The sequence below is a fragment of the Anabrus simplex genome, chromosome 8 (assembly GCF_040414725.1).
Source record: "Anabrus simplex isolate iqAnaSimp1 chromosome 8, ASM4041472v1, whole genome shotgun sequence".
NCBI classification, from domain to species: Eukaryota; Metazoa; Arthropoda; class Insecta; order Orthoptera; family Tettigoniidae; genus Anabrus; species Anabrus simplex.
This window is the reverse complement of record NC_090272.1, coordinates 206,244,048-206,388,226: the sequence shown is the minus strand read 5'-3', so window position 1 is coordinate 206,388,226 and position 144,179 is coordinate 206,244,048. Positions and strand designations below refer to the sequence as shown.

At 41.1% G+C, this 144,179-nt stretch overlaps 1 protein-coding gene across 1 annotated transcript; it reads left to right on the top strand.

Moving 5' to 3' along the window:
* The first annotated feature begins 41,879 nt into the window (after window positions 1–41,879).
* On the top strand, window positions 41,880–143,963 carry LOC136878699 (uncharacterized). Its single transcript, XM_067152125.2, has 6 exons — window positions 41,880–42,037; window positions 104,711–104,822; window positions 125,667–125,765; window positions 139,498–139,612; window positions 140,671–140,842; window positions 143,712–143,963. The coding sequence occupies exons 1-5, from the start codon at window positions 41,884–41,886 to the stop codon at window positions 140,830–140,832; spliced, it is 642 nt and encodes a 213-aa protein (XP_067008226.2). The 5' UTR covers window positions 41,880–41,883; the 3' UTR covers window positions 140,833–140,842; window positions 143,712–143,963.
* Window positions 143,964–144,179: the final 216 nt, after the last annotated feature.

The following is a 144,179-nucleotide window of genomic DNA, read 5'->3' as shown; positions in this document are numbered from 1 at the left end:
CTCATTCTCACACAACATATCGCACTACCAAGCAGCAGAGAAACATCTAATTATGAATGCATCCTTCCTCATAGAGTTGACCTAAGGAAAGGCATCCGGTCATAAAACTGGGCTCAGTCCACGTACAGTGCCTACCCCCAAGTTATTGGGTTAGAACCAGAAAAAGAAGAATTCTATTAATAACAATAACAATCATACAAACGAACCTGTGACTCACACAGGTCATTAAGACCCTTAGCCTGTGGCCCAGCCAGATGGTCTCCACGAGGTCATGGTAACGACATCATTAGCTGTATCCAGCGGTGTAGACCCAAAATTCTCACTAAGTCAGGGCACGACAAATCGCGAATGCCACACCCTGGCGTTTAAAATTAGTTTGTTATAACAAACTTCCCTCAATTTGGCATAAATCAGGCATATAGAAGACATTTTATGATGACAAAGAAGAAATCCATATTTCAATGCACTAATTTGAAAATCTTAATTTTTTACAGAGTAGTTTTCTGCTGGATCTACTTGGTTGGATCATGGGAGACTACTGGAAAAAATGAGTGCAGTTGGACTGGACAAAGGAGGGACTGAATGAGTTGCTATATTTCTAGAAAATAGATCTCAGAGAATTTGAGTAGGCGAAGCTTTATCTGACGCTGTAATAATTAAGAGGGGTATTCCTCAAGGCAGTATTATTGGACCTTTATGTTTTCTTATATATATATAAATGATATGAGTAAAGGAGTGGAATCAGAGATAAGGCTTTTTGCGGATGATGTTATTCTGTATAGAGTAATAAATAAGTTACAAAATTGTGAGCAACTGCAAAATGACCTCGATAATGTGTGAGATGGATAGCAGGCAATGGTTTGTTGTTAAACGGGGTTGAAAATCAGGTTGTGAGCTTCACAAATAGGAAAAATACTCTCAGTTTTAATTACTGCGTTGATGGAGTGAAAGTTCTTTTTGGGGATCATTGTACGTACCTAGGTGTTAATATAAGGAAAGATCTTAATTGGGGTAATCAGATAAATGGGATTGTAAATAAAGGGTACAGATCTCTGAACATGGCTATGAATGTGTTTAGGGGTTGTAGTAAGGATGTAAAGGAGAGGGCATATAAGTCTCTGGTAAGACCCCAACTAGAATATGTTTCCAGTGTATGGGACCCTCAACAGGATTACCTGATTCCAGAACTGGAAGAAATCAAAAAAAAAGCAGCTCGATTTGTTCTGGGTGATTTCTGACAAAAGAGTAGCGTTACAAAAATGTTGCAAAGTTTGAGCTGGGAAGAACTGGGAGAAAGGAGACGAGCTGCTCGACTGAGTGGTATGTTCCGAGCTGTCAGCGGAGAGGTGGCGTGTAATGACATTAGTAGACGAATAAGTTTGGGTGGTGTCTTTAAAAGTAGGAAAGATCACAATATGAAGGTAAAGCTGGAATTCAAGAGGACAAATTGGGGAAAATATTAATTTATAGGACGAGGAGTAAGGGATTGGAATAAATGATAAAGGGAAATGTTCGATAAATTTCCAAGTTCGTTAATAACGTTTAAAGTCGGGTATCGACTGTGCGCGGCTGCCGCGCATATCTGTTCGAGCAAACTCTTTCGTTTGTGTTACGCGTAACACCATGTTTGCGATGCCCGAGTCGAGCGCGGCAGCTTCTCGCGGCAGGTGATCGACACTGGTTTCTCAGTTCTTGCGCGAACACTATGAGTACTGCAGGTGCAGACGTATTGTAATTAATACGTACATTACACAATGTATCCACAGTATCGTTGAGTGTATTTTTGTCGCCCATGAAGTGGAATTTCTTGAAAGCAAACGTCAGTACGTGCATCTGTAAATAATGAGAGACTTCTTAATCCGGGACTTTTCTCTTCTGTATGACGCCAATAAATTTCTTTTCTTCTTTAACTCTTGAACTGGCATTTTCATTTCCGTCCTCGCGTATACTTTTGTTCTGATAACTAGCACTTTTAGAATTCCACAAGATCTCTTTACATTTATACAACTGTATCAGAGCTATACACATCTCATTGTCCATTTCGCCGCGGTAGAACCTCCCCAACATCCGTCTCAACTGAACGAACACAGCGCACTGAAATCCCTTTGCCGCGGGACAAAAGACCGCTCCGATTTGGCTCGACCCGCGCCAAGTTCGAGCGCGGCAGTGTTCGTCTTGCCGCGCGAGGCAACATGGTATCGACATCGGGAGGCAAAGCAACGAACATTGCCGCGCGCAGTCGATACCCGGCTTAAGAAACAGCTATTTGCTTTACTTCGCACCGACACAGATGTGTCTTATGGCGACGATGGGATAGGGAAGGCCTAGGAATGGGAAGGAAGTGGCCGTGGCCTTAATTAAGGTACAGCCCCAGCATTTGCCTGGTGTGAAAATGGGAAACTACGGAAAACCATCTTCAGGGCTGCCGACAGTGGGGTTCGAACCCACTATCTCCCGATTACTGGATACTGACCGCACTTGAGGGACTGCAGCTATCGAGCTCGGTAAAGAAAGAGCTAGATAGGCAACTGATAGAGAATTTGCCACCTTGGCGACAACGCTAAATGCAGATCATTGATGGGGATGATGATGATGATGATGATGATGATGATGATGATGATGAGTAAGGTAAGGGTGTATTCTGCCCGAAGGCAGGTGCGAACCTCCGCAGAGGTGTGCCTGAGCCGGAGTCTACGTACGGTAGGGTGGCCACTTCCTTTAACTTCAAAGCTGTCACGGGATCCGGTGTTTTAACACGGCTCCGGCCTTTGGCATGATGATGAGTGATCTTTCCTTTCATTGACACTTACACTATTTTTCATAATTAGTTACTTTCTGTTACTTTGGTCAGTCAATCACACTTATACTCTACTAGCATTGAAGTTATTGTTATTTTTACTGTTGAAAACATGTCCTAGCAGACAAAGTAGGGGTCCCATATTACAAAAAACGTAAAATTAAGTATTTTCGTCAATTATGCCAAACGTCGAAGGACTAAAGAGCCCGTAAAAGTTTTAAATTGTGTTTGTTGGACAGCTCTATCAAACTAAAAAACAAATTTCATAAATCACTTCCGGCCTAAAGGAAGTTTCGGAAAAACAGCCTAAAGCGCTTGTTTCTTCGCTTGTTTTCTTTGTGATTCAAATACTAAGTTAATATATTAGCCAACGGCCGTAGCCGTGTTGAAACACCGGATCCCGTGAGATCTCCGAAGTTAAGCAATATTGGGCGTGGTCAGGAGTTGGATGGGTTGCCACGCGCTTTTGGTAGGGGGTAAGGGAATGGAGGAGCGGAAAGGAACTGGCCACCCTACCGCACGTAAACTCCGGCTCAGGAACACCTCTGCGGAGGTTCGGACCTGCCTTCGGGCAGAATAACCCTTACCTTACCTTAATATATTATTTACATAATTCTTTCTGTAATGTGTTCCTTGGTTCAATACCCTCAGACAATTTTTGCATTTTTGAAAAATGTCCACACCGAATTTATTTATAACGGCTTAAGTTAAACTCTGCGTTGACTTGCATCAGCACTCTTAGTGGTAGGAAAAGGCAAATTGCTAATCCAATCGACAGGAAAACAATGATTAAGAAAAGGATTTTAATATTTAGGAGTAAATAAATAATATAATTTCATACTTTATTATATTTACCTAAAATTGTAGCTCATATCCCTAGGATATTTTCAACATTGAGTTGCTTGCCTGAAGAGTTAGAACTGTGGATTTTATAATTTCAGAAGGTTGTCATGTAAGCATCATACGCTAAATAAATAAATAATAAATAAATTAATGAATTAATTGACACCTAAGTACATACGAGTACATTGATCCAAACGAGGTACTATCATCCATCAACGCAGTAATTAAAACTGCGGGAGGGATTTTTCTTTTGGTGGAGCTTACAATGTGAGTTTTCAGCCTGTTGTCCATCTCACAAAAAAATCAGTCGCGGTTGAAGCAGCTATAAAGTTCTTTAAGACATCGCGATAAGAGACTGGAATTATCTAAATGTTGGAAAAATACTGTACCGGTGATATTACACCACTGATGACGTTCAGCTGTATAAACCAACCTATAAATTGACCTTCATTCAAGAAGGCTCGAAGGCTGCAATTAATTTTCGCGGAGCGAGAACAGATGGTTTAAACATGTCTTATTGTATCACTCAGTAGGGCTATAATTCAATCCTGAATGACACGCTTGGCTCGCCCACCGTAGCTTCAATAGAGTAATAAATCATAACTCATAAATGTAGTTACGAACTTGTAGCCTTAAAGACCATAGAAGGGCTCAGATGTACTTTGTCATCTAATTGAGATACGTTGATGATGAGCTCAACCCCACTGTCGGCATTGGTGGTGGTGGTGGTGGTGGTGGTGGTGGTGGTGGTGGTGGTGGTGGTGGTGGTCATTGTTCTAAGAGGAAGTACAAGAGGGCAACTAACCCCTTTTAATGTTAAATAGTGGGCACGTGCTGCTCCGCAAAATTCCTTATGAATAGGTCAGGTATCTCGTCTTGATATACCTGTGGCAGTCATGTTGTATTGCCTGCCCTTTTGAATAGTTTTATGAATATTTAATACCGGTAATGTAGTTCTTCCATGCAATATTCTCTGTGCTTCAACCATTCAACCGTATATGAATCTTAACATTTTCAAATGATCTTGACCGAGATAGTGCAACATACAATTGGCCGTGGCTGAATGCTGGTTAGGGTAAGTAGACACCTACTGTACTTTTTCAAGAGTTTGTCCCTGCGCTTTATTAATGGTCATACGGAAGGTTAGTCGACTTGATACCTTCCAGTCTGTACGTACGTAAACTGTTTTTTCTCAGCAGCATGCTCTGCCATCTGTTGAGAATATTCTGGGAAAGTCAGATAATCAAAGAGTATCTAGCAGAGAATAGTATTCTTCCGTGATGAGAGGAAGTGCATACTCTCTGGCTTGACAGATAGTAATCAAACATGGCTGCATGCAATCAAATACAGTAGAGACAATACGCGACACTGAGCGAGATATCGAGGGACAGCTGTGGAGCTCTCTCTAGCGAGTAGACCTGAAAACTACTGATTCTGTCATAAGAGTACGTGTATTTTTGTGTGAAGTTTTTGGTGTTATTTATGCATTTTCAGTGAGTTGACATAATTAAATAGTAGCGTGTGTCATTCCTTGATATCTTCTCTCAACATGAGGGGAAAGGTATGTGCTGTGTTTGGCTGCAGTAACTATGAAGTAGAGAAGAATGCGCTGTCGTTCTTCAGGTTCCCTCGTGACAAGAAAATGTAAGTAATATTGTGTTTGCATATATATTCTTCCAGTGAAAGAGATCTTTATAGCACTTCATAATCTTCTGACCTGCTCGACCCATATTTTAACTGGCTTAAAATGTAATACGCATATTGTATTGTATAGTGCAGCAGTTAACCTTCAATACCGATGTGTTGTTGTAAGTGTGATCTTTGGGTTTTGAAATGTCACATAAGTGATTTGGATAAGGTGTACAAGAAAGAAGGGACGTTACGCTTATATAAGAATTATAACATCTGTTCAGATCATTTCCAGACCAGCGACTTTAAAATTCCTCGACTATACAGCCAAGGGTATGTTACATTTCTACTCTAATTGTACGTAAATATTCCTCAAAGCATCACTTCGACAACATTTTCATACTTTTCTTTCTTTTATAGATTTTCTCTTGGTTAGTAGTTTTTATGTTAAGAGGAAAATTGTCCAGCTATTAAATGTTAATTCATTGCATCATGTGTGTAAGGAATATGCCGATATTTTTATTGACAAGTGTCTTAATGTGATGATACAATGTTTTTAAATGAGAAAAAAGACAAATCCAACCGTAAGAATTCAGGCAGGAATGCTAAAGCTAAAAACGTAATGCATAAATGAAAGATCAAGCCATTTCACAGCAGTCTATTTCACATCTTGTTTATATGTCTAATTTCAGTCTTTGAATAATAAACTTTTAAATAATTCTTCATTCATTTATCCAGAACTGCTTTAGCAACTTCGAAGTTAATTTCTAGACGTAATTTACTTATCCATTTCCGTACATACATTTCTATTGATATTTGAATTTAGCGCGATTTTTTCAGGTCAAGTCACTAGGAGCGCCACCGTCGAATTGTCTCCCATTTTAGCAAGGCTAAATCCGTAAGTGTCGCGTATTGTCTCTACTGTATTTGATGCAATCACATTACTAAAAATGAAAATCACATAATATAGGTATCAAAATATTAATGAAAGTGTTAGTCGCTTAGCAACCTGCTAAGTACAGAATGTATTGCGGGTTTGGATAAGTCTTCGCCTTTAATTATTGTGATCATTAGATGATTTGACTTTATGATTACTCAAAATTGGCTGAACTTAGAGACATATCAATATCTCATGATTCACCAGCAGGTGATTCCGGAGAGAATAAAACAGAAATGAAGCAAATCGTTCCAGTAGAACGGACGGACAGACTGGACAAGGCTGTTTTTAGTAAACTCTAGACTATTATATTAGAAGGAATATGCAAGAGTAGTGGTGACTGCTGTTTCAAGAGGAAATGCAACTAAGCAACTATCAAGTTTTAATATTAATTAGGAGGAGGAGGTCCGACATTTCGAAAATGAAAATATCGGTGAAAGAAAGGGAAGGCCCACGGCCAGCCTAGTGGCCATGATCGTTAAGGCGTGTGAAGTCTATAAATGGTCTGACATCGTGGTTAGCCGGATCGAGTCCCGTTGGTCGAAAAAAGAACGGCAGGATTAGACCAAGGGATGAATATGACAAACAGATTAGAGTAGTTGTAGGATATAGTAGTACCGGGCGAGTCAGCCGTGCGTGAGGTTAGGGGCGCGCAGCTGTGAGCTTGCATCCTGGAGATAGTGGGTTCGAATACCACTGTTGGCAGACCTGAAGATGGTTTCTGTAGTTTCCCATTTTCACACCAGGCAAATGTTGGGGCTGTACCTTAAATAAGCCCACGGCCACTTCCTTTCAACTTCTAGCCCTTTCCTACCCCATCGTCCCCATAAGACCTATCTGTGTCGGTGCGACGTAAAGTCACTAGCAAAAAAAAGTGATATGGTAGTTAAGTAGAAATGAAAAGGTTAGGACACTATAGGATGGGATTTAGGCTGCATCAAACCAGTCTATGGACTGATGACCCAAACGGCAACAACCTCGCACTTAATTGGGCTCCTCGTGAGAAGTAAGGCCACGAAATTAAAATAGTATTTACAAAAAAAATGTTATACTGAAATGTTTCAGTGAAGTGTAGTTTCTTCCTTACATTCCAGTTAATATTTTCTGTAAAGTTTCTTCAAATAAAAGCCATCTCGATTTCAAGAGCCACGAAAATAATCCCTTTTATGTCATCGTCCAACAAATACCAACGGAAATCATTTTATTTCATTATTTCTCTCATAGCACAGAGAGAGGGATAACTACATAAATACCCTGAAACTTAACTGCAATACACAGTACAATGAAATCATAAGATTAAAAATTGGCGGTAGGCTGTCACTATTGTAATGGCCGTAGGATTTTGAGGGTTTTGTAGACCTACTTCCTTCCTTTTGCACGTTTTTGCCGAATCTTAATCATCCTAATAAATCTTTCTTTTCCATTATTAAAGCTGTTATTCTACACAACTGAACACGATATATTCACAACGACAGCTAACCTCTAACCGAGCGCGCGAGTCAACACAGCGCCATCTTATAACAGAGTATGCATGTGACGTCACATATTTATCACAAATGTTGCCTTACTTTGGAGCGCTATTTCATAAAAACTACGTTTCATATTTTTTTCGCAGCAGGTAGCCTCCTATTTTATATGTAAATTTATAATAATAATGTTATTTGTTTTACGTCCCACTAACTACTTTTTCGGTTTTCGAAGACGCCGAAATTTTGTCCCGCAGGAGTTCTTTTACGTGCCAGTAAATGTACCGACACGAAGCTGACGTATTTGAGCAGGATTAAGCCAGGATCGATCCTGCCAAGTTGGGGGCAGAAGGCCAGCGCCTCAACCATCTGAGTTACACAGCCTGGCTCTGTCAATTCAGACATTAAAAATCATCGTAAGTGATATACTCTCGGCGATATACGCGTTTTATCCAAATACTAAAAGCGTCTTAACACGTTTCTTTCCATGTACCCGTTATTGAGGAACGTACTGTAAGTTACGTTACAAACTGCAAAGCTACGTCGAGCCTTTCCACGTCTCGTCAGATAAACTACGAAGTCTCAGTAGATCCTGTGAATATTCTCTTGCCATGCTCTCTAGTAATTTGCTGAATAGCTTGAGTCAACTCCCGCATGGTCACATACCTCACTTACGGAGTACCTAGTGAACCACAAACTCCCGTCGCTTGTTCTAACTCACCAAAAGTCTAGTCCCTTGTGCGAGATCAAAGCTTTAACACGGATGAATTTTCTTTCTAAATAAAGGCTGCCTGCGAAAAGCAGCATTGAATCATGCTGAGTGCTACTAATCCATTCCATTGTAGCCTATGGATATAAGTTGTTGGACTGTTTCCACCAACCAAAACCGTGATTCTGGCGTTAGATTATCGCTGCTAAATCCCTGTAGATTGAGAGAGACAGTTTCTGGGAAACATTGCCAAATACCTGAACCTGATTATTTGGTCTCCTTATTCTTGGTGGTTCAATATGACTTAGAACTGGAAGCCAGAACATCGCAGATGATGTGCATATTAGGATACATTAATCTATCATGAAAACAGCAGTTAATTTTAGTATTTATTATGCTGTTACAAAACTAATAATAATAATAATAATAATAATAATAATAATAATAATCCAAGGGAATCATGGTATACTGTCTAGTTTTTACCGATGATATCACCATTCTGTCAAACAGCGTATAAGCCTCTAGGATTCAAATCGAACTGCTACAGGAAATCTCCGACAAAAGTGGCCTGCAAATATTGTTTCAGAAAACGGAAGTAATGACTAACATCAAAGACGGGCCACCAAAACTCCGGACGAAATACGAGGACATAAGTGAGTGAAAAAATATAAGTACCTGGGTTAGATCATCATGAAAAAAGGACTGAACAAGAAAGCACTCAGGGAACGAATACGCAAACTTGAAATAGCCTACCGAACGTCACGTACGATCTACAACAACAAAATGCCTTGTCCAAAACACTAAAATACGTCACTATGCAACGGTTCTGAAGCCAGCTGTTATGTATGCGGCCGAAACACTATCCCTAAATGCGAATAAAGGACTCGTCAAAGAACTGGAGGAAAAGGAGCGCAGAATAATTAGGGAATCATGGCATCCAACCACAAGAATGGCATCCACCAAAAAACATCCAACAAGGAAGTCTATAACAAAATAGAGATTATTATAGACACGATCTACAAAATACGGTCACGATATTTCGTTCACCTCAAACGAATAGACGGAAACAGGTTGACCAAAAAGATCTTTTACCTATTTGATTCAAAACCTAAATCCAAGATGCCTTGTTTTAGAAACACCAAAGAAGTTCAACGGCTACAGATCAAACCGGAAGACGCCTTTGATAAAGTTCCTTTACGAAAAAAGATAGTGACGAACGGCCTAAACCGAGACGAACAACCAAAAAGAAGACACGGTGTCCCTTGGACAGAGGAACGCAAGCAGGCCCACTTAGAAAGAATGAGGGAATTCTGGGCTCAAAATAAAGCAAAGTTCACTGCCAAATGTAACCAGGATTAACGTGGTCCTCGATGTCCCCAGCGAATAAATAAACAAATTAATTAATAAATTATTAATAATAATACCATACCCCCGCTTTTGAAGAGGAGGAGGAGGAGACTGGCGATGGCGCTATACAGCTCGAGATACTTAAAGAAAATGCAGAAAAGGTGGGACTACAGATATCGTGCGAGAAAACTAAATTCTTATGTTCAAAGTCAGACATCAGGAGCCTGAGAACAAAATATGGTACTTTAAATACCTCGAAGAATTTATCGAACCGTCAGGTCTTGAAAAGATCTCGCAACAAACTCGTCTGCAAAATATTTTTAAAAAAGCATTAGGGTTAGTCCAAAACATCTACAACAAAAAATCCATGTGAAGACATACAAACATTCGGCATTACAACACAGTTATAAAACCACCACTCCTTTTACGCAAGTGAAACACTGGCATTTTACAGAAAACAAGAACTTGAAGAAATCAGGAAGGAAGAGAGGAAGATTATTGGAAAAATCTGCGGCGTAAGATACACCCAAGACGGTTACAGGTCACAATCAATCAAAACAACAGGAAAGTTCTCAAACATCGAAATTGACATTAGAAAAATACACATACATACATACATTATCATTATAGACTGTTATGCCTTTCAGCGTTCAGTCTGCAAGCCTCTGTGAATTTACTAAACGTCGCCACAATCCTCGATTTGCAACTAGTGTTGTGGCCTCATTTAGTTCTATACCTCTTATCTTTAAATCGTTAGAAACCGAGTCTAACCATCGCCGTCTTGGTCTACCTCTACTTCTCTTACCCTCCATAGCAGAGTCCATTATTCTCCTAGGTAACCTATCCTCCTCCATTCGCCTCACATGACCCCACCACCGAAGCCGGTTTATGCGTACAGCTTCATCCATCGAGTTCATTCCTAAATTAGCCTTTATATCTTCATTCCGAGTGCCCTCCTGCCATTGTTCCCACCTGTTTGTACCAGCAATCATTCTTGCTACTTTCATGTCTGTTACTTCTAACTTATGAATAAGATATCCTGAGTCCACCCAGCTTTCGCTCCCGTAAAGCAAAGTTGGTCTGAAAACAGACCGATGTAAAGATAGTTTCGTCTGGGAGCTGACTTCCTTCTTACAGAATACAGTCGATCGCAGCTGCGAGCTCACTGCTGACATTAGGAAAAGACTAATTAAATTCTTCGGTCATCTCAATAGATTACCAGAAAATCGATTGAAAAAAAGGATAATAGATTATATTTTGCTTAAGAACTCAACACCCTGGCTTAACGACTTCGAAAGGACCTCAAAAACGCAAACATAAGTTCAACAGACATTCTAGAAAGAGAACTTTAGTCTCAAGGTAAACAATTGGTAAGCTATATCAGAGCAACCACAACAAAAACAAAACAGAGCAAAGTGGTCGGAAGAACGTAAATCAGCCTTCTCGGAAAGACTGAAAGCCTATTGGAGCAACAAGAATAACCCAGAGAAAAATTGATTGAGTTATTTGCTTAACGTCTTCCAATATTGGGAGAAACAACAACAACAACAACAACAACAACAACAACAACAACAACTACTACTACTACTACTACTACTACTACTACTACTACTACTACTACTACTACTACTACTACTACTACTACTACTACTACTACTACTACTACTACTACTACTACTACTACTACTACTACTACTACTACTACTACTACTACTACTACTACTACTACTACTACTACTACTACTACTACTACTACTACTACTACTACTACTACTACTACTACTACTACTACTACTACTACTACTACTACTACTACTACTACTACTACTACTACTACTACTACTACTACTACTACTACTACTACTACTACTACTACTACTACTACTACTACTACTACTACTACTACTACTACTACTACTACTACTACTACTACTACTACTACTACTACTACTACTACTACTACTACTACTACTACTACTACTACTACTACTACTACTACTACTACTACTACTACTACTACTACTACTACTACTACTACTACTACTACTACTACTAATAATAATAATAATAATAATAATAATAATAATAATAATAATGATAATAATAATAATTGAAATTAGACCTGAAGCATAATATGCAGCAGAATGTTTAAAACTTCGAACGAATAGCGTGCTTGAAAAACTGACAATTAAGGAAAGGAGGATTATCCGATAAAGTCTGTCCCAATATCAAAGATGGTGTTTACAGACGTCGGAGCAACATAGAAATATACACCCCTACTGAAAATATCTCAAGCGTAATCCGAAAAAGAAAAGGATAACTTTGTACGCTCACCTCTTCAGATTGCCAGCTGAAAGAATCTTTAAACGTTTGTTATCCTACTTCAGAAGTCTCAAAATGATTCCTCCTTGGTTGGTGGAGATCGATAAAAATCATTTAAAGTACGGAACCACAGAAACAGACAAACATCTCGGAGCATCACTCAAACACAAACTTAGACAGGTTCACCATGAAGAAGTCCCAACTCGACTGAAGCATGTCCATTCTGTTTCATGGAAGAAAGAACACTCCGAAAGGATGAAAACGTGGTGGGCACGCAATAAGACAAACAGTTGAGATCACGCGGTCCTTGGTGGCCCTAAAGATGAATAATAATGATGATGATGATAATAATAATATACGAGGAGAAGAATTATTGGAAAGAAAGATTTTTCGGAAGAAAGTCTTACAAATGGAAGGATTCCAAGGGAGGAAAGATAAGAAAACAGGCACAAAGTGGACTGAAGACAGGAAAAAGAAGCACAGTGAAACAATGAAAGAATACTGGAAGAAAAGGAAAGAACAACTAAGGAGGAAGAATTGAAATTGTAACGTGGTCCTTCGAAGGCCGGAATGCAATAATAATAATAATAATAATAATAATAATAATAATAATAATAATAATAATAATAATAATAATAATAATAATTTGTTCGTCACAATTTCCTCATATCGACGAGGCACCGAGGTTCATTTCAGGTCTTAGTTTATGGATGAATAACCCATGGATGCCCTTGCAGCTATCATGTGTTGGTCCAAGTGAAAATCCCACCCGAAGTCACCAGATTTTGTAATGATTTTAGTCCATTGTCTCACCCAGTAGTCCCCCTGTGGGTGGGGGTGATAGAATAACACCTACGGTATCTCCTGCCTGTCGTAAGAGGCGACTAAAAGGACCCCAGGGGCTCTGAACTTGGAAGCGTGGGTTGGCGACAACGGGGTCCTTAGCTGAGTCTTGGCATTGCTTCTACTTACTTGTGCCAGGCTCCTCATTTTCATCTATCCTATCCGACCTCCCTTGGTCAACTCTTGTTCTTTTCCGACCCCGACGGTATTAGGTTTCCGAGGCCTAGGGAGTCTCATTTTCACGCCCTTCGTGGCCCTTGTCTTTCTTTAGCCCATACCTCGATTTTTCGAAGTGTCGGATCCCTTCCATTTTATCTCTCAGTGATATATAGAGGATGGTTGCACAGTTGCACTTCCTCTTACAACAATAATCACAACCACTACCTCTCACCCATCAACATCAACGTCGGAATACGTTTCCGTAGTTTGTTGCAACACCTCATCGAATATTGAAACAACAATACTATGATTGTTGGCAGGTATCACAGTTACGTAGAGCTCAAAACACAAATCATGTTGGGGACTCATAATAATATGCTTATACTAGTTATAATTCTCATCGTGAATGTGAAGGAATCTAACCTCGATCTAGATCAAAGTAATGCTTTCGTGGCAGCAAAATCGTTTCTACCGGATCTTGGTGAAGGGCCAATTGATATCGACGTACTTGTTGCTTTATTGCCCACGAATTGCCCCGGTAAGTAAAAAAGAACTCTTTCAGAGGATATTTTGCTAGTTGCTTTACGTCACACCGACACAGATAAGTCTTATGGCGACGATGGGACAGGGAAGGGCTAGGAGTGGAAAGAAAGCGGCCGTGGCCTTAATTAAGGTACAGCCCCAGCATTTGCCTAGTGTGAAAATGGGAAACCACGGAAAACCATCTTCAGGGCTGCCGACAGTGGGGTTCGAACCTACTATCTCCCGAATACTGGATACTAGCCGCACTTAAGCGACTACAGCTATCGAGCTCGGTGAGGATATTTTGAACATATTAGATATAAGAAGGGGTTGCGAAATGAAACTCAGGCCAATAGCATTGAGTGGCATACATCTGTCTCCCTGCCCACTGCCCAGACGTCACGATTATTGTTGTGTTAAGAGGAAATTCAACTGGGCAACCATTATCACTAATCAGAAAATGGTAGGTGTCCAACACTACGCAGAATGAAGATATCGGTAAAAGAAAGACAAGGGCCACGAAGGGGGTGAAAACGAAAGGCTCCCTAGCCCTTGAATGCTCTAATAGCGTCGGGCCCAGAAAAGAACAAGAGTTGGCCAAGGGAGGTCGGATAGGTTAGATGAAATTAAGAAGCCTGGCACACGTAAGTGGAAGGAATACCACGACTCAGCTAAGGGCCCCGTGGTGGCCAACCCACTCTTCCCACTCTGAGAGCCGCTGGGGCTCCTTTTAGTCACATCTTACGACAGGCAGGGAATACCATGGGTATTCTTCTACCGCCCCCACCCAGCTGATCTCGTCATTGGTTTTATGTGTGAGTGTGGATTAACCCTACAATGCATAGTGATTTATGTTTGAATCGTACGATTTTCTAACTTGCTGCTAAAACTGTTACTCTAATTTTACGGTACTACTTCAACTGTACAGCCGATCAAACACATATACCAGTGATGCCTTTCTTTTTCTTTTTTCTTTTTTTTTTTTTTGACACGACAGACGACAAAACAACCCTACAACCGAATACTGAATATATTAGCACGTCATCACACGCTCCCGCGGCAGTTTGCCGCGTTTGAACAATAATCCTAATATCTTCCTTTGTTGTCTCCAAGAATGAGCGGGCAGTCAGGTATTCCTCCTCCCACATCTATGTATAACGACCGTAGCCTAATCCAGTTCGTCGCTGTCTCCTCTCTACGTCAGTTCACATTTGTGTTGGTGGTGTCACGTTGTGTGAGCAGATTGCTAACGTGCGTGCTATCGTGCACAAACGTAAGTGAGCATATTGCTAACGGGCGAGCTCTCGCGTATATTTAATATGATACAGTTGCAATATTTCTGTTTTATTCTTTGCGCCATTACCTGGAAATGGATCCGTACGACGTACAACAAGCTACAGTGAGAGTTTTAGTGGACAGTGTTCCAGAATGTCATTCAAGTAAATTAGGTGAAGATACTTCTGATACCGGGCGAGTTGGCCGTGCGCGTAGAGGCGCGCGGCTGTGAGCTTGCATCCGGGAGATAGTAGGTTCGAATCCCACTATCGGCAGCCCTGAAGATGGTTTTCCGTGTTTTCCCATTTTCACACCAGGCAAATGCTGGGACTGTACCTTAATTAAGGCCACGGCCGCTTCCTTCCAACTCCTAGGCCTTTCCTATCCCATCGTCGCCATAAGACCTATCTGTGTTGGTGCGACGTAAAGCCCCTAGCAAAAAAAAAAAAGATACTTCTGATTATAGTGACGTTGATGAAACAGATATTTTAGAGCATGTTAATAGTGACTCAGAAGAGAGTGTTTCAGAAGAAATAATACAACCGTGCGAGGTTGGTAATGAACAAGACACCCCACCGCCCAACGAAGAGACACTGAACCTTTCAGTAGACGCTCAGCAAGAACCTGAACGTCGTGAGCCTGTTCTTAAAGTGAGACAGCAACAACCACATGAGAGGCCCCTGCAACCAGGTCAATATGCTATCTGTGGTATCTGTCCCAGAAGAAAATGCTATTTGCTTTACGTCCCACTAACTACTTTTAAGGTCTTTGAAGACGCCGAGGTGCCGGAATTTAGTCCCGCAGGAGTTCTTTTACGTGTCAGTAAATCTACCGACACGAGGCTGTCGTATTTGAGCACCTTCAAATACCATCGGACTGAGCCAGGATCGAACCTGCCAAGTTGGGGTTAGATGGCCAGCGCCTCAACCGTCTGAGCCACTCAGCCCGGCCCCAGAAGAAAAAATAGCAGAACAATGGTTATTTGTTGCGCATGTGCCATTCCCATCTGCCGAGAACATACAGTGCCAACGTGTTCAAGAAGCTCAACCCAACAGGAGGATCCAGCTGAAAATGACTAGACTGGCTTATTGTTGGACAGAAGTAATATGCTTACGATGTTTCTTAAATCAATCATAATTGTTTATATTTCATATTTTACTAATTCAACTGGACTTGTGTTAATGCAACTTATGTGAAAATGCCTAAAATATAGTATGCGGCAATTTGCTAACGGTGCGTGCTTTGATGTCAGGTCACAGCCTTGGAATTGCGGCAGTTTGCTAACATAGCGTGTTCTCGTGTTGTACAATATTTTAAATTACTAATAATGATTTACAATCCTAAACATGATGTTTTCGTAAGTAAATTCTCTTTCTTGTTAACGTTTTAGGATTGGTTTCTTCATTTTAAAATCAGAGCAACAATATATAACATGCGTGAGCAAATTGCCGTGGCGCGTGCTGTCATGTAAAAATAAGGGGGCGTGTGATGACGTGTTAGACATGTTTGTGAAATTAATAACTCGTTCGATAGAAGGCAGTTCGGTTTTAGGAAAGGTTATTCCACTGAAGCTCACTTATAGGATTCCAGCAAGATATAGCAGATATCTTGGATTCAGGAGGTCAAATGGACTGTATCGCCATTGACCTGTCTACATCATTTGATAGGGTGGAACATGGAAGACTTCTAGAAAATAGATCTTTTTTTTTTTTTTGCTAGGGGCTTTACGTCGCGCCGACACAGATAGGTCTTATGGCGACGATGGGATAGGAAAGGCCTAGGAGTTGGAAGGAAGCGGCCGTGGCCTTAATTAAGGTACAGCCCCAGCATTTGCCTGGTGTGAAAATGGGAAACCACGGAAAACCATTTTCAGGGCTGCCGATAGTGGGATTCGAACCTACGATCTTCCGGATGCAAGCTCACAGCCGCGCGCCTCTACGCGCACGGCCAACTCGCCCGGTGAAAATAGATCTCAGAGAATTAGAGTAGGTGAAGCTTTATCTGACCATGTAATAATTAAGAGGGGAATTTCTCAAGGCAGTATTATTGGACCTTTATGTTTTCTTATATATATAAATGAGATGAGTAAAGGAGTGGAATCAAAGGTAAGGTTTTTTGCGGATTATATTATTCTGTATAGAGTAATAAATAACTTACAAGATTGTCAGCAAGTGCAACGTGACCTCGAAAACGTTGTGAGATGGACAGCAGGCAATGGTATGTTGATAAATGGGGTTAAAAGTCAGGTTGTGAGTTTCAAAAATAGGAAAAGACCTCTCAGTTTTAATTACTACGTTGATGGGGTGAAAGTTCCTTTTGGGGATCATTGTAGGTATCTAGGTGTTAATATAAGGAAAGATCTTCATTGGGGTAATCAGATAAATGGGATTGTAAATAAAGAGTACAGATCTCTGCACATGGTTATGAGGGTGTTTAGAGGTTGTAGTAAGGATGTAAAGGAGAGGGCATATAAGTCTCTGGTAAGACCTGAACTAGAGTATGGTTCCAGTGTATGGGACCCTCACCAGGATTACCTGATTCAAGAACTGGAAAAAATCCAAAGAAAAGCAGCTCGATTTGTTCTGGGTGATTTCCGACAAAAGAGTAGCGTCACAAAAATGTTGCAAAGTTTGGGCTGGGAACAACTGAGAGAAAGAAGGAGAGCTGCTCGACTAAGTGGTATGTTCCGAGCTGTCAGCGGAGAGATGGCGTGGAATAACATTAGTAGACGAATAAGTTTGAGTGGCGTTTATAAAAGTAGGAAAGATCACAATATGAAGATAAAGTTGGAATTCAAGAGGACAAACTGGGGCAAATATTCATTTATAGGAAGGGGAGTTAGGGATTGGAATAACTTACCAAGGGAGATGTTCAATAAAATTCCAATTTCTTTGAAATCATTTAGGAAAAGGCTAGGAAAACAACAGATAGAGAATCTGCCACCTGGGCGACTGCCCTAAATGCAGATCAGTATTGATTGATACTCCTTCCACCCCGTCAACATCCACGCGTACTAATCACCGTTTATTTTCCGTGGGCCCTCCCCATCACATTACCACAGGCTTCAGGAGTACCTCTGGCTCAACCTCAAAGACATTAACTGACGTACGATAACACTTCGAAAAATGAAGATATATCGCCCAAAGAAAGGCAAGGGCCACGAAGAGCTTGCAACCGAAAGGCTTCTTAGCCCTCGAATTCTCTAATAGCGTCGGAGCCGGAAAAGAACAAGAGTTGACCAAGGGAGGTCGGATAGGATAGATCAAAGTGAGGAGCCTGGCACAAATAAGTGGAAGCAATGCTAGGATTTAGCTAAGGGTCCCGTGATCGCCAATCCGCGCTCCCAAGATGAAATCCCCTCGGTATTCTTTTAGTCTCCCTTTACGGCAAGCAGGCGATACCGTGGATGTATTCCACCACCCGCACCCCCCAGGGAGTCCATTGATCAGAGCTCGACAAATAATTTAAATATCGGCAAAATGTATTGCTTTCACTTGCCTCTGGAAGACTCTTGTCCTGCCTGTAGTAAAAAGTAAGTAAGAGAAATTAATCCTGCGGATCTAAAATTTGTAAACCCCAGGGACTCTTAACTTTGGAGCGTGGGTTGCGATCACGGGGCATTTAGCTGAGTCCTGGCATTGCTTCCTCTCTCTTGTTCTAGGCTCCTCACTTTCATATATTGTATCCGACCTCCCTTGGTCAACTCTTGTTCTTTTACGGCCCCGACGGTATTAGGTGTGAGGCCAGGGGAGTATTTCATGTTCATGCTTTTCGTGGCCCTCGGCTTTCTTTGGCCGTTATCTTCATTTTTCGAAGTATCGTGCCCCTTCCATGTTCTCCCTCTGGTTAGTGTTAATAGAGGCTGATTGCCCAGTGGTACTTCCTCTTAAATCAACAATACTCACCACCACTAGTTCTTAAATTTGTGAATCTTTTTCTTCATCATTTTTTAAAATCCTAGTCAGTGGATAAATTTGAAATTTCAATTACAAATGAATTTCGTTTCATCTCGTACTCCGAGGGGTGGGGGGGCGATGACGTGGTTGGTAGGCCCCTTTAAATAACAATCATCATCATCATCATAATCATCATCATCATTACATTTGTGACAGTCATCGGCCTCTTGTTAAGCCTGGTGTTGCTTGTAGTTACATGATATATTTTATCCCACTTCCTTTGAACATCATACATGTTCTTCTGACCTTGACGGTATTATATTTGCGAGGCATAGAGACTCCTTTATTTTCACGCTTCCCAAGCCCTTTCTTCTGATGCCGCTACATTCATTCTTTGAGGTGTCCGAATACTTCTAATACACTTTAAGAAGGCATTATTATCTCCTAATATTGCTTCCTAAAATAATAATCATCACCATTTTTCCCAACACGATGATGTCGGGTTAGCCAGGCTCTTGCATGTACATATTTTGGCCGATGCTCAGATTCTTTCAAATGGGACAATTGTTCATTTCCACCTTCGATTAATACGAGGGCAGATCAGAAAATATGTTGCACTTCCCAGTTATGGCTATTTATTACACCACCTATACAACAGCAACACGACTATAACGACATACACTGTAACGTCACTTTTCCACATAGTTTCCAAGAGACTCCAAACATTGCTGCGAACGCACAACCAACTTGTCGATGCCGGATGCATAGAAATTTTCTCCAGCGTTCTGCAACCACTCAGAGACAGCGCCCTTCAACTCCTCTTCGGTCTGGAAACGTCGACCACCGAGCTCCGTTTTGAGCTTACCGAACAGATGAAAGTCACATGGCGTTAGGTCGGGACTGTAGGATGGATGTTGCCAGACCTCCCACTTTAAACGGTGCAGCAGTTCTCTCGTTTGGCTGATACCACTTTACGATACCTTGCCAGGAAATGGCCCGCTCCTCATACACAGCACTAATTTCACGATGAATGTCCGTGCAATTCTTCCTTTTGGCCCATAGGAATCGGATTGTCGCACGCACCTCATATTTGGAGTGAACGTCCAGTTGACGCGCCATTGCATTTGGCCGCTATTCACACAATACTAGATGAGACACCACAGTGACCGGCCTAATAGACGTGTGGGCAGTGTCTGTCCCTTTCTCCGCTGTGCCCACGTTTGCGACACACAGCGCGCTGCTGCGGCGCGTTAGTGCAACTAACGTTTTGATCCACCTACGTAATAAAATTAAAATTATAATTACCGTTGGGAAAACTTAGGCTAATATTCAACATTTAATCCTAAACTTTTGTAAGCCGAATCTGTTCTAGAAATTAATAAATATCCTAGTTATTGTGCCACGTGTCCCTACCATTAAACCCAAATATTCCATCTCCTCTAAATGCTACTTCCTCTTGTAGAATTCGATTATACCTAGGCATTGCACCCTTGTGTGTCTATTTGGTTATGGGTGCAGTATGTAGATTTTTTTCATTGCTAACCTCCTTAGGCTGGCCGTTCTAATGCTCCATTCTGCCTGTGGGCTATTGTGCTTAAAGGCTATCATGTAGATTCTTCTGGTGCTACCGTTCGTGACGCGTTGTGAACCTCTTCGTAAACGGATAAATCTTTCCACGAAGCTCATCGGAAAGGAATGATCTTATGATGGCGGGCGTTTCCCACTGAAACACCCAGGACGTGAACCAGTGTTTCATTTCCTCTACCTTATCTGCGGCAGAGGCTCCTGTCTTGAGATCTAACAGGGATACTTCATCAAATCTTGTTCTTTTCCACCCCGACGGTATTAGATGTCGAGGCCCAGGGAGTCTATCATTTTCACGCCTTTCGTGGCCCTTGTGCTTCTTTGGCCGATATTTTTCGAAGTGTCGGGCCCCTTCTACTTTTTCCCTCTGATCAGCGTTAATAGATGATGACTGTCCAGTTGTACTTCCTCTTAAAACAGAATTAACTGTCATCACCTCTCAAACGTCCGGCTTCATGGCTAAATTGTTAACATGCTGGCCCTTGGTCGCATGGGTCCCGGGTTCGATTCCCGGCAGGGTCGGAAATTTTAACCATAATTGGTTAATTCCGCTGGCACAGGGACTGGGTGTATGTGTCGACTTCATCATCATTTCATTCTCAACACGACGCGCAAGTCTTCTTCGGCCGTCAATTCAAAAGACCTGCACCTGGCGAGCCGAACATGTCTTCGAACACTCCCGGCACTAAAAGCCATACGCCATTTCATTTGATACCTCTCAAATTTGTTGTTTTCATTTCCTTGCGCCATTCGCTACATGTAAGACCTTCACGGTACTCTACCATTTGCTGGAGGGCGTATATTCCTTATACAGCTCTACTCCCAGTGAGGTAATTTACACCACTTAACAAATTCTCCTTCTCGAAGTTCAAGTTCACTGCGTATTTTACTTGTATCAAGAAGATTGGTTTTCTGATTTAATATGGGATCATGATTCAGGATGCTGAGTGTATTCAAGCTATCTGTAGTCTCCGCTGCGGGTTCCCAAGTTGTAAGTACGTAATCGTTAGCAGTCCTAATGAGTGCGTTGCAGGCACTTATGTGCTGTAGGCTGACTTCCCATTTGGCTTTAAATAGTTCAAGGCCGTTTATACTTATTTTCTGTGTACAACGAACAGTCTGGAAAATCTGTCGATAAATGAAGAATTTCTTTCACAGAACTTTTAATAATTTTGTCAGAATCTCTCGCAATAATCGCAGATAATGAATGAAGTTTTCTCGGCAATTTGAAATGGATACATTATTTGAAGAGAGGATAAACTGTTGTGTTGAGGATTGTAAATTATTTTATGATCAGATACATGCAACATACTGAACAGCCGTCAGGTCGTATTTTGTAATGCTGGCTGAAGTAGGAAATTCACAATTCATAAAAGTATATTTTCTTCTTTTATACATTACTGACAAAGAAAAATTAGTAAATCAGAAGAAGAACGACAACGAAGATCAGATATAACGAAGAAATACTGGAAGAACAGAAAAGAAAGAAACATAAAACGTCATAGAAGGCCGGACAGAAATTGACTACAGTGGTCCATTGCGGCCGTAAAAGCACAAAAAAAATTGTTTGAGATAATAAAGTAATTCATTTTGGGAATATTTTATGTTTTAAAATGATATATACTGTATGCTAACAAAAATGTGGATGGTACGAGTTTTATTTCTTATTGGTCCCCACATACATTCTGCATAATTTATGGAGTACACCTGAGAAGATTGATTCCAAGTTTAAAAAATATGTTATATTTTGCGTTTGTTTAAGGACACATGGTAGAGTTGGAAATACAATTGAGCACAACAGTACATGTTTCTATTATTATTATTATTATTATTATTATTATTATTATTATTATTATTATTAATATTATAAAGCGTATGGAATTTACAAAATGGGCAAGTATATACAATATTATACAAAAGAAAAAACCTCCAAAGAATACATGGGGGGCCGATGACCTTCGATGTTAGGCCCCTTAAAACAACAAGCATCATCATCATCATCATCATCATCATCATCATCATCATCAAGAATACATGGTACTAAGTAGGGAACAATTACACATGAATATCTAAATTGTTTATCCACTGCACTAGGGATACTGAGACGTCAGCAAAGTATTTTCGGTCTCCACCATAAGCACGCAGAGGGCATTCATCCATTATATGATGCATGATCTTGACGAAAGTACCACAATCACACGCTGGAGAGTCCCTGAAGCCCCACTGGTGAAGGGAGAATGCAGATCTTCCACAATTAGTGCGAAACCTGTTTAGTTTCTATGATGACACCTTACTCCCATACTATTACGCTATACCACTCATAGTTTATACATGCACTGTATAGGTCTTCAACTCAAAACAAAAATCATGCATACTTTGATTTATGCATTCATTTCCACGAATTGTGTAAAATATTAATTTTAAATGTATTTCTCTCTCCAAGTACACTTTTCTCAAAATATAGCAATCAGAGAGCTACAAAACTTCATACATATGATTTACAGACTTAGTTTTACACACTGGGTGAGAGATTGTATTCATTATTAACATCTTGGTCATTAAAACTAATTAAACCTGAAACAGCATATTTTGAGAATTCTTAAGATTATTTAATATTTCTTGTAATCTGTTTTACTTATTTTCAAGATACCGTTCACCTACTGCATAGCTACTTTCCCTGTGGATATTCTCAACAAATATTACTTAAATAGGTTCAACCATCCCTAAGGAAAGTGTACCTGAATGTGAAAATTCTGAAGTTATGGTAAATGACAAAAATCTGAAAACTTGTGTATGTGACACATACCAGATCATTAGAACCTTCTAGGTCCATACTGATCATCATTCTGGGATTATTATTCTTCCTTCTTCCTCTTCCCTGCTATCCTTTTATCCTGGCCTCCTTCGCCATCTCTTGGACACATCTCTCAACCTCCTTCAGTCACTGAATATCAATGTTGCAAAGAGCACTTGTCATAGCATTGCCTGGTATGACACCAAGTTGTTCAAAAACTAGTGTTCTGTTCATACAACAATCATTGAAGCAAATAACAGCATCCAAAACACCTACTTTCAAAGTGCCCATCCCAACAAAAAGATTCTTGGGTACCCGTTCCCATACACAATGGTTAAAACTTTCATTGGGATTTTGTGTGTGGCCATGCAAACATTTCTTCAGGAGCTCTGGTTGCACAAATCTCTTTAAATAGATTTTAATTCCTCCATATAAGCCACTGGTAAAAAATTATCATGTGTGTGTCTTTTGTTGCTGCAGCCTTTCGATACAGACACCAGGATTCAGCACCTTTGGGGCAAAGTTTATGCTCAGGATTTTCATCAGTAGAACATTTGTAAAAAAAATGTTGCCCAAGCTGCCTTCCTAATTTCAGTGATATCTTTCTTCCCAGAATGTCTTCTTATAGCCAGGCCATAGTATAAATGAAGCTGATTAATTACACTATCTGTCAGTTGTCTTCTTCCACTCAGTGGTTTACCATCCGATAGTTTTACTCCTTTTCTTTTTCTTTCCGCAGTTTCCTGAGTCTGGCCCAAACTCGATTTTGTACATGACCACAACATCCCAGTTTCTTCAACTATACCATTACCACACACATTTGCTGCTTTCGCCTTTTTACCCAGGTAATTTACATAGCGAGCACCGCCTCGACTCACTACAGAACGTTCATATACGCCGGGCTGAGTGGCTCAGACGGTTAAGGCGCTGGCCTTCTAACCCCAACTTGGCAGGTTCGATCCTGGCTCAGTCCGGTGGTAGAAGGTGCTCAAATACGACAGCCCCGTGTCGGTAGATTTACTGGCACGTAAAAGAACTTCTGCGGGACTAAATTCTGGCACCTCGGCGTCTCCGAAGACCTTAACAAGTAGTTAGTGGGACGTAAAACAAATAACATTATTATTATTATATACGTTCATATACGGCGAGTACCCCCATCACTTTTCATCCCACCACTGTAACCCTCATAATTCTTGGTACACTTGTGTTGGATTCCTTTGGTACATCCTTGGCAGTAATTTGACAAATATTCTACATCAATTACTTCGCCATTTTCTAGTGAAGTAGCTGTCAGAACAGCATGCAAACTTGCGTGGCTCCACTTTTGCCAAGATCCATCAAACGCTGCAATAATATCACAGTTTCCTTCATTCAAAACTATTGCTCTTTTCTGCCACTTCCTCCAGGGCCTGGCGAATGACACTGGTATAAACATTCCATTTAGTTGGCGATAGAGGCAAGTTCATCATCGCGCATAATGTGACAGCAGGCTTCTTACCTTTACCAATATATCTCATCCCATATCGTTGGCTTACTTCTAAAACCTCGTATGTCCCAATGCACTTTTTTTTTTTTTTTTTTTTTTTTTTGCTAGGGGCTTTACGTCGCACCGACACAGATAGGTCTTATGGCGACGATGGGATAGGAAAGGCCTGGGAGTGGGAAGGAAGCGGCCGTGGACTTAATTAAGGTACAGCCCCAGCATTTGCCTGGTGTGAAAATGGGAAACCACGGAAAACCATTTTCAGGGCTGCCGATAGTGGGATTCGAACCTACTATCTCCCGGATGCAAGCTCACAGCCGTGCGCCTCTACACGCAAGGCCAACTCGCCCGGTCCAATGCACTTTATACCCATTATATTCCTTAAGACTGGTCACGCCTCCACATATTTATATGCAGCCCATCAGAATAATTTTCGTTGTGTTCATTTTCCTGTGCTAATGTGTAAAGGAAAATAGACCTTACCATACGGTATTGTAGGGATGTTGTTTGTTAGCGAATTTACGCACTCCTACAGTTCACTTTCCTTTACACACAACTATTGGAAAATGAACACAAGGAAAAATGTTCTGATGGGCTGCATGTCTATGTGTGGCTGGGAGGGGTGACCAGTCTTAAGGTATATAACGGACAGGAAGAGCATTGGAACATACGAGGTTTTAGAAGTAAGCCACCGATATGCAAGTCTAACATTAATTTCATACTTCTTCTGAAGTAGTTCTGAAGACATTGTTGACTTCTTACAGCTACAGGAACTGCCATCTATAGCTAGTCATGTGACTTATCCCCTCCTACTGTTTTGTTCCTCCTTTAGGCTTTCACAGTTAACACCATCACAGTATTTACATTTAACAAATGTGTTCATTAATTTAGGGGCTGCCTGGCCGAGGCGGTAAAGGCGTGCTCGGTTCGCCCGGAAGGACGTGGGTTGGAATCCTCGTCAGGAAGTCGTAAAATTTAAGAAACGAGATTTCCACTTCCGGAGGTGCATATGGCCCTGAGGTTCATTCAGCCTACACCAAAAAATGAGTACCAGGTTAATTCCTGGGGGCAAAGGCGGCCGGGCGTAGAGCTAACCACTCTACCACATCACGTGCCGAGGTTAACAATGATGGAAGCCTTTACCTTCCACTCTCCAAGGGCCTTCATGGCCTGTACGGAGGTGACTTTGCTTTGCTTTTTTGTTCATTAATTTAGAAAGTAGACTTTTATTTACAATTGCGTAACCATCGGAATCGTCCACATTACTCACAGTAAACCTCTCATCGTCCTCAGGCTCCAAGTACGTGAGTTTCCTTTCCGAAGCACTCAAAGTAACCCTACATAGTGCAATAACCTCTTCGTTGGCATTAGTAGAAATTATCACTGAATCAAAATTTACGCTTTCAACTACACGGGGATAGTATTTACCTTTATTGGACTTCCTAATTCTGCCCATATTGCAACAGGAAAACAAGTAAATGCAATAAAATTTGCGAGACTTCTTAGAAAATACACACAATAGCCTAGTACGAGGTAATCACAAACACTTATGTCTAGCGCCTGACAATGTGCAGCCACTCGGAGTAACTCGGCTAAGTTCGGTCCGTCACCTATGAAATGCAATATGGCCGGCAGGTAAGCAGCTGATGGTAGTCGGCAACACGGCCGACTGGATCCCTCCCTGCGCCCTAGAGCGACGCATCAAGTCGGCCGTGTCGGCAAGCTAATTGTTCGACAATCACCCACCACGTTTGCAGTTAAGCTCCCTACATTGCCCTACTTCCAGTGGCGGCCGGTCAGTACGTGCTACCGGGCTCTAGCACGTAGCTTGGAACTGTAAGGAATATTATTTATGTACAGTACAATTATCCTGCTGCCTTTTCGTTGTTTTGAGTACGATATGAATTTGTGTTTTGTGAAAATCAGGACGAGATCTGTCGAACACCTAGAGCCGTTCTCCCGGGGAACAAGGCTCGTGCTCATGTGAAGTGAGCCCTTGCCTGTAGCCTGAAGGAAGCAATACGCAGGCGCAGCCAAGCTTGCAACACTCCCCCTAGCCGGCGGAGTATACCGTAAACCGGGATCAACTTTCACTGATCCCGTTTATAGTTACTTCCTCTCCCGCAAGGGGGTAGAATTACTCGATGTCTCCTGCTACCCGGAGCGCAGCGAGGGATCCAGTCGGCCGTGCTTATGTTGAACGTGGTAAGCGAATCTGCCACTAGAGAGTAGCATCGTCTGGGTTCGAAAGTAAAGCGTAAGTGGAGGCAATCTATCTCACACATGCTTATTAAAATATCCATCTTCCTTTTGTGTCAAAAATAAGGAATTCGTAGGTGAGTCAAAGAATCTTTGATTGACCCTAAATGTTATCCCGCATTACAATGTAATTTACTCTGGTGAAATGAAATAGCGTATGGCTTTTAGTGCCGGAAGTATCCGAGGACATGTTCGACTCACCAGATGCAGATCTTTTGATATGACACCCGTAGGCGACCTGCGAGTCGTGATGAGGATGAAATGATTATGACGACAACACGTACACCCAATGACGGTTAAAATTCCAGACCCTGCCGGGAATCGAACCCGGGATCCCTGTGACCAAAAAGGCCAGCGCGCTAACCATTTAGCCATGGAGCCGGACATTTACTATGGTAACCTAATAGGGGAGGTCTCAATGAATCAGTTGGCAGCTCTTTCAGTTGCTTTGTGCAGTTTTTAATCTCGCGGTTATATTACTGGTGCGTGTTTTTCCTGGCATTGTGTTAGTGCTAAAGTTTATACGAAGATTTATAAAATTATTTATCCACTGCAGTGTATATAAAGTGAAATTAAATTAGTGTTCTTAGTGGGGATCTATATTCCCACGATTCTATTTGCACTGATGTAAGTTGCGCCATTAGGTTAGTAAAAACAATATTTCTTCAATGAATTATTTATCTCGTAGACAGTTGTCGAAGAATTCATCTTCTTCCAAATTAATGTTGTTTTTGTTTGTTCTGAGTAATAAATTGCGAGAAAAGTTGTATTATTATTATTATTATTATTATTATTATTATTACTATTTCTATTATGATTATTAGTAGTAGTAGTATTATTACCAAGTTTGAAGTATGCGTTGTTCATCATGGCAATATGCAGATTTAAAACAGCGTATTTAGCTTGTTTTTGTAGCACGTAGGACGATTTTTTCACGAGCCGCCACTGCCTACTTCCTCAACTTTCAAATGCGCACAGCTCGTAGAAATTAAGTATTTGAATCTTAAATCCCATTATACCTCACACCGATATTTACAAATCTTAATTCCTACGCTACTTCTTAAACCAACCATGCAACTCCAGTATGCTAAGGTTTTTGAAAGTACAGTAGGTAAATTAATAAAAAGTTACCATATTAACGCTGCGTATGTTTCATAGATCTCACTGAAGTTTTAAAATCTTCCTGTTGAGAGGTTTCTATTGAATTGTATAAATCGTTCGCACTTCTGTAAATAATTTGTGGCAATGTTAATTAAAGGTGGCTTTAAAAATATTTCTAAATAGAACTATGAATGCCCATCATTACAAGTGCCACATTATATTTCTCTCGTGAATTTGTCTTTCATGAGAGTGGAGCAGTTTAGCAATTCATTTCGAGGAAGCTGCAATAAGAAAATCAGAGATTGTCAGAAGCGATACAAAAAGTGACTAGAGTCATAACAAAGAAATAGTGACCTTCCATTACCGGATGGATGTATTATTTCATGCTTCAAAAGTGCCACGTCCCCCACATAATGTTTCAAACATTGAAATATTAACCTGGTAATTATCGGTTACTATTCGAAGAACTTGAAAACCACCGAGAGAGTTGGCCGTGCGGTTAAAGGCGCGCAGCAGTGAGCTTGTATTCGGGAGATAGTGGTTAGAACCCCACTGTTGGCAGCCTTGAAGGTGGTTTTCCATGCTTTCCCATTTTCATACCAAGCAAATGTTGGGGCTGTACCTTAATTAAGTGCACGACCGCTTCCTTCCCACTTCTAGCCCTTTTCTATCCCATCGTCACCATTAGACCTATCTATGTCGGTGCGAAGTAAAGTAACTCGTAAAAGCTTGAAAACCTTTGTCCTTTGACTGCTTCAGTGGCATCTAATGTAAATTATGCCACCTGCTTTCCAGTTAGTGAATAAGTGAAATATAACAAACTGGGAGACTATTCTATAAAATGTTCGAAATCCCTTGAATAGAATACACAGTAGTTTGTTAGCCAGCTTCAACGCCCAGTGCATCTCTGTCGACATCTCTCATGCCGAAACATGTCTCAAGCTTCTATCATATTGTAGTAATATTTGAATACTGGTGTCCCATTGCTATCGGAAAGTTCAATATTACAAAGTCCATAACAAATATACTAGTTAGTAATTGTAATGAAGGTATTGCCTAATATATGGACACTGATATTCCATTACTATCTTAATGTGCGCCAGTAGAACATAGCCGACAGATGTCACCCGAGCACGGCCGTGTATAATCGACAGATCTCATCCGAGCACGGCCGAGTATAGCCGACAGATCTCACCCGAGCGTAGCCGAGTGGCTTCACATTGTCAGGCGCTAGACACAAGTATCACAAACACATAAACAAACCTAGACGGATTCAGATCGTCAGATGTTTCCATAACCTTCAGATACATTCCATTGCCATTATAAACAACAAAATTTCCTTGAAAGCATCACTAATTTACTTTGAGGTCCTAAATTAAACGTGTACGGTATATAAAAATGTATTTTTATAAAATGACTTAGAATGTAAGATATGTATGTACCCCGAAAAAATAATAAAAATAAAGAAGCAGAAACAGGTGGTTTCTAATGCACATTTCCTGTATTATATAGAGAAAACCGTACGGGTGTTCAAAAAAGTCCAGCGAAGCGGGTTGTCTTCTGCTAATACGAAAGCAAAAGCCAAGTCACCTCCGTACAGGCCATGAAGGCCCTTGGAGGAGTGGAAGGTAAAGGCTTCCACCATTGTTAACCTCGGCACTTGATGGGGTAGAGTGGTAGAGTGGTTAGCTCTATGCCCGTCCGCCTTTGCCCCCAGGAATTAACCTGGTACTCATTTTTTGGTGTAGGCTGAATGAACCTCAGGGTCATATGCACCTCCGGAAGTGGAAATCTCGTTTCTTAAATTTTACGACTTCCTGACGGGGATTCGAACCCACGTCCTTCTGGGCGAACCGAGCACGCCTTTACCGCCTCGGCCAGGCAGCCCCTCTTCTGGTCGTACAGTATATATATAAAAATAGACGCTTGTGCCAGTATATTTCATATTGGAGCCACAAATACCCACCGCAGACCACTCATGTTTGTGTGTGGTAGTAGCCTCGAGTCTCCCATTGTGCACTATAGTGGTCGTGCGTACATAGCTGTGGCGGTGTGGTAGATGTGGGGGTTGAAAGTGGCCGACTATATATAAACATAGACGTGTGTGTTCGTGTATTTTTCTTTGCAGCCATCTCAGATCACTGTTGATTTCGTGTGGTAGTAACTTGGAGTATCCCATCGTGCACTATGGTAATTGCGTGTCGGTAGCTGTGGTGGCGTGGTAGATATGGGGGTCGGAAATGGCTAACTACATGTAAAAATAGGCGTGTTTGTTCGTATATCTCACCATGCACCCACAATTATCCACCGCAGACCACTGGTGTTTGAGTGCGGTAGTAGCCTCGAGTCTCCCGTTGTGAACTGTTGCGTGTCGGTAGCTGTAGTGGAATGGTAGATTTGGGGTTGAAAGTGGCCATTATATATATAAATATACGCGTGTGTCCGTATATTTCACCTTGCAGCCATAAATATCCACCGCAGACCACTGGTGTTTGAGTGCGGTAGTAGCCTCGAGTCTCCCATCGTGAACTGTTGCGTGTCGGTAGCTGTGGTGGTGTGGGAGATGTGGGGGTCAAATCTGACCGACTATACACATGAATAGACGTGTGTGTTCGTATATTTGACCTTGCAGCCAGAACTATGTACCGCAGACCACTGGTGTTTGTGTGTGGTTATAGCCTCGAGTCTCCCATCATGCACTATAGTGGTTGCGTATCGGTAGCTGTGGTGGTGTGGGAGATGTAGGGGTCAAAAGTGACCGACTATACATATGAATAGACGTGTGTGTTCTTATATTTGACCTTGCAGCCAGAACTATGTACCGCAGACCATTGGTGTTTGTGTGTGGTTATAGCCTCGAGTCTTCCATCATGCACTATAGTGGTTGCGTATCAGTAGCTGCGGTGGTGTGAAAGATGTGGGGGCTAAAATGGCCGAGTATATTTACAAATAGACGTGTGTGTGTTCGTACATTTCACACTGCATCCATAACTATCTATCACATACCACTGGTGTTGTATGTGGTAGTAGTCTAGAGTCTCCCATCGTGCGCTATAGGGGTTGCGTGTCCGTAGCTGCGGTGATGTGGGAATTTTTTGGGATTGAAATTGGCTGACTATGCATATAAATAGACGTGTGTTTGTGTCCGTATATTTCGTCTCTCAGCCACAACTACCCACTACAGACCTCTGGTGTTTGTGTGTGGTATTAGCCTCGAGTCTCCCATTGTACACTATGGTTGCGTGTCTTGCGTGTGATCTCACAGCTATAACAATTTACTGCTTGAGTACATCTGTATTTTCTGTAATTCTTGAATATAAAACAGATTTAACGTCAAAAACTTCATAATTGGTCCGTATTGAAAAAAGATTTACATTCAAAGATAAAGGGTAGGATTCTCCACCTCTTCAATACAACTTAAAATGTGATATAATCAAAGTGTTACATTTTTATTGTCAATTTTTAGGTAACGGTTTCGTTGTTGTTTATGCCATCATCAGCCTAGGCTGAAACAGCTCGTTAACAATATCATTGAGCCAGTAATCCTAACCGGCAATCAAAAAGGAAAATCGGTTTTCATACCAAGAATTCCTTTGATCTCAAATGATTTGTCATTTTGTATCAAACGATTACAATTTCCAGTGAGATTATCTTATAGTATGACTATCAATAACGCTCAGGGTAAAACGTTGCATCAATGCGGAGTTAATCTGAAGTATTCCTGTTTCACACATGGTTAGCCCTACGTTGCTTTCTCCGGTGTCGGACAAGCAGATAATGATTTGATTTTATGATTATTCAAAGTTGGCTGAACACAGAGACCTATCGATGTCTTATGTTTCGCCGACAGTTAATTCTGGAGAGAATAAAACACAAATGAAGCATATCGGTCCAGTAGGGTGGCCGGACGGATTTGCCAAATCTGTTTTAGTAAACATCAAACGTAGTGTATAAGAATGTATTTTTATAAAATTACTTAGAATGTAAGAAATGTATGTACCCCGTAAAAATAATACAAATTGAAGAAACAGAAAAAGGGTGGGTTTTTTTAATTCACGTCTTCTGTATTATATAGAGAAAACCGCCGGATGTACAAAAAACCCAGCAAAGCGGGTTATTTTCAGCTGGTATCAAAATATTTGTCCACCTCTGTGGTGTAGTGGTTAGTGTGATTAGCTGCCACCCCCGGAGGCCCGGGTTCGATTCCCGGCTCTGCCACGAAATTTGAAAAGTGGCATGAGGGCTGGAACGGGGTCCACTCAGCCTCGGGAGGTCAACTGAGTAGAGGTGGGTTCGATTCCCACCTCAGCCATCCTGGAAGTGGTTTTCCGTGGTTTCCCACTTCTCCTCCAGGCGAATGCCGGGATGGTACCTAACATAAGGCCACGGCCGCTTCCTTCCCTCTTCCTTGCCTATCCCTTCCAATCTTCCCATCCCTCCACAAGGCCCCTGTTCAGCATAGCAGGTGAGGCCGCCTGGGCGAGGTACTGGTCATTCTCCCCAGTTGTATCCCCGACCAAGAGTCTGAAGCTCCAGGACACTGCCCTTGAGGCGGTAGAGGTGGGATCCCTCGCTGTGTCCGAGGGAAAAGCCGAGCCTGGAGGGTAAACAGATACAAATGATGATGATGATGATGATGATGATCAAAATATTTTATGACATTGTTAGGCGCTTAGCAACTCGCTAAGTACAGAATGCATTGCGGGTTAGGGTAAGCTTTCGCCTGCAATGATTGGAGTGATCATTTAGTGATTTGATTTTATGATTATTCAATCCGACTCGTTGGCTGAATGGTCAGCGTACTTGCCTTCTTTTCAGAGGGTCCCGGGTTCGATTCCCGGCCGGGTTGGGGATTTTAACCTTAGTTGGTTAATTCCAATGGCTCGAGAGCTGGGTGTGTGTGGCGTATTCAACATTAGAAATCATCTTAGGTAGGGCACTTATCTTCACAGACATGCAGGTCGCCTAATAGGCCGTCTACTAGAAAAAGATCTGCACCAGGCCTCTCCGGAGGCCATACGCCATTATTTATTATGATTAGTCCGGCTCCATGGCTACATGGTTTGCATGCTGGCCTTTGGCCACAGGGGTCCTGGGTTCGATTCCCGGCAGGGGCGGGAATTTTAACCTTAATTGGTTAATTTCGTTGGCACGGGGGCTGGGTGTATGTGTTGCCTTCATTATCATTTCATCCTCATCACGACGCGCAGGTCGCCTACGGGTGTCAAATCAAAAGACCTGCATCTAGCGAGCCGAACTTGTCCTCGGACACTCCCGGCACTAAAAGCCATATGACATTTCATTTTTATTATGATTATTCAAAATTTGGCTGAACTAATAATGTCTGTTTTTAGTAAACTTTTTTTAATATATAGATAATAATATACTGGATTATTTCAAAAATTTACTGTTTGCCCTCAGGTGATTCGAGCTATTATGAAAGGAAGGAAGTCAACCGTCCTGCAAGACATAGTGAGAACATATTAACATATGAAGACAGTGGTCAACAGAGGAAAGCTAAAAATACGGAAAAGAAAAGGTCATTATTTAGTAGCGATAAAAGTACTACCGGCTTCAATAAACCTGCCAACCCAAATGACAGGAGAATATATTACGCTAGCCACTCAGGCTCCAACTTGGATACTGCGCTGAATGACGAACAGAGCGAATCAAATGCGGAACCTGAAATGGGGAAAGAAGTTTATGACGAACCTGACGAAGGTGAAGAATACATCGCTCCTCAACCGCAACCGGTGTCTAGTTATCCATTTTGGTGGCTGTTCATATCAATTCCTATCACACTGCTCGTTCTCTTCTTCTTTGGGCTCTTCTACCTCCTGTACTGGAAAAGAAGAGTGGAGCACGCAACAGGTAGCAAAGCCAGCTCTACCACATCAAGCAAAAACCGGATTTACGTCTCTACTGGAACAAACACTGAATGAAATGTGTAAGGAGATATTAAAATACACATGACACGAGTCATTTCATCATATAAAAGACTATGTGCGAGGAGGAAGGAATCATGAACTGTGTGTCCTTCCATGAATATCAACGAGTAACCTCTGACAGCGCTGCTATGAGGCTATCGACTGGACGTGTGAATACGTAGATTTGTGCGAAGGAGATTTAGTTTTTTCCTAAAAGAAAGATTAGGACGCAGTGTTACGAGTGGGATGGAAGTAAGCAACAGTGAGAACGTTTTACATCATTGGATTAGAAAGACATTTACTTGCGTCCATCTGGGAAGAAGAAGTAGAAAGTATTCACCAATTTTAACTGCATCCGGAAATCTATGCCTGATGTAGTCAAGATCGGAAATATGTAATCTCCAAGAATGGAGGTTGTCGACTGGAATGAGGATCAAATAATACAAATAATAGAGCAATCAGCAAATGTTTCTAACGAACGAATATTGTGATAGAAATCAGATATAAGCAGTTTTGATCTTCCTGCGAATATCCTCTTTTTGCGTTCTTGATAAATTTCTTCCATATTGAATTCTGGCTTATTTCAATGGTTTATAGAGAGTTGTTCGAACAATTTCTTACTGTCTGCAGTCTTCGAAGATGATATGTACATATGTCTCCTGAAGAATCCAATGAGTAATGCTGTTTTATGTATCAAAACGAAATATAGTAGCAGAAGTTCCTAATGCCACTCTGCTAATTTATTTAATGCACTACTCCAATTTAAATGAGGTAATTATTTCGCTAAAATGAATGAAAATATCCTGGAAGCTGAAATCTGTGTCCAAGTAATTTTCAAGATACAGCCAGAAGAGCATTGTAACCATAGATGATGTAATGAAGAAGCCTAGATAGTTAGCCATCAGCTTCTTTACAAATGAGGATATAGTGGTGTTACGACTGAAAGTTGTGTACTCTTGATCGATGCAGGTTTCAACTATTCAGTGCCACATTTCAACATAATATCCGAAGATGAAGCTGGTGTGATCAGCATCGCCGATTGTGAGACACTCAAACCTATAAGTTCTCTATCCATAAAGAGCATCGAAAGCATGTCAAGGACATCATAACAAAGAAACGAGTGTCATAAGAAGAGAAGTCTTCTTAAGCGGATGTCTCGAATATTGACCTAGTAACAAACAGTGGAATAATAAAGCAACAGATTATCTTAATTTCTTGTCTAAACTTGGAGAAAATGCATGCTTCAGAAAAATACATTTTTAAAGCAAACCTATGAGAGTCAATTACTTATGCGGAAGCCGCCTTCAACCGAGATTAGAATATGGAAATTTAACCCCAGATACGTCATCTCAGAGATGTACAACTTCATACCACTGGAGTGATGTCGACCGTCGCAGCTTGTTCCACATACGTTTTACTCACACCAGAACGTATCCGATGATTGCATGACAAACTTATTCTTTGGATCAGTTAAATTACATTGTAAATAAACCTAAAGGAAAGTATTGTGTATGTTTAGTTCATTTGAAGAATTAAAAAATTGAAAGATATCATGACACACGCGTATCCTTGCTTGATTTGAAATATGCTTAGATAATGGAAAACATTCTTAATCAGTGGATTAGGATAGTAAACCATTGTGATAATATACCATCTATATCATAGGCTTGGTCGGGACTTTTCATTAAGGTGCGCTCAAGTTCAATCAACCAGGATTAGGGTTCGAATACATAGAGAGCACTTATACATAAGTGGAACCCCTAAGTATTGTTACGAATAAAACTCCGCCTGTTTTAATATTCTAATGTCAGGATGACTCAATAAATGCACTCACACATACACACACACGCGCACACACAAACACACACAATTCTAATCAGCTATGAATGGCTACACTTACTTATTGCTGTATATTTACAAGTTTCTCTTCCTTACGGCACAGTAGGCGGTCCGGCTCGTTGCTATACCTGAGGACGGTTATAATCCTTACTTTCACTTCCCCAAGTCCAGTCACCTCACACAGCAGCTGTGTATAGACCGCAGGATCTGAACATAGGACTAAAGGCCACTGTTCATTGGTTTGACTCCAGAGACAGTCCAGTAATTTGCACACTCACATGCAGCGAACAACTAAATGGCAACGGCTCGACAGTATTCAACAGCAGGACGATACTCACAACAGCGAATATTAACACAGGTCCAGTTACCCTCACACTCACGATAGCGACTTCCCTCGCTGACTCACGGCGATCCTCTGTCCACAGAAATACTCAAACACACAGTACTCTCAAATAGCACAGTCTTCCGTTCCGTACGTCGTTTGCAGTCCAGCTACTCGCTTGACATTCCGACGCACCAACAACAGTGCTTCGTTCAGACCTCGGTAGGACACTAGCGACAGTCAACACCCCTGTCGCCCTCAGCCCAGCCACCGAACCCCAACACACTGAACCTCACAATGACTCCATCACGGAGCCCAACACTTACTCTAGCTCCGCCACAGAGCCCAACCCTGACTATAGCTCCTCCACGGAGCCCGACACTGAATATAGCTCCACCCTCGAAGCCCAACACTGAATGACTGTCCGTGGCTAGCCTCTCCCATTTTAGCCCGGATGATGGGACGCAGAAGATTCGTGAGGTGACTAGAGGCAGAACATTCTCGTTGAATCTCCAAGACACTCACAGGCTGACGAGAACAATACTACACGGGAAGGCCGGCCCCACCCTATAAGTCGACTGGGAGTTTCCCGGTCGTCTGAGTCCCTAGCCCCTTCGTGGAAGTACCGAAAGGATCTACCACTGGGCTGGCACGTAATGGTTTTTATTTATTTATTTATTTATTTATTTATTTATTTATTTATTTATTGGTTACAAAAGGTCCTATCAGCCTACAGTAAGTGATAGGAACTGTACAGTAGCCTACTTACGTTTGTTAAGGCAACACAATAATTACATTACAGATTGTAGAGCTTTGTCAGTAAAGTGACAGGTACATTTTTTGATAACTAAGAGATAGATTTTTAACGTGTTAGCATTATAGTTTATCAGAATTATATTCAGATACTGCATGGCTGTAAGATTTTAAATATTAAAGTAAGTTATAAAGAGGTTATGTTGAGATATCTGTATAGGAGTAATATTCCTTCAGTTCTTCTTTTTTTACATTCAACCCATTTACAGTTTTTTATAACAGGGGGTAATCCCTTATAATCCCTAAACATTGACTATTCGATGCCTTTCAATGCTCTACTGAATTGGAGTGAGAGGGATATATCTTTAATGATTCTCTAGTTTCATAACTATGAATTTAATTAAAATGGGAGAAGCTAACAGCAGAGTGGGTTAATTTACTGTCTAGCTTATACATAAATACTGATAATGGAAATGCAACTTGCTTATGGAATGGCAGAATATTTGACTCTGAAAATTCTTCATGTAACGGTTTGAGAAAGGGGAATCCATAATAATAATAATAATAATAATAATAATAATAATAATAATAATAATAATAATAATAATAATAATAATAATTTTACCGGGAGGTACACCTCTACGCCGCACGCTTAAATCTTGCGCCAATTAAAACTCCCCTACAGGAGAAACTCTGAACTTAAAACTAGACCTCTTTAAACTTTTGCTCACAAGATGTCACTACCTTAATTTTGTGATTATGAAGTTGCCAGTACTGTGTGAATTTCAACTAGTTTTATTTTCTGTTCCTGAAGAAGTGTGGACACTCTCATAGATGTCGCTACTAAAAAAACTATGATCATGTACCCTGGTGCGAAGTGAAGGAACTTTATTTGAAGAAATTTTGTATTCATAAGGTTGTTCTTTACTAAATTTCTTCATCAGTTGTGGGTTGGCAATATTTATCTTTCTTTCCGCCAGTTTTGAAGTTATCCAATCCAGAATTTCTGTAATTAATTTCTAACCAATCACGGGCTTCTTCTTCGATTTTGTGTGTAACCTTTCATCTACCAATAAAAGAGAGAGGGTGTGGCTTAATTATTCATGAAGGTCTCGAGCTTTCCCCGAGGGTTTATAAACTGTTGATTTTCTCGTCTCTCGGCCACTTGTTCAACATCTAACTAAGCGTGTGGACGTGTAGCAGGAGGAGGGTGGTGCCTCTTTCATCACCAGCAGCTTTTCAGTAAGGTAATGGCCATTTAACATCTTATTTCTTGCTAGCTCAGCAGTTTAACCCGCGGGAAAGGTCCGAAACTTTAATATGTAACCTACCTTTCTAAACATGTAATTTTCTGCCGGCTTATGTAAAGACTTCATAAAATCTGCGACTGTAATTCGGGGATAGAGAGTGATTTACCCTCTCAAGCTCCCCTTCATATTGGTTTGAGGTGACTGAGTTTTGGTAACTGGTTTTCTTGCTTTCTGTAATGTCTTAAATTATTCTTATACGAGTCACCTCCATAGTTTGGGAATAGCCCCTGTTTCATCGGCCTAGTGCCTTGTAGGTTTTAAAATGAGTATTTAGGAGTGCTAGTACACGCCTCCATTCATTTTTTGTATTTGGGGCCATTTACTTAACCTGTTCTTTTTCTGCTAAGGCCCAGTAGCTTGGGTACAAGATACCCCCGTGTCATTGTTGTAAGTTGTGGCTTGATGGCAATTAATTGTAAAGTCTGGTATTGCCTTTAAGAGGCTTGGAATTCTGAGAGCGGGGCAGCTCTTTTCTAGTATTGTAAGAATGCCTCTGGGAGGCTTAACATTGTAGTGACGAGCAAGGGCTCCGCGTATTAGTGTATTTCTGCTCTTTGAACGAATTTGTGATTAGGAGCTCCAAATTGCAAAGTAAGGGCTTGAAGCCCAAGATCAGTTTATGCCACCTATCTTATCTTGACTCGACCTATTTGTTGATACTGGCACCTATTACATTGATATTTGTTTGTTTTTTTTTAATATAACCTTTTCTTAAAATTTTAAATTAACTTTGACTTTGTAGTTAGACCCATTCATCCCGGCACCTTCTTTCACCTCTGCTGTTCTACAGACACCCCGGAACAATAATAATAACAACAATAATAATAATAATAATAATAATAATAATAATAATAATAATAATAAGGGATGACATATATTTATATGAGTTTACATTTCATATACAATACTGAAAGAGCACACACATTTATACAATAATTCAATGGAGATGTAGCAATGCTGTGTTTTATGCTCATGATTTCTGGTTCTGGCTACTGAATAGTGGAATGATCTATTACGGTTTTTTTTTATCGAAATACATCGCAAGCCATTTGTTGTCGTTTTTGAGGTTAGAAAATCGTATATTCTGTACTTGGTTATCAGAATGCCTAAAGGAAACAATGCAATTTGATCTGTATGAAATTTGATGTATCTTTTGATGTGAGATGCCATGATATCCGACACTTCCGATATAATCCGACAGACGGATGGTTGACTAACCTCATATAAATCAGTACAAGTCAACTGAAAAAAGTTGGTAATACTGTAAAATGATATCTACAACTTCATTCTTCAGGTAAGTCAATATCGTTGTTTACATGTTTCCAAGCGAACAAGTGGCCACGCGGTTTGTGTCAGTAGCTATCTGCTTGCATTCGGAAGATAGTAGGTTCGAACCTTACTGCAGGCAGCCCTGAAGATGGTTTTCTATAGTTTCCCCATCTTCACATCAGGAAAATGCTAGGATTGTATCTTAATTGAAGTCACGGTTTCCTTCCTACTCCTAGTTTTCTCATATCACATCGTCGCCGTAAGACATACCTGTGTCGGTGCGACGCACAGCAAATTGTAAAAAAAAAAAAAAAATTGTGTTTCCAATTAATTCAGCCAAATAATAACCATACTAATAAATTAAAATTAATAATATTCGCCTGAAATGAGGAGAAAAAAATTGTGTTTCCAATTAATTCAGCCAAATAATAACCATACTCATCATCATCATCTGTTTACCCTCCAGGTTCGGCTTCTCCCTCGCACTCAGCGAGGGATCCCACCTCTACCGCCTCAAGGGCAGTGTCCTGGAGTTTCAGACACTTGGTCGGGGATACAACTGGGGAGACTGACCAGTACCTCGCCCAGGCGGCCTCACCTGCTATGCTGAACAGGGGCCTTGTGGAGGGATAGGATGACTGGAAGGGATAGGTAAGGAAGAGCGAAGGAAGCGGCCGTGGCCTTAAGTTAGGTACCATCCCGGCATTTGCCTGGAGGAGAAGTGGGAAACCACGGAAAACCACTTCCAGGATGTCTGAGGTGGGAATCGAACCCACCTCTACTCAGTTGACCTCCCGAGGCTGAGTGGACCCCGTTCCAGCCCTCATACCACTTTTCAAATTTCGTGGCAGAGCCGGGAATCGAACCCGGGCCTCCGGGGGTGGCAGCTAATCACGCTAAGCACTACACCACAGAGGCGGACAATAACCATACTATTAATTAAAATTAATAATATTCGCCTGAAATGAAGAAATGGTATAAAATCTCAAAGCAGTTAATATACGTACTAGCAGTTTCCCGCTGGATCCGCTCGCAATGTACAAAGTATGGTATTGTTCGTTACTATCCTCACGGATGTATTTGCAAAATTTCGAGTTAATGAAATAAAGCACATGATCTGCTGTCGTAATAGAATGTAATATTATGTCAGCAAAACACTTGAAAATACATAACACAAAGAAATTGAATTAAACGTTCCTTGGAACAACACTGCGCGCCGAACTTTTAAAAAGTCCTTCAAAGATCTTCGTCATGGAGACATATGTATTCATAACTTTTCTCAGAATCTACCTATTTAAGAAGTTATTACCTCAAAGGAAAGCTCTTGATCCACTGAGTGTTTTTAGACCAAAACGAACTGCGTACCTCAATTAGAACGGAAGCAATGATTGCTTCAATGAGAAAAAATGTTGAAGAAATGAGACGTCAAATTGAATTTGCACTCATAACTTTCCTCAGAATCAACCAATTTGAATAGTTGTGAGCTGAAATGAAAGAGCTTGATCCACCGAGTGTTCATAGGCCAAACGAAGTCCATACCTCAATTAAAACCAAAGATATGATTGCTTCAAAGAGACAAAAATGTGAAAAATATCAAATAATTTGAGGAAGGCGGCTGATGTCTGTGTATGAATACCTTTCAGTTTAAAAAATGAAGGAAATGGACCGGATAGAATGGCCGGACTGACTGACAGTAGTTTTCATAATTATTTGAATATATAGATTTATTACTGGTGAAACAGGGAGACCTCTAGAGCAATGGTATTCAAACTTTTTGGTTGGCGGACCCCTAAAATCCAATTGTTTTACGTTCGTACTCCATGAATTACTAGTATATTGCGATTATACCAGAAATAACAAATTATTGTTGCTGGATGCCAAATAATATTAACTATAATCAATCTTCCGCAGTTTATGCCGCTTGCTCAGGGTCTCTGTACGCAGTGAGGAATGAAAGAGTTGTGGGCGGGGAAGGTCAAGTGCCCCTCGTGACACCACGGGATTTTCAACTGAAAATATCACCCCAACAACACCAGGAATCAAACCACCAGCCATAAGACATAGCCTGCACGGTTAATAGGTAACATTGTCTGGCCATCCGTCCACACCTTACATCAGAGCCTGCACAGTTGCTAGGTAACACATTTTGTGACGGCATTTTTTCAGAATATCGCAGCCATTATGACATATGTCAACATTACCGGTTGCTACTCTTCAAGAAGTCGAGTTCAAGCCACTTGTTAAGTATCGATTACACGAGTATTAATCGAGAGTGAACGCAGATCGTATCTCCCTCAACTAGTACATAGAAGGGTCAGAGCACTAAATCACCATTGACTAATTTATTGGAGTCGTGAATTACATGAAGTGTTTTGAGCGGTTCAGTTATGACGTCACCGGCACGTTGAGGCCGGACGCAAGTGGTTGGTCGTGACGTCACCTTGGGATGGACGGGAGGGTCAGCGGACGAGCCGGCAGTTGGTTTGCCGGCACTGCCATGACTAGCAGTGCGCGGGCTTTCTGGGAGGAACGGGTGGCGAAAGAACAGGTGAAACCTCGCAATGGGACCATCAGGATAGAAGATCAACTTGCTGAGATGACAAGGAGGTTACCAGGAGATTCTCCGGTGTGGAACAATATCTACTGCACTAGTGAGTAGAAGTTCATTGTTAACCTCATGTAGCCTACATGCTAACCGCCAGTTCATCAGAACATATTGCCTGCTTCGGTTGGTACACTTAATTCATGACTACAGTATTTATTAGTAATAAATAAGTTACAAGATTGTGAGCAACTGCAAAAAGACCTCGGCAATGTTGTGAGATAGACAGCAGACAATGGTATGATGTTAAACAAGGTTAAAAGTCAGGTAGTGAATGTCACTAATAGGAAAAGTCCTCTCACTTTTAATTACTGCGTTGATGGTGTCTAAGTTCCTCATGCTGATAACTGTAAGTACCTAAGTATCTCTTCACATAGTTATGAGGGTATCTACCGGTTGTAGTAAGAATGTAAAAGAGAAGACATATAATTCTCTGGTAAGACCCCAAGCGAGTCTCCGTGGCTCATACGGCAGTGCGCCGGTCTCTCACCGCTGGATTCTGTGGTTCAAAACACGGTAACTCCATGTGAGATTTGTGGTGGACAAAGCGGAGGCTGGTCAGTTTTTCTCTGGGTACCGTATTCCCGTTTACCCTGCCATCTTTCATTCCAGCAACACTTTCCAATATCATATCATTTCATCTGTCATTCATTAATCATTGCCCCAGAGGAGTGCGACAGACTTCAGCAGCTGGCATAATTCCCATCCTCGCCGCTAGATGGGGCTTCATTCATTCCATTCCTAATGGCTGGAAACAGACTGTGGATTTTCATTTAAGACCCCAACTAGAGTATGATTTCAATGTATGGGACCCTCACCAAGATTACTTGATTCGAGAACTGGAAATAATCCAAAGAAAATCAGCTTGAGTTGTTCTTTGTGATTTCCGACAAAAGATTAGCGTTACAAAACTGATGCAAAGTTTGGGCTGGGAAGACTTGGAAGAAAGGAGGCGAGCAGCAAAACTAGTGGTATGTTTCGAGCTGTCAGTGGAGAGATAGTGTGGAATGACAATAGTAGAAGAATAAGTTTGAGTGGTGTTTTTAAAAGTAGGAAAGATCACAATGTGAAGATAAAGTTGGAATTTAAGAGGACAAATTTAGGCAAATATTTGTTTATAGGAAGAGGAGAGGGATAGGAATAATTTACCAACGGAGATGTTCAATAAATTTCCAAATTCTTTGCAATTATTTAGGCTAGGTAAACAACAGATAGGAAATAGGCCACTTGGGCGACTGCCATAAATGAAGATGATTGATTGATTGATTGATTGATTGATTGATTGATTGATTGATTGATTGATTGATTGATTGATTGATTGATTGATTGATTGATTGATTGATTGATTGATTGATTGATTGATTGATTGATTGATTGATTGATTGATTGATTGATTGATTGACGCGTATCCAGAATTTTCATTCCACAATGAAATAATTATAACTTTCTGTGGAATGAAAACAATTCTTATTCTTAATCTTATAGGCCTACTTCCGCCGCTGTTCCTACAATCTGATGTAGTCACAGGTGCGAATTATGTCGAACATATGGACTTGTCAACCCTATGTAAAGGGGGTCAACTATTGTATGTTTCTTACAATTTGTTTTATGTCGCACCGACACAGCTAGGTCTTATGGCGATGATGGGATAGGAAAGGGCTAGGAGGAGAAGGGGCGGCCGTGGCCTTAATTAAGGTACAGCCGCAGCATCTGCCTGGTTTGAAAATGTGAAAGCAATAAAAACCACCTTCAGGACTGCCGACAGTGGGTTAGAACTCCCGAATGCAAGCTCACAGCTGCGCGACCCTAACCGCACGGCCAACTTGCTCGTGTGTGCGTATGAAGACATGTGTATTGAGTTAAACAAGGACACCCAGTCTCCGAGCGCAGAGGAGGTGATAAGTATCAAATCCAGCCGGTAATCGTACTCCGGGCCCTTTGAACCGGAGGCCATAACTCAGACCATTCAGCTAAGAAGCCGGTCTAACCTGATGAAAGTAATATTTCCATTGTAAAGAATGTATAATGTTTAGTTACTTTGCGTATGGTTTTTAGTGCCAGAACTGTTCGAGGACACGTTCGGCTGGTGCAGGTCTGACCTATGCGCCTGGATGTGAGATGAGTAGTGATAGTAGGAAACCCGAGTTGGCACATAACCTACTCCTATCGAATAACATTAATATGTTTGTTCAAGGCTCAACGTCGCTATCCAACGGATGAATCACCATCAACAGACTCATACGAACACTGCGGAGAGGTTTGCTTTACGTCGCACCGACACAGATAGGTCTTATGGCGACGATAGGATAGGAAAGGCCTTGGGATGGAAAGGAAGCGGCCGTGGCCTCAATTAAGGTACAGCCCCAGCATTTGCCTGGTGTGAAAATGGGAAACCACGGAAAACCATCTTCAGGGCTGCCGACATTAGGGCTCGAACTCATTATCTCCCGGATGCAAGCTCATAGCTGCGCGCCCCCAACCGCACGGCCAACTCGCAGGTAATCCAGAATTTTAGCCCGTAATCTAATGATTAGAAATTATCTTTGTAATAGTTTGTCCAACCCTTGTCCCGTTTCTATGAGGTGAGATGAATCTGTCGTGGAGGGTTTTTATGACCGGATGCCCTTCCTCACATCAACCTCGTCAAAGGAGTGGTGGTGGTGGTGGTGGTGGTGGTGGTAGTGATTATTGTTTTAAGAGGAAGTACAACTTGGCAACCATCCTCTATATAACACTAATCAGAGGCAAAAAATGGAAGCGATCTGACACTTCGAAAAATGAAGGTATCGGCCAAAGAAAGGCAAGGGCCACAAAGGGCGTGAAAATGAAAGACTCCCCAGGCCTCGAATGCTCTAATACCGCCGGGGTCGGAAAAGAACAAGAGTTGATCAAAGGAGGTCAGATAGGGGCCCCTAATCAGAGGGGTTAATCAGATGAAATGAATGACGTGACATATGATAGTAGGAAGTTAGAGGGTGAAACCCGGTGCCGGCACATAGCCTACTCCTGTCGAATAGCACCTAAGGGGTCTGCTCAAGGCTTAATGTCTCCATCCGACGAAGGAATCACCTCAAAAGCATCGTATGCCCTCACTCCATATGTGCACTGTGGAGAGGCTTGGAATTGAATCTGCTACCCTGCCGGCCAACATTCTGATGGTGTATTTTTTTTTTTCACCGGCAGAACTCAAACCATTAACCACTGTGTTAGACCATATAGACTTAAAGCCGTAACTATCAATACCACCAGGTGGTTTTGTGATGTCTAATTACACCTGAGAACTAAATTCTGTAAGTGTAAATGAAGTATTTCACCTTTGTTACTTGTGTTGTTCATATTTTACATGCACCTTCTACTGAAAGGTGTAAAAGAGGCAGGGAGCGATTCAGTTAGGCGGATATGTAGGAAGCAGTTTGGCCAATGCCGACGACTTGATCTTAATCAGTGTTGCCAATCCATAAATCTTTTCTCCGCTAAATTTTAGTTGAAAATCCGCTAAATTCCGCTAAATTTCAAACTGAAACAAAAGAGCATATACCAGCTGTTTTAATAAAATAGATTAACTCAACACTCCCCAGTTTCAGAACAGGAGTTCATCATCTTCTCTTCCCCGCACTACATGCTCTGAAGCAGATCTGCTGGGTTGACGTCCTGTGTCCTGTGGATTTTCAAAATATATGCTGGCAATTCACAGCAGCAAAATAGATAGGGAAATTTTCAAACCTATTTCGAAAGTTATTTTCACTTTCGTTACGGTTTTCATTCCTTTTGATAAGTGCGGAAATAAATAATTTCGCATTCATATTGCACAGCTAATAGATGCAACGTCCGTGTTTGGGATTTTTGGAAAGCTCAACCAACTAGTCTTTTAAAGTTTAATTATGTAACCACTCTTTACGAAATATCTGACTCCTTTTTAACCTTTTCTTTGGACAGATTGACGTACCAAAATTAACCTAATCTCAAAAGAAATACGATATCAAACACAACACTACCCGGCTCATCAAGAATACAGTAACGATTGCAACAAATTCTGACTGAGGTTGTGGACCAGAGCTGGTCTAGGAAACGATTGGTAGTATGCAGCATAAGTCCAATACAACGGGATTAAGTAGACTATTATACCGTAGTAAGTTCTATATTATTTTTTCTTCTGGTGATGAAAGGTGATATTGTTACCGCTGAAAATCGCTAAGAGAACTTCTAAAATCCGTCAAAAAAGCCGCTGTCCGCTAAATGGAAAATTTATCTGCTGTTCCATTAAAAAATCCGCCAAATTTGGCGGAAAATCCGCTGAGTTGGCAACACTGATCTTAATGGCAGACTGTGCAGAAAGACTGCATTGTATGTCTAACGTCGAGGTGCAACGAGTATGATATGAAAATTTAGCTTCCCCAAGACTAAAGAGATGTCAGTACAGAAGAAACTGAAGAGACTTGAAAGTCAGGTCGGGAATAAAAAACTGGAACAAGTAGATCATTTCAAAAGATTTACGGTATGTATTCTCTCAGGATGGTAGTACAGTAAGCGAGATTGAATCAAGGTGCAACAGTCCGGCTCCATCGCTAAATGTAAGCGTGCTGGCCTCTGGACACAGGGGCCCCGGGTTCGATTCCCGGCAGGGTCGGGAATTTTAACCATCATTGGTTAATTCCGCTGGCACAGGAGCTGGGTGCGTGTGTTGTCTTAATCATCATTTCATCCTCATCACGTCGTGCAGGTCGCCTACGGGAGTCAAATCAAAAGACTTGCACCTGGCGAGCCGAACATGTCCTCGGACACTCCCGGCACCAAAAGCCATACGCCATTTCATTTTTCAAGGTGCAGCAAAGCTCATACAGTGATCTCGCAGCTGCGACAGAGTAAGGACATATGACGCTGTTGATGGCGATTCGTCCATCAGATGGCAACGTTAAGCCTTGTGCTGACCCCTTGCTGCTATTAAACAGGAATAGGCTATGTGCAAGCACTGGGCTACAACTCCCTTCCTATTAACATGCATCACGTCATTCCTTTCATCTGGTGAGGTCGACGTCAGGAAGGGCATCCGGTCGTAAAATAATTGAACGTACCCGACCCCGTAGAGAAACGGGACATACTTCTTTCTTTCTTTCTTTCTTTCTTTCTTTCTTTCTTTCTCTTTCTTTCTTTCTTTCTTTCTTTCTTTCTTTCGTTGTTTCTTTCTTAATATGTTTACTTTCCAGGGTTGGTATTTCCCTCGGACTCAGCAAGGGATCTCATCTCTACCGCTTCAAGAGCAGTATCTCCTGGAGACGTTGGGTCAGGGGATACAACTGGTAAGGATGACCAGTACCTCGCCCAGGCGGTCTCACCTGCTATGCTGAACAGGGGCCTTGTTGGCGGATGGAAATATCGGAAGGAATAGACAAAGATGGAAGGAAGTGGCCGGGGAGAAGTGGGAAACCACGGAAAACCACTTCGAGGATGGCTGAGGAGGGACTCGATCCCCCCCCCCCCCATCTACTCAATTGACCTCGTGAGGCTATGTGGATCCCATTCCAGCCCTCGTACCACTTTTCAAATGTCGTGGCAGAGCCGGGAATCGAACCCAGGCCTCCGAGGGTGGCAGCTAATCACACTCACCACTACACCATAGAGGCGGACACATACTTATTTTGTGATTTAATTTGGAAAACCTATAGTTTATAGACCAATAAAATTATTTTTCCCTTTCTCTGTGGGTTTTTCAGCAATAGTACATTATTCTAGGTTACTTATAAAACCTGTAGTTGTTTTAGCTGTTTCCTTTGGGCAATAAAATGGTAACTCCATAAGAAACACCTCTTAGCGTCTCTTATGTTTGTTGAGTTGTATACATTTTTTTTGCAAAATCTTTCTTAAAATATTTCGTGCCTGGTCCTCAAATTACAACGAACCTTTGAAGGGTATTTCCTATTACATATTCTTCAAATTACAGTACGTGCATCGAATCATAAGGCTGCTAGAAACGCTGACGACTCCACTTCAGTTTGCGCTGACTCATAAATAACTGTGTATCCTTACAGACTACTCAGTGACAATTCGTACACAACAGCCGATATGGCGCGCCCTCCGAGGCTGACGAAATCAATCGCTTAACTTCTCTTCCGTGGAATCGTGGAGGAGTGGTAACAGTCGCCAGGCTGGTAAACACCGCTGCGTTGGAGAAAGGGGTTGTTATGAGTCTTGGAAGCAGGAACTTTCCACAGTATTTCGAGGTCTTTCAACTTAAGATTGACAGGTCATTAACGAGAAAGCCGGCTTAGAGAAGGTGACAACAGTTACCTGCGTTACAGAACAAATGGTCAATCCAACTTCAAACAAGAGGTTTGGAGTCGAATATTTTACATAAATATGCGACAGCAAAATACGTTAATAATAATGTTTTTAGTTTTACACCCCACTAATTACTTTTTACAGTTTTCGGAGACGACAAGGTGCCAGAATTTTGTCCCGCAGTTCTTTTACGAGACAGTAAATACTCCGACACTAGGTTCGTGTATTTAAACACTTTCAAAAACCATTAGACTCAGTCAGGATCGAACCCATCACCTTGAACCCAGAGGCCAACATTCAATCATCTGAGCTACTTAGCCTGGCAAAAGATAATGCTCCCCCTTTTGGTATGTGGCTAAAAGTGGTACAACCAGCGCATCTAAGGTATCCCCTGTCGGTCGTAAGAGTCCACTAAGAGGGGCCTCACTGTACCATCAATGCTCAAGCTGGATCGGAATTCGATTGACAACAGGTAAATAATGACAATGAAATGACATACTGAGGTAGCAGTGGCATTCAAACAAGCCAAGCGAAGAAGAGCTGTTATTCAGAAATCATTCTACTGCACACTGACGCGTGTCGTCTGCAGACATTTGTTGACTTTTTCTCAAAATGCGTGAGTTTTCAGGTTCTTTGCGTGAGAGCGTAAGTTGATGTTTGGATGCGTAAGAGTTGACATGCCTGCCTTTGCCTGTGCTTTCGTTGTAAGAGAGGAGAGGGTTTCCCATTTGTACTTCCTCTTAAAACAATAAACACTTACTGACTTACGTTATAACGCAGGACCTAATGCCTGTTCAGCTCTAAATGCAGATGACAACAGTTTTTAATGAGGCTAAGCCGGGCTGAGTGGCTCAGACGGCTGAGGCGCTGGCCTTCTAACCCCAACTTGACAGGTTCGATATTGGCTCAGTATGGTGGTTTTTGAAGGTGCTGAAACAGGTCAGCCCCGTGTCGGTAGATTTCCTCGCACGTAAAAGAACCCCTGCGGGACAAAATTCCGGCACCTTGGCGTCTCCGAAAACTATAGAAAAGTAGTTAGTTGGGAGGCGTAAAAAAACAATAACATTACCATTATTAATGAGGCTAAAATAGTCGAAGAACTCGATGTGCTATGTGAGCAAACGTTCGCCATGGCAACCATCACAGATAAAGTTCCTAGTAAATATCTTATAAATAACTACTTAGCATTCTTTCACAATATTCTACTGTGAGGAAACTGCCGCCCAATTTCTGAAATTTTACTTCTCCTTAAAAAGCTCAACATCGCCTATAATGGTCCACTGTAGGCCTCTTTTTATTAAGCTTTCAGTCATGACTTTTGTGAACAGATACACTGTATTTGTAATAAGAGACCGGATGGCGGGTGCAGAGTGAGTCTCGGCCAACAAATGATCACGGCTGGCCCGTGGTTCGACAGCTCTGCACTCCGACCGACCAACCGAGCAGAGAACAGGTGGCCACGGCTCTACCGTGACTCTACGCCTCTCTATTCGGGAGGCGGAGAGGGATTGGTCCTCACCGTTGGCTGCTCTGAGAATAGTTTTTTCATTCTCCTGCACTGAGTCGAATGCCGGGACAGTTCCTGGTACACTCAACTCTCGATATTGTAGGGTTAAGGCTTCCCGGGTAAGTAAAATCGCGGTTAACCTTCAAAAAGTTAAAAATAGAACAGGCGTACTGAAAGTACAGTTAAAATTATAAAAAAATATACTACCGTATTGTTTTTATTAACTTATCTAATACGTTGCAGTAAAAGTAGCACTTAGCGCAATTAATAACTGGAAAAATAAACAGCACACCAGCTACAAATAACTTCAATGTCGCGCCACGCCCGCTACTGTTACGACTCGGCAATATTATCCCGATCCTTTGTAATTCTGTATTACGGTAACTCCTAACATTCGTGCATTTTTTTGTGTTTTTGATATCGCGGTAAATCGAGAGTTGAGTGTATAGGCCGCGGCCGCTAACCGTCCCACCTTGTCCGCACATATCCTTCTCAAATACAAAGCTCCCGGCTTGAGAGATGGCGTCTCCGTCTCAACAATGAGTAGTGGTAGTTTTAGGCAGTAACAGGATTGAGTGCAAACTTACTGATGAGAGTAACAAGTACTGTATAATTTAGCCTGCACAACGGTTATGTTATGAGCTTTGCATAAACATGAGGGGTACGTCCGATCAAACCCCTAGAATGTATCGTTACGCGCCAGCTCCGTGACAGCCCCTTTCGGTACTTCCAGGAAGGGCCGAGTGACACAGACTACCTGGGATCTCCCAGCCGGCTTGCAGGGTGGGGCCAGCCTTCCCGTGTATTGTTCTCGGCGGCCGGTTAACCTGTGAGTTTCTTGGAGATTCAGATTCAACGGGAATGATCTGCCTCTAGTGACATCGTGAAATTTCTGGATTCAATCACGTGAGCTATAAAAAGAGAGGCTAACCGAGGACAGTCAGTCAGTGTTGGACTCGGAGTCAGTACTACACTTGGAGTGACAATTGGAATCCGAGGTGGAGTTAGTGTGTTGGGGTTCGGTGGCTGGGCTGAGGACGACAGAGGTGTTGGCTGTCGATAGTGTCCCACCGAGGTCTGAACGAGCGAGCTGTTGTGGTGTCGGAGAGACCAGTGTGTGTGTGTGGACTGGAGACGATAGAACGGAAGGCTGTACTGTATGTTCGTGTATTTCTGTGGACTGAGCAGAGCGAGTGTGAAGGTAAATGGACCTGTGTTAATGTTCGCTGTTGTGAGTATCGTCCTGCTGTTGAATACTGCTGATCTGTTTAGTTGTTCACCGCATGTGACTCTGTGAATTACTGGACTGTCTGTGGAATCGAACTAACGAACAGTCATCGTGTGTCGTGTAGCCAGCGGCACTGTGTTCAAATCTAGCGGTCTACGCACAGCGGCTGTAGGAGTGACTGGTTTGGCGAAAGTGAAAGTAAGGATTATAGCCATCCGCAGGTATAGCAGTGGGCCGGACCCATGCTGTGCCGTAAGGAAGAGAGACTTATAAACAGACAGTATTTAGTAAGTGTGGCCATTCACAGCTGGTTAGAATTGTGTGTGTGTGTGTGTGTGTGTGTGCATTTATTAGGTCATACTCAAATAAATTAGAGCAATGAAACAGATGAAGTTTTATTCGTAACAATATATCATGGAAGAGCGAGCTGGAGGGCTCTTCCTACTGAACAAATTAGTTTGCATTCTAACCTATAACTGTTTAAAAATCCTGGGTCTGTTTTGTAATGCACTTCTTAATTAAAGTATATTTAGAAACAGACAAAATCATGCTCAGAAATGATGTTCATAACATAATACCAGGTCAACCAACTAAGTCGATGTAGGCCTACCTCGTTATAGGTTACTAAAGACGAGTTCAAGCCATTTCATTGCCCAATTAAATAAACTGCCATCCAAAATATTCAGTAATACGGTTAAGAAGTGGTTACCCATGCATTCCTTTTACTCAGTGCAGGAAAAGTTCTGAATTATTTTCGTCGCCATAAGACCTATGGCGAAGATGGGATAGGAAAGGACTAGGAGCGGGAAGGGAGTAACCGAGGCGTTAATTAAGGTACAGCTCCAGCGTTTGCCTGATGTGAAAATGGGAAAGCACGGAAAACAGGGCTGCCGAGAGTGGGGTTCGAACCCATTATTTCCCGAATGCAAGCTGATAGCTACGTGACCCAAACCGCACAGCCAGTTGTTCAGTTATGTTTTGTTTCTGTCTATTCCTTGTTGCCTTTTTACGATGTCTAATGTATATTTAAAAAAAACTTAATGAGTGAATGAAAATGTTATTATATTCTATCAGCACCGACACCATTCTATAGGTGTGACACCCATCTCACAGGCTAACCCACCAGAACAAACGAAAATCGGCAAACAGTACTACTACTACCAGTATGATTGAATTTGACACTGAAAACTGTGAACATTCAAAATGTGTATTTATTTTTTCTAGCCTTTAGTGTCGCACTAATACAGGTACATTTTCGGTGACGCTGAGATAGAAAGGTGTTAAAACTGGGAAGGTAGAGTGCGTGGCATTAACTGAGGAAAAGAGAATAAGAAAGCACTGAAAACCACCTTCATGGCTACCGATGGTTCGAAGTACCGTCTTACAAATTCGCGAACGTACCACAGAACCAGCTTACTGAGTTTTTAAATAAATAATTCATTTCTTAAAACTGCACATTTATTTTTCTCCGTTATAAAGCAGGGCAAATTGTGCTTAATCCTTTTTCGTACACCTTACCTCGACACTGAGCATATACTCTGCACATTAATATGTTTATAAACGTGTGCCTCGAAAAACTTGCTCTCTTGAACTATTTCAGAAACATTCTGTAAATGAAATTGCGTATGGTTTTTCTAGTGGCTGGAGTGTCCGAGGACATGTTCGGCTCGCCAGGTGCAGGTATTTTGATTTGACACCCGTAGGCGATCTGCGCGTCGTGATGAGGATGGAATTATGATGAAGACTACACATACATCCAACCCCCGTGCCAGCGAAATTAACCAATGATGGTTAAAATTCCCGACCCTGCCGGGAATCAAACCCGGGACCCCTGTGAGCAAAGGCCAGCACGTTAACCATTTAGCCATGGAGCCGGACAGAAACATTCTGTATATGAATCTTTGAGGTCTCAAACTCCCAGCACTTCAACTCACTCAAGTTTTAAAAAAATCAGTTCACTTGACATCATGACCGTGGATGAGTAACCAGTCGAGTTGTGATAAATGTACCGCAAAGGATCAATCAGTTGCAATCACACAAGGTTAAGACTGGAGAACATCTGTGAATGCAATATAGACATCTGCTGATTTCTTTTGTTAAGACACATACACAGATGCAGTTTGCACACACACACACACACACACACACACACACACACACACACACACACACACACACACACACACACACACACACACACACACACACACACACAGTTGGAGATTATCACCCTCTGGGTGAGGGGCGTAGAATACACCCATGATACCCCCTACATGTCGTAAAAGGCGGCCCAGGGGATTTCATCTTGGGAGGGTGGGTTGGCGACCACGGTCCCCTAGCTGAGCCTGGCATTGCTTCCACATACTTGTGCTAGGATCATCGCCTTCATCTTTCCTCCCTTGGTCATCTCGTTTGACCCTGACGGTACTAGGTCACGAGCCCTTTGTCGCCCTTCCCTTCCTTACCGATACCTTCATTTTTCGAAGTGTCAGACTCTTCCCATTTTCCTTCAGATTAATGTTAATAGAGATGGTTGTCTAGTTGTACTTTCTCTTAAAACCATAAACACCACCACCACATGGAAATTATATGGTACGAAAAGATTTATCTCTACCTGGGCAATCCTAAAATGTAGGCTATTTCTATAACACACCAAACCCCGTGGCGCAACAGCCCCGAAGGGTCATGGCCTACCAAGCAACCGCTGCTCAGCCCGAAGGCCTGCAGATTACGAGGTGTCGTGTGGTCAGCACGACGGATCATCTCGGCCGTTATTCTTGGTTTTCTAGACCGGGGCCACCATCTCACCGTCAGATAGCTCCTCAATTCTAATCACGTAGGTTAAGTGGACCTCGAACCAGACCTCAGATGCGGGTAAAAATCCCTGACCTGGCCGGGAATCGAACCCGGAGCCTCCGAGTAAGAGTCAGGCACGCTACCCCTACACCGCGAGGCGGCTCTATTTCTATAATGTATACTAGAAAATATATTCTTCTTCTTCTTCCTGGCCTTTTCACAACTACTTGGGATCGGCACTACATGTGGGTTTATCTCTACCTGGGCATTCCTAAAATGTATACTAGAAAATATATTCTTCTTCCTGGCCTTTTCGCAACCACTTGTGATCGGCACTACATGTGGGTTAAGCCCAGTTTTACGGCAAGATACCTTTCCTGATGCCAACCCAGTGTGGAGGGAAGTACACTCATAAGCAATTCAATTAGAGATGCGTGGCTAGTAACGTGTAACACCACCTTGCGCCATGTTGACGCTTCGCCCTGTGGGCGGGGCCGTAGAATAACACCCACGGTATCCCTTGCTGTCGTAAGAGGTGACTGAAAGCGCCCCCTAGTAGCTCTCAACTTAGGATCGTTCATCGTTCGTCCTGGTATTGCTTCCATTTACTTGTGCCAGGCTCCTTACATTCATCTGTACTGTCCGACTTCCTTTGGTCAATTCTCGTTCTTTTCCTGCAACAATTCCCTAAAAAGAAGAATAACATTAAAGCGCAAAAAAATACAGTGAAAAGGAAGCTGAAGATAGAAACGAAGTATGATTACCTCGACGCAATATTTCCTCATTTCCAGCATTTGGAAAACAGTCGGTTCGAATACCACCGTCGGTAGCCCTGCAAATGGTTTTCCGAGGTTCCCCATTTTGATACCAAGCAAATGCTGGACCTGTACCTTAATTAAGGCCATAGCCGATTCCTTCCTAATTCTAGCCCTTTCCTATACATACGTCACCGAGAACCTTCAATGTGTTAGTGCGACGTTAAACCATTAGCAATAATAATGAAACTCCACAGCCTGTTAACAGTCATTCGACTAGGTCAGGAATGGAATGATTGAAGCCCCATCTAGCGGCGAGGATAGGAATTGTGCCGGCTGCCGAAGCCTGTCGCACTCCTCTAGGGCAATGATCAATGACTGACAAATGAAATGAAATGAAATGAAATGATAGTGAAGAGTGTTGCTGGAATGAATTATGACAGGGAAAACCGGAGTACCATGAGAAAAACTTGTCTCGCCTCCGCTTTGTCCAGCACAAATCTCACATGGAGTGACCGGGATTTGAACCACGGAACTCAGCGATGAGAGGCCTGCGCGCTGCCGCCTGAGCAACGGAGGCTCTATTAGCAATAATAATAATAATAATAATAATAATAATAATAATAATAATAATAATAATAATAATAATAATAATAATAATAATAATAATAATAATAATAATAAATTTAAGTCCACTAAGGAGCGCTGATGACTAGTTCTTCCTCGATGCTCCTCTACGTTCCCAATATCTCTTGAGCCCTGCTGATAATTTCTTTCTCTCCTGTGAAAGGGGCTTCCGACTTCTAGGAACTCTAGGTGGTGGGGTCCAAGACTGTACCATAGCACAAAATATGGAACAATCTTCTATATCAATGTCTGAAATCCCAGCCGAATCCAAGTCCTTTTGTACTTCATTAAGCCACAAGCTTCCAGTCTTGTAGCTTTTAACCAAAGAGAAGATTTTCTTGGTAAGCCTGTTGCTGTCCGTTCGTTGTAGGTGTCCGTAGAACTTAAGCCTCCTACGTCGCATGCTGGTATTGGCTGATTCTAACTGTCGATACAGCTCAGAGTTCGATTTAAGTCTGTATGTTCCATCTGGGAGCAATCTCGGTCCATGAATTTTCCTGAGGATACGTCTTTCGGCTTTCTCTAGATCATCCATGGTGCCTTTTTTGTTCATCAGAAGGGTCTCTGAGGCGTACAAAAACTGTGGTCTGACAACAGTTTTGTAATGACAGATCTTAGCATTTTTCGAAATGCACCTCTTATTATAATGGTTGTGAGATAGTTGGAACGCTGCATTGAGTTTGGTACACCTTTCTAGGATGGATGTACCGCCTCTACCATTGGGGTGGACCCATTCACCAAGATAGCGGAAGCGATTGACTTTCCCAATCGTTCCATGTATGGTCGTCAAAGGGGGGTTTTTCGGGATGCCGAGTGTCAAAGTACTTAGTTTTCTCGTACGATATGTGTAATCCTGCCTTCACCGCTATCTCGTGCAGGGCTTCGATAGCAATGACAGCATCCTTAGAGTTGTTGGTTAGGATTGCAATGTCATCTGCGAATGCTAGGCACCTGATCTCAATCTTTCGGGTCCCGGCTCCAATGGCAACTGGTTTGATTTTTAGATTCCTCAGTGTACATTCCCAGTTCTTGATGACTTTATCAAGCACTAGATTAAACAGAATAGGTGAGAGGCCATCACCCTGTCGTACTCCAGTTTTTATCTTGAAACTCCCAGATAGTTCTCCCCTGAACTTCACCTTAGATGTTGTATCCGTAAGTGTCTGCTGTATGAGGGTGCGTGTGTTGTAATCAACACCTCGTTCTTGCAGTACGGAGAAGAGTGTCTGGCGGTCGATGGAATCAAACTTTTTTAAAGTCGACGAAAACCACAGCGATGTTCATACTTCTTACTTGTTTTAGTTGGAGAATGGTTTTTAGGTTGAAGATCTGCTCGGTACAGGACCGTCCCCGCCGAAATCCTCCTTGATGTTCACCAATCGTTCGATCACATTGGCTTTCTACATCGTCCAGTAAAATCCTTGACAGCGCTTTGTATGCTACTGACAGCAGAGATATCCCTCGGTAGTTGATGACATCACTGCGGTCACCTTTTTCATGTAAAGGGTGTATGATAGCTGATTTCCAGTCATCAGGGATCCTGCCAGTCTCCCAGCAGTCGATCAAGATCTGGTGTATGGCCTCTGTGATCGTATTTCCACCTGCTTTTAGAGCTTCCGCAATGATGCCATAATAAAGTTGGACTTTGGTAAAAAGTACGAATCAAATATTTAGTTAAGTGCTGTCATCCCTTTATTATTATTAACAATGTTCTAGGTTAAGACTGGTTAAGTGTAAGGAAGGGAGTAGTACATCCCTAACTTTGCCAGAATAAATAAAACATATTATTTTTACAACGTGTGCGAAGAATACGTTGGGCTTTTACTAATGGAAGAGTATAAATATTGTTGAATACTTTTAACCAACATTTTTTAACGTTTTAAATCATAAGTTAAGTTTTCTAAATAAAACAAACCGTTACATAAATAAAATCAACTTTGTGTGCTGAGTGAGGCTACACACAACTTGGGGAAAGCTGGGCACAACGGCGAGTAGCCGACTTTTTTTAGGACAGTTTAATTTAAAGCTTGAAACCCGTTCTTTCTCACATGTCTGAGATACTGAAGCCTTGCAACATCGTGCTATTGCTGCAAACTCTTTTATTGAAAGAAACCGACAATGTAAGGATTCTGAATCAATAGGCGTTGATTCCATTAAGTACCGTGCACATCTGAGTAGAAGCCGCATTTCTTTCACTGGCTGTATCAACGTCTGTTGGTCTCTCAGATTGGTGCGCTTACCAAACAGAAGACCAAAGCACCTGTATTCAGTTTCTGTCAAAACCAATATTTACCTCATGCAGCTCTTAGGTGTGTTTACATTCGGATGTGTGGGCAGTGGGAGCAACGGCTCTTCCTGTAACATAACTCTCTTCGTAGCTAGAAGACTGAGATATTCCGAGTTCTAAAAGTGAAACAAAACAATAGCTATCTTTTCGTAACTGGACTTCACATGCCTTTATTTATTTATTTATTTATTTATTTATTTATTTATTTATTTATTTATTTATTTATTTATTTATTTATTTATTTATTTATTTTCATTATTATTACTATTATCATTATTCTTTCTTTGTTATGTCCATTCAAAGAGTTCCTTTTAACTTGTTCGTTGTCATGATGGTTTTCGCCTTCTTATCCTCCCAAAATCTCTTCATGAATGCACTGTGTTGCATCTTGCGTTCTATGGACCACTTCCTACCAGTTTTCTTTTTAGGTTTCTCCACGAATTTGTGCTTGTCTGTTATTGTACTAAAGGCTCCACGATCTTCTATGATGTCATCCGTGATATTTATTTCTTGGAGGACCGATGATCTAGATGTTAGGGTCCTTTATACAACAAGCAACAACAAACAAGCAAGCATTTCTTGGAGGTCGGCCTTAGTTTCTTCTATCCAGTACATTTTTTACCTTCTTTGAGTTGATTATTTTAAATAATCTTTAGACGAGTCTGTCGCTGTCCATTATATAGATATGGCCATAGAATTTCAGGCGTTTCTTGCGTACGGCATCAGTGAACCCGTCAGTTAATGAGTAGAGGTCCTCTGTTCTCTTAATAATCCACATTACATTTTCTCTCGTGGGACCATGTAGTAGTAGTATACATAGACGAACAGTGGTTGCCATGGTTACAGTGACGTCAGGAATCTGATGACGCTAGGGACCACATATCAATTTCAATTAATCTTTCTTTCTTGATTCCTCTTCCTGTGTTTCCACTATTCCTTATCATTGCACTGTGCTTTATTCTTCTCTCCTCTATGGACCGGGTTTCCTTTTCATTCTTTCTTAGAATCCTTCCATTCTTAAAAGTGGTCGTGGTGGTGATTATTGCTTTAAAAGGAAGTACAACTGGGCTACCATCCTCTATATAACACTAATCAGAGAGAAAAAAATGGAAGGGGCCCGACACTTCGAGAAATGAAGGTATCGGCCAAAAGAAGACGAGGGTCACGGACACTTCGAAAAATGAAGATATCGGCCAAAAGAAGACGAGGGCCACGAAGGGTATGAAAATGAAAGACTCCCTAGGCCTCCGTACGTAATGCCGTCGGGGTCTGAAAAGAGCAAGAGTAGACCAAGGGAGGTGGGATAGGATAGATGAAAGTGAGGAGCCTGGCAAAAGTAAGTGGAAGCAATGCCAGGATTCATCTGAGGGCCCCGTGGTCACCAACCCACGCTCCAAAGTTCAGAGCCCCCGAGGCCCCTTTTAGTCGCCTCTTACGACAGGCAGGGGATACCGTGGGTTTTATTCTACCGCCCCCACCCACAGGGGAATCTATTCTTAAAACCCCGTGGTGTATAGGTAGCGTGCCTGTCTCATATTCCAAGGCCCTGGGTTCGTTTTCCGGCCAGTTCAAGGATTTTAATTCTGGACTGAGGACTAGAATGGGTTTCACTTGATACGAGATTTTCTCAAGCTCTTAGTTAGCCTACAGGAAGAAAGCGCACAGTGAGAAGATGACGCTACTGACCTAGTGTACATTGACGAACAGTGGTTGCCATGGTTACAATGGCGTCAGGAAACTGATAAATGCAATGGCGTATGGCTTTTAGTGCCGGGAGTGTCCGAGGACATGTTCGGCTCGCCAGGTGTAGGTCTTTCTATTTGACTCCCGTAGGCGACCTGCGCGTCGTGATGAGGATGAAATGATGATGAAGACGACACATACATCCATCTCGCGTGCTTGAGAAATTAACCAATGATGGATAAAATTCCCGACCCTGCCGGGAATCGAATCTGCGACCTCTGTGACCAAAGGCCAGCACGCTAACCATTTAGCCGTGGAGCCGGACTCAGGAAACTGTTGACGCTCGCCTGTTGGCCATGTTCGTTAAGGCGTTGAAGTCTAAACGGTCTGACACCGAGGTTAGCCGATTCGAGTCCCGTTAGTCGAAAAAATGGTCACCATCAGAATGTTGGCTAGCAGGGTAGGGGAGGTGGTGGTATCAGTTTCTAATCAATAGATTGCGTGCCAAAAACCTGGATTAAACTCCAAACCTCTCCGCAGTTATCACATGGAGTGAGAGCATCTGACGCTGCTGACAGTGATTCGTCCGTCGGATGGAGACGTTAAGCTTCAAGCAGACCCCTTGGTGCTATTTGATAGGAGCAGGCTATGTGCCGGCACCTAGTTTCACCATCTCGCTTACTACTATCATATATCACGTCATTCGTTTCATCTCATTAACTCCTCTGATGAGGTTGACGTCAGGAAGGACATCCGGTCATAAAAACCCGCCTCGAACGATTCATCTTACCTCATACCCGACCCCGTAGAGAAATGGGACAAGGACTGGACAAACAAACACACATTTCCAGATAGACCTTCAGCCCCAAAACATATCTATGTTAATCCGGGCTGAGTGGCTCAGACGGTTGAGGAGCTGACCTTCTGACGCCAGCTTGGCAGGTTCGATCCTGGCTCAATTCGGTGGTATGTGAAGGTACGTCAGCCTCGTTTCGATAGATTTACTGACACGTAAAAGAACTCCTGCGGTACTAATTACCGGCACCTCGGCGTCTTCGAAAACCGTAAAAGTGGTTAGCGGGACGTAAAACAAATAGCATTATTATGATTCATGTTTTTTAATTTAAAATGCTATTTGTTCGGGGATCCATGTGGATCCATGTGGATCTTTTGCCCCTACTGGCACCATATTGTATGAATCTGCGTGTAATTGGAATGGCGGTAGTGTGGAATGTTGTGTATGAGGAAAGGAAGATTAAGGACGCCACAAATACCAAGTCCCCAGGCCAGGGATGTTGCATTTAGTTTCGTCTGTGAAGACGACCCCTTTCCAGAATTCTAAGTCCTTATTTTTGATGGTCTATTTTCTTTCTATTCACTTTGTTAATGTATGGCTTACTACGGACTGTTCGTCCATGAAAGCCAGCTGCATAGAGAACATCCATTGCAGTATTCTCTGAAACAGTCTTTCCTAATTCATTTGCGGCCTGAACATTTAGTTTCAGGGCTCTCAATTTTGTACCCCTTTTAACTTTGCGCACCACTTGCCGCTTTTCCTTCTCTGTCAAGACAGGTGGACGGCCTTTTTGGGGAGCATTCTGGTATTTTTGTGTTTTAGTCAATCTGTATATTATGCTTCTTACTATTGTAGTTGGTCTGCGGAGAAGTTCACTAATGTCTTTATATAAGATTTACTTGTTTTAAATTAACATACGGCAATCCGGCATTCCCTCTCTGTAGTTTCCTTGTTTCTGCGTCCCATTCTTCCCTACGGCTTGCACACACTGCCTGCACCATATGACGTCGGTGTCTGCCTTGGATGGACTGCGGGCTACCCTGCGATAATTGAATTAGTGCGTGTGGACGAATACATATTGGAGGATGGATCTCGCTGATTGTTTTTAATGGGAATGACTTACGATTTTTGCTGTCCATTGGCTTGTTCTTAACGAATATGATAGCCATACATTCTCAACCGTTATATTTACGTCAGTAAGGCATTTTATGACTGGACGTCATAATTAAACGCATAACATCACGTAGGTTAATAGACGAATACTTCTTGGTGCCACTGTATCTTTGTGACACTGGAGAGAAGATGCCACTAAGCCAAACACAGGCAAGAGAAGTATGTAGTTTTTGCAGTTTCTGGTTCAAGGTGGCGCCCAGGTAATGTAAGTCTGTAACCTTAGCAAAGATTCAACCATCCCAAATTGGCCGTCTCGTCTTCTCGGTGCTTTTATCCAATCCAACTTTCTTTGCAACCTTCGTCAATCATCAAGGTGATCCGTCCGCATCATGTCTTGTTTTGTGTAATTTTAAATATTAATTGCACGACGTACCATGTTCTGTAGAGTGTAGTACACAAATAAATAAAAAAGCTTTGCATCAGCCCTGTGTGTCATTTAACTGCATTCCTATTTTGGACTGTCCTATGCAGACCGGAAAGACGACCCTTAAGATATTTGTAAATATGCCCACAACTGCATTTACCCGACCCACAGGCTCAAATGGGAGACAGTTTCAGTTGAAGTTGTAGCAGTAGTGTGGAAGCATTATCCAGTGTACAGTAGTGAGTGTCTAGCATGGCATGGCGTGCAATGTTAAGTGAAACTGTATTATCAATAAGGGTTGTTGCTCGACGTTTGGGGAAAAATTAGTTTTCGTTAGTGGCAGATTTTCTGGCAAAGACTATAAAGTAATACATCGCTTTTAATAAGCTCAAGGTATACTGAAGCCCACGAGAGTTTTGAAGTCTGACGTTTAGCGCCACCGGCGAGAAAATTTGACTAACGCTGCTCGAAAATGGTCTGTTGCTATGGCAACGCTAACAGCGCTAACAGGAAGCTATCGCCACGTGGGTTGGATTGTTCTCAGTCGCTTTTGTAATATTATTCGGAATCGTACTGTGTTAGCTGTGTTAGTTCTTGCTGCTTTATGTATTTACATGTTTGTTTTCGGAATATAATTTTCGTAGTTAATGCTTTTTTTTTTAATCAGTGGCTAGTTGTACAGTTCTACTCTGTACTGAGCATGTGCATTTGTTGAGGTTATTGTCAGAAACTGATGATTGTGTTAGTAATTATGTAATCTCATATTTATCGGCAATGACGTGTTCTGTCTTAAATGCTGGGAATTATTAGCACGAGCTTAGGAACGGGTCAAAGTTTATTCATTTGCATTAGACCTACGTATTTTAAGCACTCAGCCTGTATGAAAGGGTGATATGCCGCAGATGACGGTAACTATGACAACGCAGCGTACTTCGTAGTTACTGCTTTCTCCGTTCAAATGTCAGACTCCAACTCTCGTGGGCCCAACTATAGTGGTGGTGGTGATTATTGTTTTGAGAGGAAGTACAAGTAGGCAACCATACTCTATTAACACTAATCAGAGGGGAAAATTGGATGGGATCCGACACTTAGAAAAATGAAAGCACTGGCCTAAAAGAGCCAACGAAGGGCGTGAAAATGAAACACTCCCCAGGCCTCGCAATCCCCATACCATCGGGATCGGAAAAGAACAAGAACAGGCCAAGGGAGGCCGTATAGGTTAGATAAAAGCGTGAAGCCCGGCATAAGTAAGTGTAAGTAATGTCAGGGGCCCCGTGGTCGCCAACCCACGCTCTCGAGTTAAGAGCCCCTGTAATGTTGAACACCCCCCTCCCCCTCAGAAACAGTCCTAAAACTAACATGATGAATTCAATCCTTTCTGCGTGCGCCGGTGTAAGACCAGAAAAAACCGTGTGAAAAAATGCTGGCATGATCACGCTAGAAAATGATCTCAAGCAAATTAACACGATGACAGTGTACCACGGAGTATCGTACGCGAACCTTTTCTTGATACCAAGTTCCGATTCAGCACTAGAGAGCTCAGGTATCAAGAAGTTCGCGTACTATAGATCAACCAGTACATCAACTACAGAACTAGAGGCAGATGGATGAATTAGTATTTCAGATAGATTGATAAGGCCTTTATGACGATGATGATGTTGTTGATGATGATGATGATTGTTGTTGGTGTTGTTGTTGTTTAAAGGGCCTAACACCTAGGTCATCGGCCCCCGATGGTACGAGATGAAACAAAATAAGAAATTTAAATGTAAAATTTCCCCACTGAAGATAATGATGTGGAAAATGATTATGTTTGTTTGTCCAACCCTTGTCCCGTTTCTCTACGGAGTCCGATATGAGTTGAGGTGAATCTGTCGTGACGAATTTTTATGACCGGATACCCTTCCTGCCGTCAACCTCATCAGAGGAGTTAATGACATTACATAGTAGGAAGGGAGGGGTTGAAGCCCGGTGCTGGCACATAGCCTACTCCTGCCAAATAGCACCAAGGCGTCTGCTCAAGGTTTAACGTCTCCATCCGACGGACGAATCACCATCAACAGCGTCATATGTCCTTACTCCATATGAGCACTGCGGAAAGGTTTGGAATTTAATCCAGGCTTTTGGCACGCAGTCTATTGATTAGAAATTGAATACCACCACCTGATGAGGGTAATGATTATGAATTTAAAATAATTAGTGTGTCTAATTCGCAATGCCTTATTTTTCTGCAAAAAATATAAGACCTTTACTGTCGATGGTGAAGTGATGCTCCTGCCCTCTCTTACACTTACCTTCATACATATTAATACTATAAAACTAATTAAAACTTAACCGAGCTCGATAGCTGCAGTCGCTTAAGTGCGGCCAGTATCCAGTATTCGGGAGATAGTAGGTTCGAACCCCACTGTCGGCAGCCCTGAATATGGTTTTCCGTAGCTTCCCATTTTCACACCAGGCAAATGCTGGGGCTGTACCTTGATTAAGGCCACGGCCGCTTCCTTCCCACACCTAGCCCTTCCCTGTCCCATCGTCGCCATAAGACCTATCTGTGTCGGTGCGACGTAAAACAACTAGCAAAAAAAAATTAAAACTTAAAATACTAAAAACTACAGAACAACGGTAATGTTTAAGAAAGGAATAAAAATTCACTCTGAAAGAACTACCTACTGTACTGGCTTGAAATCGATGTCGGTAAGTAAAAATGTTTGCATTTCCTTTCTGTTGTTGTATAAAAGTACCGACTAGGTGTAGGTTTATTTAGTTTTAAACTTTGACGGACTTTCGGGTGGTTTCATGACGGGGAAACAAATTATTAGTTGGCAACACTGTGTCCATCCAAAGAAAAATACCTCACAGACTAGGTTATGGTCGCCACCTTGCCACACCTAGCCCTTTCCCATTCTTACTTCGCCGGAAACCTTAGATGTGTTAGTGGGACGTTAAACCACCAGCAAAAACTAAAGAGAGAGAAGAAGAAGAAGAAGAAGAAGAAGAAGTAGAAGACCGAGGAAGCTACAAATTTGGATGCAGATAGCCCCTAACCAGGAGGAATATTTGCTTTTTTTAAAAATTGGCTTTACGTCGCACCGACACAGATATGTCTTATGGCGACGATGGGACAGGAAAGGGCTAGGGCTGGGAAGGAAGCGGCCGTAGCCTTAATTAAGGTTCAGCACCAGCATTTGCCTGGTGTGAAAATGGGAAACCACGGAAAACCATCTTCAGGGCTGCCGACAGTGGGGTTCGAACCCACTATCTCCCGAATACTGGATACTGGCCACACTTAAGCGACTGCAGCTATCGAGCTCGGTGATAAATATTTTATGGTAGAAGGATTCCACTAAGGAGATTTTACTGAAAATATTCTGAAATTGTAAAATAAGTCCTTTAAATCGTCGCACCGCCTTGCCTTTCAAAGGACGGCAGTATCTTATCAACCCGATTTTTTAACAACCATCAATAAAATGCAAGGTCAATCCCTTAATAACGTGAGTGGTGGTATTTTCCCCCGGATAGCTGTTCGTAGCCCTTACCAGAATTAAGTTCAAAGAAAAATCTTTAAATTCTCGCTTAAGATAGGAAAGATAAAGACCATATACTTTAAAAAATGGAAGAGTATTTACAAAAATATTTGTATGTACCGAAATATTTCATTGAAGTGCAGTGTCCTCCCAGCAATCGAATTAATATTTCCTCTAAAGGTTCTTCACATGAAAACGGTCTTAACATCAAGAGGTCCGAAAATCATCGTCCAACAAATATCTATGGGGCTCATGAAACAACTATAAATTAAGTAATAATAATAATAATTTCATAATCCCTCTCATTTATGTATTATTATTTAATCCGTTTGTCCTCCGGGGTTGATTTTTCCTCAGACTCAGTGAGGGATCCCACCGCTACCGCCTCAAAGGTGGTGTCCTGGAGCGTGAGAAATTCTGTCGGGGATAAACCTGGGAAGGAGGACCAGTATCTCGCCCAGGTGGCTTCTCCTGCTATGCTGAACAGGAGCCTTGTGGGGAATGGGAAGATGATGAGGTGGATGATCCCTTTAATTGCTATAAATTGTAAGGGTATCGGTATTTTGTCCTGTAGAAGTTCTTTAACGAGGCCTCTCCCACGTTACTTAACCTTCGGTAAGGTGCCTTTCAGAAAACAAAACAGGTGTGTTAACCGTCGTAGATTGCTTTCAAGTATATCACAAATGATGTTATTACATCCTTATCAGTATTGAACAACTATCACACTCACTATCTGAAATGAGTTCTTGAGAAAATCATCACTGATATGTAACATGACATCTCTTTGTCTGTGAAAATGAGGTGATGTGATCATAATTATGTGTAAGCAAACTGATTATTAACATTAACGGTAGTTGTGATAACGAGTAGAAATCTGTACGATAAGAGTTGACAACCAAATATGACTAACAGGATTTATCCTTGTTTGAACTCTGATGCCTAATTTGTATACGTCTTATCTCTACAATGTTGCGAAGTCTTCAAACTTGAAGTTCTTGTACGAAAGGATACTGGCGCTGTTATATTTGCTCTTATGGGGAGATATAGGTTGGGACATATCCAGGTTCTCTTGTTTTCCTTCTAAATATTTCCTCTTGCGTTCCGGCCTTCTAAGGACCACGTTACAATTTCAGTTCTTCCTGCTTAGTTGTTCTTTCCTTTTCTTCCAGTATTCTTTCATTGTTTCACTGTGCTTCTTTTTCCTGTCTTCAGTCCACTTTGTGCCCGTTTTCTTTTCCTTTTCTTTTCCTTCCTCCCTTGGAGTTCTTCCATTTGTAAGACTTTCTTCCTAAAAATATTTCTTTCCAATAATTCTTCTTCGCGTATGTTGTTCCTTTCCAGGTCTTCCTTGACTTCTTGAATCCAGGTGGTGATTGATTTCTTTTCTTTGATTTCATTAATTTCCAGTAATACTCCTTAATCGCACAATTATCATCGTCCCGGAGAAGTTGGCACGCTTCGTCAGCTGGCAGGATTATATTGGTGCTAGTTGGGGCTTTCCTTGCCTCGTGATGATGATGATGATGATGATGATAATTTATGTTTTATTTGAAGATACATCGCACAAATTGTACACAGAGTAGAGACCAAACTATAATTACCATGTATACTGACATCACTCACTTCTACAAAAGATCACAGTAGAAGATCTCCGATTTGTACAAGTGAGTACAAGGTATGGCTGCATTGTACATCGCATAATTTATATGCGCAGGATTCGTCTTGGTCATGGAAGTACTCGGTATTACACAGCTTATGATACCGCCATCGAGTTAACAAAGTGTCACAGGTCTTGGTTAGTGTTTATCCATGTCCTATTCTTCATGGTTAAATGTAACAAAAACTTTTCACTCTATAAAACACACTGCAATTACTCCATGGCTAAATGGTCAGCGTGCTGGCCTTTGGCCACAGGGGTCCCCGGTTCGATTCCCGGTAGGGTCGGGAATTTTAACCACCATTGGTTAATTTCGCTGGCACAAGGGCTGGGTGTATGTGTCGTCTTCATCATCATTTCGCCGAGCTCGATAGCTGCAGTCGTTTAAGTGCGGCCAGTATCCAGTATTCGGGAGATAGTAGGTTCGAACCCCACTGTCGGCAGCCCTGAAAATGGTTTTCCGTGGTTTCCCATTTTCACACCAGGCAAATCCTGGGGCTGTATCTTAATTAAGGTCACGGCCGCTTCCTTCCCACTCCTAGCCCTTTCCTGTCCCATCGTCGCCGTAAGACCTATCTGTGTCGGTGCGACGTAAAACAACTAGCATCATCATTTCATCTTCATCACTATGAACAGGCCGCCTACGGGTGTCAAATCAAAAGACCTGCACCTGGCGAGCCGAACATGTCCTCGGGCACTCCCAGCACTACAAGCCATACGCCATTTCATTTACTGCAATTACAATGTAAATTATAACACTATAAACATACCTGTAAAAATACACACTATATTACAAAGAATGACATGTTTCGTTCTACAAGGACATCCTCAGATACTATCAAATCACTTAAAACATGCTTATATATGTATAGTATTGTTTACGTTGCGTAAACTTGTGAATGATAGAGATTTTAGTGATAACATGAACCAGTAATGACAACCAATAAATTTACAAGTATTAATATAATGACTGCCGATGCTAAGTCCGTTGTCACCAAACACTATTTCAGGCTTCATTCTTAACAAACTATTCACCATGGCCTCCGTTGTCCGGCTCCATGGCTAAGTGGTTAGCGTGCTGGCCTTTGGTCACAGGAGTCCCGGGTTCGATTCCCGGCTGGGTCGGGAATTTTAACCTTCATTGGTTAATTTCGCTGGCACGGGGGCTGGGTGTATGTGTCGTCATCATCATCATTTCATCCTCATCACGACGCGCAAGTCACCTACGGGTGTCAAATCAAGAGACCTGCATCTGGCGAGCCGAACATGTCCTCGGACACTCCCGGCACTAAAAGCCATAAGCCATTTCATTTCATTGCCTCCGTTGTATAAAAGTCGATCCCGATTTCGTCTATTTTCTTCACTCTGTCGTGCATTAGTTTCTCCCCGGGAGATAATAATAATAATAATAATAATAATAATAATAATAATAATAATAATAATAATAATGAGCAGAAGCAAAATAAGAAGAATCTTCTTCTTCTTATTCTTATTCTTCTTATTATTCTTCTTCTTCTACCACTTTTCCCACAACAGTGGGGTCGCGGGTGCGAACTGCGTCGCACATTTGGGTTTGGCCCTGTTTTACGGCCGGATACCCTTCCTGTTGCCGACCCTACATGGAGGGATGTAATCTGTATTGCGTGTTTCTGAGGTCGTTGGTAGTGTGGTGTGATCTGTGAATATGGAGAGGAGAGTGTTGGGACAGAAGCAGAAGCAGTATCAGAAGCTATTAAAATCCCCGATTCGGCTGGGAATTGACCCTCGACTCTCTGAAGCGAAGGGCAGTACGCTGACCATTCAGCCAACGAGTCGAATAATAATAATAATAATAATAATAATAATAATAATAATAATAACATATAAATGGTGTGCCTTTGACTATGCTACAAATGTTCTTCACAAGGTCCGTTAGGAGAATCCATTCCAGGTAGTCCTTGGTAGTAGATCACGTTCCTCGTCTTCTTGCGATAATATTTGGAGACAATTCCAAATCTGAAACTAATTACAGTTGTAAATGTTCCATACAATATCGTCTCGAGTCGGCAATAGATTAGTGTACCACAGCGCAAAACAACAGAGTAAACAGCTTTCCTTAAGCTCACTGCTTTTATTCAATCACGCCACTCCGCGAAAAACGAATTAACACTCCACACGTGTTACGAGTTTTGCTCGTATGAATAAGTGCAACAAAGTAACATGACTACAAGTTATCATCTCTTCTTTCTTCCACAACGATGAATTTTAATGTTCATATTTTCATTGTTTCGACGCACTTTAGGAAATTAGGCATGAAAGATTATTAATTGAACTATCAGTACATTACACACGCCTATGAATACTTCCAAAGTACTCGGCACGCTGAGTAAAACTCTTCCGACTCCTTCACTTGTAGAGACTTTGACCTCTGCATGTTGGGTATTGAACCCGAAGGTTAGTTTGATCCTCAACAGCTGCACCATCAGCTGTCATGGATGGTCCAGGCGTCACTGAAGAGGCATGCTAGGAAAATGAGGTCTGAGGTAGTTTCCCGTTGCTTTTCTCACCGAGCGAAAAGTTATTACATATCAATCTACCAAGCCCTCTAAAATGCACTCTCCATTTGACCCTATGAGCGACGTTTTCACACTGTTCATATGAGGGGCTGGCTGCATAAGGAGAGGAATTACTAGAATCGCTCATATCTCGGTCACTTTCATATTGTGAAAGCCAAGAATGAGAGACAAGTCAATGAAAGTAAAACGAAAAATGATATCGCCCAGCGTTTCCCAAACTTTTTGTCTCAGAGGCCTCCTGAGCATATCCAAGGATCCCTTAGTCACAGAACATAATACTGCATTCAGTAAACAAAAAGAGAATATTGTAATGATACCATGTTTCATTTTATTCGCATCATTTAGGACTAATATTTACTTTATTTGATAGTTCAATTTAACTTCATTTACATAAAGATATTTTATACATGCACTGATATTATAAAACAGAGTGATGGCACTTGACTAATAATTACAACGGTCTGGATCTCGAAACTTACTTGAAAAAATTCACTTGTTGCTGATGTATCAATGGGACGGATGTTGCTGTTTTCCAAAGACCAAGCGTTTTACTAGCGTAGTCACTCGAACCGAAGATCAGCCTCTACATTAGCTATGTTTCTGTACTTCGTTTTCATTTGTGTGAGAGCAGAAAAGATTCACTCACACAGAGTTGTCATAAAAGGCACTAAACGCAGTATTTTCTTTCTAGAAATTGTAGGGTATAGAGGATGTCATGGTACAAAAGTCGATCAGAGACGTTCAACTGTGATACATTCGTAGAACTTCCTGAAGCTAAACATTCCATCTGATTCTCCATCCATATCATACTTCAATTTATTTTTCCACTTTCCCTTTACCAAGATACTTCAGCTAATTGATCTATCTCAAGGAAAGGATTTCTGTTACACGCGATTTTCTCAACCAAAGGTAAAACATATGGTCTAAGTATGAATACTAGTAATTCTAAGTGTCTCACTATTACATCACTTACACTGTCTTGTAGTATTTCTCCTTTTTCCGCTGTTAACTTGTACTCTCTATCGGTCAAATTAAGAATTACATAGACTGTATGTAACTCATACAACAGTGAAGACACAGTTCCTAAATTTAGTATAATGGTCTACGAATTGTGTATGTGTGCAATAACATTTCACTCTTTAAGTTCTTACAAGTTGCATTATTACTGAGGACCCATTGGTTTATCATCGCGGCTCCCCAGTGGTCCGCGGACCGTAGTTTGGGAATGGCCAATCTAACCCATATCGCAAGACATAGCGTACTGTAAACACTAGGAATGAAAAGTTAGGTTGTAAGTTTTACCAAGAGAAAAAATCCCCTCAGTTCTACCAACTATGTTGAAGGAGTGATGTGTCTAATGGTTAGTCCACACCAAAAGTTAATAAACCATGTTAATGAAAATATTTCTCAACATGTTAATAAACTTTTGTTAACAAACTTCTTCAACATTGTGTCCACACCAAAATAGCTGTTTGTGAGGTTAATTTCTAATCCCATTCAAAGCCCCAACCAGGAAGTTGATGTAGTGGCAATGAGTGTACCTAAAATTAAAGTTGTAGTAAATAAAGTTTTAGCAGGAGTAGTGAAGATTAAAAAGGAGGACAATCCTATTTACGGGGTATGAACCCATTGATAGGGTCAGGAAGAAAATAAACACAGTTGCACCTTTCATTATTTTACTGAGTACAATTTGAGAAAAGCACAAATCCGAAGTGTGACAAAAGAGAAATACTGGAAAGGCGGGTAGAATTAAGTTTGGAAAGAACACTTATGTCAGAACCTTTAATTCATGATGCAGCAGGCTTTCAAAATTCTCTTGAGAATGTCCCCAAGCGACTTTCAGTTTTTGTTGACAGTAATTGGATCTGAAATTGCAAGTAATTATACAGATTATCGGAAAGCCGGCTCCACTAATGATAGGCTATTTTTTTATAGATAGGCTATAATTTTTATGATTCCTAGCAACTCGTGACATTTCACTTATATACCTATTTGTCTAGAGTATCAAAATAAGCAATTTCACTTATTGTGTGTGAGGTGTTTGAAGCTTTATACAACAATATCAAGGGATTGGTAAAAGTACGAAATAAAGAAAATCTTCATTTAACTTACCTAGTTAGGATAGTATTATTTTGATGATATACAAGCAATTATGAGAGGTTAGGTTATTCAGCGAGGAATGAAGCTGGAAATGAAACTACGTAGAACACAACTGAAAGAATATCATACAAAATTAAAGGTACTGTATGTTACCGAGTTTTGGTGGATCAGCAGAGGTGAAAGAAGGTGCGGGCTGGAATGGATCTAACTACAAGTCCGAAAGATGAATTTAAATTTTAAATTAAGGTTATATTTTCAATAGACAACAAGATTCAACAATTTTCACTAGGTGAAATAACAAAGAAAAATCAGGTACAATGTAACTTTACAAACGAAAGCACAAGTTAAGGGGTCTTTACCAAATTCTGGGCTACGAGCCCCAAAGTTTAACAATTTCTGAGCTCTCAGCTCACAACCACAAATTACCAAAGAGCAGAAAACCCCTCATAACATGGAGCACTTGCTCCCACCTTCACATCTCAAGCATCTCTGAGGCACTTTTACCACAACACCATAAAGAGCTGACCGCTCTTCATCTTTCATGCCTATTAAAGGTAATACAGAGCTTTACAATCACTTGCCATCGAGGCGCAACTTACACGAATTAAACAGGGGTATCTCGTACCCAGCCTACCGGGCCTTAAAAGAAAAATAATAGGTTAATGAAATGGCCTAAAATACCAATATGAATGGAGGCGTTGCTTGCACTCCTACATGCAACTTGTTAAAACCTAAGGGGCACTAGGCCGATTATACAGGGGCTATTCCCACACTAGGGAGGTGACTCGTATAAGAAAAATAATTTAACACATTAATGAAGAGAAGAAAATCGGTTATGAAAACGTAGTCACCTCAAAATCCAAATTGAAGGGGAGCTCGAGAGGGTAAAGCACTCTCTATCCCCGATTTACAGTTAAAGTAATAAGAAAATGTTTACATAAGCCGGCACTAAGTTACATTTTTAAACAGGTAGGATACTTTGAAAAGGTTTCGAACCTTCCCCGGGGGTTAAACTGCTGAGCAAGAAAGAAATAAAGTGTTAAAGGGCCATTACCTTTGCTGAAGAGCTGCTGCTCGAAGGAAGAGGCGCAATCCACCCCCTGCTATACTTCCACACACTAAGCTAGATGTTGTTGAAGTGGCCGAGAGACCAGAAAAACAGCAGCTTTTATACCCTCGTGGAAGATTCGAGACCTTTCATGAATAATTAAGACACGCCCACATGCGTTTATTGGTCGGCTAAAAGTTACAAGTCAAAAATGAAGAAGAAACCTGTGATTGGAGGGAAATTAATTACAGAAATTACTGATTGGGTAAATTAAAAACAGGCAGAAAGAAAGGATTAATATTGCCAACCCACCAACGAAAGAACGAAATTTAGTAAAGACAACAACTTATGAATACAAAATGTCTTCAAGAAAAGTTCCTTCACTTCGCACCAGGGTGCATGGTCATAGTTTTTGGTAGAGACATCTGTGAGAGAATGTCCACACTTCTTGATAATTAGTAAACAAAAACAATTCGAAATTAACACAGTGACATCTTCAGATAAACGGTTGAATTAATTCAGTTTTAAAGTTCAGAGTTTCAGCTGTAGAGGAGTAATTTAAGGCGGAAAATTCAAATGTGCGGCATATAGGTGTACCAAACGGTACACTGTATATTAGAACTTTCGCTTGAGATTTGATAGTCAATTTTTAGAAGAAATAAGAAGTCATCGTATTCCGCGCCACGAATCTGCGTGCTCTAATTGCGTCCTTGCGCATGTGCGAACCGAAATGTTAACGAAAACACGAAATGTTAATGAACACGCTATTTTGTATATTAACATCGAAAAATGCTCATGAACATTGTTCATTAACAAGGTTTTTTTAACAAAGTTAACGAAAACGTCATGGTGTGGACGCACCTTCATGAGAACTGCAGTAAGTGCCTAGGTGTTAATGTAAGGGAATATCGTCGCTAGGGTAATCATATTAAAGAGGTTGTAAATAAAGTGATAAGGGTATTCAGAGATTGTCGTAAGCATATAAAGGAGGGGGGGGAGGGTAAGTGACTGTTAAGACATCAATTAGAGTATGGTTCCAGTGTACGGGACCTTCACTAGGATCACTTGGTTCGGAAACTGGAAAAGATTCATAGGAAAGCAGCACGATTTGTTCTGGGCTATTTCCGACAAAAGAATAGCGTTACAAAAATAGTACAACTTTGGGCTGGGAAGACTTGGGAGTAAGGAGACGAGCTGCTCAACTATGTGGTATGTTCCGAGCTGTCAGTGGAGAGATAGTGTGGGATGGCATTAGTAGACGAATAAGCTTAAGTGAGACTGTTGAAAGTAGAAAAAATTGGGTATATGAAGAATATAAAGTTGAAATACAAGAGGAAAAATAAGGGCAATTTTTTTTTTTAAATATTTAAGGACTGAAAAAATTTACCAAGGGAGATGTTCAATCAAGTTCCAACTTCGTTGAAATCATTTAAAACACGACTAGGTAAACAACTGATTGAGAATCTGCCACCTGGGTGATAGCCCCAAATGCTGATCATTGGTAAATGAATGAAAAATTGAAGACTTTGACCGTGTATTACATACTTTTTCACTGTCTTGCCTTGGTAATCTCTCCGCGTTAACTGGCCTCACAGCACAGCTGATCTGTGCCAAGGTCAGATAAAAAAATACACACAAAGAGGCTGGTTTCGTGGTATTCTCGGTGAGGATAAGGAAAAACAGTAAAAGGAAAAATATATACCGGTGATGCTCCTGAATTCGCTATCTCGTTAGCTCGGTCTGAATATCGTCAGTAATTTGGGTTCAATACACACACGCATACCGCAAGCAGTTATACTTGACAATAAATGTCAGCACTTCACTAGTTACTTTTTACAAAAGGCACTTGTCCTCACAGCTGGGAGTCTTTACCTGGAACAGACGGTCCTTCGTAATAACCGATATTGATTAATAGGTTTCATCTTTCATCCGCTTCCTTCCCTCTTCCTTGTCTATCCCTTCTAATCTTCCCATACCCCCGCAAGGCCCCTGTTCAGCATAGCAGCTGAGGCCGTCTGGGCGAGATACTGGTCATCCTCCCCAGTTTTATCCCCGACCCAGATCTGAAGCTCCAGGACACTGCCCTTGAGGCAGTAGAGGTGGGATCCATCGCTGAGTCCGAGGAAAAAATAGACCCTGGAAGGTAAACAGATAAAGAAGAAAAAGAAGAAATGTTAACTGGCGATGGCTTTTGTCATGATTGTCATGATGCGTGGTTATCGGTCCATATCGGCAAGGAAAACTGTGAAGATGATTGAAGATGATTACAAAAATGAGACAAATTGTTAATGAACGATCGCTTGAACTATAAGATAAGAGAGTGTCATGAAAGATAGGAGAACTCCCTTTGCATAAGATGCCCCAATATCACTGAGTCGGAAGAAAAGTAAATGTGAAGGCGAACAGTATTGAAAGCTCAACAAAATTGACCAAGACCATAGTTTTTGTGATATTGTTTCTTTTGCCACTCATCTCCGATAGATGGGATTACTGCTGCGTATCGAGTATAACAGCCTGTCTGAATATTAGATTGCTTCCTTAGGATGCTATTCCTCTGGTTCATACATTTTCTAGTACTACTGGTACGCAACACACTGGTTCATAGTATTCCAGCTATTCTATCCCTACTCTAAGGCGCTGATTGGAATGAACAATGTGCACACTTAAAGGTATAATGACAGAGGAGTGTCTGCGGCCTGGTCATTCCAGATCTGAAACTTCTGTCTGTTAGATCGGCAGCACGTTAAAAGTGAGATAATGCGCGGGTTTTTTTTTAAATTTGAACAAGTATTTCATATGATAGCATTGCTTTTAATCGCGGCATTCCTACCGACTTCATTGTAATGACTTCTGGTGATTTCAGTTGGGAGGATGTAAAAAGGCAGGTGGAGAGAGAGTGTCTGCTAGACTGTCTTACTCGATTGTGACTGGCAGTAGGAAAGTGATTCTGTTATTACAATGAAAATTCCCTAACCCAGTCTTCACATGGGAAAAGACGCATGATGACTTACAACGTGTACAATACTTCACCTAGAATTCTGTATACAATGTAGAATTCCGTAGCGAAGCACGGGCACATCAGGTAGTATACGTACAAACTTGCCTAAGTAAAAATATTATTATTATTATTATTATTATTATTATTATTATTATTATTATTATTATTATTATTATTATTATTAACAAAAGGAGTTCGCTTAACAAAGATATGGTAACTGACGCTCTCTTGATTCAATCTGTACTAAAACAGACAACATACTAATAATAATAATAATAATAATAATAATAATAATAATAATAATAATAATAATAATAATAATAATAATAATAATAATAATAATAACGTTATTTGCTTTACGTCCCACTATATATTTACGGTTTTCGGAGATGCCTGATGAATATTTGTGACGATGTCAAAGACAATACAAGTGAATGTTCCATGTCTACTAACGTGACAAATTGATCTCATAGTGCTTTTAGTAAGTTTTTAATTACATGACTTCAATGGTTATTTCGTTAAATCATTTTGCATGGTGTCCAACATTGTATAGGCAATCACTCTCCTTCCTCACTCTTTTTAAATTTGTTCGTCGTAACGTCGTTGACACTGTCCGCAAGCACACCAGCCACCTTACGTCAGACTGCATGCTGCCAGCCAACCCGTTCAAAGTCGACCGAGATACGGTGGACCGTATAAGCGTGAGCGAACAAACTGCGTCGTTTGCAGACCTCTAGTTGGTAGTGTGATGTGTTGTATGTACATGGAAATGTGTATTAAGACGAACACGAACACCCAGCCCCCTAGCCAAAGAAATTAACTAATCGCGGCTGAATACCCTGACCCGAACGGGAGTCGAAACCAGCGTTCTATGATCCGAAGGAACTGACCATTCAGCTGAAAATAAACCACGTTTCTCTTTGCAAAAATCAGGTGATCTTAAATATGTGTCTCGGTCATGGCCATCTATCAACGTCTGCTAATTTCAGATAACCACCAGCCATTAAGATATAGCCTGCGCGGTTGCTAGTTAACATTGTTTGGCCATCCATCCATACCTTACATCACAGCCTGCACGGTTGCTAGTTAACATTGTTTGGCCATCCATTCATACGTTACATCACAGCCTCCACGGTTGCTAGTTAACATTATTTGGCCATCCATCCATACCTTACATCATAGCCTGCACGGTTGCTAGTTAACATTGTCTGGTCATCCATCCATACCTTACATCATAGCCTGCACGGTTGCTACGTAACACTGTCTGGTCATCCATCCATACCTTACATCATAGCCTGCACGGTTACTAGTTAACATTGTCTGGCCATCCATTCATACCTGCACGGTTGCTACGTAACACTGTCTGGTCATCTATCCATACCTCACATAACAGCCTGCACGGTTGCTAGTTAACATTGTCTGGCCACCCATCCATACCTCACATCACAGCCTGCACGGTTGCTAGTTAACATTGTCAGACCATCCATACATACCTATCATCACAGCCTGTACGATTGTTATGTAACATTGTCTGGCCATCAGTTCATACCTTACATCACAGCCTGCACGATTGTTACCGTACCGGTTGGTACACCTCTATGCCGCACTTTTGAATTTTCCGCCTTAAAGTACTCCCCTACAGCAGAAACTCTGAACTTTAAAAACTGAATTATCTCAACAGTTTCTCAGAAGATGTCACTGTGTTAATTTCGAACTGCTTTTGTTTGCTAATTATCAAGAAGTGTGGACATTCTCTGATAGATGTCTCTACAAAAACTATGACCATGCACCCTGGTGCGAAGAGGTAGAACTTTATTTGAAGAAATTTTGTATTCACAAGTTTGTTCCTTACTAAATTTCGTTCTTTCATTTGTGGGTTGGCAATATAAATCTTTTCTTTTCAGCCAATTGGGTCTTTCTTCTCCAATTTTGATGTGTAACTGTAAGCTACCCAATAAACGACTGTGGGTGTGTCTTAATTATTCATGAAAGGTCTCCAATCTTCCCCGAGCGTATAAAAACTGCTGATTTTCCTGGCTCTCGGCCACTTCAACAACATCTAGCTTAGTGTATGGAAGTATAGCAGGGGGCGGGTAGCGCCTCTTCCTTCGGGCAGCAGCTCTTCAACAAAGGTAATGGCCTTTTAACATCTTTATTTCTTGCTAGCTCAGCAGTTTAACCCTCGGGGAAGGTCTGAAACCTTTTCAATGTAACCTACCTGTCTAAAAATGTAACTTAGTGCCGGCTTATGTAACATTTTCTTATTACTTTAACTGTAAATCGGGGATAGAGAGTGCTTTACCCTCTCGAGCTCACCTGCATTTTTGATTTGAGGTGACTACGTTTTCATACCGATTTTCTACTCTTAATGTATTAAAATTCTCTTATACGAGTCACCTCCCTAGCTTGGGAATAGCCCCTGTGTCATCGGGCTAGTGACTCTTAGGTTTTAAAAAGTGTATTTAGGAGTGCTAATCCATGCTTCCTTTCCTTTTTTGCATTTAGGGCTATTTAAATTAAACTATTATTTTTCTTTTAAGGCCCAGTAGGCTGGGTACTAGATACCCCTGTTTCATTATAAGTTGTGCCTTGATGGCAATCATGTGTAAAAGTCTCGTATTGCCTTTAATAGGCTTGGAAAATTGAGAGCGGGTCAGCTTTTTCTTGTGTTTGACAAGTGCCTCTGGGAGGCTTGAGGTTAAAAGTTGGGAGCAAGTGCTCCTTGAATGAAGGGGTTTTCCGCCCTTTGAATAAATGAGTGTACCTTGGTAATGTTGGGCTAGTAGCTCAAGGATTGTGTAACTGAGGCTCGAAGCCAGAACTTGTAAAGACCCCGAAACTTGTGCTTTCGTTTGTAAAGTTATCATTGTACCTGTGTTTTTTTATTGTTATTTCACCTAGTGAAAATTTATTTTATCTTCTTGTCTATTGAAAATATAACCTTTATTGAAATTTTAATTCATCTTTCGGCCTTGTAGTTAGACCCATTCCAGCCCGCACCTTCTTTCACCTCTGCCTTCCACGGATAACTCCGTAACAGTTACATAACATTGTCTGGCCATCCATCCATACCTTACATCACAGCCTGCACGGTTGCTAGGTAACACTGTCTGGCAATCCATCCATACCTTACAACACAGCCTGCACGATTGCTAGGGTTATATTTGGGAAATAGTGGGTTCGAACCCCATTGTCGGCAGCCCTGAAGATGTTTTTCTGTGGTTTTCTATTTTCACATCAGGCAAATGCTTAGGCTGTACCTTAATTAAGGCCACGGTGCTATCTTCTCCTTCCCCTTCCCCATCCCTGCGTTGCTGAACAATTTTGATAAGTAAGTGCGACGTTAGGCGACTAGCAAAATATAAATTTAAAAAGAGCCTCTGCAACATCAGACGCAATTTGTGTGCGACTTCTTTGAGGCCTGAAGATACCGGCAAAAATCTAACAAAATGGCTTGGGAGAAAGTCACATGTCCATCGACATGCAGCCAGAGTAAGTCATATTCCTCAGAGAGTTCAGGATCGGTGCATTTACCGGAAGCGTAGTCTATTTATAATATAGGCGCGCTAGGCAAGTGGTTAGGGGAGGCGGCGCTGGAGGGGGTGGTGGTGGTGGTGGTGGTGGTGGTGGTGGTGGTGGTGGTGGTGGTGGTGGTGGTGGTGGTGATTACTGTTTTAAGAGAAAGTACAACTAGACAACCATCCTCTATATAACATTAATCAGAGAGAAAAAACTGAAGGGATCCGACACTTCGAAAAATGAAGGTAGCGGCCAAAGAAAGAGAAGGTCTACGAAAGGCGTGAAAATGAAAGACTCCCTAGGCCTCGAGTGCTCTAATATCGTCAGGTCGGAAAAGAACAGGAGTTGACCAAGCGAGATCGGATAGATGAAAGTAAGAAGCCTGACACAAGTAAGTGGAAGCAATACCATGACTCAGTTGAGGACTCTGTGGTCGCAAACCACACTCCCAAGTTCATAGCCCCTGGAGCTCCTTTTAGACGCCTCTTATGACAGGCAGGGGATACAGTGGGTGTTATTCCACCCCCACCCCCCACAGGGGGATGGAGGGGGAGGGGCGGCTAATGCTGGCTAATACGATTTTTTGTTAATACCTACAATAACACTTTCATGTGCTTTAAATAGTTATAGTAGGAAGTTTTTTTCTGTAAATTTTCGCATTTGTTTTTCTTTTAGAATAACACAGCACCTGTCTGGTCTCACTTTCCTAATAGCTAAGAAATATTTAATACCTCTCATTCACAATCCCAATCAAGATCACTCGGTGCGACGTAAAGCCCCTAGCAAAAAAAAAAAAAATCAAGATCACAGTTTTGTTTCTCGAAATGTCGTTACTGTCCTTTCCATTGTGGATTGCACCGTAGTCTCTAAAGAGGCGCGGATTGTCTGACATCTAGTAAAAAAAATGGAAAACGAGAACTATGAAAATTTGACTGACGAGTTCAATGCCGCCAAAGTGAGACTCAAACATCTATGATTAATGAATTTATATTTAAAAGTTAACATGCGCTGCAGCTCTGGTTTTGCGCAATTTTAAATATTAAGGTAGGAGGCCCATATTTCGTTCCTTTAGTAGATTTGGACTTGTAGAAATTCAGGAATATTATGGACAAGTCTAGAAATCGGTATATATATTACTGAATATGTTCTCCACTTACGGGCAAGTTACAATGACAGTGTTATGACGTAAGGTAGTCAATATTTGGCATAAACACTACAAAACTAAACTACCAAAAATGTGTTCGTAATTTCGTCCCCTACCAAATTTATGGAAAATACAATTAATTTTAATATATTTTTCCTTTCTAACCTTACCAAATACTTTCCCTCTAATGAATTACTTGAAGGCCATTTGTGAAAACTGTTTTCTTTATACTCTTTTTAACATAGTCTTTAGCGTTGCTCGTAGGATGTTAAACTCTTTTTTTTGCGCGTTTTTAACCCTTTATCTTGTCCCTCACTGGATTAAGAGCCTTTCTCATGGTCTCCTTATCCCACTGCTTGCGTTTTCCCATCTGAAACTGAATAAACAACAAATATAATGAAGGGGGCGAAATTACGAACATTCCCTGATTTACTATAATGGACGCTACCGTTAACTCACGCCAACCACCTCACTGTAGCGATTACACGCCGGGAACTGCACCACACGACTGAAATGCAGTCCAGTATTTCATACACATATCAGTGCTCACTCTAGGAATAATAGACTCTTAATCTGAATGCTGCACTAAATCAACTCAGCATGAAAAATTAATCCTCCTTATATATGGAAACTAAAAGAGGTGCACACAACCAACTCTCACAACAAGACAAAGGGATCAGGCTACGCCTGTGCGCGCGGCTAAACATTGGGTACCAACTGTGCAAACTGGAAATCCCTAGGGGGACGAAATTAGGTGAGGGGACCGTACTTTATTTGTACGGTGAACCTTATTCTGTAATTATGTTGGGCACTTCACTATTGTTGAAGGGTGCATGCTATAAATTGTGCGTAGGAACGCAGAAATGATTAATCTAGCACTAGTATTTATAAGTTCCTTGTTATTTAACAAATTTTGACAAAAAATTTAATACATCAACTTTAATCACAGATGCATCTACAACAAAACAGACAAATAAAACAGTTCTTTCTCTCTCCAGTCGAAATAGTAGCAGTAATTATGCTATTGAGCCTAGCTGGAGGTAAACCGAAGCTCATGACGGTGACGACAAGAAGCTTTCATTCCTCCCCTGAAGTGGGAGGCGGGCCCATCTAGTAGGTGACACCTACTCTCTGGCCAAGAGATGAAGGAGATTTGAAGGATATGGAAAATGGTTAAAAAGAGATATGTGAGTTAGAGGTTGGTCAGCGGATGCAGAGTGGGTCTCGGCTCACAAGTGGCCATGGCTGGTCCGTAGTCCGGCAGTTCTGCATCGCAGACATATATATTTAGACTGGCATTGAGCAGCAGGATTCTGAAGTCGGAAGCGGGCGGCCGCCTCCATCTTATGTCACTACACTATCCCGATGAATGAAAATCCACAGCCTGTATCCAGTCATTCGACCGGGTCAGGAATGGAATGAATGAATGAAGCCCCCATCTAGCGGCGAGGATAGAAATTGACCCGGCTGCCGAAGCCTGTCGCACTCTTCTGGGGCAATGATTAATGAATGACAGATTAAATGAAATGATACCGGAGAGTGTTGCTGGAATGAAGTATGACAGGGAAAACCGGAGTACCCGGAGAAAAGTCTGTCCCGCCTCCGTTTTGTCCAGCACAAATCTCACATGGAGTGACCAGGGTTTAAACCACGGAACCCAGCGGTGAGAGGCCGGCGCGCTGCCGCCTGAGCCACGGAGGCAGCATACTACACTATCCCGATGCATTAATGTAAGATAGTAGCCGAGACGGGAATACTGGGCAGGAGATAATTAAAATAATTTAACCACGTCGAAATAATAATACTGATTAATTACACCTATTAGGACATTTATTTTACTGTTTAAAAACAGAAACATTGGTATATCAATTTACAAATGCTTAAAAATAGCCAACCTCTTAAGATCGAACTATGGTTAGATCTGGTTCCATTCAACTCCCTTACAGCAGGATGCATGCGTATTTTCAAGAAAATGATGAAATGCCGTATGAATTTTAGTGCCGGGAGTGTCCGAGGACATGTTCGAATGCTAATAAGACGATAAGCATGCGTGTCCCTTGGGTTTAGATCTAAGCCATGTGAGCTTAACCTTGAAAACAAATTACCATAATACAAATGAGCTGTAGCTTCATTAGGTATGTTCCCTTTCATAACTGAGCTTAAACCGTTTCATGTATTCTCTCTAAAATACATCTCAGTAAGTTTTCACACATGAACATCTTTCGTAGGAACTTATAGATTACCCCTATTCTTCAAATAAATTAATGGATAAGGATTTTCTTTTTGTACAGCTGCTTCCTTACAAGTATCACATTGTAGAGAATTCACTAACATCTTTACCACAAATCCTGAGATATATTCATTAATATTCTGTGATAATAAACCTAACACCTATCGATTTATGAAAGCTTACTAATCCTTCCACTCTAATTTTAACGGTAATTTTGACATCCATACAACATGTCCGTAAACAATAGAAGAGACCAAGACCACTATTATTTAATTCCTAATATAACCAAAACAAAAACTCAACCTATAACCAAGTGTTGTAGAAACATATTATTATAATTATTATTATTTCTTTATTTCTTGAGTTTTCCAGTGCCGTTTTCTTTGAAGATTTGACAGTCAGCCATAAGGTGAATGTCACTATCAGAAGTGGCCACGGCTGGTCCGCGGTCCGGCATTATTTCGTATTTAGAAAATCGGAAATAGCTGGAGCACTCCGCCACAAGGCGGCTAACTCCAACAAATATACATCGTAAGGAATTTATCTCTGTCTCTGACTCCTTCATAATTAGGCATCTTTAATAGTACATTTAATAGCATTAATAACTAGACATGTGAGCCACTTACCGAGGTATTGAAACTCCCGTTCTTTCGTTCTTCTTTCTTCTTGAATAGGTAAAATCGCACCCAAACACTACGCAGGTCACCATTCTACCACACAGTAGTTTGTCGAAAATAAAAGTGAAATGTGCATAAAAACAATATAAATCAAAACTGTACGTAACACCGTAACATACATGTTTACAGTGGATATGTAGTGACGTAAGATGGCGACGGCCGCAAGCTTCCGGCTTCACTAGTACCAATGCTACCGGATACAGAGCTGCCTGCCTGCTTACTATATGTCTGTGTTCTGCACTCCGACCGGCCAACCGAGCATAGGAGGGCTCTACGCCTCTGTATTCTGGAGACGGAAAGGGGCTGGTCCCCACCGTTGACAGTCCTGAGAATGGTTTTCCATGGTTTATCATTCTCCTCCACTAAGGCGAATGCCGGAACAGTTCCTAGTATAGGCCACGGCCGCCAACTCTCTCACCTTCTCCGCACATCTCCTTCACCGTATCAAATCTCCCTGGTTTGAGAGACGGCGTCACCATCTTGGAGGCCCGCCTCCCCCTTCAGGGGAAGAATGAGAACATTTAGTAGTAGTAGTAGTAGTAGTTGAAGGTTACGTTGGAAGCTCTTGCGCGCTGTGCGGAGTACTCGCACAACTGCTAGAACCGAGTTACTCTACAGTTCTACTCGCTCCGTCCTCACCACTACCGTACACCGTGCCGCAGAGAGCCGACGATAGCATGGCCAGTTCACCTGTACTCTCCGTCGTTCCCCGGCCGATCTGTAAGGTAAGGACATAAGAATGCTTCCAAGACGTCGATGAGTAATGTATGTATACATCAATCTAATTTAAATGCAGGAGGCTAAATATCGTAGTTAAAAGCCAGTGTTGTGAGCCAAAGGCATACTGTGTGAAAATAATGACCATTTCTATCAGGCCCATTCGAAAGACAGACAGAAATAATTGTTTGTTTTAATGTAGGATAGCCCTAATAAATGGGTAACAATTGTATTTTTATCTCTTTTATTTTGAGGTTTTGTCTTACACAATTCATGTAATAGATTTACGTACATTTTTTTCATGCATATTTTTTTCGTATAAAACTGAACGTTCAAATTCTAACACAGCCTTACGCAACTTTAATGCTTATACCTCTTGTTTATATTGTTTTTTTAAGATAATTTTTCTTCAAGCATTTACTGACCCTGTGATCTACAAGGTCCCGCTATTATCCTAGTGTAACTAATAATTCTGACAAGCAACGATCGGCTGTTCTGGATCAAGAAAAGTTCAGCTTTGAATTTTATTTGGTTTAATCTCGGCAGAGCTGTTCTTAACTATTCCAGACAGCACCGTACTTAAGCTTAATTTCGTTTATCCTAAATATCGAGGGATTTAACAAATGCTTATTGCTATTGGCAGATAATTTCCTACGAGTTTGTCAAGCACAAAACGAAATATAAGGGGTGGCCCATCGGAAAATGTTTACAAGAATTACGACACTTTCGAATGAATGATTCCCATATAATTACTGTATGTACATCTCGTGTACATTTACTTCTAAAATTTGCACATTTTTTATGTGGCTCATTTCGACATCTCTACTTTAAAATTCTTCACTAGGATTTGGGACGGTCAAATATTAAAAAATTATTGAGCTTTCAGGGTTACGAAAACAAACTGTCAAGGTTTCTGAGGTGACAACTACCTACTTATACTTTCCTCTTAAACCAATAATTAACATTAAAGGAGTTATTTTGCATTGTTGAAAAATGTTTCTCAAATTCCTTTTTGTTCTAAAAAGATTTGTACAAAGTGTGCCCGAAAAGTAAAGATACACAGGCCACTGTGCATCCACCTATAAAGTTTAGTTGACAAATCAAATGTGACTTACCGGAATATAATTAACTTTCCAACTTTGTCACCATTATCTAAATATTTATACAGAGTGTTTCGTCTAAAAGTTGCCAGGCGCCTTTTCTATGGTGTTTCGGGCCAGACTGAGTGGCTCAGACGGCTGAAGCGCCGGCCTTCTGACCCCAACTTTGCAGGTTCGATTCTGACTCGGTCCTGTGGTATTTGAACGTGCTCAAATACGTCAGCATCGTGTCGGTAGATTTACTGGCACGTAAAAGATTTCTTGCTGGACTAAATTTCGGCAGCTCGGCGTCTCCGAAAACCGTAAAAGTAGTTAGTGGGACGTTAAGCCAATAATATTATTTCTAGTGTTTTGGAAGATATTTTATGTTTAGGTAGTGTAAAGTGTGGATAGATCCCGTGTGGTTCAGGTGGCAGCACGCCGACCTCTCACCGCTGAGTTCCGTGGTTCAAATCCTGGTCACTCCATGTGAGAGGACAAAGCGGAGGCGGAAGATGTTTTTCTCCGGATACTTCGGTTTTGTCTGTCATCTTTCACTCCAACAACAATCTTCAATATCATTTCATTTCTTCTGTCGGTCATTAATCATTGCCCAGAGGAGTGCGACAGTCTTCGGCAGCCGACACAATTCCCATCCTCGCTGCTAGATGGGAGCTTCATTCATTCGATTCCTGACCCGGTCGAATGACTGGAAACAGGTTGTGGATTTTTCAATGTGTGGATATTCAGCCCAAACAAGGTATGCTCAGAAACGTCAAGCGACGTCCAGTCTCAACGAAAACCATTTGTTTCTCACTGAAAATAAAATGATGTTTATAGTGTAAAGTAAAGTCAAGTTTAAAGTTTTTTATGGCCTAATCGATAGAGCGGCCTTACCTTAGTCTAGTGCGAAATTCCTTTTAAGGATATTTATTGACGGAGGCAGCACAAGAGGAATAGTTAGTATTTCCAGTGGTTACGTGCCAGAAACGACCGTCCCGGATGCAACCACGTGCCGCTAGCGACCAGTCAATCACCACTGATATGTACTTTAGAGCCGTCGTCGAAGTGGCAGATTACCTATCAGCTATTTACGTAGTCTTTTCTTAGCCAATTTAAGAGAATTTGGAAATGTGTCGAACAATTCCCTTAGTAAATTATTCCAATCCCTAACTCCTGACAATTTGTCCTCTTGAATTCGAACTTCATGTTCATATTGTGATTTTCCTACTTGTAAAAGCACCACTCAAACTTCTTCGCCTACTAATGTCATTCCACGCCATCTCTCCACTAACAGTTCGGGACATACCGCTTAGTCGAGCAGCTCGTCTCCTTTCGCCCAAGTCTTAGTGAAACGGTGCAAGCTACAGACCTGCAAATTACGGCATTGTGATCCTCTCTCCAAGATCTTTTGTGTTAATGTGCTGCATCAGTTACTTTGTGTCTATACTGGAATGTGCTTTGATTATGTAATATGATCTTACGAAACTTCAAAGCATCTGAATAAATGCTACCGAGCTCGATAGCTGCAGTCGCTTAAGTGCGGTCAGTGTCCAGTAATCAGGAGATAGTGGGTTCGAGCCCCACTGTCGGCAGCCCTGGGTTTCCCATTTTCATACGAGGCAAATGCCGGGGCTGTACCTTAAGGCCACGGCCGCTTCCTTCCAATTCCTAGGCCTTTCCCATCCCATCGTCGCTGTAAGACATATCTGTCGGTGTGACGCAAAACAAATAGCATAAAAAGAATAAATGCTACCACTTCTTATGGTTAGAGCCCTGCACGGATGCGAATATCCGCGAAGTTAGTGTCTTGGCGGATACAAATTCTATGGCAGCGCGAATAATTTTTTCTGATAATTTCTAAATAATGAAGTTTATTGACTTATACTCTTGTTTTTGCTTGTGTTTAGGTGACTCGTGACACTGGTATGGGAGAACGGTGATATATAAAGAGCATTGAGACCATAAAGCCGAAAATCTGACCTAAGCCTAGCTGGCTCATGTCCTCAGTTAATGGAAGTAAGCAACAAAGGTCAATACGTCTAGTTGTCGCAAAATAATGTCCCTGATGAACCTGTGACTGTAGGGGTTGTGGTGCCAGGTGTCAGGCCTATTGAATTATGTTAACAGATCTATCCGTTTCAATATCTTGGGTGTAATATACTGGAGTTATATATTTACAATATCCGCGGATAACCATTTTGCGGATGCGGATAACCATTTTGCGGATGCGGATATTATTTTGTATATCCGCTCAGGGCTCTACGTTATGGTTACCTTGAATGTTTTCAAATGTTATTCTTTTAGTGCATGACTTTTAGTGCCGGGAGTGTCCGAGGACATGTTCGGCTCGCCAGAGCTGTAGCTGCTTTTCCCGGTACACCCCATGGGAGTGAGCTATATATAGTAAAATGAAATGGCGAATGGCTTTTCGTGCCGGGAGTGTCCGAGGACATGTTCGGCTCGCCAGGTGTAGGTCTTTTGACTTGACTCCCGTAGGCGACCTGCGCGTCGTGATGAGGATGAAATGACGATGAAGGCGACACATACACCCAGCCCCCGTGCCAGCGAAATTAACCAATGATGGTTAAAATTCCCCACCCTGTCGGGAATCGAACCCCGGACCCCTGTGAGCAAAGGCCAGCACGCTAACCATTTAGCCATGGAGCCGGACTATATGTAGTAATCAGGGTGTTGTCTGTGAATGTAGGTGTAATTGTACGCGCTAGAAATGGGAAGAAATTGATTATGGCCATGAAATGGGTACCATCCCGCCTCATTTGGCTGGAGATGAAAATGGGAAACCACGAAAACCCATTTTTGAGGATGGCCGACGGGGAATTCGAACCCAGTTCGTTATTTGAACAGAATTTGTGTAATGTATGTATACAACTAATTTAAATGTAGGAGGCTAAATATCGTATAAAACTGAACTTTCAAATTCTAACACAGCCTTACGCAACGTTAATGCTTATACCTCTTGTTTATATTGCTTTTGTGAGATCAGTTTTCTTCGAGCATTTACTGACCCTGTGATCTACAAGGTCCCAAGTATGCGTGAAAAAATGTACGTAAATCTATTACAGGAATTTCGTAAGAAATGCCTAAAAATGAGAGATAAAAATACAACTATTGCCCAGTTATTAGGGCAATCCAACATTAAAACAATTATTTCTGTCTTTCGAACGGGCCTGATAGAAATGGTAATTATTTTCACACAATATGCCTTCGGCTCACAACACTGGCTTTTAACTACGATATTTACCAACAAAGGCTGGACAGAAAATATTTCGAATGACATGCGGGGTCTCATACACTTGTTTGTTATTGGTTTAACGTCACACGATCACTTACTGGATTTCGGTGACGCGGAGATGAGAATGGTAGTATGGACGTGGACTTAAAAGTACGTACCGGTACCGCGAAGTAGATTTGCTCAGTATAATACTAATATTACTTAACAAAATGTTCAGGATTATCATATCTTCTTAGCATCTGGTAGTTGTGTGAATTGATTATACCGTATTCTCTGTCTGTGCGGGGAAGAAATGAATGAATGGTATGGGCTACCAGCGTGACTGTAGACCTACAGTACATAGTGAACTAGCAGCCATACACTAACTGATACATTTCCTACTGTATCCGAGTAAGTTATCCATCGATGTTACCAAAAAGGAACTGAAATCTGGTGAGAAAATTTCATGGGATAGTAGGCTACTAAACGCTCGCCTCAACCTTGAAAAGGGAAGATAACCAGTAAACCATCAAGCGATTTTCCCGTCTGGTTGTTGATAAAATAGGACTTGTAGTAGGTACTGTAAGTTCGTGACATGTAAAAGTTTTCGGAACCGCTGGTGAGATTGTACAGTATTCCAAACTCAAAATTTCCTCTTACAGTTTTGGGCATTGGCGTAGAACACTTTTCTTAACCGGGTACTCCACAGCAAAGAAAACTATAGCAGTCAACTATAGGTGAGTGGTTTTTTTTAGGATATTAGCTGTATTTTAACGGCAATCACCTGTTAATAGCCATGAAAGGCGGACACCTCTGAAAGGGCAGGCAATGTCTCATCTTGTGTGGTGGAGGATAGTGTTGTGAGTTACACGTATACTGTGGGAATTACTAACACCCAGTCCTCGAGCCAAGGGAATGAATCGTTCAAGATTAAAATCCCGTGACCTGGCCGAGAATCGAATCCAGGACTCCAACCCTGAAGTTGCGACGCTTGGCCAGTCAGCCTCGAAGTAGAATATTTTATTGGTGAGATGTGACAGGCAGAAACCAGACATGGAACAGGATCAAGTATTGCACCCAGCTATCTTTGCTGGACTATTCTTGATCTCTGACCGACCCTCTTTGGTCATTTCACCGGATCCTCACAATTTAAGGTTTGGGATGAGTCGGGCTGACAAGGAGAGGTCAGTTCCTGCATCCAACCGATTTCAACGAGCTTCCATTTACCTTTTGGAGGACACTCGACAGTAACTCGTGTAAGAAGGGTTTAATTCAATACGGTTCCGTTTTCGAAACAAGTTGAGGTCAAATGTCATGAACCAGGACCAAGTGGAGGGGATAGAACACTAAAAGACGAACAAATTTTTGTTTAAATATGTCGGGTCCGCAACCTAATAATTTCCAAAAAAATATGATGAATCCCCGATTCCAACGCAACGCGTATATACTTGGAGAGTTATACCAGAGTCAAATGCTGGGACTGTACCTTAATTAAGGCCACGGCCGCTTCCTTCCAACTCCTAGGCCTTTCCTATCCCATCGTTGCCATAAGACTTATCTGTGTTGGTGCGACGTAAAGCCACTAGCAGAAAAAAAAAAAAAAAACTGCAGTCAATCGGAGTGGTGGCCGAGTGGTTACCGTACTTGTCTGCAAACCTCGACGACGTGATCTCGAGTCCTGTTGCAGCTGTATTTATAAAATACCCATAGCGCAACAGCCCGAAGGGCCGTGGCCTACCAAGCGCCCGCTGCTCATCCCGAAGGCGTGAAGATTTCGAGATGTCGTGTGGTCAGCACGACGGATCCTCTCGGTCGTTATTCTTGGCTTTCTTGGCCGCGGCCGCCATCTCACCGTCAGATAGCTCCTCAATTGTAGTCATGTAGGCTGAGTGGACCTCGAACCAGCCCTCAGATGCAGGTAAAAATCCCTGACCTGGCCGGAAATCTAACCCCGAGCCTCCGGGTAAAAGGGCAGGTACGCTACCCCTACAACGCGGGGCTGGCTTAGCTATAGTTATGGCCGAAATAAATTATGTTTAAGGTAATGGAACAAAAATATTTCGCAAATGCAACATACATTATTTTCTTCTTTCTTTCTTACTTTCCTTCTTTCTTTCTTTCTTTCTTTCTTTCTTTCTTTCTTTCTTTCTTAATCCGTTTATACTTCAGGGTTGGTTATTCCTTCGGACTCAGCGAGGGATCCCACTTCTGCCTCCTCAAGGGCAGTGTCCTAGAGCGTGAGACGTTGGGTCAGGGGTATACAACTGGGGAGGAAGACCAGTACCTCGCACTGGCGGCCTCACCTGCTATGTTGAATAAGGGCCTTGTAAGGGGAAAAGAAGCTTGGAAGGGATAGGCAAGGGAGAGGGGAAGGAAGCGGCCGTGGCCTTAACCCAGGTACCATCCCGGTATTTGCCTGGAGAAGAAGTGGGAAACCACGGAAAACCATTTCGAGGATGGCTGAGGTGGGAATCGAAACCCCTCTAATCAGTTGACCTGCTGAAGTTGAGTGGACCCTGTTCCAGACTTCGTACTAATTTTCAAGTTTAGTCCGAGAATCGAACCTGGGTCTCCGGGGGTGGCAACTAATCACACTAACCAATACACCACAGAGGCGGGCATTATTATTATTATTATTATTATTATTATTATTATTATTATTATTATTATTATTTAATAAATATCACAACCTCCACCCAGGTGATCTATTTTCTGTCCACATTAAAGGTATTACGATAAAATTGCTGTGTAGCGCCGTTGGTTAGCACTTCCTTGTACCGGACTTATTTCTTCTGTCCTACCTCCCCGGGTCATATCCTCCTCTTCCAGACCCTCGCGCTCAGAGACGTTGGAATAATCTGGCGCCGTTTCTATTTTAATTTAATTCTTCCCATCCATTTCCTACTTGTCAGTTATTCCCCCTCTTGAACCCCCGACAGTAGCAGGTTTGAGAGGACAAGGGAATCGTTCCTTTTTTCAGTTTTTCATGGTCATTTTCTTTCGTTATCAGATGCCTTCTTTCTTCGCAGATTCTTTTTTTGCTTACGTCGCACCGACACAGATAGGTCTGATGGCGACGATGGGATAGGAAAGGCTTAGGAGTGGGAAGGAAGAGGCCGTGGCCTTAAGGTACAGTCCCAGCATTTGTATGGTGTGAAAATGGGAAACCACGGAAAACCATCTTCAGGGCTGCCGACAGTGGGATTCGAACCCACTATCTCCCGGATGCAAGCTCACAGCCGCGCGACTCTAATCGCACGGCCAACTCGCCCAGTCTTCGCAGATTCGAACTACTTTTTCCTATAATTAAAGGGGCAGATAACATTGTTGTTTAACCTCTTGCCGGGCTGAGTGGCTCAGACGGTTAAAGCGCTGGCCTTCTAACCCCAACTTGGCAGGTTCGATCCTGGCTCAGTCCGGCGGTATTTGAAGGTGCTCAAATACGACAGACTCGTATCAGTAGATTTACTGGCACGTAAAAGAACTCCTGCGGGACTAAATTCCGGCACCTCGGCGTCTCCGAAGACCGTAAAAGTAGTTAGTGGGACGTAAAGCAAATAACATTATGTTTAACCTCTTAAAACCACAATCACCACCAGCACTATTCATGTGGTCAATCCTCCTCCTCCTCCAAACCTAACGGTATAGCGATAAATCGGTTGCTAACACAGTTTATGTATGATAACAAATGTATTTACAAAAAGGATACAGGGGATATTTTAGATTCAGCAGATCAAATTAACTGTATCGTTATTGACCCATCCAAGGCCTTTGATAGGGTAGATAATGGAACATTGACGAAAATGAGGGATATTGGAATGGACAAAATAGTGACTGAGTGGGTGGCTGAATTTCTAGAAAACAGAACTCAGATTTATATTAGACGAAGCATTATCTGATTCTGTAGTGATGAAGTGGGTTGTCCCACAAGGCAGTGTTATTGGACCTCTGTTTTTCCTTATATGTAAATGATACGAGTAAGTAACTGGAATCACAGCTAAGGATTTATTTGCAGAGGATGTTACAGTGTATACAGTAATAAATAACATACAGGATTATGAGCGACTGCATAACAGACCTCTGCAGAGTTTTGAGATGGACAGCAGACGATGGTATGATGGTCAGTGTGGTGAAAAGTCAGGTTATGATTTTAACAAAGAAGAGAAGTTCTCTCATTTTTTACTACTATGTCGATGGGATGACATTCATTCTTGGGATCACTGTAAATACCTAAGTGTTAGAGACTGTAAATAAAAGTTACAGATCTCTTCGTATGGCTATGAGGGTATTTAGGGGTTGTAGTAAGGATGTGAAGGAAAGAGGATATAAGTCTCTGGTAAGACCATAATTTAGTGTAAGGTTCTAGCATGACGAATATAAGACCAAGTGTGAGGACCCAGCCATTATAGCATGGTAGTTTGTGGTCCTGCACCTGCAAGCACTGCGAGTGATTATATCCAACACGTGCTCTAGTACTTCTAGGCAAGCCGGGTATGAAAAAGTTTGGGAGATGTTACTGTGCGAGATATTTCAGTGAATAAGTTGTGTGTTGTGTACTTCAAGCATGTATCTTATGTGGTTTGATTGATTTAATAGTTCAGCATGCCATGCTGTTTAGTGCCTGACTGTGAGCCAGGCTGTGGTAGAGCAGTTCATGATACGCGATTTTTTTCACCATCGAAGGATAGAAATCAATTTGAAAAATGGGCCAGAGCTATTCTATGGAAGGATACTGAGTTAACATTTCAACTCATGTTTGGTTAAATAAACAGTTTTCTTTCATTAATAAGTGTATTGACAAGGCGGATTCAAATAGAACTATTTTAAATAGTTCTGTAATACATTTTAACGCGTAATAACAGAATTTGTCGAATGTGCCATGTTCATTTCTCTGATTTGATAGTAAAATCAGATAATTTTATAGTGAATGGTGAAAAAGCGGATATCTCGCGTGTGAGATGGAAAATACGTCCAGGAACAGTGCCTCACATTTTCCCTAGCTTCACGCAAGCTTTTGAAACTCCAGTAACCGACAAATTGAGTTTGTAAGTAGAGTATTACCTTTAAATAGGTCATGGGTGTTTGTTTTAATATGCTGGGAGTTATGTGCTATTTATCTGTAGGCCTATATTTACACTCCAGTAACCTTTGCTTTCCGCAACATGTGATGAAGGCCGTAGCTCTTATTTCCATGTGTGATTTATCCATTGTAGCCTACCGTGGTACTTTAACTGTAATCTCTCATTGTTTTTTAAAAGACAGTGCATATAGTTATCAGTTACTGAGTAATAAGTTTCCTCTGCCATGATTCCTAAGACCAGCTGATTGGTACTGTGGAGCTTGCCCATTCGAGCGCTGCCTGGCGGGGCGCGCTTGAACTCGAGTCCTCACACTTATTATAATTATGTCATGGTCCTAGTGTATGGGACCCTCTTCCGGAATACTTGATACAACAACTGGAAAAGACCCAAAAGCGTCGCTATTTGTTCTATATGATTTTCGACAAAAGAGTGGTGTTAACGAAAATATTGTAAACTTTGGGCTGGGAAGACTTGGTAATAAGGAGACGAACAGTTCGACTAAGCGGAATGTTCCGAGCTGTCAGTGGAGATACAACTTCGAATGATGAAGATAAAATTGGAACTGAAGAGGACAAATTGGGGGAAATTGTTGTTTATAGGCAGAGGAGTTAGGGATTGGAATAATTTATCAAAGGAGATATTCGTTAAATTTCCAACTGATAGGAAATCTTGACACCTGGGCGGCAGTCCTAAATGCAGGTCAATGTTGATTGATTGATTGATTGATTGATTGATTGATTGATTGATTGATTGATTGATTGATTGATTGATTGATTGATTGATTGATTGATTGATTGATTGATTGATTGAGCACTGGCTTCCTATACTCAAGGTCTCTGAATCCAATTCAAGTACTTTCTTGGATACGTTGAAAAATCGAATACATCCGGAAAAATGCACATATTTGGTATACTTATCCTCAGGGCAAAGAAAAAAATCACACATTCACTGGCAACCCTGTAGAGTGAGCGCGTGGCACACGTCTGCCACTAGCTCGTGCAATAAATTATCCTCCTTATCCAGACATTATAACTCATACTAGATATCGCAAGTTTGAACAGACAGTAAGAAATAAATTACAATGATATGTTAAGAAACTGAGAAAAGCATAGCTTATGCTGCTTGCCTTTCAGAAGAGCAGCTCCAGAAGAGCAACTGCCGTTGTGCTACACTATAATTACGTTATTTCCGACATGAGTTCGCCCACAATACCTCCACACGTGGTTCAAGGTTGTTGTAACTTCCTCCATTGAGCGCGCCAACCGGCGCGGCGGTCTGGTGTCGTGTTGAGTCCTTTCAGCTGTTCTGTGACAGACTAGGGTTGCCACGTAATCGTTATGCATCAGGAGAAATTTTGCACTACATGTTCAACATTGTCGACATTATTTAAATGTTCTTGTGTGCTAGAAGATTTAGATTCTTATAATCATAATGTTTCACAGCGTGGTAGGCCCTAAATCATATTTACTTAAGCCGCCAACGTTTTGAAGTCACCGCTTCTTGTTGCTGATTTATCGGCATTTAAAACATAGAGAATTTGCTGCCTTGTTTCGCATCCCATTCCTTGCATTGATGACTTACGAATATTATGCCTACAGTATCCCCTGCCTGTCGTAAGAGGCGACTAAAAGGGGCGACCAAGGGATGGTCAAATTAGAACCATGATACTACTTGCAATTAGTACCATCACGCAGTGAACACCATGGTTCGCTTTTACTTGCGCGTAATACCACTATGTTAGGTACAAAGTAGGTTTGTGATTAGTAGCGACAGTGTATGGCTCAGGATGCATTTTACAGTACCTGTGATTCGTACCCCTATATAACCAACACCATGGTTCTGCCTTGCCTATGCTTAGTACCCACTATGTGAGGAACACCACGGGATAGTGCGGGTCGCTGTGGTTAGTCCACTTATGAGGAACGCCATTTTTTTTTTTTTTTTTTTTTTTTTTCGGGGGGGCCCCCGAAGCCCGCTCCCCCCGCGTGACCATCGACTCAATCTACATGGCCTCCGACATGCTATTAGTTCTAAGAAGAAAAAGATAGCAGGGAGGAGTGGAAGTGTGATACTACAGGAGTATCTGCCTGTCCCCATGCTCAGCATGCTACCAGGCCAGATGTGGTGGTGGGTATCAATAGTGGTGTAATCAGGTAGTAAGGGTCAGGACAAAACCACATAGGCGGAAATAGAAAGATGCCTACATGTAAAACCTGACATTTTGTAGATAGCACATGCAAGGATGTGGTTCTGGAGAGGTCCAGGTAATTGTGTTAGTTGGGAATAGGTATCATGCACAGTCATAAGCCTATTCCTCGCCATGCCAGTTATTCAGGGGATCAGTCCTTCTGGGCACTGCTGTGACTAGCGCGGGCCGTGCCGGTTGCCGAGCCATGCGGCAATAGCCACTAGTGCCTGCCGCACCGCCCGACCCCCTTGAGGTCCCTCGTACCCAGTCTCCAATCCCGGAGAATGAGGCCAAGCCCGCCGAGGCGGGGACCTGCTGGATGGTTGTGGGACATGGCGCCGGGCCTCCTTCCTCTCTGCCCGCGCCATGGCCCGGTAGACAGGGCAACTGCGATGGGAGGCCGGGTGGCCCCCCGAGCAGTTGGCGCACACCGGCGCCTCCCTAAGTGCTGCGCAGGCCGTGTAGTGGTGATCACCACCACAGCGGTTGCACCTCACCTCGAGCCCACAGCTGACCTGACGGTGGCCCCACCTCAGACAGCGGAAACACTGCAAGAGCTGTTGAGGGGGACGTTCTGTTCTCACCTGACTGCCGCTACCTGCTGAGGTCCTCTCCTGATTGGCTCCTCGGCTGATTGCTGTCCTGGGAGCAGTCTTGGGTTGCGGCTGGGTGGCCATCTCCTGATGGGCCGGCGTCGCCTTCTGCTTCCTGGTCCGGCGTCGTCTTCTTCTTCTTCTTCTTCTTCCCGGGCGTGTCTTCTCGGCAGGGGAAGAGGCCGCGTCCTGGTGGTCCTCCTCCCGGCCTGGTGACCCCGGGGTAGCTGGTGGTTCCGCTGCGTCGCCGTCTTCTTCCTTCTCCTGGCTGGCGGCGGCGGCGTCGGTCGGTGCTAGCACTCGACTGCTTTCCCTGTCCTGAGGGGCGCACATCGAGGTCTGCAACTCGACAGACATGCAGGCAGGCTGTGCCTGGGCAGCAGCATCAGAACACCAAGGGGCGTCCTTCTCCACTGCCGTGCTGCCATCCACCAACACGGGCGCCCTCCTGGTTTGCGCCCGGGTTACAGGCCCCTCCTGGTGGGCCTGCGTCTGCGACCACTTCGCCTTGGTAGGTTGGCGACGATCCTGGTTGGCGGCCTTGTTGGTCTGCGTGTACTTCGTAAGGTACAGCTTTCCAACTGGGGTCGCGCCGTCGCGGCGCTCGGGAGCGCCGCCGTCGTCCTCCTTCCTCGGCTCCGTCTGTGTGGCAGTCTCCTGGCTACCGTTGCCGGTAGTGTAGTTCCTCTTGCCTGGTATTCGGGTGACCTGAAAGTAAGCAGAGAAGCTCCTCTCGTAGCGGCTGATCTGGCCTGGGTCCGTGGGGCGAATAATTATCGCCCAGTTCTCGATGTTCTCGACGGCGTCGGGGGAGAGCTCCTTCCCTGTGGCCCCCTCGAGCCTCGTGAGGAGCTCAATGATGAGGTAGGCCTCCCTGTAGGTGTCCTCCCCAGGTCGGTACTGCACCAGCAGCGCAGGGGCGGCGTGGTTCAGCGGGACGGTCCTGTGGTCGACCCAGAGAACAATCTCCCCTACTGCGTCCTTGAAGTTCTCTGGTAGGTCTTCTCGAAGTTCCATCATACCTGTCGCTTCCTGAAATAAAATCCTGAAAGAGAATAGCACTAAAAAGTGCTTCCTGACAATGCTCGTACTGTGTACTTAAAAGTACAGACAGTAGATAATGCTCTTTCGGAGATGTACTAACAAGTACAGCTGCCTGACTAGTACTGGGAAAGTACAGAGCGCCTGGCGAGGAGAGAGAGAGAGCGAGCGAGAGGAACACGTCCTTCCACTACGGCTGTCGAACTCGTCCTCCGAGGAACGCCATAGGTTTGCGTTGCCTGTATATGCTTGCGTTGCCTGTAAATAGCGCCGCAGTGTGCGAAACACCATAGGTCTGTGTTACATGTGGGAATGTCATTATCTGTGAGTAGTGCCATAGTGTGTGGAATACAGCGAGTCTACGCTACTTTTGATTAGTACCGCAATATGACAAATACCATGGTTCTACTTTCCTAGCGACAAGTACCATTATGAGGGGCCGATGACCTGGATTTTGGACCCGTTTCGACTTCAAGCATCATCGATTCAGTATTGTGCTTTAGAAGCAATCCCTTGCTCAGTAATACTATTGTTTGATGCTAGTTTCTGGGAATGTGGGGCATTGCGGGTCGGATCCACTGATGGTTTTAACTTCATATGCAGCCATTCATTCTTCGTCCTCACGTTTTCGAATTCTGGTCAGCGGAGGATTATGGATTTTTAAATTGTCATAACATTTCGTAAGAATTAGGGGCCGATGACCTAGATGTTAGGCCCTTTGAACAATAATAATAATAATAATAATCATCATCATCATATTACTTGTAGTTGATGCATGATGCGAACAATGATTATTCCTTCCGTGGGCAATACTGAAGTCTAAGAACAGTATGCTTTGAACGGCTTTTACCGGCCCTAAACAAGTTTTTCCCAGGTGGAAAGATGCACATGCATCGAGCCTGTTTCTTTGTCAGTCATCAATGAAGTGCATTTAGGGCTGTCACCCAGGTGGCAAATTCCCTTTCAATTGTTTACCTAGCTTTCTCATAAACGTTTTCAAAGAACTATCGAACACTTCCCTTGAAAATGTATTCCAGTCCCTTATTCCTCGTCCTATAAATGAATATTTGCCCCAATTTGTCCTCTTAAAATCCAACTTTATCTTCATATTATGATCTCCGCTCAAGTTTATTCGTCTACTGTCATCCCACACCAACTTTCCGCTGACAGCTCGAAACATACCACTTAGTCGAGCAGCTCGTCTCCTTACTCCTCAGTCTTCCCAGCCCGAAGTTTGCAATATTTTCGTATCACTACTCCTTTATCGGAAATCGCCCAGAACAAACTGCGCCGCTTTCCTTTGAATTTTCTTCAATTCTCGTATCAAGTAGTCCTGGTGTAGGTCACATACACTGGAAGCATATTCTAATTGGGGTCTTGCCAGAGACTTACACGTCCTCTCCTTTACATCTTTACTACAACTCCTAAATACTCGCATAACCATGTGAAGAGATCTGTAAACTTTCTTAACAACCTCGCTAATATGATTATCCCAATGAACACCTAGGTATTCAGTGTTCTCCATGAGGTGCTATCATCCCATCAACACAGCAATTAAAACTGAGAGGACCTTTCCTCTTGGTGAAACTCGCAACTTTACTCTTCATCCTATTTACAATCATACCATTATCCACTGTCCATCTCACATTTTTAGGTCCTCCTGAAGTCTCTCACAATCCGTTTTTCGTTGTCACTTTTAGCACCCACGATGCAATAGACAGTTTGTGAATATTCACAAAATCAAAAATTGCACACTTGTTCCTAACAGTTTAGAACATGGCTACACTGACGACGCTTACAAGTAAAAGGAAACGAAGAGAAGTAAATGGAAGGTGGCAACAGGGAGAGAAATTTTGACTTTGTGCGCTTCTTTACACTGCCAACATTTGAAAAAAGAAACCTACAATCTGCAATTCAACTTCGCGAAAAATAGTTCTAGTCTTGAAAGGCAATTGAAACTAAAACGGGAGAAATATTCTTAAATACGTGAATTGGGAAATTCGATAAAATAGTTGAACAACCTGGTAACCTTAGACAGGGTTTTGCGAGTCTGTGAAATGTATGCGAAACGCCTACATACCACGAAGGAGTCGAAAAGCAATCTATTGGCCATGTATCGATGCCATACAGTATTTCAACGGACGGCCAGAAACTATAGCAATGTTATTACTGTAATAATGAACGACAGTATAATTTTAATGACTTAAACAGTTTTGTTTTAATGATCACCATGCCTTCAAATATACAGGGATTATCATCATTTCATATCAGTACCGGACATGTTTGACCCACCCTTTAAAGAAAACCAACATATCTGTAAAAAACACCTTGATATATAAGTTACTTTAAAAACAGTCAACTAAAAATAGACCAAAAGTTGTTCCACATCACTGCTCCGTAAACAATACAAAATTCCGTAACTAGACTGAGTACTCAAACCGTAGAACGCAGACACGTGGGGCGATTCCAGCTCAGTCTGGTGGTATTTGAAGGTGTTTAATTCGTCTGTGCGGAGCAATACTATCGTAACTAGCATATTTCAAATTTTACATTATAGCAAATTAAAAGTTTGTGTATGCCAGAAATTACCCTGAAGACTTACAGCCGTTAGTATCACTCAGAACGCTGACAGCCATACGTCTCTGTGGTGATTTCTGGCATTGTTGTTGTTGAGTCGTCAATCCATAGACTAGTTTGATGCAGCCCTCCATGCCACCCAGTCCTGTGCTAACCTTTTCATTTCTACGTAAGTACTATATCGTACATCTGTTGTAATCTGCTTGACATAAGCATACCTTAGTCTGCCCCTACCATTCTTACCGCTTACACTTCCCTCAAAAACCAACCGAACAAATCCTGGGTGTCTTAAGATGTGTCCTATTATTTTATCTCTTCTCATTAAATTCAACCGAATCGTTCTTCTCTCACCAGTTCGATTCAGGTTACCAATTCGATTCAGTATTTCTTCATCTACCTATCTCAGCTACAGCATCCTTATGTACCACCACATTTCACAAGCTTCTTTCTCTTCCTTTCTGAGCTGGTTATCGTCCATGTTTCACTTCCATACAATGCCACGTTCGAGACGAATGTCTTCAAAAACGTATTTCTAATTGTTAAATCACTGTTCGAAGTGAGCAAATTTGTTTCTTAAAAAGGCCTTCCTGTGCTAGTCTGCATTTTATGTCCTATTTCTGCCATCGTTAGTTATTTTATTACCCGAGTAACAATATTCATCTACTTTTTTTAAGACTTCATTTTCGAATCAAATATTCCCTGCAATACCTGACTTCGTTCGACTGCACTCAATTACTTTTGTTTTGGACTTCTTTTCATCTTGTACTCCTTACCCAAGACCCTGTCCATACCATTCAGTAATTTCTCCAGATTATCTGCAGACTCGGATAGAATAACAAATCATCAGCAAATCTCAGAGTCTTGATTTCCTATTCTTGGATTCCCTTTCCAAATTCCTCTTTGATTTCCTTTACCACCTATTCTCTGTAAACACTGAAAAAAGGGGGGGGGGGCAAATTGCAGACTTGCCTCACTCCTCTCTGGATCGCTGCTTCTCTTTCAAAGCCCTCGATTCTTATCATTGTAGACTGATTTTTATACAGATTATAGATAATTCTTCTTTCTCGGTATCTGGCATACACACAAATTTAATTTGCTTTAATGTAAAAACTGAAAAATGCTAGTTACGATAGTATCGCTCTGAACCGTCCAAATAACTCGATAGGTTCAATGCAGAAAATAGAACTCGTACAGGACAATCTTTCTGCCATCTCGGTGTCTCCGAAAATCGCAAAGGTAATTAGTGAGGCGGAAAACCAATAACATTATTTAACCTAATTTATTTCCCCGAAACCGATAGCTGTCTTGATATACAAGATGTAACCAAATATGTGGTAAAGCTCTGGGGATTCGATAAGAGGACCTGACAACAAGCAGAACATGTCCTGTATACATATGGTTTATTTGCTTCCGTTTCCTGTGTTACAGGCTTTGTTTGTGGTGTACATAACACACACCACTTCACCATGCAGGTTGGTCATTTGTGTTGATAAAATGTAATTTACTACTTAACAGTTTTCTACAGAAGGTGCTCAAAACGCACACATTAATTGCTCCTTTCATTTTACCGGGAACATTGACAGGACCGTCATACTGCGCCTTTTTAACATATGATTTACATGGTTTGTTGAAAGACGTTCCACTAGATTTAATTCAGCGCATGTGTTTCATGCATGATGGAGCACCGCCTCAGTTTGCTCTTGCTGCTAGAGCAGTTTTACATCAGCGATTCCCAAACAAATGGATAAGGCGTCAAGGACCAACACCGTGGCCTGCTCGATCTCCCGATCTCAATCCATTAGACTTCTATTTATGGAGTCATTTTAAGGCCATTGTGTATGCCACATCTATGTATAACATGGAAATGCTGCGTCAGCGAATAGAGCAAGAGTGTCAGCAGATACGACAGACGCCTGGAATATGGGAACGCGTGAGACAGTCAATAATGCGGCGCATTACAGCTTGTGGTAGCCACTTTGAGCACCTTCTGCAGAGAACTGTAAGTAGTACATTACACTTTATCAACACAAATGACCAACCTGCATAGTGAAGTGGTCTGTGTTATGCACGCCACAAACAATGCCTGTAACACGGAAACGAAAGCAAATAAACCATGTGTTTACAGGATATGTTCTGATTGTTGTCAGGTCCTCTATTGAATCCCCGGAGTTTTCCACATATTTAGTTACACTCTGTATACTAGAATGCAGGTTGGATCGGTGAATGCCAATTTAGTTAGGAGCAGAAGGTGGATTTATATAATCTGTCCTCTGCCCCTCTGGCAAACTAGCGAAAGTGACAAACTGGTAAATCTGCAGTTTTGAAGTCTAGATTTTATTTTAGTACAATATACTAATGTTATCTATTAACTATTTGTTTATAACTGGCTTTGTGTCGCACTGACACAGATAGGTATTATGGTGACGAAGGGATAGGAAAGGCCTAGGAGTGGGAAGGAATCGGCTGTGGCCTTAAGGTACAGCTGGTATGAAAATGGGGAACCACGGAAAACCATCTTCAGGGCTGCCGACAGTGGGGTTCGAACCCACTATCTCCCGGATGCAAGCTCACAGCTCCGCGTCCCTAACCGCACGGTCAACTCGCCCGATAAACTAATTCCTTCATCAGAAGTAGGTGTTAATTATTATAAAATGGTTTAAAAACCAGTACTTACTGTCATCTGATGATAATATTTATCATTAACTTAATAAATGAGTTGATGTTAATTCTTTCAATCACAATGGGCATAAATCTGTGATTAGCACCAAAAATTTCTGAACATTTGGTCGTAGTATAGCCATGAGCGGTTTATTAAAACAATTGTACCAGGGGTTGACACCTGTTCATGGGTATAGAACGTCGGCGGTTGTTATTAGTATTCGAATGTATGTATTTATAGGGAGGATTGTCAATATCTAGAAGACTGAATCCGTTAGTTGGTATTTCACTATAGGAAAGAATGTACCAGTTAAATTCGTTAGGAGTAGTTAAGTCGGTGTATTCATTACTTCAATATCACTGGTGTCCTACTGCTTTTATGGTAATAAGAGGGCCTATGGATTCATCACGAAGGTACAAAAGTCGAAGCGATGGGAAGGCAATAAAGATCGTGATGGCTGGTGAAATTATTCAGATCACTTCAACTGCTTGCCCTTCCAGCAAATACCGATATATGCATTTATTAAATATTAAGCTTCCTATATTATAAGTCGCTAAGATAGTATTAATAATATAAAAAGTGTGTGATCGTGAAAGAAAATTAACTGTTCTATTAGTGATGAGGTATGGTTTTTTAAATTTAAATTTGATCAGGTTGCCATTTTCTAATAAAATGAAGAACTTTATAGGTAGAATATCCGCACTTTTTTGCCGGATCTACCTTTTGGCAAAATTTCGAATCTCCAGCTCATTCTGAAGGCTATGGCTAGCACACAAAGCCAACCATAAAGTGTATATAAATGGATTTCCATTGAGATATCATAACTTTTTTCAACTATCCTGATTTATTGGCAATTTGAAGTTTCGTTAGTTTGCCAGAGAGTGAGAGTGGCGGGGAGGGGGGTATGTAGTCTTCTTTCTTTCTTTCTTTCTTTCTTTCTTTCTTTCTTTCTTTCTTAATCCGTTTACCCTCCAGAGTTGGGTTTCCATCGGACTCAGCGAGGGATTCCACCTCTACTGCCTCAAGGGCAGTATCCTGGAGCGAGAGACTTGGGTCGGGGGATACAACTGGGGTGGAGGACTTCTACCTCGCCCAGGTAGCCTCATCTGCTATATTTTACAGGGACCTTGTGAGGTGATGGGAAAATTGTAAGGGATAGACAAGGGAGAGGAAAGGAAGCGGCCGTGGCCCTAATGCCATCCCGGCATTTGCGTGGAGGAGAAGTGGGGAAACCACGGAAATCCACTTCGAGGATAGCTGAGGAGAGAATCGAACTCCCTATACTCAGTTGATCTCCTGAGGCTGAGTGAACCCCCTTTCCAGCCCTCGTATCACTTTTCAAATTTCGTGGCAGAGCCGGGAATTGAACCCGGGCGTCCGGGGGTGGCAGCTAATCACACTAACCACTACACCACAGAGAGGGACTTGCATCTACTGAATAAGTAAAATATGTAAATATATAGGCCTACAGTATGAAATTATTTCCATGAAAAGTGCCTACCTATTATTATTATTATTATTATTATTATTATTATTATTATTATTATTATTATTATTATTATTATTATTATTATTATTTGGAACCCTCGAGTCTTCCTCCCTATCGTATACTTTGCAGTCACCTTCATTTTTGGAAGGGTTGAACGTCTTTCTCATTCAGGACAGACAACAAATTTCATTTGGAGTTATCGAAATTTCGGGATACAGAGAATACCGTTTTTGAGCATGTACAACACATAATTGGATCATATGTATGTGCGTTCATATACTGAATACACTATTTTCAACAGTATTTAAAGATATACAAACTAACTCTATTTTACGGCATCATTTTAATTATAACCCTTATTATAGTAACTTTATAGAAGACATGATACAGTACATACAGTAGTGAAACAAGAAACATACCTCCGTTAACACCTTTGGAAAAAATCCGTTCGTCTCTTCTGTTTGTTACTGTTAACCTTTCCTCCCTTCGCGTTGAAACTTCTCAATTCCACGCAGCCGAGATTTGTAAATGGAGCTCGTCATCCGCGACTTCGGCAGTTGCTTACGTACGTGACCGGTAATTAATTCACACCCGAGAAACAGCGAGGCTTCGCGATGTTCCGATCACTAGAAATCTTAGTTTTTCGGTTCCCGTCATATTAGCTCCCATGTAACCCTTTCTTTACTTGTTAACTGTGCCTCACAAACCACAAATGCCGTATTGCACAGTTAATGGTGCACAAACTTCGAATTACAGAGTATGTTTTGCTTCAAGGGAGGAAATGTTTGCTTCGAGAAATTCGTGTAACCAAATTTCGAGTAATGGAGAAATAAATACACGTGAAGAATAGGATAAACGGCAGGGAAATTTAAGTTACTTCGAGATACTGAAAATTCGAGATATCGATGTTCGACTGTACTACGTCTCTCCGAAAAGGACCACCACTTCACGATGTAAATAACTTTGGAGCATGGCCGTTGTTATTAACTGGTTATCATCAAACCGTAGCACAGAGCGTGATACGGAAGGTTATGACCACGTTGTGGCACACAGATAAGGCTGATATATGACATCACATTGGGTATGAAGTACAGTGCAATGTTGTCTCTCTGTCAACAGTTCGGGACCGACGGCGGAGCAGGTCCCGTACCCCGAGCAGTTCTGTGGTCCGCAGCAGAACTCCGTCCAGTGTGTCCAGCGGCCGGACAACCCCCACCACCCCTTCCCCAGGGTAAGTTCTGTACATTTCTCCAGGTCTCTCATACAACTATTCGGAAACAAAAAGGTCTCTACTGTACTATAAAAACTGTCTGTCTGTCTGTCTGTCTGTCTGTCTGTCTGTCTGTCTGTCTGTCTGTCTGTCTGTCATGGTGTTCGTTTCTAACTTGAGAACCGCTGGGCAGTTTTTTTATACGCCTTTCGCTGTTGCCTATTTGTTTTCTAGAGGATCACTCGAGGAAGGTTACAATGTATTAAATATTTAACTGTGATGGAATGAAAGTAAGCGAAGAAGTCAGTGTTTTAGCGAAACTACTCGAAGAAAACGACGCCGCGCGAATGCTTTTTCGGCTTACATTGCCCTAAACTGTAAAAAAGTATGTGTAATATATTAAGTTCCACAAAGAAGTTCCCATTATACTTAGCTTTAATAGGTCGCGAACAATAACACAAAACAGAAAATTGTGAATCACAGAGTGAATTTTAGTGTTGAAATGGCGATTGTTTAACATAACGTGTTGTAGACTTTACTCACGTATTGATTTTACAATATGAAACTGAATTATAATGACACAATTAATTTATTCATGAAATAAAATATTCAGTCGTCGGACTCTGTACTCACACTTAGTACTTACCTGATTACTTGCACATACAATTGTTGATGGGCGCCAGCCACAAAATAACAGATGTAACGATAATAGAATGAAAGTCTTGAATATCTCTGGGGTGCGAGGTAATAAGCTTACTTTGACAGAATTACATATAGGTTCTGGGAAAAGGAGATTGGCGTTCGGTTTCCCCATTAAAATTTGAGGTATCTGAGCTACTGAAAACCTACAAGCTGTTTTCCAGTCAATGACCGGGTCAGGGATGTAATGAATGAAGCAGATATAGGCTATTAGTACGATGGGGTCGCCACTCCCAAAGTGATTTATTAATGAGTGACAGATTCTATGAAATGAGAATGGAGAGTGTTACTGGAATGAAAGATGTCAGGGAAAACCGGAGTACCCGGAGAAAAACCTGTCCCGCCTCCGCTTGGTCCAGCACAAATCTCACATGGAGTGACCGGGATTTGAACCACTGTAACCAGCGGTGAAAGGCCGACGCGCTGCCGTCTGAGCCACGGAGGCTAATTATCTGAGCTACTATAGAAATAAAAAAATAATTTATATTTGTTACTAAACAAAATATGTATTCTTTAAAAATTGACTGTAACGAGTGAGATTTACTGCGATAATTCAAAAGATAATATAAAACTGTGACATTATAACTGAAGGACATTCTAGGAATAAAATTTGAAATCCTCTTGACCGGACTTTTAAAAGTTATACAAGAAGTATTTATCCCTCACTGATTCGCTTAATTGTACCTTGAACACTTTGAATGTTATTACAACGTATTCCTTTGAATTGGTCGTAGCCCCCGTAGCTCATACGGCAGCGCGTCGTCCTCTCACCGCTAGGTTCCGTACTTCAAATCCCGGTCACTCCATGTGAGATTTGTGCTGGACAAAGTGGAGGTGGGACAGGTTTTAATCCGGGTACTCCGGTTTTTCCTGTCATCTTTCATTCCAGCAAAACTCTCCACTATCATTTCATTTCATCTGTCGGTCATTAATCATTGCCCCAGAGAAGTGCGACAGGCCTCGGCAGCCCGAATAATTCCTATCCTCGCCGCAAGTTGGGGGCTTCATTCATTCCATCCCTGACGCGGTCATTGCTGGAAAACAGGTTGTAGGTTAGGTTTCCTTTCCTTTCCTTTCCTTTCCTTTCCTTTCCTTTCCTTTGAATTGGTTTCAGCTGAAGGTATATCAAACCTAATTTGGTGATGTGTCCTTTTAGTTTCACAAATGAAATATCGCATGGCTTGAAATTATATTCACACTTCACAATCAACTTTACCAGTAATTCACTGATAACTGTTAGTCTACATTACGACGACTCAGTATTCGGCTGTCACCGAAATAACGCAAGAACTCAACCGAACAGATGCACGAAACACACTCCGAACATATAATCCATTTGGTCACTGACTATTACGTATCCATATCACTGTTCCCCATTCGTCTCCTTCCAATTGACTCCAGTTGACTTCATGGCAAGTCTCTCCATTCATCTCCTTCCAACCAACTGCTTTCAACCAACTGAACTATCCAACTGACTGCCGCTATAGGATGCAGCCCATATATGTAGACATAAGTTGTCACATGGTATAACACCCACGTCAGAGCTTAAAACAGATATGTCACTCCCACCCAGCTACAAATGTTACATATTGTGTTGAAATAGCCCCAGGCGAACTTGGAACTCCCTAAATGTGATCTCATCGCTAAATACATAGTGACAGAGCAATGACTCCACAGTTACTGTACAGTATTACACCATATGTTGCAATGTCAAAAGGTTTCACAAAACATTGTGGCTACTCTCACCACTACTCTTATACTTACATCTCCTTCACACAATATACATAACATTTGTTTGAGCGCCAGTTGATTTTTTAAGAAAAACAACAAAATTCGGTAGAGCATACCTCTTATATCAATTATCTCAAGGCGTGAGGTGATAAACTCACATATCTGGCAATATACAGGGATATGGATCAGGAAAATATTAAATTACTGTTGCATTTCCACAATTGAGGATTGTACATGGAACTGGAATCACTTATTATAATTAAAATAAAACTGAGTTTATGACTATAATTTACGTCACAATGAACAATCATTGACGTCTTTTAATTTAACAAAAGAAATATATCGTGAGATTTGCGGTACTAAGAAAAGGAAAATTTAATCTAAACAAAAAAAAAAGCTATTGGCATGAACTTGAAGTGAGATGTGATATCGCCGCTGATTACGCTCTTCTTCATGTTATGAATGCATAACATGTCTGATGCTTTAATTACCTGTTGTATGCATACACCGCTGTTGAACTTGAAATTCTTGGGAAAACCTGTGAGCTGAAGTCGGGAGCCGTCTGTTGTAATCTTCTTATATAACAAGGAGTTGGCCTACATACCATGTACGCGTGTAGGGAGCTCCAATGTAATTACGTCCACTCAGTATATTTTAAATAATTGGAAAATATTATAGAAACATCTTGTGAAGTCCATCCTCACAAGAAGATGATGTTTCTTTATCAGCATAGTACCCGTCTAAGCTCGGATACAAGCACCACTTGTAGACTTCCTCGATGATTACCTCTTCAAACACAACTCTTAGCTCTGACCATCACACTAAGACCACTTCTTCCATTTTATACATCTGACTGTTACATATGATCTGCACGATATCAACTGCTTATGAACTGAGTACCATCAACTGAATAGATATGATGAACTGAGTGATATCATCTGAATCTCTCACTACCGTTGCCTCGACTTATATCACCTCGCGATGACGACTCATCTCCCCACTCACTGTTCATCCCTTCCACTTCCACATACAGTAGCTGGCGAATACTGACACTTGGTCGCAATCACGTGTCCACGCACTGATGTCATCAGTCATGTGTCGTCTAAGCGTACCCAAGCGGACCAAGAATGACTATACCGAATGCGTCACCGGGAAATCTCCTTGCACAGTTAAACATAGCCTCGATTGCAAAATACTATGCCAGCTCATCTAGCCAAAGTTACAAGCCACAGCATGACAATATGAAACCAACAAATCTCACTTACTACAATACAGAATAATTACAAACATATTCACTTAACCTATGATTAAATACAATAATATACGCGATACCTAATTATTACAGTCTAAATGATGAGAAACAGAATATATAAAATCTAATTAATCGGGTTAATAATAATAATAATAATAATAATAATAATGATAATAATAATAATAAATACAGAATGGAGTCTGTAACCCAGTTGTACGGTTACAGAACGCCTCCCTCATGAAATAATCGATTAAATGAATCGATTGATTCATGAAATATATACATAATCACTTGAAATCGAGTACACCATATATACATGTATAAAAATGCCCTTTACAAATTGGGTACATGTTATCATCCATCTGGATGTTCGTTGTTACACATATAAAACATTGATCAATTATCATTTTCACTTTGATTAAACAGTATTATTTACATACAGATTACATTTCATTCTCACTTCTGTCGTTTCAAACGTTCATTGAGTGTTCAAAAGTAATTCTCGAAGACATTTCATTATATACACTGTCTCCAAGCACTGGAGTTTATTGCACTGCCGTGCCTCACTTATTATCACAACACACGCTAATTTCACTGAAGTCCTGTTCGCAATGCCAGCTTCATAAAATATGGTGAATTAACATAATAATGAAAATTAATCAACAAACTCACATGATATATTTCTTAAGATTTCTTATATTGTATGTGCCTACGATATTTCCTTCCTTGTCTTCTAATGAATAAGCACATTTCCCAATCCGTTTCACTACGGTGAAGTATCCCTGATATAACAAGAAAAACTTAGAAAATTGACCAGCTTCTGCTGATGACGGAAGTGGCACTCTGAGTAAAACCTTGTCACCAAGCTCAAATTCATCCAAAATAGTCTTACAAAAATTATCATGCACAATCTTACCGTGTTATCCTTCTTAGGTATAATAATAAGTGGATTCAAATTAGGACTACATGATGGTTCAATTATATTATAATCTAGCATAATGTCAATCTGCTCTTCAACAGCGCTAGCGTATTTTAACGGAATGGGATATTTCGGTCCTACAAAAGTTGAGTTATCAATAACATTAAATTTGTGTTCGTAAAGATGTGTTCTACCAGGCCGATCGCTAAAAACATCACTATGTGATATCAATAATTCACACAATTCGTCCTTCTGACTTTCCGCTAAATTACTTTTCTCCACTGTCTCATACAATTCATCTCTAGAATATCTCTGTATAGACACATGGCAGACATCAATATTTTTCCTCATATTAGGAATTTCACAAGATCCTTCCGTACTAGAACACACTTTATTCGCACTAATTTCTGACAAAACATCATATGGTAAACTGACTTCCCTGCTACTCTTTCCCCAAATAAGATTGACATTACACAGATCAAAATTTAATTTAGCCTTGTGACACGTTAACCAGTCGGTACCTAAAATAACGGCATAAACTAAATTAGGCACAACTAAGCATGGTTGGAAAATACATTCTCCACTTATGTTAATGGGGACAGCTATTTGTTTATTCACTCTTTGAGACTTGTTTCCAACAGCTGTTACGATGAACGTATTCCTCACTGGAATTTCCGCTACCTCATACTTCTCTCTCAAAAATTCCTCATACAGCTTGGAATTTACACATGACTTCTCACTACCAGAGTCCAACAAAATCTTAACTTTTCTGCCCCATATCAGCAGTTCAATCGTCGGTGTAACAGTAACACTACTTAAATTATCCTCATTACATAATATAAGATCACTTAACAAATCTTGCCTTATATCTAAATTTAAATTACACTTATAAAATTTATTGTCTACGATTAAGTCGTCACTTAAAACATTTGAATTATTGCTACTTAGGTCACAATCATGTTCACTTACAACTATAGGCTGGTCGACATTGACATGCTTATCTACCTTATACGTGAACTCACCATTTACGGACTGTCTTAGTGACCTGTTTATACAGTCCGTTGCTCGTTTAAAGTACTAGGTTCGGTTACGACTTGTTGGTTACACACCTCAGTCGGCCTCCCCTGTTGCCTATTTCCTCTAGCGTCATTATTATTATTATTATTATGGCCTGTATTCTCCCGCCTCCCAGCTTCTGGTTGATTACCATAATCACGCCTCCCAGTCCTGAAATTTTCCGAACTATTTTGATAATTTCTCTCCCTGTGGAAATTATTATTAGGTCTCTCCTGATATTCTCTTCTGTAGTTACGATTATTCATAGTCCTGTCCTGATTATTAGATTTGTTACCCCTTCCTTCTACATTCCTATTTAGTGTCCTACTATGATTCAAGCTACTACCTAAAGCATCAAAACTTTCCAACAAAATCTCCATTTCCTGAATAGTCTCCACTCTTTGCATACAAACAGCTTCTCTTATTCTATCGGGATAGTGCTTAGCCATAAGTCTAACTATATCAGCTTCAGGTCCAATACATTCTAAATTTCTCCACACCAAAACATGAGCCAAAAAGTATTCAGTCATTCTAACACCCTCGTTAGAATTATACCTGCCAAACATTACTCTCTCTCTCTCTCTCTCTACTCTGAACACCTTCACTCCAAAATTTAGCCATGAATTTCTCCTTAAATTCAGTTAGACTAGACATCGAGCTTTTATATACTTGAAACCAAGACTTAGTCTCTCCTACGAAAGCATTAGATAAGATCTCCAATACAGTTTCCCAGCTAATAATATTGTCTCTTAATTGAACAGCAAATTTCTTCTCTACTACTCTCATAAATTCCATCGGGTTAAATTCTTTCCCAGAAAACTTAGGTAAATCATGATCTCTAGTGATTAAACCATTATTTACAATTATTTCACGTACATTTCTACTATCACGCACTTCTTTCTGGAGTACTCTCTGGCAACTCAGAAATTTTTCTTCCACTGTTTCCTCAGCCCTCTCTTGAATTTTTCTTAATTCCTCTTGCAACTTTTCTTCCGATTCTCTCACCTTCTGTGATAATGATTTTTGTTCACTCTCTAGATCACCTACTTCTCCAAGTTTTCTTTCCACATGTTCTACCCTACTAATACATTTCCTAGTTTCTTGCCCCACTGTATTGGTTATCTTTTCAAACCTTTCTTCTACTAACTCATTGATTTCTCCTTTATTAGACTCGATCTTGGCGCCTAATTCATCAATCTTATGCCCTTTTTTAATGCATGTCTCACTAACTTGCTCTATTTCCGTATGGAGATTGCTCCGACCCAATTCCATCTCAGCTCTGATGTCACTACACTCCCTATTTACCTTACTTTCTAAATTATTAATTTGCTTACTTATTTCTAACACCTTATGATCTATCTTATTACTAACATCATCGATCTTCTTATTAATACTAATACCCTGAGCTTCAATTTTCTCACTAATGACCGCTTCAATTTTCTTACTCATAATATTATTCTGAGATTCAATTTTCTCACTCATAATATTATTCTGAGATTCAATTTTCTCACTCATAATATTATTCTGAGATTCAATTTTCTCACTAATGACCGTTTCAATTTTCTCACTCATAGCATTATTCTGCTCAGTCATTTTGGACATCAGCAAATTAAATAAACCAAGGTCAATCACCCCTTTACTTTGATCTTGCGTGACAGCGTTTTCCTCAGTTTCTACTATTTTCTGACTTTCAGCAGGTCCCACCTTAGTCACCAACTTCCTATTTATGTTACCACCTTGGATTTCCCTAGACACAATAACCTCAGCCTCATCACCTGACTGCATATTGCTATCCTTGTCCATCTTCGGTTTCCTACTAATTTTTCGCGATCTCAAAGCTATTTCCCCTTGCACTTCCTCTGACATTACCCCTTAAATACAAACTTCAACAAAATGACCTTCCTAAAATTACTCGGTGAATTTAACATGTGCGTACTCATTAAAAGAACTGATCCATGTATATTGCCATTCAGAAACACTTTTTCTGAACCTTTCGAGTCCCACGTTGCTGGCGACACTTTGTGGCTACTCTCACCACTACTCTTATACTTACATCTCCTTCACACAATATACATAACATTTGTTTGAGCGCCAGTTGATTTTTTAAGAAAAACAACAAAATTCGGTAGAGCATACCTCTTATATCAATTATCTCAAGGCGTGAGGTGATAAACTCACATATCTGGCAATATACAGGGATATGGATCAGGAAAATATTAAATTACTGTTGCATTTCCACAATTGAGGATTGTACATGGAACTGGAATCACTTATTATAATTAAAATAAAACTGAGTTTATGACTATAATTTACGTCACAATGAACAATCATTGACGTCTTTTAATTTAACAAAAGAAATATATCGTGAGATTTGCGGTACTAAGAAAAGGAAAATTTAATCTAAACAAAAAAAAAGCTATTGGCATGAACTTGAAGTGAGATGTGATATCGCCGCTGATTACGCTCTTCTTCATGTTATGAATGCATAACATGTCTGATGCTTTAATTACCTGTTGTATGCATACACCGCTGTTGAACTTGAAATTCTTGGGAAAACCTGTGAGCTGAAGTCGGGAGCCGTCTGTTGTAATCTTCTTATATAACAAGGAGTTGGCCTACATACCATGTACGCGTGTAGGGAGCTCCAATGTAATTACGTCCACTCAGTATATTTTAAATAATTGGAAAATATTATAGAAACATCTTGTGAAGTCCATCCTCACAAGAAGATGATGTTTCTTTATCAGCATAGTACCCGTCTAAGCTCGGATACAAGCACCACTTGTAGACTTCCTCGATGATTACCTCTTCAAACACAACTCTTAGCTCTGACCATCACACTAAGACCACTTCTTCCATTTTATACATCTGACTGTTACATATGATCTGCACGATATCAACTGCTTATGAACTGAGTACCATCAACTGAATAGATATGATGAACTGAGTGATATCATCTGAATCTCTCACTACCGTTGCCTCGACTTATATCACCTCGCGATGACGACTCATCTCCCCACTCACTGTTCATCCCTTCCACTTCCACATACAGTAGCTGGCGAATACTGACACTTGGTCGCAATCACGTGTCCACGCACTGATGTCATCAGTCATGTGTCGTCTAAGCGTACCCAAGCGGACCAAGAATGACTATACCGAATGCGTCACCGGGAAATCTCCTTGCACAGTTAAACATAGCCTCGATTGCAAAATACTATGCCAGCTCATCTAGCCAAAGTTACAAGCCACAGCATGACAATATGAAACCAACAAATCTCACTTACTACAATACAGAATAATTACAAACATATTCACTTAACCTATGATTAAATACAATAATATACGCGATACCTAATTATTACAGTCTAAATGATGAGAAACAGAATATATAAAATCTAATTAATCGGGTTAATAATAATAATAATAATAATAATAATGATAATAATAATAATAAATACAGAATGGAGTCTGTAACCCAGTTGTACGGTTACAACATATCCATATCTGATATTAGGCAGTTAGTCTCACTCTACATGATTTTAATGCTGACACACACAAATACATACACAATAAATTAAATACAATAAAGCAAGCGATAATTGGTTAATACATAGCGAAATCAGATTATAGAATTGAATCATACAATCATAACAATAACAATAATAATAATAATAATAATAATAATAATGATGATGATGAATGCCTGTAACGGGATTTGAACCGTTAGTGTAGTTTCTGACATTTTAGTCTTAAAAATTAGCAATCCTTCTCCTATAAAGCTTATATTGCCGAAAGAAGTGACAATCAAAAGGCTCGCATTACTTTATTGTTTTCGGTGGTAATATATTAAGTATATCACGGGAAAGTTTAGCTATTTGGCGCCCTTACGCAGAGAAAAATATTTCTGCCACTTATTTTGACATGAATGTACCGACAAGTAAACTGCATCAAACCTAGAATGTCCTGAGTGGGATTAAATAAATAAATAAATAAATAAATAAATAAATAAAAATGCATATTGCACTTCACGAAATAATTCAGGCAACGTGTGGTCCACAGCGAGCTTTGTTTGTTGCAAATTCGTTGACCACATCTTTGTAAACTATTGACTCGATCGATCGATTGATTGATTGATTGATCGATTCATTCATTCATTATATTAATAATGGAATTTCTACTTTACAAAACAGTTACTGGATGTGATTTTCAAGCAAAACAATGTGACGATGGATGGTGAAGGGACCCGATCCCTAATGAAGGCACGCCGGCCGGGTGAGAGCCCGTGCTCGGCGGCCTATGAAATTTTAGTTGGCGGTCACTCGGCCGGCCAACGGAGCAAAGCAAGTCTGTGTCCCGCAGGCCGCACTCGTCGGCGGCGGGCTACGACGCTCGGTTTCGGCTCTCGAGCCAGCCAGCTCCCTGGTTGATCCTGCCAGTAGTCATATGCTTGTCTCAAAGATTAAGCCATGCATGTCTCGGTGCAAGCCAAATTAAGGTGAAACCGCGAATGGCTCATTAAATCAGTTATGGTTCCTTAGATCGTACCACTTTACTTGGACAACTGTGGTAATTCTAGAGCTAATACATGCAAACAGAGTCCCGACCAGAAGTGGAAGGGACCCTTTTATTAGATCAACATCAATCGGTCGGCTCGTCCGGTCCGTTTGCCTTGGTGACTCTGAATAACTTTGGGCTGATCGCACGGTCCTCGTACCGGCGACGCATCTTTCAAATGTCTGCCTTATCAACTGTCGATGGTAGATTCTGCGCCTACCATGGTTGTAACGGGTAACGGGGAATCAGAGTTCGATTCCGGAGAGGGAGCCTGGAAAACGGCTACCACATCCAAGGAAGGCAGCAGGCACGCAAATTACCCACTCCCGGCACGGGGAGGTAGTGACGAAAAATAACGATACGGGACTCATCCGAGGCCCCGTAATCGGAATGAGTACACTTTAAATCCTTTAACGAGTATCCATTGGAGGGCAAGTCTGGTGCCAGCAGCCGCGGTAATTCCAGCTCCAATAGCGTACCGGTATATAAAAGTTGTTGCGGTTAAAAAGCTCGTAGTTGGATTTGTGTCCCACGCTGTCGGTTCATCGCTCGTCGGTGTCTTAACTGGCATGGTTCGTGGGACGTCCTGCCGGTGGTGGCGAGTCGAAAGCGTTCGGTTTCTGCGCGCCGTAGGCGGACCCCGATGAAATGTAGGCCTACTTAAGGAGGAGATGTTTGTCATTGCTCTTAATACTTGCTTTGAAATTAATCACCTCATCGCTCAAAAATCCTTCCAAGTCGTATTTGAAAAGCTCTTTGGTGTCGACACACTTTTTAAGGGTTCATTGTTGTCTCAGCCACGTGAATTACCGTACGCAGGAACTCTTCAAATGTATTTTTCTTTTCTCCAATTCAGAAATCTGTCTATAAAAACCAGAAATGTATTCATCCGAAAATATTTCTTTCCTTCAATAGTTACCTCATACTCGGTTGTTTTGTCCAGTTTGATTTCTTGAGGTTTTCCTTTCTCTCTGTGTGTATTTCTTTTGTACAGCATTGCTTTACTTTTTGATTGAGCTGATAGTGCGACAAAGTATGTTTCCAGTATGTTATCCACATCCATCCCATTGTGTGTTGTTATTCCTCTTCTCTCTCGATGAGCTATGAAATATATGTTTAAACTAGCAAATGTACCCGTGCTTCGCTACGGTGTTCTACATTGTATACGGATATCGAAGTGAATTACTGTACATGCAGTGAATAAGATTTTTTAATTGCATGTCTCTTAACGTTATCCGAGAAACAGCATGGGGAGGTCCCCATACGTTGTTTCCAATGTAAAGTGTGAATTGCGGAGTTGTGATGGTAACGGCAGGCTTACTTGCCTATTGTTATTCACAATGGAGTTGAGAAGTTTACATTACAATGGCAGGCTCCATTGCTAATGCCAGCCACATTTTAGATAGGTACATTTGTTCATAACGGCTGGCAACCTTGCCACAGCCAAGCACAATCGGGTAGGGGAGTTTTGAACAAAATTGCACGCTCCCTTGCCTTCTGCAAGTGAAATAGAGAAGAGAATTATTCTTTACAATGGTGGGCCCTCCTTTCTAATGCCACTTACACAGGAGTTGGAAAAGGACTCCATGTCCACTGCCAGTCAAAGTCGATGTGGGGAGTACTGATAACAATAGCAGATACACCCTTTCTTGATCGCTACAAATCGACATCAATATATATACCGGTATATCGACATACAAAAGTACAGTATAAGCATGTTTAAAACATTGCAGACCTTCATTTACAGATTAAGTGCTGCTAAACGGTACGTCACATCGACAAAACGGATTGTACCATAAGACGCCGTATTTAGCGGTCTAAGCGGTCTAAATGGCTGGACCTATATTTTCTCGTAGGTATCTCATCTATTCATGAGTCAGGTTGAGTTAGAAATGGTTAATAGGGTGACATTTAGGTAAGATTGTATAATTATGTGACAGCTACAAACATAGCGTGTAAAAAGTGCAAAATTTACTTACAATTGAAAAATAAAGACAAATCTAACATATAAGGGATAGAGATACGACAAAAAGTCATAGGACCAAAGTTGTAGATCACTCCAGTTTGAACGGAGATTGTGTCATCCGTTTTTTGATAGGACTTACCGTTTAGCCACGAAGTATCTCGAAACAAAGGTCTGCACAGTCATTAGAATTGCCTCGATATTTAGATATTCTTCGAGGATAAAAAGTGAAAATGTTAAAGATGTTGGAAGCTTTCCGTCGGTTACAGGCTAAAACTTATAATTTTGCCAAATTTCAATTTTCTAGGTCGTCTGGCAGATTGTGCCACAATCTTGATTTTGGGGGAGGGCGGTAAAAGTGAGGGCTTTCAGAAAACTAAAGCTAAAAATTATGCAGATGGTCATTATTACCCTTTAAACGGATAGCTGAACTACCCTTTAAACGGATAGCTGAACGAAAATTTCGCCAAAATAGGCAATGTACAGACACACGGTCGTAACGATTTTTTATTTTTATAGATAGATAAGGAATCTACTCCACGTACAACACCTTTTGGGCTATGTCCGCTGGACTTAGCCTGAAAAACCGACCGTTCATGATATCACCCTTATTAATCCTTCTATCGAAATGATGCACATGAGAAAAAAAAATTAGAAATTGATTTCCAGTAAGGATGGTAGATTTCCATTAATTTTGGATGTGAATATTTTGCGGGAGTGCAAAATCATAGATTCGATTTTTTATAAACCCCCAGAAAATGTAGGTATTCAGAAATAATAGTGGCCCTAAAACCTACCCAAGGACAGGTGGATTCTAAATATCAAGTTTCGTAGAAATACATCCAGTAGTTTTCAAGTTATAAGAACTCAGACAGACAAACCGGCAAACAGACACCAAAGCTAAAAAATATGCAGATGGTCATTATTACACCTAAAACGAATAACTGTAGGGAATAGTCAATGTACAGACACACGGCCGTTACAATTTTACTTTGATAAATGTATAAAAATTAGATGATCAGTTAAACAACGCCCATTCAAATGTGCCGCCCTAAGCAGCTGCCTAGTCCTAAATACGCCGCTGAGTACAACATTTTTGTTTGGAAAACTTTCATCTAAAAGGGTACGAGATAGGTGGGCATTGAGAGCCCTCTCCTTGAGCTAACGGCATGCGCGCGAGGAAGAGCCGAGAGCAGCTGACTTCTAATACACAGTTTAAAAAATGAGGGGAACGTGTTTTGTAAAGTCTGATATGTGAACGTTAATTTGGTAATGGGGTTCCAATTGTCGTACAGCATACCTTGAGACCTTAGCTACTCAGGGTATATCAAATAGAAGTTATACTCCATCTGTAGGCGTAGCCATGCAATAAACTGTCAGGTGACCCCTCTAAACAAAGTGAATAGCGATGAATCCGTGTGTCGTTGTGATGTACACAGACTACTGCGGTCATTTGAGCACGTTGTACGTAAACTAGCACATCCCATGAGACATCTTTTTTTTTGCTAGTGGCTTTACGTTGCACCGACACAGATAGGTCTTATAGCGACGATGGGATAGGAAAGGCCTAGGAGTTGGAAGGAAGCGGCCGTGGCCTTAATTAAGGTACAGCTTCAGCATTTTCCTGGTGTGAAAATAGAAAACCTCGGAAAACCATCTTCAGGGCTGGCGACAGTGGAATTCGAACCCACTATCTCCCGGATGCAAGTTCACAGCCGCGCGCCCCTAACCGCACGGTCAACTCGCCTGGTATGAGACATATGAACGAGGTTCAAGTCGCAAGGGCCGTCACTTTGATCCAGGAAGGATGGATTCTTCGTCGTGTTTGTGTGGATCTCAATGTCTTTGCGTCAGTTATTCAACGATTGTGGAATCGCTGCATTGAGAGAGGCCAGTTCTCAAGGAGGGTTGGAGAAGGTCGTGGACGCATGTCAACCCCACAGGATGACCTATATCTGACCATCTGTACGTTGCGGCGTTGTTCAGCAACTGCCAGAGAACTGCAACAAGACATCAGGAAGGTCACTGGAGTCACGGTGCCTGACCAGACAGTAAGGCACAGGTTAAGAGAAGTGTCCTTACGGCCCAGACGTCCTGTTCGAGTGCCCCGTTTAACGCAGCAACATCGCGCAACACTTTCGTTTGCCCCGTACCCACGTCAACTGACAACTTCGCCAATGGAGACCTGTGTTGTTCACAGACGAGTCCAGATTTCCCCTGACACAGCACGATGGACGACAACGTGTATGGAGACGCCGTGGTGAACAGTACATACCAAATGTTGTCCAGGAAAGCGACCGATTCGGACAACGTTCTGTGATGTGTGGGGTGGCATCAGTATTGATGGCCGTACGGATCTTGTGGTCGTCCGTGGTAATCTTACTGCTGCGGGGTACATCAAGCAGATACTGCTACAGCATGTGTTGGTTGCTGCATACGGTGCCCTGCATTTGTACTCATGCACGACAATGCCAGGGCTCATATTGCGCGCATCACCAGAGCTGTCTTGCGAGAATTGGACATTCAAGAGATGGAATGGCGAGCAGTGAGTCCCGACCTTAATCCCAACCAGCATGTGTGGGATAGGCATGACAGAAGTGTTCGTGGGCGTCCTGTTTCACCACAGACTTTCCAAGACCTCGAACAGGCTCTCATTGAAGAAGGGGACCTGATACCGCAACGTGACCTCCGTCGACTTACACGGAGCATATCACGTAGGTGCCAAGCTGCAATAAATGCTCGTGGAGGACATACACCATACTGAAGCCCTCCAACTGTGATTAAAAAATCCACCCTGGAGGACTGTTATTACTTTGTTTTCGTCCCTATTTGGACATTTCCGTTTGTGTTCAGAAAGTGAACGCGAATCCATCGATGTTCTTTTGTATACCGGTACTTCAACGGTAAAGAATAAAGGTTTAGTTGGTAATGTACCTGGGTGTGAGGTAATGTTTTGTGGAGCATGGCATACGTTCAGAAACATGTTCCCCTATTTTTTTGAATTGTGTAGTTTGTGCTGTAAAGATTAGATGGCAATATGCGGAGTCAAGGAGCAAGCAAAGTCGCAGCAATGTGTTTACGCAATAAAATCGTACAGTTCGTTTGTCGTTCATTGTTTATGCTATACCCCTTGGTGCTATTCGACAGGAGTAGGCTGTGTGCCGGTACCGGATTTCACCCTCTCCTTCACGTAATTCATTTCATCTCATTAACTCCTCTGATGAGGTTAACGTCAGGAAAAACATCCGATCATAGAAACCCGTCACGACAGATTCATCTCACCTCATACCCGACCCCGCAGAGAAACGGAACGAGGGTTGGACAAACAAACTAAACAAAGGTTTATGTTTGCCTACAGTATTTCTATGAGTTCTAATCAAAGGAGTATTTAGTTGTCACATGTCAAAATAATTGATTGTTTCCTACGCATAACCTAATTAAATGAATATAATTAAACGTATTTATTTAGCAAATGGCGGTGGAATACAAAATAACTTACTTTCTTCAATCAATCAATCAATCAATCAATACTGATCTGCATTTAGGGCAGTCGCCCAGGTGGCAGATTCCCTATCTGTTGCTTTCCTAGCCTTTTCCTAAATGATTTCAAAGAAACTGGAAATTTATTGAACATCTCCCTTGGTAAGTTATTCCAATCCCTAACTCCCCTTCCTATAAATGAATATTTGCCCCAGTTTGTCCTCTTGAATTCCAACTTTATCTTCATATTGTGATCTTTCCTACTTTTATAAACGCCATTCAAACTTATTCGTCTACTAATGTCATTCCACGCCATCTCTCCGCTGACAGCTCAGAACATACCACTTATAATACCAATATATAATGGTCCGTTATTGGGAATCAACATCTACAACATACCACTTAGTCGAGCAGCTCTTCTTCTTTCTCTCAATTCCTCCCAAAAAAAAACATTGCAACATTTTTGTAACGCTAATCTTTTGTCGGAAATCACCCAGAACAAATCGAGCTGCTTTTCTTTGGATTTTTTCCAGTTCTTGAATCAGGTAATCCTGGTGAGGGTCCCATACACTGGAACCCTACTCTAGTTGGGGTCTTACCAGAGACGTATATGTACTCTCCTTTACATTCTTACTACAACCCCTAAACACCCTCATAACCATGTGCAGAGATCTGTACCCTTTATTTACAATCCCATTTACGTGATTACCCCAATGAATATCTTTCCTTATATTAACACCTAGATACTTACAATGATCCCCAAAAGGAACTTTCACCCCATCAACGCAGTAATTAAAACTGAGAGGACTTTTCCTCTTTGTGAAACTCACAACCTGACTTTTAACCCCGTTTATCAACATACCATTGCCTGCTGTCCATCTCGCAACATTTTCGAGGTCACGTTGCAGTTGCTCACAATCTTGTAACTTATTTATCACTCTATAGAGAATAACATCATCCGCAAAAAGCCTTTCCTCACCATAATCGAATATACCGAAAGGAACGAGACATTGGGCACAATAAAAATGTTAAGACACGCAACCCCTTCCCTAGTCGTAACTGAGAGCCGTGCAAGCAGCTGCTAGGCTGTATCTTCCGTCAGAGCGCATATTCTGCTCATTTACTTGCCGGACCTGGAGCGCTGCTCATCGAGCCGAGTTGCGCCGGCCTTTGGGGTACGATCTGTGTAGGACCTGACCAGGAATCACGCAGCAGTAGGCTATTTTCACTTATATATTAACCAAGGGTTGAAGTTAGAAAACGTTCCGTATGCTCTTTCGTCATTTTTCTACTTTTGCTCGTCTTCACATGAATATTACACAGTCTGATAAATATTGGCAAATTATAGCGCATAATTGTGGAGTAAGGTTTGATGATAGGATGGCAACTGAAGTTGGCAGTAGAGTATTCAACTTCACTAAAAAAGAGTACAGATGGTTCTGTTGTTTGGAGTACTTCTTACATCACAGTATGGTATGGTTCAAGAAGGCAATTTCTCCAGGGTCTTCCGCGCAGTGAGGGTTCAATTTTCTTGGAAACATGTATGCCGAAACTGGCTTGTGATTTACAGCCTGCTAACTAAACTGTCACTCATTGATATAAGCACATCAGTTGTATAGCTGTGTGTAGCTATGTACAGACTGTAACATACAAGCTGTCCTTTTCTCTCCTCTGTGAGATAGTGTTGATACAGAAGACATTTCATAATGAAATTGACTTTGGTCACTGTTCCAAACATGCCCTTTGTCCACACTCCCCTCTGTTATACGAAATCTGTTCACTTCCTCCACAAACCCTTGGGCCTTTCGACGTAGAGGTGTCCTGAAATAGTGGGTTCGAATCCCACTGTCAGCAGCCCGAAGATGGTTTTCAGCGGTTTCCCATTTTCACACCAGGAAAACGCTGGGACTGTACCTTAATTAAGGCCACGACCGCTTCTTTCCAACTCCTATCCTTTCCTACCCCATCGTCGCCATAAGACTTATCTGTGACGGTGCGACGTAAAACCACTAGCAACAAATAAAGGTCCTGTTAAAGATTACAGAAGAGCGTGTGTAGGATTCAATTTACCAGAAAAAAAGTTTACAAGGATTTTCTTCGTAACTCGAATAATTTCAGAGAAAGGAACGTTACTGTTTTGACACATACTCTTGAGGGTTGGAGTGTGATGCCCTTACTTTGAACGAATACAATAAGCAACAAAATGGCGGAATCTATCGGAACAAAAATTGCACGTTCGATCCTGGCTCAGTCCGGTGGTATTTGAAGGTGCTCAAATATGTCAGTCTCGTGTTGGTAGATTTACAGGCACGTAAAAGAACTCCTGCGGGAGTACTCTTGGCACCTCAGTCTCCGAAACCCGTAAAATGTAGTTAGTGGGACGTAAAGCCAATAATATTATTTTAAAAATGTATTATATAATTTAATTTGGCACAGTAAACGCTCGTCATTTAATTTCAAATCTAGACAAATTACGTATTCAGGTATACTGTACTATAGAATGGGTAGTGGGTCTCGTGAGCCCGTGGGGACCCCCGCACGGCGGACCCTGCATACACAGTCAAACGCTTCTCGTACCCAGTGAAACGGGATGAACGTTATGAGCCTGAATTCTCAGTACTTTTCGAAGTTTTGCCGGATGTGCAGTATCTCCTTCACGAGTTCTTCCCATGATAAAAAGAAATGCCATCCTGTTGCTATGATATGTGTTACATTGAATACACGATATAGGAACATTGGGATGGCAGTTGTAGTAGACTTCGGGGAGCCTGTTTCGTTCCAGTATATAGTGACGTATACTGATGTAGATGTAAGTACGTCGTCCAATCACATGGTCAGATAGTGGTGAGTCAGATTTCTGATATTTTCTGTTAATATTGAAGCTGTTGTATGCTTATAATAGAACTAGTAATCTCTCTCTGTATATAAAATTGAATTGTCTATCTATCTGTCTGTCTCTTCCGAAAAAGGATATCACGTGTAAACCGCTGAGCGGAATTTCATGAAATTGTGCACTAATATTCTGACGGAACTATCACATTGATTGTTTTATTTCAAAAATATATTTTCGAAATTGTTTGCAAAACTATAGCATAATAGTTTTAATAATAATAATAATAATAATAATAATAATAATGATTATGATAATAATAATAACGTTGTTGGATTTTTCGTCCCACTAACTAAATTTGTCGGTTTTCGGAGACGCCAGGGTGCCAGAAGTTTCTCCCGTAGGAATTATTTTACGTGCCAGCAAATCTACTGACACGAGGCTAACGTGTTTGAACACCTTCAAATACCACCGGACTGAGTCAGGATCAAACCTGCCAAGTTGGGCTTAGAAGGCCAGCGCTCTATCGAACGAGCTACTTAGCCCGGCACAATAGTTTAAAATGAGAAGGTGTATGTCTCTTCATCTAAAACAACTGAGCTGAAATTTGGTACGAATATAGGTTATTCTGGTCGAATACAAATCTATTCTAATTTTTTCAGTGAAAATGAAATCCTACAACCTGTTTTCCAGTCGGTGACCGGGTCAGGAATGGAATGAATGAAGCCCCCATCTTGCGGCGAGGATAGGAATTGTGCCGGTTGCCGAGGCCTGTAGCACTCCTCTGGGGCAATGATGAATGAGTGACAGATGAAATGAAATGAAATGATATTGGAGAGTGTTGCTGGAATGAAAGATGGCAGGGAAAACCGGAGTACCCGGAGAAAAACCTGCACTTTGTCCAACACAAATCTCACATGGAGTGACCGGGATTTGAACCACAGGAAGTGTTGTTTGGTGGTGACAAATCTGAACATTGATCGCTCGTGAAATATTAGCTGATCTGATCAGTACGTGTTGTCGGTAAATTAATTCGGGGGATTCTCCCGTTGCCTCATCGCACGGTTGAGTTTCCTCAAGAATTCACGTTTGAAATACCGCCATTTCCAAATCTAGTGAGAAACTGTTAAGATTTGAACCACGGAACCCAGCGGTGAGAGGCCGACGCGCTGCCGCCTGAGCCACGGAGGCTTTTTAAATTTTTTCAGTAATTAGCTTTTTTCAAAATATTTACTGAACTTGTACATGTCTTATCCATCAAAAAGCCAAATAATGGGCAAATGATTAATCCTATCACAAAATAAACCCAGTGTGAAGAAAAGGGGAGGGGGTGCATTGAGGGGACGCTAAAAAGTTACTTCAGAGCATATCCCTATTGATAATATATTCACAAATAATACTACAAGGGAAGTCAGTATATATATATACACTAAAGTGAAAATGAAAATATTACCAGATGCCCTTCCTGACGTCAACCTCACCAGAGATGTTGAGATGAAATGAATGAAGAGATGTGATACTAGGAAAGTAGAGGGTAAAATCTGGTGTCAGCACCAAGCGTACTCCTGTGGACTAACACCAGAAGCTCTGCTTAAGGCTTTAACCTCCCCATCCTATGGATGAATCGCCGTCAACAACATCATGTCTACTCTTCAATATGTACTATACCTATTGAACATGACCTAGTGCGTTGAATGTTTATTTAGAATATATAATGTGGTCGTGAAAATTCAATAATCATTTTGTCATGGTAATTGGTCAGCATACCTACTAAGGGTTTTAAAAAAGGACTGAGTAGAATAAATTCAGTTAACAGAGGCCATGGCTTTACAGCTCTGTGTCCTGAAGGTGGTGGGCTCTTCCCATGATCAGGTGTCCTCAGAATTGTTTTCAGTAGTTTTCCATTCTCCTCACTATGGCGAATGCCGGGGAGAAGCTCAAACGTCAGACCAGTCTGTAGACTAATGACTCAAACAACAACACAGTTTAAAAACTGCATGCCAAATGTACATACTTATGTCTTTAGAAACACTTTTTAAGGCAAATTTCTGATTGTTTAAAACCTCAAAACATCTGCATCAAAAGGAATACCGGTACGTAACATTTGTCTCGCTGCTTAGACCACTTTAAAACAACCCAATGTTGTGGGATAGAATACCTAAGCAGTTGTTAGTAAATAGTGTTAAATGTGAGGCACCGTTGTCAAGATGTTCGTCAAGTTAGGGAACCCCTTCTGCAGCAAAATTCACACAGAGAAATGCAATCGCATATAACTTTAATTTTCTGTCTTTTTTTTATAAGTGTGCACATTCTCAGATAAGACTACTGAATATTAGGAACAAAGCATTTTAAAAATGAATATGTTCTATGGTATGTTTCAGACCACAGTTCCGGATGACTTCCAGGACGTTATCTGAGGAAGTGTTATCTACTTCTTCAGAGATGTCGAGGTCCTCCTCTATTCCACACCTACCCAGCAAGTAAGTTGATATACTGATACAGACCTGAAATATGGATGCACAAAGGTTACCATAACTTGCTATGTGAGTAGTTGAACATTCCTCATGTCTTAGCTCTTAGTAGCCTAAATCTTCAGATACTAATAACTGTTCAGTTTGAAGATCAGGATATTAAACTGTATCTCACTCATCAAGTTTAAGGGGTGTTCTTAACCTAAATCTTCCTCTCCTTATCCTGTCCTGTTTCTACCCACACAGCCTGTGTTCACATAAATACAGAGGTAATAGTTCAATCAAATTCAATCAATACTGATCTGCATTTAGGGCAGTCGCCCAGGTGCCAGATTCCCTATCTGTTGTTTTCCTAGTCTTTTCTTAAATGACTTCAATGACATTGGAAATTTATTGAACATCTCCCTTGGTAAGTTATTCCAATCCCTAACTCCCCTTCCTATAAATGAATATTTGCCCCAATTTGTCCTCTTGTATTCCAACCATATCTTCATATTGGATCTTTTCTACTTTTAAAGACGCCACTCAAACTTATTCATCTACTAATGTCATTCCACGCCATTTCTCCGCTGACAGCTTGGAACATACCACTCAGTCAAGCAGCTCTTCTCCTTTCTCCCACTTCTTCCCAGCCCAAATTTTGCAACATTTTTTTAACGCTACTCTTTTGTCAGAAATCACCCAGAACAAATCAAGCTGCTTTTCTTTGGATTTTTTCCAGTTCTTGAATCAAGTAATCCTGGTGAGGGTCCCATACACTGGAACCATACTCTAGTTGGAGTCGTACCAGAGACTTATAAGCACTCTCGTTTACATCCTTACTACAACCCCTAAACACCCTCATAACCATGTGCAGAGATCTGTTTCCTTTATTTGCAATCCCATTTATGTGATTACCCCAATGAAGATCTTTCTTTATATTAACACCTAGGTACTTACAATGATCCCCAAAAGGAACTTTCACCCCATCAATGCAGTAATTGAAACTCAGAGGACTTTTCCTATTTGTGAAACTCACAACCTGACTTTTAACCTCGTTTATCATCATACCATTGCCTATTGTCCATCTCACAATATTATCAAGGTCATTTTGCAGTTGCTCACAATCTTGTAACTTATAGAGAATAACATCATCCGCAAAAAGTCTTAGGCCCTACCTGATTCCACTCCTTTTCTTATATATATCAATGATTTGAGTAAACATAAAGGTCCAATAATACTGCCTTGAGGAATTCCCCTCTTAATTATTACAGGGTCAGATAAAGCTTCGCCGACTCTAATTCTCTGAGATCTATTTTCTAGAAATATAGCAACCCATTCAGTCACTCTTTTGTCTAGTCCGCCCTGTCAATATATTATCAAATTACTAAGTTTATACAATTATTTTGACTCGTACATGTTTCAGAGACACCACTCCCTTTGTCAGTAACTGCTACATCATGAAACAAAACTTCCCATATTCTAGGATAACAACCTTCACTTATACAGAAAATATATTTAAAATCATAAACTTAATTTAACCCACATTCACACACACACACACACACACACACACACACACACACACACACACACACACACACACACACTCTCTCTCGCTCTCGCTCTCGCTCTCGCTCTCTCTCTCTCTCTCATGTTTGTTGATACTGTTTAATGTGTTTGTTGATACTGTAGTACCAGTGTACAACACTTTTAAAAAAATGTACTAGAAAGCCATCTGGTTTTTCTTCGATTAACTCAGAAAAAGTTAAATTTTTTGTCTTGTTGCTGTTAAATATCTTTCTAAAATGTTCTTATCCTCCATTGTATTATTCTTCTTCATATGATCTATTATGAATAATTTATTGCTTTTGGCTATAACTGGTTGAACAGGATTGTGTTACGCTAGTATTAGAGTGGATTGAGCCTCCCGTCCTGTCCTTAATATGTGTGCCTTAATTGATCATCTTATTGTGTTATATTGGAGTGGAGAAACCTGCCTGCTCTTCAGCCTTTGGATCCGTCTTCTTAGCTCAAATTGGCGTTTTGACAACATTTCAGTCCATTGCCATTTGAAGGTGCTCTTGTGATGGTAGATTTAACGCCACATAAAAGAACTTCTGGCGGGACAAAATTCTAGCACCTCATCCTCTTTGAACATCTGGGACATAAAACCAATAACAATAACCTTATTATTTCATCAATTAATCAATGAATCAATCATTTGATCACTAGCGACCTGCATTTACAGCTGTCACACAGGTGGCAGATTCCATATCAGTGTTTACATCATCTTTTCTTAAATAATTTCAAAGAATTTGGAAATTTATCAAACATCTCCCTATTTAAATTATTCTAACCCCTAAATCCACAAACTATTAAGAAACATTTGCCCAAATTTGTCCTCTTGAATTCCAATTTTATCTTCATATTTTGATCTTCTTCACTTTAAAAGCCCTACTCATGCTTAATCGTCTACTAACGTCATTCCATGATATGTGAACAGAAGTGGAATCGGAGATAAGGCTTTTTACAGATGGTTATTCTGTACAGAGTAATAAATAATAAATAAGTTACAATATTGTGAGCAACTGCAAAATGACCTCAATAATGTTGTCAGATGGACAGTAGGCAATAGTATGATGATAAACAGGGTTAAAAGTCAGGTTGTGAGTTTTACAAATAAAAAAAATCCTCTCAGTTTTAATTACTGCATTTATGGCGTGAAAGTTCCCTTTGGGGATCATTGTAAGTACCTAGGTGTTAATATAAGGAAAAATCTTCATTGGGATAATCACATAAATATGATTGTAAATAAAGGGTACAGATCTATGCACATGATTATGAGGGTATTTAGGGGTTGTAGTAAGGATGTAAGGGAGAGGACATGTAAGTCTCTGGTAAGACCCTAACTAGAGTATGGTTCCAGTGTATGGGACCTGCACCAGGATTATTTGATCAAGAACTGGAAAAAAATCCAAACAAAAGCAGCTTGATTATTTCTGGGTGATTTTCGACAGAAGAGTAGCGTTACATAAATGTTGCAAAGTTTGGACTGGGAAGACTTGGGAGAAAGGAGAACGAGCTGCTTGACTTTCAAGCCGTCAGTGGAGAGACAGCGTGGGATGACATTAGTAGACAAATAAGTTTGAGTGGTGTCTTTAAAAGTAGGGAAGATCACAATATGAAAATAAAGCTGGAATTCAAGAGGACAAATTGGAGCAAATATTCATTTATAGGAAGGGGAGTTAGGGATTGGAATAACTTACCAAGAGAGATGTTCAATAAATTTCCAATTTCTTTGCTATCATTTAAGGAAAAGCTAGGAAAACAACAGATAGGGAATCTACCACCTGGGCGACTGCCCTAAATGCAGATCAGTAGTGACTGATTTTATTGATTTTGATTTGATATCTCTGGTGACAGCTTGGAACATACCACTTAGTCTAGCTATTCATTTCCTTACTCCAAGTCTTCCCAGCCCAAACTCTGCAACATTTTCATAATACTAGTCTTTTGTCAGAAATCACCCAGAACACGTTGTGCTGGTTTCCTTTGGTTCTTTTCCAGTTCTCAAATCCAGCAAGCCTGGTGAAGGTCCCGTACACTAGAACATACTTTAATAACTGGGATCTTACCAGTGACTTATATGATCTCTCCTTTACATCCTTACTACAACCCTTAAATACCCTCAGAACCATATGAAGAGATCTGTAACCTCATTAATGTGATTATTCCAATGAAAATATTTCCTTATATTAACACCTAAGTACCTACAGTGATCCCTCAGCTCAGCAATTAAAACTGAGAAAACTCTTCCTCTTGATGAAACTCTCAACCTTACTTTTCATCCAGTTTATTATCATAACACTGTCTGTTATCCACCAGACAACATCCTCATAGTCTTTTGCATTTGCTCATAATCCTGTAACTTATTTATTACCCTCTACATTATAACATTATCTGCATAGAACATTTCTATGATTCCTCTTCTTTACTCATATCATATATACATATATTACAAGAAAATATAAAGGTAAAAAAAATACTGTCTTATGGCAGCCCTACTCTTAATCATTACAGGATTAGATAATGCTTAACCTACCGGTACTCTAATTCTGAGTTCTGTTTTCTAAAATTTAGCCTCTCATTCAGTTGCTCATTTGGCTAGTCCAAATGCCCTTTTTTTGTGTTCAGTCCCCAGTGATCTACCTTTTCAAAAGCCTTGGATAGGTCAATAGCGATACAGTGCATTTGACCTCCTGAAGGAAAAAAATCTGTTATATCTTGCTGGAATCTTGCAAGTTGAGCTCCACTCAAATAACCTTTCCTAAACTTTAACTGCCTTGAATCAAACCAGTTTGTAATATTGCAAACATTACTGGGCTAGTTGGCAATGTGGTTAGGTGCACGCAGCTGTGAGCTTGCATCCGGAAAATAGTGGGTTTGAATCCCACTGTTGGCAGCCTTGAAGATGGTTTTCCATGGTTTCCCATTTTTACACCAGGCAAATGCTGAGGCTGTACCTTAAGGCCATGGCCGCTTCCTTCCGACTCTTAGCCTTTCCTATCCCATCATTGCCATAAGACCTATCTGTGTCAGTGTGACGTAAAGACACTAGCCAAAAAAAATTAATTGCAAACATGTCTTAATATATTGGAAAGAATGCTTTCCCAGAGCTTAAAGAAAACACATCAACCTAACTGACCTGCAATTGCCTGCTTTAAGTTTATCACCCTTACCTTTCTACATTAGGGCTATTATAGTAACTGTCCATTCATTTGGTAGTGCTAGTTCAAGCAAAGAGTACAGTAATAAAAATAATACAGTACTTAAAATACAGTACTATATCCCAACACATTGCCTTCCATACATCCCCAGAAAGCATATCAATTCCACCTGATTGTCTAGTTTTCAACTTTTGTATCTGTTTGTAAATAATCTTTGTTATCATAGGAAATTTCAGTACTTCACTATTTGTTGAGAAAAGTGCTTATAATGTAACGTCAACACAATTTAACACAAATGCTCCAATTTATTTACATAAAACAAGTTTACAATTCACTGCACTGACCAAGAGATACATTGTACGCCATGATCTACACCACAACCAAAGATTACACAAACAAGATAAACAGTGTTGTGTCACTTGTAATGTTCATAGATATGCCAGTAAGATATGACACGGCAGTCCATGGAATAAATGTGGTTCCATAACATCCTCCCACCTTGCAATTGTTATTTTCAATTGCAAAATACTCCGTACCACAACTGAAACAAAAACACATAACACAATAAATAAATGAACACAAAAGCAAGGTCACATCAAGAGTATTCACAAATCAAGTCTTGATGGCACTTTAATTCTCCGCCCCCCTTTTGACAATTTGAATTCTTCATGTGGAGGCTTTGTCTCAGGCGAAGTGATAGTCACAGTTTCAGGCTGCTTCCACTCCTCTGGAGTTGTGTGCACCTCCAATGGATAGAGACGCTGGAGTGGTCTGATCAGCTCTCCCTCAGATGTCTTCAGTTTGGCTACTCTTGCTACCTCATCCTTCCCTGGATACACTTCCACGACGACCGCGAGGGGCCAGTTGATACGTTTTGTGGAATCTGCTCCTATCAATACCACATCTCCCACCTTGATGCTGTTGGTCTTCCTCTGGCCGTGGTGAACTAGGAGCGCCAAGTATTCATTCCTGAATCTTTGTCGTAGGTCCTCACGTAGTTTCTGGAGGTACCTACATCGTTTAACATAGTCAACCTTGTCAACTGCATCCAAATCTGGAGTCTCATTTGTAGGAATACCCTGCAGAAATGTTGCTGGTGTCAAAGGCTTTAGTTCAGACGAATGGTCCTCAACGTATGTAAGTGGTCTAGAGTTGATCGTCGCCTCGCAATCACATAACACAGTATATAACTCTTCATAGTACACAGAGGCTCGTCCCAAGATTCGACGCAGTAGTTCTTTCACTGTTCTGATTAGTCTCTCCCACCATCCTCCCCACCAGGCTGCTGTAGGTGGGATAAATTTCCAAGTAATCTTTCTCACAGCCGAGTGGGTGACAATCTCATCCCAATCCAACGCTTTCAGGGCATTATTAAGTCCTATGAAATTGATCCCGTTGTCTGAGTACAGCACAGAAATTCTTCCACGCCGGGCAATGAATCTTCTTAACGCCAGAATGAAAGCATCAGTTGTCAAAGACTGCACCAGCTCCAGATGTATCGCACGATACACCGCACAAGTAAATAATACAACCCACGCCTTTTCTCCAGACTTTAGGTACAGCGGTCCAGCATAATCCACTCCCGAGACCTCGAAAGCTGCTGTTGAGCCCACTCTATCCTTGGGCAAAGGAGCAAAAGCTGGTGCTGTAGGACTAGCCTTGTACCTTTTACATTTGACACATCTTGCAATAACTCTTTTTGCCACTTTCCTAACTCCAAGAATCCAGAATCTTTCCCTGAGTCTAGCTAACAGCGTCAGTAGCCCTGCATGCTGTGACCGATGATGTTCGTCCCAAACCAATCTGGTCACGATGGCATGGTTTGACGGCAACAAGATGGGTTTCGTGAATGCTTCACTTTCTTCCCCAATGATTCATTGCCCTTAAGAATACACAAGCTGCATAAGCAAGTTTGCTCGCATCACAAAATACATGAAGACTGATATCTTCCGCTCCCCAGTCCACTTGTACCATTCTCCTTGGAAGGCGACATCTAGCTAACCATTGCATCTGCTCCACCCAGTTCTTGAATTTACTTGTAATGCTATCCGGAAGCTCTTCATCCCATCGAAATTTGTGTTTCCATGTTTCTTGCAGCATCAGCTTTGGTAGTAAGGTAGACGGACATGTGAAGCCAATTGGGTCGAAAACACGCTGAGCCACAGACAACAGATTCCTCTTGGTAACTCGACAAGTGGTCATCGCAATGGTTTTGACATCACAGAGAAGCTCATCTGTAGTGACATCCCATAAGAGACCCAGGACTGGAACAACTCCATCTTGCATAGCAGCTCTGTCTTCTTGATGAACGGGGCTGCTGATCCATCCGCGAAGATCAAATTGTGCTGTAGACATCAGTGCAGTAGCTTCCCTCACAAATTTCTGCAACTGTTCTTCATTGGCTACACTGGTAACACAGTTGTCCACGTAGAAAGAGTCCCTGAGTCGCTCTGCAGTACTATTCAGTTCCTCAGGCGCATGTCTCAAGTGATGCGAGCAAACTTGCTTATGCAGCTTGTGTATTCTTAAGGGCAATGAATCTTCTTAACGCCAGATGTTGAGAAAAGTGCTTATAATGTAACGTCAACACAATTTAACACAAATGCTCCAATTTATTTACATAAAACAAGTTTACAATTCACTGCACTGACCAAGAGATACATTGTACGCCATGATCTACACCACAACCAAAGATTACACAAACAAGATAAACAGTGTTGTGTCACTTGTAATGTTCATAGATATGCCAGTAAGATATGACACGGCAGTCCATGGAATAAATGTGGTTCCATAACACTATTATTAGTCCCCTCATCTACCCAGATATTATTTTTATATCCATCAGTGTTTATATAATACTGACTAAATAATTCTGTCCTCTGTAAATCTTCACATATACACTCCCCTTGATTATTTATGATTCCTCAAATGCCCTTCATGAAACTTGTTTGTCTTAAAGTACTTATACATACCCCTCCAGTTTTCACTAAAATTCAAACTACTACCAATTATGCTTGCCATCATATTATTCTCGGCTGACATTTTTGCTAAATTCAATTTCCAAATTGTTCTAATCTCTCCTTACTTCCACAATCATTCCTAACTCTCTTCCAAAACTGCACTTCCTTCTTAATCTCCTTATTTCTCTATTGTAATGTACAGTAGTGTCCCTTTACCATTCCTTCTTACCTTTATAATACCTATACATGTTTTCAAAATCAACAATAATTGCTTTAAATCAATGTCATAGGTTGTTTACAATTTATTTATAATTTTGCACCAATTATAATTACTTTCTAAAAAGTCCTTAATGCCTGTTTTATCAGCCATATGGTACTGCCTAATAATCCTAGTTTTATGATCTTCCTTTCTGTCAAATTTATTTTTAACTATAATGAAAACAGCATTATGATCACTTATACCATCTATCACTTCAGTTTCTCTATAGAGCTCAGCTGATTTTATCAGCACCACATCTAGAATATTGCTCCCTGTAGCTGGTTCCATCACTTTGTGATTTGGCTATACTTCCCAGATTAACCTATTTACCATTTGTTGGTCATGATTTCTGTCATTCGCATTACCATCCCAGTTAACATTTCACAAATTTAGATCACACGCTACAATTACATTCTTTTCTGTGTCATTCCCCACATAGCTGATTATCTTCTCAAATGTGCCGAGACTAAAAAAGTCAAACAAATCATATCTTGGAATGCTAGAAATAAGTCAGCCAATAATACACTATTTTGAACCACCTCTGAAAAGAAGCCTGGCTATGAATCTGCTGCTCAGGCTAACTGACAGGTGAACTTATATATTTCAATTTTTGCAGAGCAGGGTACATCACAGCCTTTCAGACTTTCTTCAGGAGAGCTCATCATACACTGATTCAATATCAGCGTGTTGAAATGTGCTTGTTCGGGCTCAGGTTGTTCTAGCAGAATCAAATAGGTGTTGTAATCCATTTGGTAGATCTTAAGTCTGAATGTGGGAAGTTAGGATGGAAAGTAAACTAGATAAGCACAAAAAGAAGAGACAGATTAACCCTTTACTTCCTTTTGTCCAGTGGGACGAGACATACACTCTCTCCCTGTTGCAGTCCTTTGGGCAGTCCCACTGGCCAAGATGTGGTCCTTTAGTCCAGGGCCTCTCAGGGTGCAAGGTGCAAAAGACGACTTTGCTTGGTTGATTTGGAGCCATAGTGCTGTCTTCTCTCTCTCTCTCTCTTTCCCCATACCTGTCTTGCTCGCTCCACTTGCTCCGTAGCACTCCCAGTCTGAGCCGAGTCACCCCGAGACGAAGCGCTGGTCCATGCCGAGCCGAGTGGGACCGATGCAATGTGCACAGGACCTCTGCCCCTCAGTTTGCACGCATGGTATTTTGGACGTTTGAAAGGCCCTGCTTTAGTTATTAGTAATCTACTCTTGCACTGGGCGTTACCATTAAAGCCATCTGGTGAGTAAACTTCTTAACTACAGATTTTAGCAAATTTCATGTTATACTTGCGTATTTTGAGTATTGTATCTTAATTTGTTTTCATCACTGACCTTCCTTAGATTTTACTTTAAATAGTTCATAAATAAGTGATTTACCTTGTAAACTATATTGGACCTGTAGACATATGGGCTTTTGGCTTATGCCATGTCAACAAAACAAGGTGAAACACTTTACGTTTTGCAGGGAACTTTGGTCCATGTCTTCAGAAGAAAATCTTGACTGTTCACAAAGATGCCTTCTCCAATAATGCAAATTTGCGCTCTGACCCACACCAGACACTACAGGTCCAAGATTACACAGGAAGCTGTGGAAATATGTAGAAATTCTAACAATTTCAACAGGGACACTGGCTATCAATAAAGTATTACATGGTTGTCAGCCATTAAGGATTTACATAGGTAGTTCTCTTCCTTCTTTCACTACTGTTATTTTGTTTCAGTGTTTTCCAAATTCATACGTTCATCATCACCAGATGATTATTTCAGGCTTCTGTCAGTGTCATACTTTCCCTCCCAGACCAATTCTAATAGTGCAGTCAGCTTCTGCTTCAAATGCTAGTGCTGCATCGCATATAGTGAGCCATCTGGTGACGAATGAACAAACCACCTACACTTCTATTACTAACACCTAAATTCAAACTTTCATTGTTGAAGTCTTCTTTGTGAATGGTCAAGATTTTCTTCTGAAGACACGGAGCAAAGTTCTCTGCGAAAGGTAAAGTTTCATCTTGTTTTCTTGATAAGGCATAAGCCAAAAAGCCCATGTTATGTCTACAAGTACGGAACGTGAATGCATCAAAGTTTACATTGGACCTGATGGGCTGTGTGGAGTGGAAATAAAAGGACTGCAAATGGTTAAGAACACATGCCAAACACAGAGTTATGAAAGGAGTCCTGCAACTATCAATAACGGAAAGGAACAAACAAGATGTGGAAACTATCTTTGTCCTGTGTTTTCATGTTTCTCCTTGTATTCTTCATCTGTCACTCCCTCTTCCCATACTGACCTGTCTCTCTTTGTTGAAATGTATTCTTGTTTATCTCATTAGAGACACCTGTTGGATCCAGTGGCGGTTCGTGCCGCCCCACCGCCTTTTAAAAACATCTAACGATATTTCACTCTGTAATTGATTAAATAAAGAGATGGACAAATGTAGCAAATACCAGTATAAATGGTCCATTATTGGACATTATAAATTTTCCAGCTAACTCATTCCTGGTTGCCAGCATTTTGCCCCAGTGTGCTAAGTTGGGCTCATCAGTTAGTAAATAGCACACCCTTGTTAACTCTGGTGCAGAGACCGCAGGACCACCAAGGGGACCAACCCAGGGAGAGGACCCGCACCGCACCCCCCCCCCCCCCCATAGTTTTCCCTTGCTATCCTCGGTTTATTGAGATCTTTGTTTTGTACATATTTACATTTACATTGAATTATTTACAATTTTGTTAATTATTTGTTGTTTTTGTTGAGCCTCTTCTTTGGCTAGAGTCATTGAATCCATTCTTGCTGTATGTTGTTTTCTTAGCGTTAGTTGTTTGTTTGTAAACATCTGTGGTAGTACTACTGGTCATATGTTTGTTTGGAATGTCATTCATAAGTCGTAGTGGTCACTGTGTTAGTGGGTCAGTCAGTGTTGTCAACAATGCAGTAGTAGTAACTATGTGTTCATTGATTTTCTGGTCTCGTCTTGGGGGCGTTTTATTATTGAATGCATACTTCTGTATGGAATGGAATAACTATTAAAGTAATATTATTATTATTATTATTATTATTATTATTATTATTATTATTATTATTATTATTATTATTATTATTATTATTTTGGCAAGATGGTATAATCACTGAAATTTTCACTCACTTTGGGTATTACTAGTGACTTCACTTCACTTCACTTTCACTTAATATTTGTGACAGCACTTGTGGTGCCTATGTTGGCCGGTACAGTAATCAGGTGATGTGTAATCAGGAGCATCCTGATCTGTTATCATTTTGTTGAGACTTTGTGGCATTGACAATGGAAAGTTGGTGGAAGTTATGTGATGGGAGGAGGGAAGATATGAGAATTTTCAGGTGTGCGGTTGTCGTTTAGGATTGCAGTGGCTAGAGGTGATAGTGGGAGGGCTAGGTATAGTAAGGGCTGAAATTGGTGGAAGGTGTGTCTATAGGTAGATGGTGTGCTATACGTATAGCATGACAGTAAAGTCTATTGAGTCTAACGTATTCAGTTGGATGGGCAGTAATCCATATCAGGGAGGCGTAGGTTATTAAGGGTCAGATGAATGTCTTATAAACGTTAATTATTTGGGTGGGTTTTAGTCCCCATGTGAAACCTGTTAGGGATCTGAGTGCTCGGAAACAGTTAATAGCTTTTCTATGAATATCTGCCAGGTGGTGATTCCATTGCAGATTATTTTGAAATTTAATTCCTAAGTATGTTAGTTTCAATAAAGAGTATATTATACATTGTTATGTGGACTTTGTGGCGTGCAGGGCAGAGACGGGATTTATTTTGGAAAACTATGAACTGGGTCTTGGTAGGATTGATAGAGATGTGCCATTGATTAAGCCAGGTTTCAAGAGTGTTCAAGTATTTCTGTAGTCTATTGTTGAGAGATGTGAAGGTAGGGCTGAAGGCTAGAATGGCAAGGTCATCAGCATATTGGTAGAGTCGTAATGGTGGTGCTGGGTGCGGGATATCGCATGTGTATAGTGTATATAGGAAAGGAGGAGAGAGTGGAGAGCGTTGAGCAAGACCTCAGGTTATGGGGAAGGTATAAGAGTGGGTTCCGTTTATGTTAATTATGGCTTTCCTAGATTTGAGATAATTAAATATCAGTCTTATGATGGAGGTGGGGAGAGGGAGGTGACTAATTTTGAATATAAGTCCTTCGTGCCAGACAGAGTCGAAGGCTTTGTTACCATGGAGACCACTGCGTAGGCAATTTGGAGCCACTGGCAGTGCCAATACATTATGAGAGACTTTGTCTCATTACCAAAAACTGATGCTTACCTGGCCATCAGATGATATAGATGTTGATTCCCATAGGGAACCTGAAATATTTATCCTGAATGAGTAAATTTATAATACCAATATAAATGGTCCATTATTGGACATTATAAATTTTCCAGTTAACTCATTCCTGGTTCCTGATGGCGAGGCAAGCATCAATTTTTCGTAATGAGACAGTCTCTCAATAGTGCATTGGCACTGCCGGTGGTTCCAAATAGCCTACGCAGTAGCCTCCACACTGTGCACTAGCCATACATCTTGGTGGGTGTGCTATTTACCAACTGATGAGCCCAACTTAGCGCATTGGGGCAAAACGTTGGCAACCAGGAATGAGTTAGCTGGAAAATTTATAATGTCTAATAACGGACCATTTATATTGGCATTATAAATTTGCTCATTCGGGACAAATATTTCAGGTCCCCTCTGGGAATAAACATCTATATCAAATGTAGCAAAGTTGAACTTATGTGGTGTGCTATTCACTTATACAATGTTATCTTTATTATTTTGGCTGTAAGCATTTTGCTTTTCTATTTTCAAGAAAATGGCAAAAGCATTCAGACTGTGGCTACTGTCCATCAAGCATGATGTTTTATCTTCAGCCGTGAGGTGCTCGTACTGTGGTAGCAGAGCCCTGAGTAGGTCCCCAGACTTAGTAAGTGTGCGGGTTGCGGTAGGAGCCTGGAAGTGGGCTTGTCAGCGGTAAGAAGAGTGCAGGTGTGTGCAAGCACTAAACGGCGGAGCCCTCAGCAACATCGCCAACCACTTTAAAATGTACCTATGCTTTTTCCTCCATTAATTGTTGTTAAAGATTAATTCCAAAACATTTTACAAAACAATGAATTCATTATACTGAGCATTCAAACAATACAGTTCTATAAAGAAGCTAAAATAACGATTCAAAATGTAATCATAACGTGACTGTGCTATTTGTAGGATGGTCAGATTGTTAAATACGTTGTCATGCTTTAAAAATTTGAGCAAGGAGAATGAAATTCGGGAGTGCAATGTTTGTTTTCATGAATGTCGTTATTATCACTTGTGATTGTAATCAGTAAAACAGTGTAGTGCCATAGTAGTTGTGATTGCAGTGGCAGTTAGCCTGTTAATATGTGTGCATAAATGTCATTGTAGTGTAGTTAATTAATTAATGCTGTAGTGCAAGCAGATTTCTATTCAGCCAGTGTCATCAGTTTATATTATTATTATTATTATTATTATTATTATTATTATTATTATTATTATTATTATTATTATTATTATTATTATTATTCATCTACAAGAATCATACTACTTGTCAGTGAAAACTGGACCGATTGGGGAGGGGAAGGAGATGGCGGCACAGCCCTGTCAGAGTAAAATGTCACAAACTGCCACTGGTTGGATGTAAAGTGAACCATGAAAGAACTTCAGCATGTATAATTGAATTTAGCTACCAGTGTTCTCCTTCATCTCTCCTTAGCTGTTTACTCCTTCTTGTATGAATATTTAACTACTGTATTATGAACTTGTATTTTCCAGGTTCCAGACCAAGTGTTGGCTGGAGCCACGACCCGTACCCATTCACTACTCGAGTACTGTGCTCATGAAACTCGGCTCCACCAGGAAGAGATTCACGGAAGAGGTTACTTTCCAGGTCAGAGTTGTACAATCTTCTTTAAAATGAAACATTTTTTTACAAAAAATATTTGAATATATTATGAAGACTAAATGAGCATGTTCCATTGTAAAATATTCCAGGCAGTCTTTTAGTAAAGATTCAGGTATCACAATATTAGGCTTTCATAAAAATGAATTTTTAATACTTGTAATATATCAATATGAATACAGTAAAATGAAACAATATTTAAGAAAGTTGCTAATATTTTCTCTCTGTAAAGAAAACCAAAAATTTATACTGTGTATCAAAGTGACAAATGGGACAGTTTTTGAGAATAAAGTTAATCAAAACATGGCATATACTGGTAATTAATAAAGGTATCATTAAAATATATTCTTTGACAAATATAATAATAATAATAATAAATAATAATAATAATAAATAATAATAATAATAATAATAATATTGTTTTTACGTCCCACTAACTATTTTGACTGTTTATGGAGATGCTAAAGGGCCAAAATTTTGTCCTGTAGGAGTTCTTTCACGTGCCAGTAAATCTACTGACACGAGACTGATATATTTGAGCACTTGCCAAGTTGGGGTCAGAAGGCCAGCGCCTTAACCGTCACTAAGTCTGGCTCGACAAATAGAACTAAAAAGGCTATTTGAGAGTCACACACACTCCTCCTTGCAGTAAGAACAGGACTGAATAAATTTGCTGATGAGTGTGTATCTGTTTATGGCTGACATTTTGCTATTTAATGGAAGGTATTGTATTGACAATATTACCAATTCCACATCACATTTATTCAAATAAGTAACATATTACTTTGTTTTTAATTTAATAATATCATTGTTTTATTTGTTTCACAATATTCCCATTCTTGTATAGAAACAAGCAGCTTCATTTTGCAATTAAATGTCTTCTCTCTCCTCACTAACTTATTCTTGTATTTATACTTTATGTATAACCAATATGCTTAATTTCCACATTTTAAAACTTGCTTTTGTATTTATCTTTTGTTCCTCCTTTCTAGATTTCTAGATTTAATTGGTGTATGTTATTCAGTAACCTACGAATTTCTTTCCAGACACGTCTTGTGCCATGTAGGTTTTCCGAGGGTGTAGTGAAGGCTACCGTATTGCCAACACGTCATTACACATCTGTGCTAGAGATCGAGTGCCAGCCTCCAACAGTCCATGTCATCAACTTAGAGCAGCCAGAAATTAATGGTGTGCATGACGTCGTTTGACCATCACAAGGTAACTATTCACATTGAACTGTTGTCCAAATACCAATGTTTTGCCTTTGACTTTGAAAGGCAAACTGTAGTTAAGGGTTAAGGGAGTAATATTAGTAGTTACATCTTTTCTACATCAAGAAAGAATGAAATCTTTCTTATTATTCAGTCAATTGTAAAAGATCTGAAGAGGCTGATAAATGAGCTTACTGCTATTACAGGAAGACATTTTCCAGTGGAAATACACTCTAGTAATCTTCTTCTTCATCCTGTTGGCATTGCAGGTGTGAAATGAGCCACACATGTTGATTTAGCCTTGTTGGTTTGGCTGGGTACCCTTCCTGATGCCAACCCTACATGGAAGGATTTACTGTATTTACTATTGCATTTTTTTGGTGGTTGGAAGTGTCATGTGTTGTCTGTGTGTGTGTGTATATGTTTATACACGGTGTAACTAAATATGTGGGAAAATTCCTGGGATTCGATAGAGGACCTGACAACAAGCAGAGCATGTCTTATAAACATATGGTTTATTTGCTTTCGTTTTTGTGTTACAGGCATTGTTTGCGGTGTACATAACACAGACCACTTCACTATGCAGGTTGGTCATTTGTGTAGGGCACACAGGCCACTTGTACGTTTACTCCCTATTCAAGTCTGTGTGCATTTGTATGGCATTCAAAGACACGTGATGTCAGTTGCTTAGCAAAGTAAACACTTCCACACACGTTTGTTGGAAACCTTCCACTGGATTCAATCCATCGCATGTGGTTCACGCATGATGGAGCACCGCCTCATTTTGCTCTTGCTGCTAGAGCAATTTTACATCAGCGATTCCCAAACAAATGGATAGGGCGTCAGGGACAGACACCGTGGCCTGCTCGTTCTCTCAATCTCAATCCATTAGACTTCTACTTATGGGATCATTTGAAGGCCATAATGTATGCCACACCTATTCATAACGTGGAAATGCTGCGCCAGATCACAGAGCAAGGATGACAGCAGGTACGACAGACGCCTGGAATGTGGGAACGAGTGAGACAGTCAATGATGCGGCACATGGACACCTGCATTACAGCACGTGGTAGCCATTTTAAACACCTTGTATGGAGAACTGTAAGTAGTAAATTACACTTTATCAATGACCAACCTGCATAGTGAAGTGGTCTGCGTTATGTACACCACAAACAATGCCTGTAACACGGAAACAAAAGCAAATAAACCATGTTTACAGGACATGTTCTGCTTGTTGTCAGGTCCTCTATCGAATCCCCGGAGCTTACCCACATATTTAGTTACACCCTGTATGTAAGTGGTTCTATTACTGTAATGAAAACCAAATATTTTCGCTAAATTTGCATATCACATGGTTGAAACGTGGATTGATAGGACATAAAAGAAAATATCATTATTTCCCATCTCTAAATGGAGAAATTCCTGCTGGTACTAGAATCTTTGTTGTATTTTTTTCAGTCCAATCTATCTTCTAAAGCTTCCTTTTTCTACCACTACCTGGTGGGGTCTGGGTACGATCTGAGTAGCACTTGCAGATCTATCCCAGTTTTACCACAGGATACCCTTCATAATACTAACCTTATGTGGAGGGATGTACCTATTCATTAATGTTTTTTTCTGTGATGGTTCATCGTATGATGGCTTATGTGTGAATGAAGAGAAATGGATTAAGACTAATGCAAATGCTCAGTCGCTGAGCAAGATGAATTAATCAAACAAGGTTCAAATCCATGACCCAGTCTGCAATCGAACCCAGGACCATCCGATCCAAAGTCTTAATGCTGACCGTTCAGCTGAGCAATCAGACCTGCTAAAGCTTTCTATTGTAAAATTCCATCATTTCAACTCTTCTGATGGAAACAGATATAAGAACATTCATTTCAGTTTAGCCTTTCACTTAAAACTTAGCTTCTAACATCAATGATATTCACACAGGAGTCCAGTCACCTGGTGCCATGTCATCCAGGTGGCACTGACTTGGGTGCAGGCATTTGAAAGACTCTCTATTACTGCATGTGAGGGTGTCGGGTATTTGAATTGATCCACTTACTTCAATTCTTCTCTACTGATGCTGATGGTACCATCAGTTTGTGTGCCACATTCCATATACTCCGTCTTCTTGAGATAGACTCAAAACCCAAATTCGCTAAGCTGTTCTTTCCATTGCTGCAATTTCTCCTGGAGGCCTTCATGTTGTATGTCCACCACAAAGATGTCGTTGGCATAATGGAGTGTCCATGGGCGGGGCATTTGTAGATCACACATCATAGTGTTTATGCTAAGGACAAACATTACAGGCGAAAGTGCCAACCCCTGCTGTACTCCAATATTTATGGTGAAGGGAGGCGATGTTTATTCATCATGAAATTGGTTTAGTAGCAATTACCACTTTTCTTTCAAGGAATATAATCATATTGGAAGGGCAACAACTTACTTTTAATATTGCTAATGATCTTTTCTCAATCTATGCATGTCTAAATGCAATGCTATTGTAAGTATGGTTTTTGTATGTTCCATTTAACAGTCTCACTTCAACAGTTATTGCAATCCAGGTTTCATTGCCTTTTTCAGTTCTTTATCGTACTCATTTACCATCTGGGCCTTCCTCATTTTCATCATTTTTCTCTTGAACAAATAAAGGTCTTTGTTGACAAAAATGGAGGAAAAAATGTTCATAAATCCAATGCATAGTTTTCTGATAAAAATAAAATGTAGCTTGATTCCAATTAACATTGATTAAATAAGACTTGAGCACAGTATATGTGTTTGTTCCATTCTGAATTCTCTGACAATGAGAGGTTGTAGTCTATTGTATGGATAAAACCAAAACCTGCCTTTCATTCATGTGTAATATACAGATTTTCTTCATATTTCAGGCAGTGTGATTGGCTCAGATGACACAAGTACCAGCTTGAGATTAAAGTATGATGCAGCTTACGTGGATGGAGGATGTGCATTAAGTGATCGTCAACTAGGCCATCCCTATCCCTGCCTCAAAGTGATAAACACTCTGTAAATACTGACCTACTATAATTGTATGAATACTAGTTGTAACAGTTTACGTTGTGTTTTCTAGACTAAATTTTGTGTTGTGCTATGCTTTAATAAAAATGCTTATTTTATGTTAATTCTCCCCAAATAATACTTCCTTTTAAAATTGGTGTATTCATTATTAATCTATGCTTTTTCTTTCTCTAAATTTTAAGGACAAGTTTTTGGGCATTATAAATGTCTGTTTTGTTTTTGTTTAATAATCTGTATTATAGTACCAGTTCTAATTACCTATGGAAGTATTTCATCCTTTATCCAGATGCAACTGAATTACAGCAAACACTTTCCCACAC

What these genes read in the sequence shown, in the direction of transcription:
- LOC136878699 (XM_067152125.2), top strand. Translation starts at nt 41,884, where the DNA reads ATGACTAGCAGTGCGCGGGCTTTCTGGGAGGAACGGGTGGCGAAAGAA. An exon ending in ATTCCACACCTACCCAGCAA is followed by an intron (nt 125,766 to 139,497) that starts GTAAGTTGATAT and finishes TGTATTTTCCAG; the next exon opens with GTTCCAGACCAAGTGTTGGC. An exon ending in CGGAAGAGGTTACTTTCCAG is followed by an intron (nt 139,613 to 140,670) that starts GTCAGAGTTGTA and finishes ATTTCTTTCCAG; the next exon opens with ACACGTCTTGTGCCATGTAG.